The 121,896-nt window shown below is 41.5% G+C and overlaps 1 protein-coding gene across 1 annotated transcript; it reads left to right on the forward strand.

Moving 5' to 3' along the window:
* The first annotated feature begins 50,327 nt into the window (after positions 1-50,327).
* Positions 50,328-114,664, forward strand: LOC136874558 (pickpocket protein 28). The gene is made up of 9 exons (XM_068227847.1): positions 50,328-50,470; positions 55,487-55,583; positions 63,547-63,698; positions 80,674-80,872; positions 83,738-84,008; positions 92,472-92,531; positions 94,573-94,690; positions 109,185-109,276; positions 114,243-114,664. The coding sequence occupies exons 1-9, from the start codon at positions 50,328-50,330 to the stop codon at positions 114,368-114,370; spliced, it is 1,260 nt and encodes a 419-aa protein (XP_068083948.1). The 3' UTR covers positions 114,371-114,664.
* Positions 114,665-121,896: the final 7,232 nt, after the last annotated feature.

Below are 121,896 nucleotides of genomic sequence, written 5' to 3' on the forward strand. Positions count from 1 at the left end.
TAATCCAACAGGGTATCTATACACTGTAGAGCTGCAGAATGAGGAAACCTTTCATCACTTTCTTTCCTTCAACCTCAATTAAACTGTCATATTCAAATGTATTCAATTTTGTTTACAGTATTCTTAATGAGGCAAAAATGTACACACTTAATCTGCACACTGGATAATCCATGCCTGGATAATTGAGAGTATACTGTAATGACATGTGTACATAAAGCATTTTCAATTTTGTGTCCAAATGTAGCGAACAGGGGCCTAGTGGGAGGATGAGAAGAGGGAAGGAAGCAACCATGGCCTTAAGTTAGGCACCATCCTCGCATTTGCCTAAAGAAGAAGTGGGAAACAATAGAAGAACACTTTGAGGATAGCTGAGGTAATACTAACATAAATGGTCCGTTATTGGACATTATAAATTTTCCAGCTAACTCATTCCTGGTTGCCAGCGTTTCGCCGTCATGTGCTAGGTTGGGCTCATCAGTTGGTACCTATCACACCTACCAAGACGCTGGCTAGTGCATACCATGGAGACCACTGCACAGGCTACTTGGAGCCACCAGCAGTGCCAATGCACTATGAGAGACTTTGTCTCTTTACCAAAAATTGATGCATACTTGGCAATCAGATGATATAGATGTTGATTTCCATAGAGAATCTGAAATATTTCTCCCAAATGAGTAAATTTATAATAGCTGAGGTAGGAATTAAACACCACTCTACTGAGTTGATTTCCCGAGGCTGAGTGGACCCTGTTCCAGTCCTCATACCACTTTTAAAATTTTGTGGCAAAGTGAGAAATCGAACCCAGGCCTTCAAGGCTGGCAGCTAATCACACTAACCACTACACCATAGAGGTGGACTCTGTCTGTACTTCGCATCGGCATATAAAATATTGAGCCGGTTTCTTAGGCAATCTAGCCTAGGACACAAAGATCCAAAGTAATTTTGCATGTTTTTAAGTTCACTAGAAGGAAAGCATGTGTGGCATTCATAAAATTTTGTGGTATAAACAATGCAAACTAACCAAATTTCTTCACAATCACAAACTCTCTCCATCTCCATTAAAATGTGGCCCAAAATTTCATAATAGAAGGCATGATAAATTTCACCACATTCATCCTGAAGAAGAGAGCTGTTCTCTCATGTGTGGTGCGTATCCATTATTATTGTTGGACTGAGATTGTGCCATCTGTTTTGTGAGATGACTTACAGTTTTGCTGCAAAATACCTCGAAACGAAGGTCTGCACCGTCATTAAAATAGTCTCAATATTCAGAAGTTCTTCAGGGGTAAAAAAAAATTTATATATTTAAAGATCTTCGAAGCTTTCTGTCGATTACAGGTTAAGATATAACTTTGCCAAATTTCAATTTTCTAGCTCGTCTGGCAGATTGTGCCTCATTTGTGATTTGGGTAGCAGGGGGGTGGGGGGTGGGGGGTGGGGGTTAAAAATGATGACTATCAGGAAACTATAGCTGACAAATATGCAGATTTTCATTATTATACCTGAAACAGACAGCTGTATGAAAATTTAGCCAAAAAGGTCATTGTACAGATACACGGTCGTTACGAATTTATTTATATAGATAAGGAATCTGCTATACGTAGAACACATTTTGGGCTATGTCCGCTGGACTTAAGCTGCAAAATAGACTGCTCATGATATCTCCATTATTAATTCTCCTACTGAAAAAAATGTACATGAGAAAAAATTTTAGAAATGTTTTTCCATCAAGGTTGGATGATTTCCAGTCAGATTGGTCTTGTATGTATTGTGGGAGAGGAAATCACTGTTTCGGTTCCCTATAAACCCCCAGTCCATTCTGGGAATTTGACTGGTATGGACCCAAAAACTTACATTTCGACAAGTGGATGCTAAATATGAAGTTTAGTTGAAATGTCTCCAGTAGTTTTCAAGTTATAAGAAATACGCTTTACACGCACCCACTCTTGATTTAAGTCCGGTGGGAATTGTACCGAAAACCAGTCTGTTAATGACATCTACCTTATTAATCCTTGTATCAAAATGATGCACATGAGAAAAATGGTTTAGAAATTGATTTCCATTAAGGCAGGTAGATTTTCATTAAGTTTGGTTGTGTATATTCTGTGCGAGTGCAAAATCACTTTTTCGGTTTCATGTAAACCCCCAATAATTTCAGGGATTTAGAAACAACACTGGCCCTAAAACCTACCCAAGGACAGGTGGATTCTAAATATGAATTTTGGTAGAAATATATCCAGTAGTTCTCGAGTTATAGACAAACAAACAAACAAACAAACAAACAAACAAACAAACAAACAAACAAACAAACAAACAAACAGAAAACAAACAAACAAACAAACAAACAGACAGACACCAAAGCTAAAAAAATATGCAAATGGTAATTATCACACCTGAATGGAGTAGAGAATTCAGAAAACTGCGGTGCTGCTCTTTTCTTGATGTTCAACTTCAATTTGATATCCTTTTTGGTTCGCTTGTCTTTTGTGTTTTTGGAAACCGATATTAGATGATTAGCAAAATCATTCAGATTGATGGCTGCCCAATTCCAGCTTTCAAAGGAACACTTATGGACATTCACTGCACATCAGATGAAGCAGTTGATTGGGTCAAAATGCTAGACCTTGAGTTATAGTATTGTACGGACTTGTGACTATACACATTTACCTGAATTATATACATGTGTGTACATAGATTCATCATACGATAAATAAATAAATCACACCTGAAACAGATAACTGTATGGAAATTTTGCCAAAATAGTCAATGTACAGACACATGATCGTTACGATTTTATTTATATAGATATTACAATTACAGAGAAGTATGGCATGATTATATAATTAAAAAGTCATTTAGTATTTGACGACACACTAACAGACACATTGACTGAGTGAAACTGTCAGACTGACACAAACGCTTGCGGCACGTGGCAAAAATATAACCCTGCTACCCTTCCTTACAGCACATGATACATGGCTGCTGCTTGCGTCTCCACTACTGGCTGTGGTGCTGTACGAATCAGTTAGCCACGTTGCATGACATTTTGTTTGTATTTCCTCTAAGTAATTTTTAAATTCACATTAATTATTAAATAACTTAAAGGAAAGAATTAGGTAATAAGACAGCAAGGTTTGTTTATATATTTTTGCTATAATTCCTAGTTTTAGGCAGCTAAAGTGGAAAAAAAAATTGTCTCCCATCCCCCCCACCACAATCACCACTACTGAGCCTGACTACAAAAAAGTAGGTTTCTGAAATTAAAATTTATTTCAAATATTTATGTACAACTATTTCTTTTTGATATTCCCTGTGTTCCAAGGTCATCGTCATCATCATCATCAACTGCAAATTATATCTGAATATACATATTCTTCAGCAGTTTTACATTTTTACACTCTCAATGATATGTGAATATGTTTCATATAGCTTAGTAGCCCAATCTTGGCTTGAAACATACGTCCACACAAATCATATGGAATAACTGGGGGAGAGCGAGGCTGAGCTTGACAGAGCTTCCATGCTTGTTTAGCCTCTTAATGTCTATATCATTCATCTTCAAACAAAGCAACCATTGAAAAAAAAGTTTGGTGCCAAAGTACACTGACTGACAGAGCAAATGCAACACCAAGAAGGAGTGGTTCAAAACGGATGAAAGCTGGGGAAAAAACAGAGACGGCACGGACGAATAATTGATGTTTATTTCAAACCGATATGCAGGTTACACAATGCGCACGGCATCGACTCAGTAGGATGTAGGACCACCGCGAGCGGCGATGCACGCAGAAACACGTCGAGGTACAGAGTCAATAAGAGTGCGGATGGTGTCCTGAGGGATGGTTCTCCATTCTCTGTCAACCATTTGCCACAGTTGGTCGTCCGTACGAGGCTGGGACAGAGTTTGCAAGCGGCGTCCAATGAGATCCCACACGTGTTCGATTGGTGAGAGATCCGGAGAGTACGCTGGCCACAGAAGCATCTGTACACCTCGTAGAGCCTGTTGGGAGATGCAAGCAGTGTGTGGGCGGGCATTATCCTGCTGAAACAGAGCATTGGGCAGCCCCTGAAGGTACGGGAGTGCCACCGGCCGCAGCACATGCTGCACGTAGCGGTGGGCATTTAACGTGCCTTGAATACGCACTAGAGGTGACGTGGAATCATACGCAATAGCGCCCCAAACCATGATGCCGCGTTGTCTAGCGGTAGGGCGCTCCACAGTTACTGCCGGATTTGACCTTTCTCCACGCCGACGCCACACTCGTCTGCGGTGACTATCACTGACAGAACAGAAGCGTGACTCATCGGAGAATACGACGTTCCACCATTCCCTCATCCAAGTCGCTCTAGCCCATCACCATGCCAGGCGTGCACGTCTATGCTGTGGAGTCAATGGTAGTCTTCTGAGCGGACGCCGGGAGTGCAGGCCTCCTTCAACCAATCGACGGGAAATTGTTCTGGTCGATATTGGAACAGCCAGGGTGTCTTGCACATGCTGAAGAATGGCGGTTGACGTGGCGTGCGGGGCTGCCACCGCTTGGCGGTGGATGCGCCGATCCTCGCGTGCTGACGTCACTCGGGCTGCGCCTGGACCCCTCGCACGTGCCACATGTCCCTGCGCCAACCATCTTCGCCACAGGCGCTGCACCGTGGACACATCCCTATGGGTATCGGCTGCGATTTGACGAAGCGACCAACCTGCCCTTCTCAGCCCGATCACCATACCCCTCGTAAAGTCGTCTGTCTGCTGGAAATGCCTCCGTTGACGGCGGCCTGGCATTCTTAGCTATACACGTGTCCTGTGGCACACGACAATACATTCTACAATGACTGTCGGCTGAGAAATCACGGTACGAAGTGGGCCATTCGCCAACGCCGTGTCCCATTTATCGTTCGCTACGTGCGCAGCACAGCGGCGCATTTCACATCATGAGCATACCTCAGTGACGTCAGTCTACCCTGCAATTGGCATAAAGTTCTGACCACTCCTTCTTGGTGTTGCATTTGCTCTGACAGTCAGTGTATATGATTCTCAGCAAGTGTATCCCAGGTTTGCATGTTGATTCCAGCCGCCTTCATTATATGCTTTAGCTGGTCCTTGAAACGTCTCAAAGTCTTGTGCCAGAGCAGAGTTTATGAAGGAGAAGTTGACAAGGAAGCCTGGTATCACTCATGCAATGGACGTGCCCTATCCTTCTGAGACAATGGCCAATCTTGGTAGCTTCAATGCTTATAGAATGCGCTTTCTCAAGAACTTTGACATTGGTCACACGCTCCTCCAATTTGATGTTCAAAAACGTATCTAAGTTTTTGCAAACAGAAGTGCTTTATCTTTTTGATATCTCAATGGCAGAGGATCAACGTTTCACAACCCGAAAACAGGGTCAGTGTGACAATAGCACAGTAAACCATGATCTTGGTATGCAATGTCATGAAGGCACTACAAATAAATCTCCAAATGTTGAGTGGTCAGCAGCAATTTTCTTATTGACATCTTATGAAGAGTTAGCATTTGTTGTGAGAATAATTCCTAGATATAAAATGTGGTTGATCTGTTACAGTGTTGTATATGCAATGAAGATACTGAAAGCTGGGAGGTATGACTCAGTTGCAGGCTGCATGAATGCTTTGGTTTTATGAACATTAATGGAGAGACCAAAACAATCACAAGCACTCTTGAAACAATTGACTGACTGTCACAGCTCCTTGGGTGTGAAGCAGATGCTACAGTGTCATCTGTGTATTGCAATTCCATAACGGATGTTATCTTAGTGAGCTTTCAGGAGTGAAGTCTAGCCAGATCTGCCAGTTCCACAACAAAGTAATATCTCACCTTTGTACCTTGGTAGTTTGTAGATGTTCCTTACAGCATAGCAGCCAGGTAAAGAGCGAAGAGTGTTGGAGTAAGCACATATCTTTGTTTCAATCAATCAATCAATCAATCAATCAATCAATCAATCAATCAATCAATCAATCAATCAATCAATACTGATCTGCATTTAAGGCAGTCGCCCAGGTGGCAGATTCCCATGGGTGATAACAAATGGATTAGGGATAATAATTTGATGAATGAGATGCCCAGATGTGTTATCATGAAGGACCTTGACCAGATCTACAAAATAGATTTTTGTTCGTTTAATTTTTTTATTTTTAGAATTTGCTTTACATTGCACTAACACAGATAGGTCTTATGGCAATGTGGGATAGGAAAGGCCCTAGGAGGGGGAAGGAAGCGGCTGTGGCCTTAATTAAGGTATGAAAATGGGAAACCACGGGAAACCATCTTCAGGCCTGCTGACAGTAGTGTTTGAACCCACTGCCTCCCGGATGCAAACTTACAGCTGCATACCCCTAACCACATGGCCAACTCGCCCGGTTACAAAATGCTCAGGACAACCAACCTATCTTCAAAAGTAATCTAACTAAATACCTGAAGTAGTATGGTAATTATGGTTAGGAAGCTTTGTCCTATCTTATCTCTTACACCATGTTAAATTATATACTTACTGTATTTTATTTTGTAATCAGATTGTGAATATAGCTGCCATTGTCATTTATTTGTATTGCACCAAGAAGAGCCTTGGCTCAGGTGCCTATATTGAAATGAAATAAAAAGTGTATCAGCACGGTCCATATAGGTGGTCTTGGGACTGAGTCGAAAGCCTTTTCCAGATTACAGAACACAAGGTGTAAAGGAGTCTGTTGCTCTTTGCATTTTTCCAAGATTTTCCTTGTACAGAATATCATATCTGTTGTGCCTCTCGAGGTTTAAAAACTGCATTGCAACTTGGATAAGATCCTCTTGGAAATAATAATTTGAAGGCGATTGAGCAAAATTCTAGCAAAACTTTTACCTGCAAAAGATAGCAGTGAGATACTATGATAGTTGCCACAAACACTTTGATTACATTTTTTGAACATAATAATAATAGTGGGATTTTTTAGATCACCAGATACTTCACAGGATTTCCATTTTAAGATGACACTCTGGAGATTAAAAGGATATTTTTACCTAATGCATGGTTTTTCATGAAACTTTGTGGGAATGTCACCTACATAAATGTAAAGATATCATAAACATTTCTTTCATATACAATTATTAGTTTTTCCAAAATATTTTTTTAAAATTTTCAATTTTCTTTCTTTCTTTCTTTCTTTCTTTCTTTCTTTCTTTCTTTCTTAATCTGTTTACGCTCCAGTGTTGGCTTTTCCCTCGGACTCACCGAGGGATCCCACCTCTACTGCCCCAAGGGCAGTGTCCTGGAGCTTCAGACGCTGGGTCGGGGATACAACTGGGGAGGATGACCAGTACCTCACCCAGGCGGCCTCACCTGCTATGCTGAACAGGGGTCTTGCGGGTGGATGAGAAGACTGGAAGGGATAGACAAGGAAGAGGGAAGGAAGTGGCTGTGGCCTTATGTTAGGTACCATCCCGGCATTTGCCTGGAGGAGAAGTGGGAAACCGCAGAAAACCACTTCCAGGATGGCTGAAATGGGAATCGAACCCACCTCTACTCAGTTGACCTCTCGAGGCTGAGTGGATCCCGTTCCAGCCCTCGTACCACTTTTCAAATTTCCTGGCAGAGCCGGGAATCGAACCCGGACCTCCGGGGGTGGCAGCTAATCACACTAACCACTACACCAGAGAGGCGGACAAAATTTTCAATTCCATTCATAAACATTTCTTTCATATACAATTAATAGTTTTTCCAAAATATTTTTTTAAAAATTTTCAATTTTTCTGATCAGATGTCAGGCTTTTCAGGTGTGATAGTTGCCATACATAATTTATATAAGGAGATATATCACACTAAATTTGTGTAATTTTCACGTTCTAAAATTTTGGACTTAAAAATCCCTACAACGTGAAAAAATACCGCAATAAAAAAATTCCATACACAGGTTCCTTAATATAGCTATGATACATATACCATGCAAATTTTGTTACATTTGGCAGAATATTATGGGATTTAAATGTAAAATTACAATTTGCAAACAAAGCATTATTACAGTGATAAATTGCTTGAAGTCAGCAAAATAACTTTGTGACAAGAAAAAAGAAACTCAATCCTTTCAATTTCAGTCATTAAAAAAATTTCACCAAAATGACCAAAATATTGATTTTTATTTCCGGTGTGTCACCTTAAGAGGATAAGAGTAAGAAGTCTGTTCTTGAGAAGTAGCCCTCCACTTTGAATTAATTCAATAGGAATGTTGTCTGGGTGAGGTTTAGTTTACTGAGAGTGGCAATGAATTCATTGAAGTTTGTTGGGAGAGCCATCAGTGGCGGTTTCTGGTATAGCGCAATGGAGCAATGAACCTCCAGTTTATATCAAATTGTACTCAACTACGTAATTTTCACAACTCCCTTGTCAATCTCGAAGCTCTTGCTAAATCCCTCTATCCGTAATATACTCGTACTGGCTTTCAATTCATATGAGCTGCGCAAGGTCTGTGGCTGGACACTTGTCTGGAATGAACCCCTTTACAAAGGCGATCTCTCCGTCCGTACATAGGCGAAAGGAGTGGCGAGGTGCAGGGGGATGAAAGCCAGCACTAAGGCAAGACCAGGATATCGCAGAAACGGATCTCTGCTCTTTACGCATGCGCAATAGGCCACTGTCTCAAAACTAGCTAGTCGTGTTGTTGGGGTTGGGGTATGTGGCTGCCATCTGTTGGCCTTACGGGAATTTGACTAGGCAACAGAGAATAGTGCACGTAACTAGCGCTAGTGTTGAAAAGCATCGTTACTACCAAAAGTCACATTAAACTGTCAAATTCCAATTAATATCTTGTCCCAAATATATCATTACTTACTAAACACCTATTAATTTGCCTTCTTTGGAATAATTACCTTTTGGAGAGAAACTTAACTCAAAAATCATTGAGGCAAAGAATAGCGGCAAGGCAATACCAATGAAAACTTTTAAATATAGTTGTTACTATTCCCATGACATCGGAAGCAGAAAGGTGCTTCTCTACTCTGAAGAGAATAAAGACTTTCTAGCGCAGCACAATGACCAAGGATAGACTTATTGCTCTTGCTACGTTGTCAATTGAAAGGAACTTTGTTCGAGACTCTGCGGACTTCAATGAAGCAGTTATTTCTTATTTTGCATGTGGTAAAACTCGGCATGTAGGCCTACCGTATTTTCTGCTTTACAATGGCGAAAAATGAAAGTATCCTCCTATTCAATACATCATATATTCCGTCATTAGACGGAGTAAACAAGTTCAGACATGTTTCGGCTCGTTTGAGCCATCTTCAGTGAAAAAATTAGGGGGGTTGGAATAATTTACATAATATGAGTTGAAAAAATGCTAAAAAACATAATGAAAGCGCAAATGAAAAAACAAACAAAAGAGAGCCTAGACGGAAACAAAATAGCACAAATATACAATATTTACATCAATATGCAGAGCAAAAAACAACTTATTGTGACAAAATTCGGTGAAACAGGTGTTAATTTGAAATAATAATTGATACTAAAAACTGCGTTAACCTAAGAAACAAGGGAATGAGAAAACAAATGATGCAGATGGAAATGAATAATAGTAGCACATGGTGAGGTTGTGGACCTCATAGTTTACAAATTATTAGTTTATAAAAATGACAAAACAGTTTGAAATCGCTGTCAAAATCCTAGTGGAAACCCATCACATAAAATTGGTCAGGAGGAGAGCGGGAGCAAACATTTTGAGAGAAACCAAGCCTGAATTAACCTGCAGGCGAAAAGCCTGTGATAAGGAGAAAAAACACCTTAAATTTAAGGCTTCAGAAATAGCAGCATTCTTAATATCTTCTCAATCTAGCGGTCCCTTTCTTCATTATTGTTTCATAATGTTGGCTGGTGTTTTGCCTTATTATAGAGGGGTCGGAAGGGCCGCATATAAAAATATGAGAAGCTGTGTTAGGTAGAAGACAGATGCTCCTCTCGTATTTGATCACATTTCTAGAACGTATGTCATCTTAGTTTAGGAGGTTACGGCCCACGACGGAAGAGAAGCTGGCGGAGATGGGGAGAGGAGAGTTTGGGGGGGAGGCAATTTTTTCTTCTTTTGAACCCCCAGTGATGAAAGTCACGCGCCGCCACTGAGAGCCATACATGGTTGTGGGGATGTAGAGGAACATCATTGAGAAAGTCTTAAGAAGCATTAGAACTTTGATTTAGAAGAATGGAGAAATGTTCTTTCCAATGCTCTAGGATTTCTTGAATATCAGTAATAGTGATGACATTATCAGCAGCTTTCAGTGTCCTGGAGGAGGAGCGAGTTAAGCCATATAACTCTTTTATTCCTGCATAGAAGTCTTGGGCATCAGAAGTATTTTGTAGTCCTCGAGCTTTCTGCTGCCACCTGTTGTTCTTTATCTCTCTTATTTGCCCCAGACATTTACATTTGAGTTTGAGAAAATGCACTTTCTTTGCGTCTGAAGATGGATCATGAAAAAGGGATAAATGCGCTTCTCATCTAGCATTGATAAAACAAAATCTCTTTGTTGTTGACGTCAAACCAGACTTGCCTTATCTTTTTCTTAAAACCAATGGTTTTCTCAGCTGATTCTGTGATTGCTTCCTGCAATGTTGCCCATTCTTGCTCTAGATTTTTTGTGTTGATCAGAGTATTTGCCAGCATGTCAGAGATCATATCATGAAAATTAATGACAATGGATCCATCTTGAAGTTTAGATGTATCAAACTTCTGCCTGTATGGGGTTCAAATATGGTTTAGGGCAAAGACTGATCCTGAGTTGACAGAATAGTAGCATTTGCCCTGGTGATAAGGACATATTTCAAGTCACATTGGTCCAAGGTACCGGTACCATATCATATTGTGCCACGAAACACTATAATTTTTTTTAACCCTTGATACAACTGCAGAAAAGAAAATTATAAACATCAGGCTATATCTCTATACTTATTGTCAGCATTTATGGGATGTTCTTCATGTTATGTTAAGAATGATGGTGCAATCTGATTGGTGGAGACAATTTTCCTTTTCAAGAAAATGGAGTTACTTTGTCACTTCCTGACACACGATTTGCTATGCCAGAGCATAAGCTGCTACCTTGCCAAAGGGAAGAGAAGGGGAGGGAGGGGAAGTGGGGTGTATGATGGAGACAGAGGTAATGCTCTGTGAGTATGCATACATTTCCCCGTTCAACTCACACAGGATTGTCCTCGTCTCTTACAGGCAATATCCACAGTTCATTTATCAAACAACTGTAACTGCACCCAAAGTACAAGAACGCACTATAATTAAGACACATTTTTCAGTCAAGGAATGCACTAGGTCATTTCTCCTGTTACCTCTTGATCGCGGTAACATTCTTTATTATTTAACATGCTCGAAGATGCAATGCTGTCATTCCCTATTCCCTCACTCACAAAATTGTAAATAGAATAAAATACTGAATGAAGGAAACAATATGCCCAATGGTTTGATTGCATTTAATATTCAGTATGTCCCCCTCCTACTTCAATGCACAGTTCACAATAGTGTAGTAGTGACTTTTGGACTCTGTTCAGGATGTGCGGTGTGTCCTGCATTACATCCCTCTCCCACTTCCCACTTCCCACTTCCCCTCCCTTCCCTTCCCTTCCCTCCTCTGATGCCCAGCAACAGGCAACGTTGTCCACAGCCGGCAGAAACAAATCAGAACAATAATAATAATAATAATCGTATAGCCCCAGCTACCATGTGCATACATTTTTGTTTAGTGCTATATCAGCTATTTGTGTACATAATGACATTTCATTTCACGTTTTCAGATAAGATAAACATGCATCTCTGTTCGGGGCAGTGTTGCTAGATTCAAAAGTAAAATTCCATAAGATAGGACTCCAAAATTTTGGAAGATATGGTCAAAATTATGGAAGTTACTTATAAATACATCATAATAGGCTTCTGATGATGTTTCTTTGAGAGCAACGGTTATAGGAATGATTTGATCTCTGCGGTTTTGAAACTGACGCATAATCTGGACATTTGTTGAAAAAAAAAAAAAAGATGTAAGAGGAGCTGCTTACCTACCTTACATATGTAACACGACAGATGGTAGGTCTATTGCTAAAATATTACATAGGTACAATATACAAACTGTATTTGGAATTTTAATTAACCCCTGCGACCAACTAAGGACAGTCTGCCTAAACTGCAACAACCGGGTATCTACAGAGTTCTTTGTCCTTGTGGCAAGGCTTATATTGGACAGACTTTGAGAATGATATGTACCGGTACTCGCATTAAGGAACATAATAGGTGTATCAGACTCAACCAACCTGATAAATTAACTGTTGCTGATCATGCTTTAGCACCTGGACAGGGGCATAACGTTAGGGCCTGCAATGAAGGAGAGCCCAGACATTCAAGGGGCCCCGCAGACATCTTGCAAAAATATAACAATAATACAGGCTACCTCCCCTGCGAACCATGTGACCTTAAGTAAAATTCTTTCAAGAATAATATACAATAATTGTATTGAATAGCTGGACACAGTAATTTTATTCTTGAAAGAATTTTACTTATTGTATCTTCAATTTGGATCAAAATGAGATTAGTTACTTGTAACCATGTGACCTTGCCGTGGTGGGAAGGCTTGCGCATTCCAATGAAGCAGATAGCCGAGCCACAGGTGCAACCATATTGGATGGGTATCTGTCGAGAGACCAGACTAATGAATAGTTCATCGAAAAGGGGGGTAGCAACCTTTTGGAAGTTACAAGGGTGGCAGTCTAGATGATTGACTGATTTGGGCTTGTAATAATATCCAGCATGGCTTAGCTCTGTAGATACTGTTGAACAGCTGAAAACAACGGGAAACTACAGCCGTAACTACCTCCCAAGGACATGCAGCTCTCTCTCTGTATGAATGATGTACTGATGATGGCTTCCTCTCGGGTAAAATATTCTGGAGGTAAAATAGTCCCCCATTCAGATCTCCGGGTGGGGACTACACTTATGGACCAAGAGCCACTCTGCATATACCAACAGGGAGGACACCATCTGGGAGTCCTTACGGGTCAGCCACTACTGCTTACTGAGATAATGAAACCTCATAGTTTAGGTTAGGTATGTTATTTTAATGTGGTGAGTAATGTGAATTAAAGGGACATAATGCTTCCCTTGGATTTTATTCATTGAATCGTTACCGTATAGCACATGTTTGTGGAAATACAATGCCAATAATTTAAATAAATTGCCACAATGCCAAAACGTTGTGCGTAACACAATGAACATCCAGCTACACAAGTATGAAGGATGAGTTTTCCACCTAATCAATAACTTACTTTATTTTACAAAATGTTTAGAGTGATTTACATTAAAACAGTACCGGTTTCAACCTGTAAATAGGTCATCATCAGCTGTTGGAGAACCTGATTAATAGCGATTGTACATAATAAAACATTACGGTACTAAAAACTGCCTTATTCTAATCTAATACCAATATTAAGATATATACATATGGTACAATTATAGGGCTTTGACTAAATTTAATGTAAATAATTCTAAACATTTTGTAAAATAATATATTGATTAGGTGGAAAACTCATGCTTCATACTTGTGTGCTTAAATTATCAATATGGACAATGAAGCTGATAGATTACAGAACATCCAGCTATACAAGTGACTATACACACTATACACCAATATTCTCATTTCTTTCGAATGAGGGAAGGGGAAGCTTATGGTGTAGTGTAGTCAAGAAAATATAAATAAAAGTCAGCTGATTCTTGTATTCCAGTCATTTGTAGTTCTGAGTAGGTAGTTAAGGTATCCGTAATTTGTTTTTCGCACCCTCGATCTTTCAGTATTTATGAGCAGTTAGCTAATAATAATCAAGTTCCTACATCCCAATAATTGCAATTCAAGTCCCTGGCGTAGTTTTGATGGAAGTATTTTTGAGAAATGATTGTAGACAACCTTGCATTTTTCAGCATTTAAGGACACTTTTATTCTCTGTCCCGTGGAGTAGGTAAAATAATAGTAATCCACCAACTGTAATAATCACATAACCATATTTCAGTTGAGAATTGTAGTGTAAATACGGTATGTTACTATCTTTCCTGCTGTATTCATGTGGATCTTTGTGTACGGTAACTCTTCCGATACTTTAGCAATTAACCAAGCGGCATGTTTCATTTCTATTAGAGCATAGTAGGATAAAGTAGTACTAATAATAATCTGTCTACGCGTTTAACTTTGTTGGTACCGTAATCCTTCAGTAGTTCTTGCAAATTTCAAACTTTTGGCCTAATTGCAATTTTCATTTCTATTTGTGCTTACTAATAACCTATTATAGTTATGATACGTCTGAACGTAGTTTAAAAATTACTGTAGTGTTTTGTAGGATGGAAGATAGTTCAGAAGATTTCCACCAATTTTCGAATTTTTTGGAACACTTTTAAAAACTGGAATATTTTCCAAAATTTCAGAAGACCTGTATGGATGTATGGCTGGATTTTATTCAACCCTTCTTCTCTGGAAAATACTAAGTGTGTCAGCAGCGATTACTGTGATTACCTCTGGCTCCATGGCTAAAGTGTTAGCGTGCTGGCCTTTGGTCACAGAGGTCCCGGGTTTGATTTCCAGCAGGGAGACATTAGTTAATTTCGCTGGCACGGGGCTGGGAGTATGTGTTGTCTTCATCGTCATTTCATCCTCATCACAACCCGTACGTCGCCTATGAGTGTCAAATCAAAAGATCTGCACCTGGCGAGCCAAACTTGTCCTCGGACACTCCCAGCACTAAAAGCCATACGCCCTTTCATTTCAATTACATGCCGGCATTGTAGGACATAAAGCGACGAATGGACTGTTTAGCCCCTCAACTATTCGAGTCTGAACCTGCTACCAGAGGTCCCAAAGGCCGACACTGTCACTGATCCGTAGAGAGAGCTTACACTCGGCTTCGATAACGCAAGTCCCGTAACAGAATACATTTCTACCTCCAAGCTGACCCCATAGTACACTGTAAAACGAAACAAAACAAAACAAAACAAAACAAAACAAAACAAAACAAAACAAAACAAAACAAAACAAAACAAAACAAAACAAAACAAAACAAAACAAAACAAAACAAAACAAAACAAAACAAAACAAAACATCATAAAATAAAATAAAACTCAACTATTCTTCCTGGCCTTTTCCCCAATACCTTCATAACATCATTTCTATCGAGCTCGATAGCTGCGGTCGCTTAAGTGCGGCTAGTATCGAGTAATCGGGAGATAGCGGGTTCGAACCCCACTGTCGGCAGCCCTGATGATGGTTTTCCTTGGTTCCCCATTTTCACGCCGGGCTGTACCTTAATTAAGGTCACGGTCACTTCCTTCCCACTCCTAGGCATTTCCTATCCCATTGTCGCCACAAGACCTATCTGTGTCGGTGCGACGTAAAACAACTTGTAAAAAAAATCATTTCATGTGGAGTTTTCCAGTCTTGTGGAAAGATGCCCTTTTTGACTAGAACCCTATCTGGAGAGATGTATTCATTGTGAGTTCTTGTGGTGATTGGGAAGTATGATATGTTGTGTGCAGAGGAAGACATGTATTGTGACGATGAAGTCCAAGTTGGGGGGGGGGGGGTTGCAATAATGCCAGAGAAACGTCGACAATGTGTGTGGGCAGCAGCAAGCAAAGTAAAAGCACTTGTGAACTGTTGAGAATCGCGATAAGCAAGCTTCTAGACTAAGCTAGGAGACGATAGCGAGACCCGTGTGGTCCTATAGTGAACCAAGATGGTTCTGAATGCGCAGGATGCGACGAACTGGGAAGTGAACCGTTCGTGTGTGGTAGGATCACGAGTAAAAAGGCTGTGTCGTGTAGAAAACTCAAACGCGTGTGGACTTAATAAATAACTCTAATGATCATTTTAATGCATTTAGTGAGAGTGTAAAACGTGTTACCTCTCTGAGTAGTGATTATAGTTTTTAAGGGACATGATAACCCACCACAATAGGTATATTCATACCTGACACAAATACTCAGTCTCCGAGTCAAAGGAATTAACCACCCGTAATAAATATTCCCGAGCCGGTCAGGAATCAAACCCGGGATCATTTCATTTAGCCAAGAAGCCGAACTGAAATAAACACACAAAAATACACGTTAAAAATAACAGAATGGCAAGGCAACACAGTAATCTAATAATAATAATAATAATAATAATAATAATAATAATAATAATAATAATAATAATAATAATAATAATAATAATAATAATAATAATAATAATGTTCCAGTTTTGCCGTGGTTCACAGAGGAATACGAAGCGCCTGTGTTGAATGGCTGGACAGGGGATTACTTTGAGCAACTTTTAGGGTCCAACAAATTTGGAAATTTTATTTCTTTCCTTTCTTAAAATTGAGAGAAAATGTAATAGCATAGCAAAGAACAATTTAAAACGTTAACAACGAGCTCATAAGCTCTAACAATGCCTTGGACTTAGAATTCATAAATCAGGTAAAAATAACTTGGGATAAATATCCAGTTGTTACAATACATATGAAAGAGCATAATGACAGGTACAATATTGTGGAAGAGCATAGTTGCTCCGAACAGGTACACTTTATAGGAGTCTCATCTCCAAATTACAAGAGTCCAGCCTCGAACCGGCAGTCAATTTCTTTTGACACACTTAAATTACGCTAGGGTGACCCCACTTCGAAGTGTTCATACACGTTTGCCCCATGGTGGGCTTATGAACTGCAATGTCCCACAACAAGTTTAGTTACTGTTCCCAAAGGGAACCCAAAATTAATATACAGTTACCCTAAGAATACTACCGAATAATTTTCCATATTAAGAGGCCTTAAGAGTAAAAAGGAAAGGTTGCACAAAACAGGCAATTAACAAAAGTCAAGGGTGCGCAACACCAGCACTCCTTATGGAAATTTCTGGAAACCTGATTGGTCTTAAGGCCCAATGACAGAGAGGCGAATCCCATAATAAAAAGGGTGACTAAAGCCGAGACAAGATTTTCAAAATTTAGAGTTTGAAAACTGTATTCACCCAAGTCACAAGTAGACGACTGAGGATCAGCACTCGCGTTCCCTTACATTACATATTTCCCAGCAAGGAATAGAAACAGAGTCCGAAGACTTCGCCGAAGATCCTACATTTAAACCATCAAATCACAAAATTACATTTAAAAAAACGGCTGAAACCTTCCCCTCAAACTACCCGCAGGAACTATCAAATATTTAGGTAATACCTTGTATCGCTGTATCTTCTTCAAATAGACCGCGCCCCTGCCTCCCTGGCCTTCCGTCAAGTCGCACACTCAAGCACTGGAACAATTCAGACAAGACGGCCCTAAAGTGCCCTGCTTACGTACTTTCGTAAAGGTAAGTTCCAGATTAAATTGAACTACATTTTGCTGACAGGCTGAATTTCCTTACAAACCCCCGGGTATAATTGGCTAGAGAACAGTTTTACAAGCATCTGGTAGGTAGATTACAATAGGGGAAGAACCAGCTGAAGTGTTGACAACTTCGGTACATAAAAAATCCTCAGATAAAGGTATTACAATAACAAAAATGAAATTTCCTAAGCTAGTAGTTTGTTTTAGTCCCTCAGACGTCATTAGTAAATAGACGGCAGAGCCATCTCACCCCGAAGGAGGTGTTTGGGTGTTTAAAAGTTCAAGTCCGTTGGCACAGATGGCCGTAGAGAAGGAGCGCAGTTTAAATAGCCGGGGAAGGTGTACCCTTGGTACAACAACAACAATAACAATAATAATAATAATAACATCGTATGAATATTGTTAGCCTGGAGCAATCGATGAATGACAGAGCCTACAACTAGTTTGGGCAGAGGATAGTGTGGTGTGAGAACACAAATACCCAGTCCTAGAGCTAAGGGAATTAACCATTTAAGATTAAAATCCCTCGATCCGGCCGGAAATCGACTAAGACACTGATCACTCGTCCTTGGAGCCTGGCACACAGTAAGGTTCAGAGCTAGTTACATACCGTGACTAAAGGGGTATCCAAGGGCTCTTAACTTGGCAGCGTGGGTTGGAGACCATGGGGCCCTTAACTGAGTCCTGGCACTGCTTACACTTACTTGTGCCAGGCTTCTCACATTCATCTTTCCTATTCGACCTCCCTTGGTGAACTCTTGTTCTTTTCTTTTAAGTTTATGAGGTCTCAGAGTATTTTAATTACACGCCCTTCGTGGCCATTGTCTTTCTTTGGCCGATACATTCATATTTCGAAATGTCGGACCCCTTCCATTTTATCCTCTGGTGTTGTCATTACTCCACAGACTGGTTTGATGCAGCCTTCAATCCCACCCTATCTTGTGCTAACCTTTTCATTTCTACGTAACTACAGTACTACGTTCTACATCTGCTCTAAGCTGCTTGTCATATTCATACCTTGGTATACCCCTACCGTTCTTACCGCCCACACTTCCCTCAGAAAACCAACTGATCAAGTCCTGGGTGTCTAAAGATGCGTCCAATCGTTCTATCTCTTCTCGTAAAATTTAGCCAAATTGATCTTCTCTCACCAGTTCCATTCATTATCTCCTCATTCGTTATTCAATTTACCCATCTCACTAATTCCTATGTCAACGTTCGAAGTGAGCAAATTTTTTCGTTTCTTTCCTTCTTTTTTATTTTTATTTTTTAAGAAAGGCTTTCCTTGCTTGTACTAGTCTGAATTTTATATTAACATTACTTCTGTCATCGTTAGTTATTTTACTATCCAAGTAACAACATTCGTCCGCCCCTATGGTGTAATGGTTAGTGTGATTAGCTGCCACCCCCCGGAAGCCCGGGTTCGATTCCCGGCTCTGCCACGAAATTTGAAAAGTGGTACGAGGGCTGGAACGGCGTCCACTCAGCATCGGGAGGTCAACTGAGCAGAGGTGGGTTCGATTCCCACCTCAGCCATCCTGGAAGTGGTTTTCCGTGGTTTCCCACTTCTCCAGACAAATGCCGGGATGGTACCTAACTGAAGGCCATGGCCGCTTCCTTTCCTCTTCCTTGTCTATCCTTTCCAAGCTTTCCATCCCCCCGCAAGGCCCCTGTTCAGTATAGCAGGTGAGACTGCCTGGGCGAGGTACTGGTCTTCCTCCTCAGTTGTATCCCCCGACCCACAGTCTGAAGCTCCAGGACATTGCCGTTGAGGCGGTAGAGGTGGGATCCCCCACTGAAGTCCGAGGGAAAAACCGACCCTGGAGGGTAAGCAGGTTAAGAAGAAGAAGTAACAATATTCATCTACTGCCTTTAAGACCTCATTTCCTAATCTAATATTACCTGTATCACATGCCTTCGTTCGACTGGAGTCCATTACTTTTGTTTAGGACTCTCTCCCCTGATTAGCCTTATTAGAGGATAGTTGCCCAGTTGCACTTCCTCTTAAAACAATAATCACCACCACCAACTGGGACATGATGATAAAACATCTAACATGATGATGTCCAACAAGCTGATGATGTATTATACTGATTTTACTTTCTTGTGCTACCCATTCCCTTGGCATGTGTTAAAGATAATTTGGTCACGTTCCCTCATGACAAATAGAGTGAAGGGATCTCATGGGATGAAAGCGGAAGGGTGTGCCTCGCGGACACGCCTTTCAGCACAGAGCTGGAACCCAAGAGCCGTAGTGTATGGTTAAAGTGAACATGGCTCGCAAGTCCTCCAGGTACGTACATACATTGCTAATAATACGAAGTCGTGCCTTAATAATATTTCGAGTATTTTAATAATGAAAATATGGAATTAGCTAAACTATAATAGTATCTGCAATGTGAAAGCAATGCTCAGCAACTTTAAAACAGATGAGGCCAAAGTGTGAGTGTAAGAAAATAATATCATTTACTCTAGGGCCAGCAGAAAATCGTGACCAAAACTGGTAGGGCACACTCACTGTTTATGTGACTGCCATTGCAAGCACGACGATGGTGGTCTTCATCCAGTTCAATCTGTTTAGGGCTGCTTTCTTCAATTGTTCGTTGTCGCTTGGCCTCTGATTCTACTTGGCTGATCCACTTTTTTTTGTTTTTATCAATACCCGCATTTTTTCAACAAGAAGTACGATAGCTATCCAATAGTTGTTTGTTGGATGTTAGGTTTTCTCCATCCTGATGCTGCCTGGGCGGTGACATCACTCGAGACTGCCACTTTTGAGGCTGAGATCAGCGAAAATTTCAAGTTGTTCAACGAGAGTTCTGTCAACGATTTAAGAATGAAATGTAAAGAATTATACGTAAACGCCATATTTGAAGTACCTACCTCCAACTTACGCTAACTATATCCAGGTTTCGGAATCACACAGAAGAATTAGAAGGACAGTACCATTATAAGCTCTCATTTCGGTCTTAAGACTGATGGTTTTTCTTTTCCATAAACACCACCTTAAGCTGGTAAATACTGCCTGGGCACTGCCAATCCGGCCAGTGATATCACTCGAGGCTGCCACCTTTCGGGCGGACAAGGAGAGGCCAGACCCTCCGTCCAACCGATTTCAATGAGCTTCAATGTACCTTCTTTTTTTTTATTGCAGATAGGTCTTATGGCGACGATGGGACATGAAAGCGCTAGGAGTTGGAAGGAAGTGGCCGTGGCCTTACTTAAGGTACAGCCCAAGCATTTGCCTGGTGTGGAAATGGGAAATCAAGGAAAACGATCTTTAGGGCTGCTGACAGTGGGATTCGAACCCACTATCTCCCAGATGCAAGCTCACAGCCGCACGCCTCTAACCACACGGCCAACTCGCCCGGTCAATGTACCTTTGGGGGCACACTCAACAGTAAATCGTGTATAAGGGTTTAGGTCAATACGCTTTCATACATACATACATACATACATACATACATACATACATACATACATACATACATACATATATACATACATACATACATACATACATACATACATACATACATACATACATACATACATACATACATACATACATACATACATACATACATACATACATACTACACCCGTCCACCTCCCGAGTCCCAGACTAGCATTAATCTCAGGGGTGTCGGTTCATTGTTTAAGTCAACGAATATGTAAATATAGAGGCCTCGGTGAACACGGGAATGAACGGAGCAATTAAAAATAAAATGGGGAAAGCTCAATTGTAAACATGAATTTAAGGACTCCATGATAGGACTAGGAAGTGATGAAAAAGGGCATAACATCAAACTACAATAAAAAGATTATGAGAATGGTTTCCTTTGAAATAATTGCCAGAAGGAGCAGTTTATTGCGCCATCCAGCGCACGGAATTTTGGTACATTTGGCAACAACAATTAATTTTCTCATACGTTACATAAAACAAATTACTTGCTATACCGCAAGTGGTAACAATATGCTGCTGGGTTTATCCTGAAATAAAATGACATTTTGGGGTATAATTTACGGATCGATTACGTTTGAATCGAACCGTCGTTCCAGGAAGAACCTTCCTTATATCGAGAGCCCGAGCATAATTATGTTTATGGTCGGCTTCTCGATTTAACCTAGATGTAGTGCCCGGCTAATGAATTGCAAATTTAAGACACATTTATTCGTAAAATTATTGGACCGTAATTTAAACAACACGTTCATTAACATGTACGGATATTAGCACCGATATTGTTATTCAATATTATTAATTGATAAAATTAAATTATCACACACTTTAATTCCGAATTAAAACGACATCCCGTCATTAAATGATTCTCGATGATTTCAACACATTAACCACTGTTCACGTAAAATTCCGATATCTTATGAATTATTATTATTATTAATCTCACTTCTCGCAAATTGTACCACCTCATTTTGAGACTATTAACACACTGACAAAAACAACAACACAGCTGGCATGACAAGGCTGAATTTTCCTTTAACATTATTATATAACTCGTCAACTGACTGACAGAAAAGCACACTTCGGGTCGATCTGAATATTACAACAAAATCAAATGTCAACCATAAACTCTCGACTATAAAGAAATATGAATGCATGCATGACTTAACTCACTGCCATATATCTACACATTTTATATCTACAACAAACTGAAATATATCATCAGACCCGATATTTACTTTATTCTTACCTAACCCTGTCCGTGCTACAATTTAGAATGGTGCCGTGAAGCGACCCATCTTGTTACATAAGGTAACCAAGTCAAATCAAATTATTCCCATTTTCCCAATCACGCTAACATTTCCCAAATATTATTTACATATTGCACTCATCTGGTTATGTGATATCCATTGCAGTTTAGCAGAGGAGAGACCATTACGGCCCCGTTCCGCCGTTCTACTCGCCCATACTTGCTGGCGTTACTCCACAGATGATTTCCTGGCACATCGCAATTTTTATACTAATATTTTAAATATCACACTACTTCACCATTGACATTGTTAACACTAAAGTTGATTTATACAGAACAAATTAACACACTAGACCCAAATGATTATTATTTTACACTGTTTGAACTTCGTCCTTTTTACCGCACACAAGGACATGGACACATACGACGGAGTGTCGAATGGTACGCCCGGTGCGATTTACGTTGGCCGACGCGATACGCCCGATTCATATGGCCCTCTTGAAGTGTTCATGATAGCGGTTCGATCTTCCAAAGTACAGGCTATTATTCCCTCACGGTACTGTTCGTCACACAGTGTTCTATTTCTGCACTTATTGCTGTGCAATTGAAATTTATATTACTCACTCTTACAATGCAATTAATTGACTTCACTACGATATTTATAACTGGCAAACACTGTCCTAAGTTAACTACTTCCAGTTCATGGTGCTCGAGTGCGATCACATTTTATAAGTCCGGCGGATGCTCACGCCATTAAATGTTGAGTTACTGTAAGCACGACGGGTTTGAAGTCAGCTGCGAACGACGGTTCAGCTTCAGAGATTCATTTCACGTGTGTCGGCGAGTGTCCCTTGCGCCCGTAAATATGGATGAAGCTTTCCCTCGCGGATTCATTGACGTCACGTCCATGAGGGAGGGGGTGAATTTTTAATATCGGTACTTGCATTCCGAATTGGATGTTATAATTTATATCACATTAATGCACTCCTCTGGAATAGACGCTGGATTAAATATGAACTCCCGACGATCATAGATTTCGGAGATACGGGTGGATTTAGCTCCTGCCTTTTGGCGCGCTAAACGGCGTCCATCTCAACGTGGTTCTCGTCCAGCCAATAACATTCAAGATGTCTGGCTTCCAAGAAATCCAGCCTTCAATTTATTTAATTTGCCAATAATTATCGATTATTTTTCCACGCGTGACATCTAATAAGTTCATTACGTCGATCCGTGTACTCACAATAATTTATTAATGATTACTTTTGAAATTACGAGAATATCTCAACCATCATTTCTCAAGATGGTATCCCTGAGCCTCCTAACAACATTTTGTGATTGGACTACAAGTGCGCACGTGATTTAAGTTTCCACCTGCAAGAACCTGGGCCAGCAATTGTCGTCGAAAACACTGTACTTTTCCGTTCTCTATTTCCGAGAATTTGTGACGTAGCGGAAATTTTTCGTCCGCCCAGAATATACTCTCGCAGCGTTCAGGTTGCAACATTCCAATTGTTCGCGACTGGCCCTTCTCTTTTTGACCGAAACTTTTTTGTGGACATGTATTTTCCTGGTCGCCAAACGAATGAGCTCCCCTGCTGTGAAGCAGCTCTATGCTGTTGTGACAGACTAAGCTCCACGGCTCCAGTCTGTCGTGTATCCAACTTATATTATTTCAACATTACTCGTATGGAATAAAATTTTCTGTACTTCAATAAATGTTCCATATATTATTTCATAAATCAAATCATGATTGACTTTGGGCCCCATTCACTCGGGTTCAATACATACATACATACATACATACATACATACATACATACATACATACATACATACATACATACATACATCATCATTATGGACCGTTATGCCTTTCAGCGTTCAGTCGGCAAGCCTCTGTCAATTTACTAAATGTCGCCACAATCCTCTATCTGTAACTAGTGCTGTGGCCTCATTTAGTTCTATACCTCTTATCTTTAAATAGTTAGACACTGAGCCTAACGATCGTCACCTTGGTCTCCCTCTACTTCTCTTAACCTCCATAACAGAGTCCATTATTCTCCTAGGTAGCCTATCCGCCTCATATGACCCCACCACCGAAGCCGGTTAATGCGTACAGTTCCATCCATCGAGTTCATTCCTAACTTAGCCTTTATCTCCTCATTCCAAGTACCCTCCTGCCATTGTTCCCACCTGCTTGCACCAGCAATCATTCTCGCTACTTTCATGTCTGTTACTTCTAACTTATGAATAAAATATCCTGAGTTCACCCAGCTTTCACTCCCGTAAAGCAAAGTTGATCTGAAAGCAGACCGATGTAAAGACAGTTTGGTCCGTGGAGCTGACTTCCTTCTTACAGAATACTGTTGATCGCAACTGCGAGCTCACTGCATTAGCTTTACTGCACCCTGATTCAATCTCACTTACTATACTACCAACCTGGGAGCCCACAACCTAAAAACTTGAAATGATCGACCTGTTCTAGCTTTGTATCACCAATCTGACATTCAATTATGTTGAATTTCTTACCTACTGACATCAATTTAGTCTTCGAAAGGCTAATTTTCATACCATACTCATTGCACCTATTTTCAAGTTCCAAGTTATTAGACTGCAGCCTTTCAGCACAATCTGCCATTAAGACCAAGTCGTCAACATAGGCCAGACTGCTTACTACATTTCCACCTAACTCAATACCTCCCTGCCATTTTATACCTAACAGCAGATGATCCATGTAAACAACGAACAGCAAAGGTGAAATATTTTTTTTTTTTGCTAGGGGCTTTACGTCGCACCGACACAGATAGGTCTTATGGCGACGATGGGATAGGAAAGGCCTAGGAGTTGGAAGGAAGCGGCCGTGGCCTTAATTAAGGTACAGCCCCAGCATTTGCCTGGTGTGAAAATGGGAAACCACGGAAAACCATCTTCAGGGCTGCCGATAGTGGGATTCGAACCTACTATCTCCCGGATGCAAGCTCACAGCCGCGCGCCTCTACGCGCACGGCCAACTCGCCCGGTAAGGTGAAATATTACAGCCTTGTCCAACGCCTGTAAGTACCCCGAACCAAGAACTCATTCTACCATCAATTCTCACTGCAGCCCATATTGTCAACATAAATGCCTTTGATTGATTTTAATAATCTGCCCTTAATCCCATAGTCCCCCAGGATGGTGAACATCTTTTCCCGCGGTACCCTGTCATATGCTTCCTCTAGAGTCTAGATCAACGAAACATTAACACAACTGCCTATTCCTCTCGCAGCATTTTTAATTACCTGGCGCATACTGAAAATCTGATCCTTAGAGCCCCTCTGTGGTCTAAAAAAACCACATTGGTTTCATCCAACTTCCTTTCAACCTCTGATCGCACTCTCCCTTCCAAGATGCCAGTGAATACTTTGCCTGGTATACTAATCAATGAGATACTTCCCGTTCTCTTGCTTATAGATAGGTGCAATTGCTGCATTTGTTCAATCTGAAGGTACCTTACCAACACTCCATGCTAATCTTATATTCTATGAAGCAATTTCATCCCCGCCTTTCCCACTATACTTCACCATTTCAGGTCTGATTTCATTGATTCCTGCTGCTTTATAACAATAGAGTTCATTTACCATCCTTTCCACTTCCTCAAGCGTAATTTCACCAACATAATTTTCCTCCTCTCCATGAGCTCCATTGTTCGCGACACCACCATGAAGAGTTCCTTTTACTTTGAGAATATTTTCAAAATATTCCCTCCACCTGTCCAGTGATTCCCTGGAATCTATTATGAGTTCACCTGAATTGCCCAAAACACTGTTCATTTCCTTTTTCCCTCCCTTCCGAAGATTCTTTATTACTGTCCAGAAAGGTTTCCCTGCTGCTTGACCTAGCCTTTCCAGGTTATTACCAAAATCACCCCACGACTTCTTTTTGGATTCAACAACTATTTGTTTCGCTCTGTTTCTTTCACCTGTGTACAATTCCCTGTCTGCATCAGCCCTTATTTGGAGCCATTTCTGATAAGCCTTATTTTTACGTTTACAAGCTGTTCTCACTTCATCATTCCACCAAGATGTTCGCCTTTTCCCATCTTTACACACAGTTGTTCCTAGGCATTCCCTTGCTGTTGCTACTACAGCATCCCTGTATGCCACCCACTCTCTTTCTATATCCTGAAACTGCTTAATGTCCACTGTTAGGAACTTCTTACAAATTAAATCCATGTACTTCTGTCTAATTTTCTCGTCCTGGAGATTTTCTACTCTTTTTCGTTTGCAGACAGATTTCACTTTCTCTATCCTAGGCTTACGGATACTTAGTTCACTGTAGATCAGATTGTGGTCTGTTTCATCGAAAAAATTCCGAAAAACCCGTACATTCCTAACAGACTTCCTGAATTCGAAGTCGGTTAAGATACGTCTTTTATGTCTTTTATAGCCTTTATGGATCTGGTACCCCTAGCCTCCCATGTGTAGCGGTGAATAGCCTTATGCTTGAAGAATGTATTCGTAACTGCTAAACCCATACTAGTACAAAAGTCTAGCAAACGCTTCCCATTCCCAATAACTTCCAAATCTTCCCCACATTTACCAATCACCCTTTCGTATTCTTCTTCTTCTTCTTCTTCTTAATCTGCTTACCCTACAGGATCGGATTTTCCCTCGGACTCAGCGAGAGATCTCACCTCTACCGCCTCAAGGGCAGTGTCCTGGAGCGTGAGACATTGGGTCAGGGATACAATTGGGGAGGGTGAACAGTACCTCGCCCGGGTAGCCTCACCTGCTATGCTGAACAGGGGCCTTGTGGAGGGATGGGATGATTGGAAAGGATGGACAAGGAAGAGGGAAGGAAGCGGCCGTGACCTCAAGTAAGGTACCATCCCGGCATTGGCCTGGAGGAGAAGTGGGAAACGACGGAAAACCACTTCCAGGATGGCTGAGGTGGGAATCGAACCCACCTCTACTCAGTTGACCTCCCGAGGCTGAGTGCACCCCGTTCCAAACCTCGTACCACTTTTCAAATTTCGTGGCAGAGCCGGGAATCGAACCCGGGCCTCCGAGGGTGGCAGCTAATCACACTAACCACTACAGCACAGAGACGGACCCTTTCGTATCCTTCGGTTCTATTTCCAACTCTCGTATTTAAATCGCCCATTAGCACTACAGTATCTTATCCTTGCTGTTCACCTTGACTACGGTGTCACTCGATGCTTCATAAAACTTGTCAGTTTCATCCTATGCGTTTTCGAAAATATTGATGCAGGATCCGTTTCGCATCAAGTGGAGGTGATAGAACACTAAAAGGCGAACACATTTTTCTTGAGCATTGCAGGTCCGCACCTAATAATTTCCGAAAAATTGATACATCCCCGATTCCAACGCTATGCATATATAGCCTATGTTCCGTCCTCTTAGAAAATTTATACAGAGCGCGCTCTTGTCCGCGTCTCTGTTGAGTGTCCAGAATGCATCTGGTTTCCGGCAAAAAAGGGACTGTCTCGAACAAGACAACATGTCGGTTAGAGATGCATTCGCGGCCACATGGCCTCCAACTTAATCAATAGCCATCCAGGCATTTCAGTTTATCGTTAATGTGTAAATAATTTCTATGCAGTTTGTTAATCATGTTTAATTGTAATAAAAGTTTTATTTTACGTGTAATATTGATGCATGACTCGGCCCTATGGTCTTATCACGTGCTTAACCAAACTACAGTCCACTACCAGAGTAATCATCGCTGTTTAGTAATACAACATGTGTGCTACTGCATTCAATTCGTCATCCAACAGCCTAGTTGGAGAGCTTCACAGTAGTCAACCGGAGCAGTGGCCGGCCGAATGGTCACCGTACTCCTCCACGAACTTCAACGACGTGAGTTTGAGTCTCGTCGCAGCTATATTTTTTGTACAAAGTATATTATTATTTGAGGGAACGTGAAGACACAATTCCGAATAAGATTATTACGCAAATTACAGTACACTTTATTTTATACATGAAATTAATATAGGCCACGGCCGCGTCATTCCCATTTCCTTGTCTATCCGTTCCAATCATCCCATAGCACCCTAAGACTCCTGTTCAGCATAGCAGGTGAGGCAACCTGGGCGGGGTTCTAGTCCTCCTCCCAGTTGTATCCCACGGCCGAAAGTCTCACGCTCCAGAACACTGCACTTGAGGCGGTAGAGGTGAGATCACTCGCTGAATATGAGGGAAAACCAACCCTGGAGGGTAAAGAGAAAAAGAAAGAAAGAAAGAAAGAAAGGTTATTTGACGCGTACGTGTGTTGCTTTGGAAGTTGCATCAATTCACACTCAATTTCCGTGACCTAGGACCAGTAACAGAAGAAAGAAAATGAGAAGTGACTGATGATATCCATTCTTTTTTTTTGTCAAGGCATTGGAAGACGGAGGCGTTATACATCCGGAATCGAGGAACTGTACTTCCGTGCGCTTAAAACTCATGGGAGAGGAAATTTTGCAACGACTTTGGAATATGCAAGCTGAAATGGTTTTCGCTGACGAAGAAGACGACGACGAAATAGAAATCTGTGAAAATGCCGTGCCTATTCCGGAGGCGGAAGTACTGTCATAACCATCGAACTTTTCTTCATCAATTGCTGATTTACCATAAATCAAGAAAACGCATTTTGAAGCTATACCACTTTACGTCAAAATAATGGCGGCAACTCTAGCAAAGAGCATCCGAGGTGGAGTTTCCGATCATTGGAGAGGAATGGAGTGACGTATACCGTGAAATGCAAGAAAGACTCATTGCGATGAGAGGAAGATATCGACAGGGGAGGTGCAAACTTGGAGAAGTACGAAACCGTAGATAAATGGGCGTTCGATCGATTTTGTGAAGCAAGACGGCGTAACGAGAACGTGATATCCCATTTTTATCTTCACGTTTCCTCCGATAGTAATTTATTGTGTACAAAAAGTACAGCTGCGTTGAGACTCGAACTCACGTCGTCGAGTTTTGCTGACAAGTACTCCGCTCCGGTTGACTACGGTAAAACTCTCCAAGTATACATGCATTGCTATGGAATCGGGAATTCATCTATTTTTCGGAAATTATTATGTTGCGGAAGTGAAATGTTTGAGTAAAATGTGTTCGCCTTTTAGTGTTCTATCACCTCTACTTGGTGCGAAGCCAATCTTTCGTCATGACATTTGACATCGTTTTTTTTTTTTTTTTTTTTTTTTTTTTTTTTTTTTTTTTTTTTTCGAAAACGAAAGCGTATTGCCCTAAACCCTTACACCGAGTTACTGTTGAGTGTCACCCAACAGGTACATTGAAGCTCGTTGAAATCGGTTGGACGCAGGGTCTGGCCTCTCCTTGTGATATCAGGGTAAACATCTACTTCAACATGGTGCTTTAGACCTGATGGACCTTGGCCTATTAAATGACCACTGCTCGGCACGAAGACCTGAAGATTACGAGGTAACGCGTCGTCAGCGCAACGAATCCTTTCGGTCGTTAATTTTGATTTTCTAGACAAGGGCCACTATCTCACCGTCAGATAGGTCCACAATTATTATCACGTCGCATGAGTGGACATCGACTCAGCTCTACGATAGAGTAAAAATCCCTAAGCTGGCCGGAAATCGAGCACGCGACCTCCCGATAAGGGACAGGCTCGCTATCATTAGATCATGAGGCCAGAACAACAATAATAATAATTTTCTAAAAACAATTCACCTTTACAAAACTGCCACCAAGCGGTATATCTCTATGCGTCAGAATGTTTTGTCTGTCTCAGAAATATGCACTCACTAACTTAGAGCAAAAACTTATTCTTCTTCTTCTTCTTCTTCTTCTTCTTCTTCTTCTTCTTCTTAATCTGTTTACCCTCCAGGTTTAGCTTTTCCCTCGTACTCAGCGAGGGATCCCACCTCTACCGCCTCAAGGGCAGTGTCCTGGAGCGTGAGACATTGGGTCGGGGGATACAACCGGGGAGGATGACCATTACCTCGTCCAGGTGGCCTCACCTGCTATGCTCAACAGGGGCCGTGTGGTGGGATGGGAAGATTAGAAGGGATAGACAAGGATGAGGTAAGGAAGCGGACGTGACCTTAATCCTTTAATTGGCAGCCGCTTAAATTTTCGAGGAAACATTTTTAAAGGATATTTCTTGTACCAGATGAACTCTCTGAATGCTCTGATGTGTTAACAAATATTTCTTTACATTATGTACAGAAATGAGGGAATTGTACTTGAGAGCAACAGTGCCGAAAAGTAATAATCAATAATTTCGATAAAATTTGTGTTGTTTCAGAGCAACACTGCCGATTAAAGGGCTGAGTAAGGTACCATACCGTCATTTGCCTGGAGGAGATGTGGGAAACCGCGGAAAACCACTTCCAGGATGGCTGAGGAGGAAATCGAAGGCCTCTCTACTCGTTTGACCTCCCGAGGCTGAGTGGACCCCGTTCCAGCCCACGTACCACTTTTCAAATTACGTGGCAGAGCCGGGAACCAAACCCAAGCCTCCGGGAGTGGCAGATAATTACACTAACCACTACACCACAGAGGCGGACTAGAGCAAAAACTATATATGAAAATCCAGACAAGAAATATAGTCTAAGATAGAGATGATCACGGACACAATACGCAAACACTTCTATGGTCACATACGACGGATAGTTGACTCTCTATAGACAAAACATGTTTTTAACAGTTTCGTCTCAAATCCTAAAACAACTGTTCCCTAGTACGTTAACGTACTGGAAGAAAAGGGCCTACGAGCGGAAGACGGGCACAAACGAGACCTTTTCAGAACAGGCATCTTCAATTTTGGGACTTTCTGAGATTAGATACTGCACCCATCTACTCGCTTAAAGGGTGCATAACGGACAACTTGTGCAATATGATTGGATAGACGCTGTGCTCTAGACAGCGAGCTAATGGAAACCACTGCAACAAACAAAAATTGAATAAACGCCAGAATGTATAATGAAACTTATCGTGGTCCCTCGTTGGCCGATTAACGAATTATAACTAACTAACTAACTAACTAACTAACTAACTAACTAACTAACTAACTAACTAACTAACTAACTAACTAACTAACTAACTAACTAACTAACTAAATAAATAATCAGCCTCTTTGGTATAGTGGTTAGCGTGATTAGCTGCTACCCCCGGAGGTCCGGGTTCGATTCCCGGCTCTGACACGAAATTTGAATAGTGGCACAGGGCTGTAAATGGAGTCCACTCAGCCTCGGGAGGTCAACTGAGTAGAGGTGGGTTCGATTCCCACCTCAGCCATCCTGGAAGCAGTTTTCCGTGGTTTCCCACTTCTCCTTAAGGCCACGGCCGCTTCCTTCCCTCTTCCCTGTCTATCCCTTCCACTCTCCCCATCCCTCCACAAGGCCCCTATTCAGCATAGCAGGTGAGGCCACCTGGCCAAGGTACTGGCGCCGTATCCCCCGACCCAGAATCTTCACGCTCCAGGACACAGCCCTTGAGGCGGTAGAGGTGGGATCCCTCGCTGAGTCCGAGGGAAAATCCAACCCTGGAGGGTAAACAGATTAAGAAAGAAGTTAAAATATTAGTTAGTAATAAAATTACAACAGCACAGTCAACGAAAGACCAGAAATGGCACAGTTCACTCGTATCCTGTTGTACCTCTTAACACACTTTTAAATGATACTGTGGTTGGTATACCTCTGATGGGATCCGGTAAACTGTTCCATTATCGTGTGGCAGACACAGAAAATTAGTTTGTAAAATTAGAGAATGTTCGAGAAAGACGATTTGAAAGGAACGACAAAAATTTTAGAAGGAAAGAAGGGGACGTTGGAAGATTTTTTACCCTGGCTTATTTCCTCTAGGCATAACAGCCACAATAGGAGCGAAAGCGCAGTGAATAGTTAGTATACTAGCGTACTGGGACAGCCATAGGGGATACCCTGGATGGTCCAAAGGATTATGGGACATATATAACCTACAAAGGCACCAAACTATTGGTTACGGAGTCATTGACTGCGTAACGTTTGGACCCAGGAAGGAAGAATCATAGTTCTAGGCAAAAACAAAAACAAATTCACTGTGACCACTAAAGCGGAACTAAATGCTGTTATTTCAGGGCTAGGTGATTAGTAGAGTACATGACTCATGGATTTACATTTTAATTATAAGTGGTTTTATTATAAGTTTAGTGTGAGTGAATGTTTAAATTATTCAAGTAGCTTACGTAGGCAAGAGGAAACCATGGTAAGTTGCCCTGTGTTTATTTTTGATTATGGCTAACACAGGTAATAACGTAGCTTTCTCCCTGGGCAGGGTAAACAACCTTCACCTTGATACTGAACCCTCCCACCCTTCTTTTTTCCTGACCCCTTATCTTTATATTTGACTCTTGTAGGCGACCTGCGCGTCGTGATGAGGATGAAATGATGATGAAAACAACACATACACCCAGCCCCCGGGCCGTATGAATTAACCAATTAAGGTTAAAATCCCCGACCCGGCCGGGAATCGAACCCGGCACCTCTGAACCGAAGGCCAGTACGCTGACCGTTCAGCCAACGAGTCGGACCCCATGTCAATGCTCAGTCTATAATTGCCCATCACACTGAGCTGAAAGCTATTTTTGAAGGAAGCATGGTAAATGTTGTAGCAATTAGTGAGAGTTGGATGAACGACTCGGTCCCTCTGAACTCGGTAAATATAGAAGGATTTAATGCAGTTTTTCACAATAGACCAAAGCGCCGTGGAGGAGGAGTAGCTCTATACTACAAAAACATTTTCTACTGACACCTTAACTGAATATATGTTTGTAGAACTATCTGTTGATAAGACTAAAGTACTGATTGGAGTTGTTTACAAACCACCAAAAGCAGGAAATTTCATCGACTTCGAAGAAAATTTACTAAGACTCGTACCTACCTATGAACATGTACTCATATTTGGGGACTTTAACACAGACCTGTTAATGGACTCCGTTGAAGCAAATCGTTTACAGAACATATTTACCTCTTGTAACATGTCAGTATTGCCACTGAACCCCACTCACCACGTGCACACGGCTAACGGATCCTCACACACTCTAATAGATTTACTTATCACAAACAATCCTCAGAAAATACTAAAACACGGACAAACTTCTGTACCTGGTATATCATACCACGATCTCATATATTTAGCTTATTCTCTGATAGTTCCCAAAACAAAGCCGAAGTGGATAACCTACAGAGACATGAAAAAGTTAAATCCTCAACAATTGGTACAAGATGCTAATCTCTGCCCGTGGGACGAAATACTGCACTTGACTGACAATGACGAAAAAGTAAAGAGGTTTAACACATTATTGTTGGGATTGTATAACAAACACGTACCTAAACGTACTGCTAGGGTGACTCGCAAAGCTGCTCCATGGTTATCAAATGACATTAAGTCCGCAATGGCTGAACGAGATGCACTACGCAGATGTTACAAGCAGACATTATCAACTGAAGATTTTGAAAAGTACCGTGTGCTTAGAAATAAAGTTAAACAAATAATCAGAAACAAAAAATATGCGTTCTTCCAACAATTAGCCAGTAACTTGAAAACAAAAAGTACCTGGAAACAACTCAGATCCGTAGGTATTGGAAGGCAAACTACAAACTCCAATACGCATGACATAAATCCAGATGAATAAAAAAGGCACACTTTACTAGAGAAATAGTTAATACCCCACCCTCATATTATACAAACAACAATAAATTCTCTTCAATCTACTCAGTTACCACAACGGACTTTGTTCAAATTTCGTAAAGTAAATGAAAACGATGTAAGAAGAAAACTATCATCAATCAAATCGCAAGCAATCGGAGTGGACGACATCCCGATATCCTTCATCGTTACCTTGATAGATGTAGTACTGCCAATTTTAACCCACATATGTAACTCATGTCTTTCGGAAGGCTACTTCCCAATTGTTTGGAAGGATGCTTTAATTTTCCCAGTACTATAAAATCTCTAGCAAATTCTCCATCTGACTATCGACCTGCCTGTATAGTTTCTTCACTTTCGAAAGTCTTAGAAAAACTCATGCATGAACAAATGCTCCAATATTTGATGCACCATTCGTTACTTGATCACTTGCAATCTGGATTTAAAAAAGGACATAGTACATCTACCGCTCTTCTAAAAATTACGGATGACGTAAGAAAAGCCCTAGCATCCAGTTTACGTGATGGACGAAGTAGCCAAGAGAGTGAAACCTCAACAGACGATGGCAATGCCGATAGTGACTCAGAAATGAGTGGTGTATTCCACTTGTAGGACTTTTCCCCTTCCTTTTACATTCTTAGGAGAAATTGAATCTATCAGCAATGCGAGCTCTTCTAGATGGTGAGTAGAGATTTCATTTCATTTTCTCGCGTTTTATCTGTTCGAGCGTTGATCATTTTTATCTTATAGCCTTATCCTAAATATGTAATGTGTTATTGTTCATCTTATGTGAGTTATGCATTTTTCTACAAAGAATAATTGATTCTGGACTTATATTCGAGTATATACTTTTCCGTTCGTGTTGTGAATCAGCTGTTTGTACTAGTAACAGTTCGACACCAATGTCTGTCTTCCGGTTAACTGTCAACTCGAAACTCATAGAAACGAAGCTATAGATTTCTTGTTTACCGGCCGACCATTCTCCGGTAAAATTTTAAAGTGACATTATACCCATTGTAGGGTTTCTTAGCATGTTTAGTAATCAGAATTCTCTCCCATTCCAGCACAGACGTCAGTGCATTCAACAACACAATTTCTCCGAAGGCGTGTGAGGAAGAAGATAAACCTAAGGCGTCTGCTATGAAAAAGGCAGTGCGAAGAATCGTGGACTACTTCCAAGAGTTCTGCGATAGTTCAAGCCTACATGGACTGCAGTACTTCGGGAAACAGAAGAGGCCCTACGTAGAGAGGTAACGTGTATATTTTTAAAATAAAAAATCAGTTCTCTGTAAGGAAACTTTGTTTTCTCTTACAAAATTTTGACTCCACAAACAGAATTTCGCCCTCTATGTTTATAGAGTACATTTTATGATATCATTTACAAAACCTTCCCTCAACTAAAGGTTGCCACAATGGAAAAAGCTAATCTTCTAAAATATCTCTTGTTAGATGAGTAACCAATTGAATAATACACATTAAATAGGGTCTAAGTGGCAAATTTAAAACTTTTAGGTTTTCAGTTGAAAAGAGTCGGTGTAACGAACCCAATGCACGTGTAAAGGGCTTGTACCCAAAACGTTGGAGGAAGTAGTTTTTAGAACAATTTATGATGGAGCTGGTTGTGTCAACAGTAGTAATAAAAGAAGTGTCTAACTTAAAGATTTCAGTAGATAATACTGGGATGCGAAACCGATTTTTAATCACATTTAACTGACTAAAACATCCTTATTGTTGTAGTGTAAAGTGATTTCAAGGATTATGTAAAGCTACAAGCCCGCCTGGCGGCCGTGATCGTTAAGGCTTTGAAGTCTATGGTTTCCCATTTTCACACCAGGAAATTGCTGGGTCTGTACCTTAATTAAGGCCACGGCCTCTTCCTTCCTACTCCTAGCACTTTCCGGTCCCGTCGTCGCCATCAGACCTATCTGCGTTGCTGTGACGTAAAGCCAATTGTAAAAGAATGTGACGCATCAAAACAGATAGATCTTATGGCGACAGTAGGATAGGAAAGGGCTAAGAGTAGGAAGGAAGCGAACTTGACCCCAGTTAAGGTACAGCATTTGCCTGGCGCGAAAATGAGAAATAACAGAAAAACATCATCAAGGCTGCCGTCAGTGGGACGTTTTTATTTCCATGTTAAAACTCATCTTCTGCGTGTCTACATAGTGCAGTACACACAGGAACAGAATGTACCACTTTCTTCCATGAAGCGTTTAAAATGCCCTTCATAGGCACTGAGACATGCATCCCAGATGCGCTGATATATGCCTGGAACATTGCGTATAGCCTCTTGGTTACGTCTGGTTAAATTGTAACAAACGAGAAAGCTGTAAGACTTCTGGTCAGAACCACTCGTTGTGTTGTGCAGTGGGCACCCTATGTAAAACAACGTGCAGCGATGTGCTGATCCCTCGTTGCCCATCCTACAAAGTGCAAGATATTTACAAGCTCCTCAAGAACCTACTTTGTATTCTCATTTAAATCCCCGATCACCCTCCAGTCATAAATACTCCTCCAGAGTATCCACTGATAACAATGTTCGCCCTCTTAAATTTTTCTCACACTGTCATAATCAGATCCCATATACTCCCAATAATGTTGGTAGCTGTTCCTGCTTGCCTAACATTTTTGGTATCTGTTACCGTTATTTTGTGAAATCCAGAGGTGAAAGAAGGTTCTGGCAAGAATGGGTGATAGAGACACATCAAATTTTGATTTTAAAATTTTAAAATTAGGAATTTATTTTCTTTCCTTTCTTTTTTTCTTTTCTTTTCAAAATTTAAACATTGCCTGGCAATAACAAATACTCAGGTACATGTTTAGCTCGTGAGCTCAAAAGTCAATCTAGAATAATCAGATAACAATATTACTGGTTCAGCTTGAAGCTCCCAATGTACAACAGTGACAAGATCAACCACTGCTCCACTCAATAACTCCTCTAGGAGACTGAGCTCCCAAACTATACTACATTACAAGAGCAACCACTGCTCCATTCAATAACTCCTGTAGGAGACTGAGCTCCCAAACTATACTACATTACAAGAGCAACCACTGCTCCATTCAATAACTCCTGTAGGAGACTGAGCTCCCAAACTATACTACATTACAAGAGCAACCACTGCTCCATTCAATAACTCCTCTAGGAGACTGAGCTCCCAAACTATACTACATTACAAGAGCAAACATTTAATAACTCCTGTAGGAGACTGAGCTCCCAAACTATACTACATTACAAGAGCAACCACTGCTCCATTCAATAACTCCTCTAGGAGACTGAGCTCCCAAACTATACTACATTACAAGAGCAACCACTGCTCCATTCAATAACTCCTCTAGGAGACTGAGCTCCCAAACTATACTACATTACAAGAGCAACCGCTGCTCCACTCAATAACTCCTGTAGGAGACTGAGCTCCCAAACTATACTACATTACAAGAGCAAACATTCAATAACTCCTCTAGGAGACTGAGCTCCCAAACTATACTACATTACAAGAGCAACCACTGCTCCATTCAATAACTCCTCTAGGAGACTGAGCTCCCAAACTATACTACATTAGAAGAGCAACCACTGCTCCATTCAATAACTCCTCTAGGAGACTGAGCTCCCAAACTATACTACATTACAAGAGCAACCACTGCTCCATTCAATAACTCCTCTAGGAGACTGAGCTCCCAAACTATACTACATTACAAGAGCAACCACTGCTCCATTCAATAACTCCTCTAGGAGACTGAGCTCCCAAACTATACTACATTACAAGAGCAACCACTGCTCCATTCAATAACTCCTCTAGGAGACTGAGCTCCCAAACTATACTACATTACAAGAGCAAACATTCAATAACTCCTCTAGGAGACTGAGCTCCCAAACTATACTACATTACAAGAGCAACCACTGCTCCATTCAATAACTCCTCTAGGAGACTGAGCTCCCAAACTATACTACATTACAAGAGCAACCGCTGCTCCACTCAATAACTCCTGTAGGAGACTGAGCTCCCAAACTATACTACATTACAAGAGCAAACATTCAATAACTCCTCTAGGAGACTGAGCTCCCAAACTATACTACATTACAAGAGCAACCACTGCTCCATTCAATAACTCCTCTAGGAGACTGAGCTCCCAAACTATACTACATTACAAGAGCAACCACTGCTCCATTCAATAACTCCTCTAGGAGACTGAGCTCCCAAACTATACTACATTAGAAGAGCAACCACTGCTCCATTCAATAACTCCTCTAGGAGACTGAGCTCCCAAACTATACTACATTACAAGAGCAACCACTGCTCCATTCAATAACTCCTCTAGGAGACTGAGCTCCCAAACTATACTACATTACAAGAGCAACCACTGCTCTATTCAATAACTCCTCTAGGAGACTGAGCTCCCAAACTATACTACATTACAAGAGCAACCACTGCTCCATTCAATAACTCCTCTAGGAGACTGAGCTCCCAAACTATACTACATTTCAAGAGCAACCACTGCTCCATTCAATAACTCCTCTAGGAGACTGAGCTCCCAAACTATACTACATTAGAAGAGCAACCACTGCTCCATTCAATAACTCCTCTAGGAGACTGAGCTCCCAAACTATACTACATTAGAAGAGCAACCACTGCTCCATTCAATAACTCCTCTAGGAGACTGAGCTCCCAAACTATACTACATTACAAGAGCAACCACTGCTCCATTCAATAACTCCTCTAGGAGACTGAGCTCCCAAACTATACTACATTAGAAGAGCAACCACTGCTCCATTCAATAACTCCTCTAGGAGACTGAGCTCCCAAACTATACTACATTACAAGAGCAACCACTGCTCCATTCAATAACTCCTCTAGGAGACTGAGCTCCCAAACTATACTACATTACAAGAGCAACCACTGCTCCATTCAATAACTCCTCTAGGAGACTGAGCTCCCAAACTATACTACATTACATGAGCAACCACTGCTCCATTCAATAACTCCTCTAGGAGACTGAGCTCCCAAACTATACTACATTACAAGAGCAACCACTGCTCCATTCAATAACTCCTCTAGGAGACTGAGCTCCCAAACTATACTACATTAGAAGAGCAACCACTGCTCCATTCAATAACTCCTCTAGGAGACTGAGCTCCCAAACTATACTACATTAGAAGAGCAACCACTGCTCCATTCAATAACTCCTCTAGGAGACTGAGCTCCCAAACTATACTACATTACAAGAGCAACCACTGCTCCATTCAATAACTCCTCTAGGAGACTGAGCTCCCAAACTATACTACATTACAAGAGCAACCACTGCTCCATTCAATAACTCCTCTAGGAGACTGAGCTCCCAAACTATACTACATTACAAGAGCAACCACTGCTCCATTCAATAACTCCTCTAGGAGACTGAGCTCCCAAACTATACTACATTACAAGAGCAAACATTTAATAACTCCTGTAGGAGACTGAGCTCCCAAAGTATACTACATTACAAGAGCAACCACTGCTCCATTCAATAACTCCTCTAGGAGACTGAGCTCCCAAACTATACTACATTACAAGAGCAACCACTGCTCCATTCAATAACTCCTCTAGGAGACTGAGCTCCCAAACTATACTACATTACAAGAGCAAACATTCAATAACTCCTCTAGGAGACTGAGCTCCCAAACTATACTACATTACAAGAACAACCACTGCTCCATTCAATAACTCCTCTAGGAGACTGAGCTCCCAAACTATACTACATTACAAGAGCAAACATTCAATAACTCCTCTAGGAGACTGAGCTCCCAAACTATACTACATTAGAAGAGCAACCACTGCTCCATTCAATAACTCCTCTAGGAGACTGAGCTCCCAAACTATACTACATTAGAAGAGCAACCACTGCTCCATTCAATAACTCCTCTAGGAGACTGAGCTCCCAAACTATACTACATTACAAGAGCAACCACTGCTCCATTCAATAACTCCTCTAGGAGACTGAGCTCCCAAACTATACTACATTACAAGAGCAACCACTGCTCCATTCAATAACTCCTCTAGGAGACTGAGCTCCCAAACTATACTACATTACAAGAGCAACCACTGCTCCATTCAATAACTCCTCTAGGAGACTGAGCTCCCAAACTATACTACATTACAAGAGCAACCACTGCTCCACTCAATAACTCCTCTAGGGGACTGAGCTCCCAAACTATACTACATTACAAGAGCAAACATTTAATAACTCCTGTAGGAGACTGAGCTCCCAAACTATACTACATTACAAGAGCAAACATTTAATAACTCCTGTAGGAGACTGAGCTCCCAAACTATACTACATTACAAGAGCAACCACTGCTCCATTCAATAACTCCTCTAGGAGACTGAGCTCCCAAACTATACTACATTACAAGAGCACCTTTGCTCCACACAGTTACGTAGGAGACTACTCTCCAAACTTTACAAGATTCAAGATTACAGGCACAATCTACATTTTACCAAAAAACAACAGTCTTCACTGTCTTATATGCTCAAACGTCGAATATGTATAGAAGACTAGAATTTAACTTCAGCAGGGGTAACAAGTACCCATTCTACATGGCCTTATTGAAAAAAGAAAAGGTTAACGTTACAGGCGTAAAATCAAAACGGTAAGAGGCTAACACTAGCACCCCTTGGAAATTAACATGAAATAATTTAAAACCCTATGGGGGCTCACGGCCCTAAGTTACAGGGACTAGGCCTATACTACGGAGGTGACTAGATGGAGAAGAAGAAAGTTACAGAAATTACTAGATAGAGTTTTAAAGTTTACAAAAGCGTAGTCACCTGGCCACCAAGTTGAAGGGGAATAAAAGAGGGTATCACTCGTTATTCCCTGTTTTAGACTAGAGTCCTTAAACTTACTTGAAATTTACATTTGAGGTTTGAAATTTACATTGAGAAAGTAAAGCTTACGTTACTAGGGTTTGGAACCTTCTCCTCGGACTATATTTCAAAGACTAATACATGTTTCTGAACGGTCTGTCATTACCTTGAGCTGATGGGCCTCCCGAAGATGAACGAGGCAGCCTTTTCTCCACTGCCTCCGTTACGAACACACTCTAGACTGGAGTGATCATAAAGACAACATGGCCCGAAATGTGTCAGCTTTTATAGCGGAGAGGAAGATTCTAGATTTCTCTGGGTCGAAACCCTGACACACCTACAATTTTCATTGGACAATCAAATAAATATCAAAAATCCGTAATTGGTAACTTAAACAAATGTACACATTTTCTCATTGGTAGAAATTTTAAGTTGGCGGGAAGAGATAGAAGTGTAGATAACTTCTGAACTCCAAAAACGAACTATAAACAATTTAGTTTAGGGAACCTTGACATACAAAATTACTTTGAAAATTAATAGGTCATCTTCACCCCAGAGAGCGCAACTAAGCTGACAATAGCCACATCTGTCGAGAAATGTCCGAACTTCTTGTATCAAACACTTTGACCAGGTTCTAGATGGTCTTTTCAAAGGCGCTTAATTTAAATGCACGCGGCAGGTGTAACTTGGGTACAGTATCGACGTGGAAAATGACCACCTTCTCCTTCCCTTCTACTTTCCTCAACATCTGCTTTAACCTAATTCCCGTATAACACCCTACCCTGGTTCCCTTTTCTCCACATACTTTCCCCACATGCCTAACAATAGTGTCGCCCATGATCAAAGCCTCAATCCCACCCTCCTCATTATTTCCCCTCCTCTCTTGTTCTTCCGTAACTTCCCTGATTCCTGCAGAACCCACTTCTCCTCCCTTCTCTGCCCCTCACGGCCATGTTCCTATCCACTACTCTACGTTCCCTTTCCTACCACTCCCTTTCCTCTTGTTTCACCCCTCCTTTGTATTACTTCCCTGTTCCTCACCTTCTCTCTGCTTGGGATTATGAGTTCCTTTACGGGTAAGTATGACTGATGATACACTATCTTGAAATTTATATGATCAAAACTAAATTGAAGTTTTTCTTTTCAGAATATGCTGGTTCATAGTGATCGTTGCTAGCCTGGGTGTCTGCTCTCTAGTGATCAATAGGCAGTGGAACAAATGGCAGACATCTCCAGTGATTGTTTCTTTCTCTGAGACTTCTACTCAGGTGTGGAAGATTCCTTTCCCTGCCGTAACAATATGTAGTGAGGTGAAGTTCAAGCAGTCGGAGTTGAACTACACGGACATGGTTATGAAATACATGAGAAAGAATGCCACACAAGAGGAGTAAGTATTTTAACCGACTACCATGGGCGCCCGCAGGATCTTTTCCAGGGAGGGGCAGATTAACAATTTTCTTGAATATAAAAACCAATATAACGTCAGCAACATTAAATTGTTTACAGAAACTTCCAGTTATAACATATGCTAGATGACTGTCAGTAATTTCAGTTTATGAAATAATCTAGTATGATATTAAACAATTGAACATCAACATCTTTAGAATTCCAGGGGGGGGGCAAGTGCCCCCCCTTGCCCCCCCTTGCGGGCGCCCATGCCGACTACTGTACGATTGATTCAAGATTTTATTGGACATTTCTAGGATTTGTTAGATGAAGTTGTGGATATGTACCTGTATAGAAACACACCGCTTCTGTGTCACAAGGAAAACTAGATCAACACTTACAATACAAATGCTTCTCGACGTGGCGACCACCACCTTCGATGCAGCCATTGCATCTAGGACAATACATTCAAAACCACATTAAAAGCTGCAAAAAACAAAAAGCAAAAATCTCTTAGAATCTTCGAGTATTTTTCAAATAAGTGTGTAAAAACGCCAAAATCAAAGTTACTCAAAAACATTTTCCTAACTGTAAAAGCGCTCAAAGGAAAAGGTTATATAAATTATCGTATAATACTAATTTTTCATTTCAGATAGAAAATTAAATAATTTTTCCCACCCATATTACACAAGATTTTTAATTAAATGTAAATAATGTGGGTTGTTCACAAATTTTATTGAAATAATCGCTAGAATGAAAATGTAAATTTTATTCTAAAATGTTAAAAAATAATTCGACACATCAATTATTTTGGTTTCCACAGCTGTATAGAACTAGATTGTTAAATTTATATGGCCATGTGATATGCGAATAAAGAAAAGTAATAAAGGGTTACGGTTGAGAGCAAACGCGTTTTCTGATGAAATTCGCCATGACTGCAGTCTCTTGACGGTTGAAGCTCGTGTAGGGTTGCCTGGAATTAACAAGTGAATTCATAAAAGTAAACAAATACATTTTTGATTTCATACAATTAGAGGGAGACCCCGAAATGTTTATAAACGCGGTCCGTCTCTTACTTTAAAGAGGAAACTGTGTAGACTTCCAAATAACTTTTTAATTCGGAGAAGTGAGCCACAGTCAAGACTGGACGAACAAAAACTGTATAAAAAGAGGAGTACGCCAAGGTTGCGCACTTTCACCGCTCCTATTCAACATCTATGTCGATCACATCTTCAAAGAAGCATTGCGTGATACTGAGCTAGGTGAGGAATAATGGAGTCGTCATAAACAATAATAGACATGCAGATGACACCGTAATTATTTGCGACGTCATTGAAAGTCTTCAAGGACTACTCAGTTGAATTCATATCAGTGGATTAACAAATGGTCTAAACATCAATCAATACCACAAAAACCAAGTTCATGGTATTTAGCAGAAGCAACCATGAAGGCAAAACCTCAAACTCAGGCGAAAGCAATTGAAATGTTACGTCTGGTAAACACTGCTTTATGTAGTAGAGACGTGGACTGTCAAAGCTTCCTCCTTGAACAGATTAGAGGACTTTGAAATGTGTTTACATAGGAGAATACTCAGAATACCCTGGACAGATTTTGTAACCAATAATGAAGTGTTAAAGAGAGCTATAGCTGAGCGTGAGCTGGTAAACATCATTAAAGCCAGGGGAACAGGTTATTTAGGTCATGTTATACGAGGTAGAAAGTACAGTACGCGCACGTTTTAGTGATAGATGGATACCCTAGTGCTGAGTCGGTCGACCTCAGTTATCTTCGAGATTCGTGTTGGCAACCTTTGAAACACAAACTACGAATCGCTTATGCGTCGCTGTGCGACATCTGGCGAACTAGTACTGTTGTTGTTTACACAGCAAAGCCAAACTATAGAATTCATACTAGGAACAAGATTCGCATCGAGAAATGTTGTATAATGTGTGTGTGACGCAGTTGTTGGCTTAAAATAATAAAGCTTTAGAAAATTCATATCGACCGGTAATATTATCGATTCAATTCAGATTTCATTTCCATTCATTGGCAGTTTTACCGGAACCTGGAGAGCTCCGTCCTTACTCTTCACCCCGAACAAAAATCTATCGCTAAAAGGTGCGTGTACTATACATGCTTCTACACCTCATATTACAAGGAAAGGGATGAGGTGGTAGACCATCGATGTCATGGTTCCTAAACATCAAAGACTGGACTTGCAACAACAACACCGAACAACTCTTCAACTTGGCTGAAGAAAGGGGTGCTTTCTCCAGAGTGATGGCCAACGTCTGGGGGAGCGGATATGGTACTCGAGGGACAAGTAGAGATTTTTTTTTTAAAAAATAACATGTTGATAAATTATTGATAATTATTAAGACAGTTGTTATTTTATTCTACAGTATTATCTGTGTAATGGTAAGGAAATGAATGTCCTCTGGTTTCATATTTTTTTCATAATGTTTCTCTAAATGATTGGCTGTCGGAAATATGACTATATACAACATTTAATATAATGAAGACTATTGAGCATAGGAAGCAGACAATTTTTTTTATAAAATATTAATTCAAAATTTTACCCTTAACCACGACGAGACATTACAGATGTATGGTTCCAGGGACTATGCTCATTTGGCTCTTTGAGTTTCAGAATAAAATTTGTCATATTTCTACTCCCTACATCTCGAACAAAACCGTTTTAGGTTTGGCGCCGAATTGTGTAATTTTAAGATGAAAGAACCAAAACTCTATGGAAATAGACAGTGCTATAAAAAACTTTTTCACAGAATTAAATACATTTTACATGAAATGGTGTTTATTTTTATAATAGTTGATGTAATGCACTAAATAATGCAATCAAAATCTCATAAATGAAACAAAGGCATTTATCACCTTAGTCCCACTTGGTTTCAACTATTTCTTCTCCTCAGAGCACTTTACTCCAACACTCCAAACATACAGATTTCTTTCATTCGTAGCACAGGTAATTTGCACTTCTTCTCATGAATAAGTCTCCTGTAATGTCTTCCTAATCTGTTCTCAGTAGAATTATCTCGGCGCAAATCTACTTTGATAATTCTTATTGTGGATTTTCGTATCAGCACTAGGTTCGGTGAGGTCCCTAGGACCACAGGTCAGTAGTTAAGGGTTGAAATCTCATCTTTTCTCACTTGGAATGCCCCATCTGGTACACTCGCTAATAGACATCTGATATGAGCTGTATCCCTTGTGGGACAGACAAAAAGTCGTGCAAGAATATTCTTCTCTGATTCTGCGGTTAACATAATTAGGATTTTGCATTTAGTTCCACATGAAATGTCGAGAGGAATTAAATCCGGCAATCGTAGTTTACCTCGACCTATGTACCATTTACCGAACGTTTGATGGTGGTGATTATTGCTTTAAGAATAAGTACAACTGGGCAACCATCCTCTATTAACATTAATCAGAGGGAAGAATTATAAGAGGCATCGGCCAAAGAAAGACAAGGGTCACGAAAGGCGTGAAAATGAAAGACTCCCTAGGCATCGAATGCTCTAATAACGTCGGGGTCGGATAGGATAGGTGAAAGTGAGGAGCCTGGCACAAGTAAGTTGAAGCAATGCCACGACTCAGCTAAGGGTCCCGTGGTAGCCAACCCATGCTCCCCATTTAAGAGCCCCTGAGGCCCCTTTTAATCGCCTCTTACTACAGGCAGGGGATAACATGAGTGTTATTCTACCACCCCCATCCATACGGGGTTTCTCGAATGTTCGATCAGGTTGCTATCAGACGGAAATTGCAAAGTGTGCTTGTGTCCATCTTGTAGAAACCTCATTTGTAAATACACACACACACACACACACACACACACACACACACACACACACACACACACACGCACACGCACGCACACACGCACACACACACACACAGCATATACCTAGCGAGCAAGTTAGCAACGTGGTTTGAGTCACATAGCTTTGAGCTTGATTTCGGGAGATCGGCAGCCCTGAAGATGATATTTCGTGGTTTCTCATTTCCACAACAGGTAAATGCTGAGGCTGTACCTTAATCAAGACCATGGTTGTTTCCTCCCCACTCCTAGCCTTTTCCTATCGCATCGTTGCCATAATACCTGTCTGTGTCGGTGCAACAAATAGCAAGAAATAAATAAATCCGTCTTCATAACCTCTTTCACAAGTTATAAAATGTTAAACCTATTCTTTAAAAATATGTTATTTGATTGGGTACAAGTTCTGCAAAAGGGAGAAATTCTACGAATATTAGGTCCTATTTTTTTCAATCGTGATACTGGTTAGGTGTTCAATGATGAAGTTCCCAATCATTTGACAGTAAAGATTGATGCAACTAAAATATTTTAAATGTACTGTATATACTGTAGTTCCTTTGGGAATGAACCATAACAGTAAATAATAATGCTTTCTATTTTTGGCACAATTGGAGCAATTTATGTGAAAATGATTCAGTCAGATGTTCCATTTAATCTTAGATTGATGTATTTCTTACTCTCTTCATCCCCAGATGGTTCACTCCAGACTGTCATACATTCGTAATCTGTGTGCACCTGTTATTGTGTTATTTTTTAGTTAATTTTACTGTCGGTTCTTACGACCACTACTAAAAATGTTTTCGTTCATCCCCTTCAGGGAGGCCTCCTAGACGGTAACGCCATTTCTCATGTCAGGAGATTTGCTTCGGAGAGGAGATGTGCGGAGATGATGAGGGGTTGACGGCCGTCACCTATACTAAGAACTTACTGTCTCGCTATTCACCTTACTGCAGGAGAATGGAAAACCATAGAAAACCCTTCTCAGGACAGCCGACGGTGTGGTTACAGAGGCGTAGAGTCACGGCAGAGCCGTGGCCACTTGTGGGCCCAGACCAACCCTGCACCTGCCGACGTTTCTTCAACCTTGTAGTACGTCCTCCGCCTACCGCTATCCCTTGACTCTCACGCACTTATTTCTTCTTTATCCTTTTTACCCACTTTCCTTTTCGTCTTTATCTCTCTTCTAATTTTTGTCCTTGTCAGATGTACGTTCTTCTACCATGTTCGCTCCCCATCGTCCTTGATTAATTTTATGACTTTGGTGTCTATTTTACAACACAAAATCATAACGTATTTGAGCTAGTAGTAGGGCAATGTATGTTCTAAACATGGGTGCTAAGTCAGTATTTTCCCACGAGGCCATTGACCCCTACTTGTGTAGTAAGGCTATATCGATCGTGCAACGGGTTCATTGACCTCTAGTCGAGTAGTAAAGCTATGTAGGTTCTAGACCATTGAACACGGAATTTGCATACGAGAGCAAGCTTAACCTCACAGTCTCCATTGGAGGAGCCTAATTGGTCAAGATAGTGATTTGGAGTGCTTTCGACCACCCTAGGTGAGATTATGACGTCATACACATACATACGAGTGCAATGCTAACTCATTGGCCAACCCGGAGTGTTCTTGACTCCTAGGTGAGGTTATGACGTGATGCCCTTACGTTCGAGGGCAATGTTACGCACACGGGCCACTTTAGAGGAGCTGCATCGGACGGGCCCCCTTGGAGGAGCCGAGTGGAAAAGTTTTGAATGCTAGGTGAGGTTATGACGTCATACCCTTGCGTACGAGGTCAATGCTAACCTCACGGGCGACTTTGGAGGAGCGGAATTGGACGGGACCCCCTTGAAGAAGTCGAGTCGGAAAGCTCACGGACCCCTTCGGAGGAGTTGAATCGATCGGGCACCAATGGAGGAGCCACAAATCGGTTAGGTGACCTACAGATGAGGTCAGGAAGTCATTATGTGTTAACCTTTGCGTACGAATGCTAACATGACCTCACACAGCGGCTCCCCTTGGAGGAGTATAATTGTTTAGGTGACAGGGAGTTGTGGTTATGACTTTTAACCTAATCTCGCTACGAAGAACGCCAATCTAACCTCAGACGGGTTCCCCTAGGAGGAGCCGAACTAGTGAGGTGACCTGTAGGTGTGGTTAACATGTATGTTAAACTAACCTTGGCCACGAACGGTAACCTAACCTCACACACGCCCTTTGTCGTCTCCCCCTTGGAGTAGTGACGAAGTTCTGATGTAATAAGCGCGGGCGATTTAAAATGCTTATCTTTGTATAACCGAACGGGCAGACCTTCTCCCGACAGAGCTGTGACATCACAGCAAGGGCGATTTGTATTGCGGACGTCTGCGTGTCCATTCCTTGTCTCGTTTTTCTATGGTGTCGGTTTTGCAGTGAGATGAATCTTTTAATATGGACTTTTATAACCGGGTGCCCTTCTTGACGTCAACCCCAACAGGGAAGATAATAAGGTGAAATAAATGACATGATATATGATATATGATAGTAGAAAAGGAGATGGTAAAAGCCGGTAGTGGCACATAGCCTTCTCCTGTCGAATCGCATCGAGAGGTCTGCTCAAGTATTTATGTCCCCATCCGACGGACAAATAACCATCAACAGCGTAATATGCTCTAACTCCATATGAGCACTGCGAAGTGGATTAGAATTTAATCAAGATTTTTGGGGCACAAAATCTAGTAATTAGAATTTGTATACCACAAGCACCTACCTTACCCTGCCAGGCTCAACGGCTTAGACGGTTGAGACGCTGGCCTTCCGTCGCAAACTTTGCAGGTTCACCTCACCTCATACACGACGTCGTAGAGAAACGGGACAAGGGTTGGACATGTCAAGATCAATTTTTCTAAGAGGATGCCCTTCCTGACGTCAATCGCATTTAGGAAGATAATAGTATGAAATACATGATATGATATATGATAACAGCAAGGAAGAAGGTAAAACCCCGTAGTTGCACATAGCCTTTTACTGTCAAATAGCATCGAGTGCTCTGCTGAAGGCTTCACGTCCCCATCCGATGGGCAATTAACCTTCAACACTCCTCCCCCTTCGAATCTTCCTCCTCCTCCTCCTAATTCTCCTAATCTTCCCCATCTTCCTAAAACGCACCTCTACCTCTTTGAGCACCTGTGCCAGAAATGAACCCGTTTCAGGCCCAAGTGCTACTTTTCAAATGTCGCAACAGAGCTGCGATTCAGACAAATTTTACACATTTTATGTGTAGTTCTATAATAGCGTGACTGTTTTAACATGCAGAGATCACGTCGACATGGTTGTGCATGTTTAGACTTGTTCGTTATCAAGGTCACTCTCTAGTAAACTCAAGCCTGTTCTATGTGAGAATATTTTCTCTAGTCTCTAAGATACAGTGATAGAGCGATGACAAGAACATAAATAGTTGATGTACACGGTTTTAAAGTGAAGGCAACAAATTTGTGTTCAAAGAGGTTGCTGTGTTGGATTGCACTGTGTTGTGACACCAAAACTCGTCAGTTTAGTATTTAGATCACCGGGCGAGTTGGCCGTGCGCGTAGAGGCGCGCGGCTGTGAGCTTGCATCCGGGAGATAGTAGGTTTGAATCCCACTATCGGCAGCCCTGAAGATGGTTTTCCGTGGTTTCCCATTTTCACACCAGGCAAATGCTGGGGCTGTACCTTAATTAAGGCCACGGCCGCTTCCTTCCAATTCCTAGGCCTTTCCTATCCCATTGTCGCCATAAGACCTATCTGTGTCGGTGCGATATAAAGCCCCTAGCAAAAAAGTATTTAGATCACCTTTCTCGTACTCTTAGCAAACAGATGAAGATAAAAAGCATACACAATGGATAGAAAAAATATGTCTGCAGTGGGAAGAAAAAGGAATACCTTATTGCTTTCTAGGTATGATCACGAACGCTCATTTTTCATTTTTTGAAGGATTGTGAAAAGAAGGCACGGTTGCGTGAGTATCTAACATCAACATGTGAAATTATCGACATGCATGAATTAGGATATTAATCATTTAAAACTCTTCTCAGGGATCATCGTGGAAAACAATTAAAGAGTCTTCACGCCATTTGTGCATGCTCCTTGATTGGTTGTCGCAGTGCATGCCGGGAGGTGAACAGCATAAGTAAATTGCAGTTTCTAAATGACACCAGTGTGAAAGAAACACTTGGAAAGGCGTGTCACTTCAATCTGATTCGAAGTGTAACGCAGTTGGAAAGGCAATCGTAAAGTTTTATGCTTGAAAATAGAACTAAACACTTTTACTGAAGAAAATTTGAATGCATTACCAAAGGCATTTTTGGTCCATGTAGCAGCGAATGCTGTAAAGAAGATCTGGGATAAGGTGCCTCGTGAGTGGACTCAAGATCCTGTTTTGTCAGAGCTTCAAACGTGTAGTTTACATCATGAGCAAGTGAATTTAGTCAGAAGACCATCAGAGAGACAGTGCCGTATATATCAACCCAATAAACTGTGCCACAGACCTAAAACAAACGAGTTGTCTTCGCTTATTTTATATACATTTATCATGGCTGCGAAAGGATTAAGCAAGCTTTCGCAGAAAAAGGTGAAGAAACGTGCTAGGGAAAAGGTGAGAAAGCGTGGTGGGCATGGACTCACCAATAAGGTGATTGATCTTCTTCCTTTTGAGCTTCATCTTCCTGGTTACCAGTACTGCGGACCTGCAACGAGCATTGCCTTTCTCAACTGCGTTACACTTAGTATCAGATAGAAATGACACTATGTCTTTATTCTACAACAGTGTCATTATTTCGACACTGCAATTTACACATGCTGTTCACCTCCCGGCATGCACTGCGACACAACCAGTCAAAGAGCTTGCACACATGGCGTGAAGACTGTTTAATTGTTTCTCCACTACGCTCCTTGAGAAGAGTTTTTAAATGATGGACATCCTAATTCATGCAGGTCGATAGTTTTACATGTTGATGTTAGATACTCACGCAACCATTCCTTCTTTACACGCCCCTTTAAAAATACGATCTGCTGTCGACAAATGAGCTTTCCATGATCATTGCTAGAAAGCAATAAGGTATTAAATTTTCTTCCCACTGCAGACATCATTTTTATCTATCCATTGTATCTGCTTTTTGTCTTCATCTGTTTGCAAACAGTAAGAGAAAGGTGGGATAGATACTAAACTGACGAGTTTTGGCACCCACAGCACATTGCAATCTAACACAGCCACCTCTTTGTCCTAACTTTGTTGCTGTCCACTTTAAAGCCTTGTACATCAATTATTAATGTTCATGTCCTGATGGAATAAAGCGCTCTACTCTCCATCACAGTATCTTAGAGACTAAAGAAAATATTCTCTCATATAGCATATATAAAGACTTGAGTTTACTAGAGAGTGACTTTGATAACGAACAAGTCCAAACATGAATAACAATTTGACGTGATCACTGCATGTTAAAACAGTGTGACAATAGTATGGCACATGCTCAATCACGCTATTATAATAGTACAGATAAAATACGTACAATGTGTTTGATTCGCAGCTCTGTTTCGAAATTTGAAAAGTGGTACAAGGCCAGAAACTGAGTCAACTCTGGCACAGGTGCTCAACTAGTGTAAGTACAGATGAGTTTTAAGAGGTAGATTAGGAGGAGGAAGAATGTTGAAGGTTATATGTCCGTCGGACGGATACATAAAGCCTTGAGCAGATCTCTCAATGCTATTCGACAGGAGAAGGCTATGTGCCACTACCGGGTTTTACCATCTACATACATGTATCATGTCATTTATATCTCAGATTATTATCTTCCCTGATGAGATTGACGTCAGGAAGGGCATCCGGTTATAAAGATCCGTCTTAGCAGATTTATCTCACCACAAACCCAACACCGTAGAAAAGCGGGACAAGGAATAGACATAACGTCATGCACACTTAGCCCGCAGTCCGCATTTCAAATCACCCTCGCTGTGACGTCACAGCTTTGTCAGGAGAAGGTCTGCGCGTTCGGTTGAGTAAAAATAAGCATGCATGTTTGAATTGCCTGGTAGCTCACAAAGCCGCCGAGAGAGTACAGTGATATGTCTGTAGCGGGATCTGATAGTTATTCGTCACGCTGTGGCCTCACAACTCTGCCAGGAGAAGGTCTGCGCGTTCGGTTATGTAAAGATAGCATGCATTTTTAAATCGTCCGCGCTTATTACGTTACAGCTCCGTCACTGCTCCAAAGAAGAGACAACAAAGAGCGTGTGTGGAGTTAGGTTACCGTTCGATGCCAAGGTTATTTTTACACACGTATTAACCACATCTACAAGTTACCTCACTAGTTCTGCTCCTCCAAGGGGAACCCATCTGAGGTTAGGTTAGCGTCCTCGTAGCGAGGTTAGTTTAACACGTCATAACTTCAAACTAGCCTACCGATTGGACTCTTCCAGAGAAGACTGTATGTGAGGTTAGGTTAGCGTTCGTACGTAAGATTAGGTTAACACGTCATATGCAAGTCTCCTATCCGATTTGTGGCACCTCTATGGCGCCCGATCGATTCGGCTCCTCCAAAGGGGTCTTGAGGTTAGCATTGCCGTCGTACATAAGGGTATGACGTCATAACCTCACCTAGCGGTTAAAAACACCCCAGGTTGGGCAGTGAGGTCAGCATTGCCCTCGTAGGTATGCGTATGACGTCATAACCTCACTTAGAGGTTCAAAAAGCACTCCCAGATCATTCCCTGACCAATTAGGTCCCTCCAATTGAGTCTGTGAGGTTAGGCATGCAATCGTACGCAAGGTTCAGCGTTCAGTGGTTTAAAACCTGCATTGCCTTACTACACAACTAGGGGTCAATGACCTCATTGCAGGATCGGCAAAGCCTTACTACTCAACTAGGGGTCAATGACCTCGTGGGAAAATGCTGACTCAGCACCCATTTTTTAGAACATATATTGCCCTACTACTTGAGCTAAAATGACATGTTCATTTCTCTCTCGGAAGGCATGCGAATAGTGAACGATCTAATGACGAACGGGAGTACCACTTAAAATAGACTAACGGTCGAGTATTTTCATTTTCAAACTGTGACTGTGGACAGCAATGTTTTCTATTCTGAAGATGAGGAGCACAACTTCCACGAAAGTTAAAGAATTTCTCTTTGTTTTCATTGACATGGCAAAATCCCAAAAGATTAACATATCTATCCATTTAATCTGTTTTTATCCGGTCATTTCTGAGCACTAAATAATGTGGAATATTTGAACAGATAGATAGATAAATGTCTTTATTGGCGTAGTTACGGCCATTGGGTCTTCTCTTACACTAAACCAATTAGTATACATTAAAGTCATAAGTAATACTACCGTGGTGGACAAAATAAAACTGCGCCGGAAAATACTTATAAGGATGATGCGGAATTGGTGCATCGAAATCACTGTTTACAGCATGTTTCTGATTAACAGTTCTCCTGTTCATTAACAAGGCTCGGGCCGATGACCTTCGACGTTAGGCCCCTTAAAACAACAAGCATCAAGCATCATTAACAAGGTTCAAATCCGCGCCAGTCATTTACATATTTTCCGGGCCAGTTTTGTTTTGCCCACCCTGTATTTTCCTTGAAGAGGAACAGATAGAAAACCCACCTAACACAGTAAGTGTTGGTTATACCTTCGCATCGAAAAACTTCTGGCATAGTCCCTGCTATCCAGCCAAATCAGCAGAACCCCACAATCATTCCAGTCCGTGTCGACGATACAAAAGCGACTCGTTGGCGCGCCATTTTTTTCAAACTATTTCGTACGATCGTAGAGGTCGGAAAGGATTATAGACTGTTCCCTTCAATGTTAAGTCTGCAAGCCTCTCTGAATTAACTGAGTAGCTCCACAATTTTCCATATCTCAGCAGCTTTGTGGCCTTGTTTAGCTCCACACTTCTACGCATTTTCGTCTTGGTTGACCTCTGCTTTCCTTATCCTCCAAGATCATTATTCTCCAAGGTAATCTGTCCTGCTCCAACCATCTCACATGTTGAGCTGTGTGCATAGTTTTTCCAATTTTGCTTTACGTCGCACCGACGATGGGACAATGGGATAGGGAAGGCCTAGGAGTGGGAAGCAACTGGCCGTGGCCTTTAGGTACAGCCCCAGCATTTGCCTGATGTGAAAATGGGAAACCACGGAAAGCCATATTTAGGACTGACGATAGTGTGGTTCGAACCCACTACGTATTTCCCTTATGCAAGCTCACAGCTGCGCTCCCCGAACCGCATGGCCAACTGGCTCGGTTTTTTAGCATCGCGATAATTCCTAACATAGACTTTATCTCCTCAGTACAAGTACCCTTCTGCCATTGTCCCCACATGTTTACACCGTCATGTCTGTTAGTTTCAGGTTATGAATGAGGTATCCTGAGCCCACCAATTTTCACTTCCACGCGCAAAAGTCGCCTGAAAATAGTCGCTGTAAAGAAAGCTTTCTTCTTGAACTCATTCGGTGTATATTGTCCAAGAATACCACCAGTACTTCTTGCAACAAGGCCCAGTACGTGGGACATATTAGACACGGAGGAAGACCGTCGATTATAACCTGCCCATACATTGACGCATAGCTTTTGCTGAAATATTTTCTTTTACCATAGAGATGGGACGTGTCCGGTAATGTTTTCCTACTCGAAACTTCATCTACTAGGTCCCTTCTAAAACCCCGGAATTGTGTAACCGGTATTTTTATCAGTATATCTCAGTTTGTAATTAGACAGGGAGGTAAACACTGAGAATTCTCTTTATTTGTTACAACTCTAAAACTTTGGTTGCATAATTAATGTGGATGCTGGAGTTATATTTGTACAGTATGCTTCGGATACATACAGCTCAGAAAGTTTGGTAGCCTAAAGAAACACGTGCTTCAGATAAGTAGATCTTCAATCCAAGCTTCCGATATCTCGACAACCTTTCTGCTTTACGTGTGCAGCGGGACGGTCTATTCTTACTGAAGGCGAATGCTGTTGGTGCTGGTTTTCTACGTCTGATTAGAACGGGATTAAAATAATGTGCGTGATGGGTGGGACATGACTTTGCTTACTGTAGAGTATTAGTAAATGTTTCCGTTGCAAGTGTTGGTCATTGAATGGAGCAGGGGCATTATAGTTGTGAGTTGGTGTATGAGTAAATTCAAAGAAATACATTTCTTTTTATGGTACTGCATGTGTGACATCATTTACGCAACATTATCTGATAACAGGGATACAGGGATGGCTTTGAGGAAGGATTTGGCAGCAAGTGAAAGTGTCAGATCCTTCATGCTGATCGAGGCTCTAAGGAAAGTTTATGTGCGGAAAAAGAGGGTGGGTATTTCAAAAGGTTTTTTTTTAAAATAAAGTGGTACTGCAAAGTTACGAAATTGCATTGTATATTTATTTACGCTTCTCTCCATTCCACTTTTGGAGACTTCGTTTTCGTCCCGCTGCACACATGAATCAGAAGGGATCCAAGCACATCGGGGTCTGGACTGAAAATCTAATTCTCCAGAATACATATTATTTTTAGGCAACCCGACGCACTGACCTGTATGTATCTGAAGCACTTGTTAAAGGCTCTCAACAGCATCATTATCTATACTGAAAATATTTAATTTGCGTTCCATATTTACATTTGATATAAAATTCTGAGTACGTTTAGGGTTTGAGTGGCATACAGTACATTGTTGCAAGTTCATTCTTGATTTTCAGGTTCAACAGTCTTCAGTATACATCCCTCGTTTGTAACCTGCCCTTTGTTGGAGGACCTCAGTTAATACACAACGCACAGACTGAATACTTGACGAAGGTAAGTAGTACTCTTTAAAACTTGTTCTCCGTTACTCATGTACAATTACTTACGAACCGTGCGTATTTTAAATGAAAATCTGTTTTCCTAAGTCTCTTTCCTCGAATAAAATTTTTCCGAGTTAAGTATTGAAACAACAGCTTTCAAGAACTTTTCCAATAGGGGAGGCTGGACTAAATCCGCAGTACGGCTAAATGCACGCTAACTGATTACTGCTACTTTACCCCAACTTGAGAACTTCCTCTATTCATCTTGTACTCTGATGGCTAATGTTGTAAGTTGTGTAGTGATTCTTTTTTGTGGTAACGTCAGCAAACTTCACTTGTTAACCTGTTTACTATGTTTGGAAGACGGACGTATATAAAGTGAGTACTTCTACACTATTTATTAATACTTTCAAGTACTATTTATATTTTTATTGTTATTGGCAATTAATTCAGAGACTTTTGCTGAATTAGCCATAACATACTGCGGACTGCTACGAATTTAGTCAACATATTACAATTGAAATTACCTGAATCTATTGACAACGTAAATTATGATATTATTTTGATGTACAAACCAATGTAGCATAAGTAGTAATTGCTCCAATGTACAAATATTATTTTGATATTTATTCTCGAAATGCGTCATCGTTCCAAGTTTGCCTCAATATCGCAGATTTAGCCGACTGCCTACTATGTTCAGGTAATAACATTAGTGTCAAGGGAGTTCCATATAGGATCGATCGTCTTGTTTAAAATTATTTATGGTATTTATAGTATTGTTTACAGCTGTCGTCCCCGTTATTGTAAAGCTTGTTATAACCTTATCAGTTAGAAGTCCTCTTGAGGTAAAATACCTACATAGAATATACGTCCAGGTGGTGAACCGCCGCTAGACATGTTTCTTAAAACTGAATATGTAAGAACCAGTTGAAGTACCCATCAAGGACTGACCAATAATACATCCTAAAGCGGTTCTCTAAAACGCAAATAATTTGGCAGTAAATTCTTTAATTAAGAGCAACCGATAGGTTGGAAGTGCGCAATTATAAACTGATGCCTCGACGAGGCTAGACGATCATATCGTTGAAGCGCAGACTCTTCTGTTGTGTGAAGGACAGGTACAAATAGTACTCTTGTAAAAATGGTACATGCCAAGGGCTATTCATCTTCTTTCTGTGTAAGTTAGCATTTGTAATTCTCTCAAGTTTTGTACCTGATTTTTTGGACTTACAGTAATTGTTGTTGGGGCTGACGAGCTCAAATTGTTATTGCTCTTTCAAATTTTGAAAGCTATTTTAAATGAAAAGGAAGGAAATAAAATGTCAAAATTTGCGGTCAGAGGGACCTGAAAGTGTTGTCATCGAATCTCAACCGAACACTCGTCCTGCATGTTCAATTGCAGCGATGTAGCACCACTATTCCTGGGTGTTGCAATTCCCTTTTTCTTCAGTATATTATTCGCTTTACGTCCTACAAACTACCTTTGCGGTTTCCGGAGACGTCGATGTGCCGGAATTCAGTCCCGCAGGAGTTCTTTTACGTGCCAGTAAATTTAACGACACGAGATGTATTTGAGCACCTTCAAATACCACCGTCCAGGTCAGCGCCTCAACCGTCTGAGCCACTCAGCCCGGCTTTAAATGCATATGTGATATATACCCATACCCAATTTCAGCTCAGTAGACGTGATCGAGCGAAAAAGGACCAGACACTGTCTTATACTTCTTTTTTCTGGTGTTATTTGCTTTTACGTCGCACAGACACAGATAGGTCTTATGGCGACGATGGCACAGGAAAGGGCTAGGAATTCGAAGGAAGCGTCCGTGGCCTTAATTAAGGTACAGCCCCAGCATTTGTCTAGTGTGAAAATGGGAAACCACGGAAAAACATCTTCAAGGATGCCGACAGTGGGGTTCGAAACCACTATCTCCCGGATGCAAGCTCACAGCCACGCGACTCTAACCGTACGGCCAACTCGCTCGGTCGATGAAAATGAGCCGGCGCCCCATCATTCATGTACAACGTGTGCACTCGTGTATGACCTGTGATTAGGTACGAACTTATTTCCGTCTTTTTTGCATACAAACACAGACATACATTGATTTAGACTGGCAATGAGCAGCAGCATTCTGAAACCGGAAGAGAGCGGTCGCCGCCATCTTACATCATTACACTATCCCGATGCATTATTGTAAAATAGTAGCCGAGACGGGAATATTGGGCAGGAGATAATTAAAATACTTTAAAACACATCGAAATAATAACAATAATACAGATTAATTAGACCTATTAGGTCGTTTATTTCACTGTTACGAAAAGAAACATTGGTGTATCAGTTTACAAATGCTTAAAAATAGCCAACCTCTTAAGACCTATCTAGGGTCAGATCTGTTTCCGTTCAACTCTCTTACAGCATGATTCACATGTATTTTCAAGAACAGTGATGAAATTATTCTAGAAAGTAGATAAACATGCATGTCGATTGGGTTTAGATCTAAAGCATGTGTGCTTAATCTTGAAAATAAATTTATATCATACCATTAGGTATATTCCCTTTCATGACTGAGCATAAACCATTACATATATCCTCTCTAAGATACATCTCAGTAAGTTTTTACACATGAACAACATATTTCGTAGGAACATAGAGATTACCGCTATTCTTCAAAGAAATGAATGGATTAGGATTTTCTTTTTGTACAACAACTTCCTTACAAGTATCACATTATAGAGAATTGGCTAACATCTTTACCGCAAATCCTGAGATATATTCAATAATATTCTGTGATAATAAACCTAAAACCTATCGGTTTATGCAAGCTTACTAACCCTTCCACTCTAATTTTAACAGTAATTTTGACATCCTTTCAACATATCCTTAAGAACAGAAGAGACCAAGACCACTATTATTTAATTAGAAATAAACAAAAACTCAGCCTATAACCAAATGTTGCAGTAACATTCTTATCATTCTTCTTCTTCTTCTTCTCCTTATTATTATTATTCCCCATCACAAGGGGGCTAACGCCAACAAATATACATCGGAAGGAGGTTATCTCTGCTCCTACATCTGTAATAGCATTGATAACTAGACGACAAGTTTACACGATCGCATGTGAGCCCCTTACTGGTGTACTGAAACTTCTGTTCCTTCGTTCTTCTTTCCTCGTGAATAGGAAAGACACACCCAAACACTACGCGGGTATTTACGATTCTGCCACAAAATCGTTTGCCGAAAATAAAAGTGAAATGCGCATAAAAATAAAATAAACCAAAACTGCACGTTACACAGCAGCATATATATATATGCTAGTTGCTTTACGTCGCACTGACACAGATAGGTCTTATGGCGACGATGGGACGGGAAAGGGCTAGGAGTGGGAAGGAAGTCAAGTGGCCGTGGCCTTAATTAAGGTACAGTCTTTGCCTGGTGTGAAAATGGGAAACCACGGAAAACCATTTTTCAGGGCTGCCGACAGTGGGGTTCGAACCTACTATCTCCCGAATACTGCATACTGGCCGATCTTAAGCGACTGCAGCTATCGAGCTCGGTCATATATATTTACATGGGTCTGGAGTGACGAAAGATGGCGAGATAGAGCGCTGCCTATTTACTATATGTCTGTGCATACAGCGCTACGTAAATTATTGGAAGATGGCGATCATTGATAATACTGGTGGCGAACCATAACTCCGAACATATTGGGTTTGCAACCAATGTTCATATGACCTTTTTTCCTTCGTTTGTTGCGTGCTGTCTCCTCTGCAAATTGGAACCTTCTTCAAGGACACCTTGTATAGGCTTATTTATAAAAGAAAATATAAATGCCCTATAATACTGCCTTGTAGGCTCCTCCTCCTCATGATTACAGGATCTGATACTCTGATACTTTATTATCTAGAAATTTAGCCACCAATTAAACCACTTCGTTGTCTAGTCCAAAGGCCCTTATTTTCATCAATAGTCTCCCATGATGTACCCTATCTAAACACTAGGATAGGTCAATAGCGATACAATCCATTTGAGGTCCTAAATCTTTATTTATATATTATATTATTTTTTTGTACAAGTTGCTTTACGTCGCACCGACACAGTTAAGTCCCATAGGGACGAGGGGATGGGAAAGGCCTAGGATTGGGAAAGAAGCGGCCGTGTCCTGGATAAAGGTATAGCCCCAGCATTTATCTAGTGCGAAAATTGGAAGCCACGGAAAACAATCTTCACATCTGTCGACAGTGGGGTTGGAACGCACTAACCGCACGGCCAAAGCGCTCGGTCGTCGAGAATCTAAAATATCGCCTATATCTAGCTGAAATCCTACAAGTTCAGTCGATGTGCGCAACCATTTGAATCGCTCTGTTGAACAGAGGTACACCGCAACGTCAAACTTTAGTTCATAATATTTTAGTGTTCAGTAGCCTGGTACGGTGCCAATAACTTGGACAGGAAATGTGGAGTAAGAGCAGAACCATCTTTCATAGTCAGGCAGTGCTATTAATAACGTGCGTGACATACGAACATTATGACATCTGAGAAAATTAACCATATGGTGTAGTATTTCTGTTTAAAGCTTGTGCGCAGTGTTCTTATGATAGACAAATTTCTCATTGATTGGTTTGAAAAGAAATGAAGTGGGGGTGTTCTTTCTTTCTTCCCTTCTTTCTTTCTTAATCCGTTTACCCTCCAGGGTTGAGTTTTCCCTCGGACTTAGAGAAGGATCCCACCTCTGCCGCCTCAAACGCAGTGCCCTGGAGCGTGAGACTTTGGGTCGGAGGATACAACTGGGAAGGAGGGCCAGTACTTCGCCTAGGCGGCCTCACCTGCAGTGCTGAACAGGGGCCTTGTGAAGGATTGGGAACATTGAAGGGGATAGAGGAAGAAGAAGGAAGGAAGCTGCCGTGGCCTTAAGTTAGGAATTATCCCGGAATTTGCCTGGAGGAGAAGTGGGAAATCAGGTACAAACAAATTCGAGAGTGGCTGAGGTGGGAATTGAAGCCCCCTCTACTCAGTTGACCTCTCGAGGCTGAGTAGACCCCGTTCCAGTTCTCGTACCACTTTTCAAATTACATGGCAGAGCCGGGAAACGGACTTCCGGGGGTGGCAGCTATCACGCTAACCACTACATCACAGAGGCGAACGTAATGTTGTTAATGTTTTATTTTTCAACCAGAGCCACACGATCATGAGGGTTACTTTTTAAAAATCCTATCACTTTAATAACGAGTACCTCTTAAACCGTCAAACGCTGGGCTGAGTCACTCAGGAGGTTGAGGCGCTCGCCTTCGGACCCCAATTTGGCAGGTTCGATCCTGGCCCAGTTCGGTTGTGTTTGAATGTGCTCACGTACGTCAGCCTCGTGTCGGTAGAGTTAATGGCACGTAAAATAACTCTCGTGGGACTAAATTCCAGCACCTCGGCGTCTGTAATGATTGAGAGGGTCTCGCAGAGCGTATTCATATTGTTCCTGCTGCTGTGGTTAACCCGCAAATGCAAGACCTAGAATCTGTTTTTGCAAAGTAGAGCATAGTCTCGCTGTGTAAAATGTGATTTCTGTTTCAAAACGTTTCACCAAGAAGAAACAAAAAAGCAAACAAACAATACAACCCCCGTGGCGCAACAACTCCGTAGGACCACGGTTTACGAAGTGACCGCTGTTGAAGGGCTGCGAATTATGAGGTGTAATGTGGTCAGCACGACAAATCCTCTCTGCCGATATTCTTGGCTTTCTAGACCGGAGACACCATCTCACCGTCAGATAGCTCCTAAATTGTAATCGTAGGTCGAGTGGACCTCGAACCAGTGCTCAGATCCACGTAGATATCCCTGATCTAGTCGGGAATTGAACCCTGGGCCACTGGGAACGAGGCAGGTACGCTACCCTTACACCCCGTGGGGCCGGCGCTTTCAAAATGTTCCACACAAGTGCATATTGTTGTAAAATGACCTGCTACAAACATGTAAAGTGGAACATCTGAATGAATCTCTTTCACGTGAACTGTCCCAGTTATGTTCAAAATTGTCGGCACTATCATTTGTTTTTCTCATTTAGAATTCAATGAATTTCTTTCGAGCCATTTAAATTGTTCCACTTGTACCATTACTTCAGGTGCCGTCTTCAACATTAGAATTCATTTTAGGTATTGCCATATCATAATCATATCATCAGGTCACCTCCAGGATGTCATCTCGAAAGACTTGCACCTACTCTCTAGAGGCCATGTGCTATTATCATTACATTATTAAAAAGATTCGAGCTCTTTAGGTCTCCTTTTTTTAAATCGTGAAATTATCAGTGTTTCGTCCCAGTGTAGCAGTAGGCTCTTCAGTTGTATTGCTACACCTATCCAAGACGCTGGTGGCTAGTGCGCCGTTAAGGAACCACTTCAAACCTCCTATGTAGCACAATGCAGTAACGGTGCACTAGGGGAAATATATACATCCACTAGTATAAAATTCAAGATAACGTACGAAAATATCTTCATTGGGGTAATCAAATTAAAAAGGTTGTAATAAAAAGTATTACAGAACTTTACATCTGGTTATGAGGGTATTTAGGGATTAGTGGATGTAAAGGAGAGGGTGTATAAATCACTGGTAATACCCCAATGAAAGTATGTTTCTAGTGTATCGGACCCTCACCAGGACAACTTGATTGGAGAACTGAAAAAGATCCAAAGGAAAGCAACACGATTTCTTCCTAGTGATTTCAGACAAAACAAGAGCAGTGCCACGAAAATATTGCTAACTTTGGGCTGGAAAGACTTAAGAGTAAGGAAACGAACTGCTTGACTAAGTGGAAAGTCCCTAACTGCCATCGAGGAGACGGTGTGCAGTTACATTAGTAGATGAATAAACCTCCGCCTTTATAGTGTAGTGGTTAGTGTGATTAGCTGCCACCCCCGGAGGCCCGGGTTCGATTCACGGCTCTGCCATGAAATTTGAAAAGTGCTACGAGGGCTGGAACGGGGTCCACTCAGCCTCGGGAGGTCAACTGAGTAGAGGTGGGTTCGATTTTCACCTCCGCCATCCTCGAAGTCGTTTTCCACGGTCTCCCAGTTCTTCTTCAGGCAAATGCCGGGATGGTACCTAACTTAAGGCCACGGCCGCTTCCTTCCCTCTTCCTGGGCGAGGCACTGGTTCTTCTCCACAGTTGTTTTTTTGCATGATGCTTTACGTCGCACCGACACAGATAGGTCTTATGGCGACGATGGGACAGGAAAGGCCTAGGAATGGGAAGGAAGCGGATGTGGCCTTAATTAAGGTACAGCCTGGTGTGAAAATGGGAAACCACTGAAAACTATACAGAGCTGCCGACAGTAGGGTTTGAACTCACTACCACCCGAATACTGGATACTGGCCGCACTTAAGCGACTGCAGCCATCGAATTCGATCTTCCTCAGTTGTATCCCACCGATCCAAAAGGGGTCACGCTCCAGGACACTGCCCTTGAGGCGGTAGAGGTGGGATCTCTCGCTGAGTCCGAGGGAAAAAAAACCAGTCCTCGAGGGTATACGGATTAAGAAACAAAGAAAGATGAATAAACTTGAGTGGAGTGGAGTGGAGTGGAGTGGAGTGGAGTGGAGTGGAGTGGAGTGGAGTGGAATTTTTATATGTAGGAAGGATCGTTAAACAAAAATAAAGCTGGAATTCAAAAGGAAAAGTTGGGGGAATTTCGTTTATAGGAAGAGGAATTAGGCATAATTTACCTAGGGAGGTGTTCGACAAACAACCAATTTGTTCGAAATAATTTAAGAAAAGTCCAGGTCAACAACTGATAAGGAATCTACCACCTATGGGACAGCTGTGAAATGCTGATCAGTCATAAAGGAATACAAATCAATGAAAGATGCCTACTTAAATACTAACCGTCTCGTTGTGATTTTGTAAAATATACTTTAATGAAGTAGCAATTTTACTCAACATTTCGAAGGAATGTAAGCATCTGAAATACTAATACATTTTTTCGTGCTTCCAGATAGCACCTCAAGTCAAGGATTTATTCAAGGTTTGTACTTGGAGAGCAGCACAAGTCGACTGTGAAGAAGTCTTTACACCTATAATTAATCATCATGGAAACTGCTTTACGTTCAACAGCCTTGCTGCAGAACAGCTATTTACTAGCCAAGCGTAAGTAACACGGCATATATTTCATGATCTCTGTCAGGGCGACCAGACGTCCTCTTTTATCCGGACATGTCTTCCTTTTTTGACTTTTGTCTGGGGTCCGGGTGGATTATTTTAAAAAAGAAATGCCGTCCTTTTTAGTGAATCTGCTTATTTTGGGGTAATCTGTTTTACTACTTCTATTTTTTTACAAGTATTTTTTACTACGCAATGACATCTTCATTATCATATTGATATATAGAAATGTGATTATGGATATACAGTACATACGATTTTTCTATGCATGCCTTTTATAGTGATAATCAGGGTTAGGATTTTCAGGTGCGCACCTTTTTTGTTAGGGTAAATTAAAGCAGTTCGGAGATATGTCACAGTCTGAAATTTAGTTGCGAAAAGAGACATTTTTCACGCAGCTTTCTCCATTGTTTAGGGCATTTATCCCTTTTTCCCCAACCATGCCCATAATCACCTCTTCCCCTTTTTTTCTTTTAAGTATAATTCCATTTTATTCTATAAGGTTTCTAATCAATATAAAATATTTAATTAACGTCGTCTCAGCTTGCTATGTACGTGCGAATAGTAAGCCTACCTCTTTCAGTAAACACGGCGCGGGATTTGAAAGCACACCTGCAACAATGAAAAATAATTGTATGTTCGACAAAATCTCTTTCTCTCGCTTTACCGCTATAATGTAGCCCGCAATAATGCAATTGACAGTGAGTGATTCTATCCCACGACAATCGGTAGTCTGCTGTTCGTGAATGTGAGTTTGTTACTGTGAGAGACATCATCTGTTCGCATGGAGGCGGAGGATGGTGACGCAGAGATTTCAGCAAGCGCTTCCGCGTAGTTCCGAGAATTGAGACTGTGTTCTGCTCGAAGCTATTAGAAATCGCTGAGACTGCAGTTCCAGCATGAATGATATAATTCTGGTAACTGTCGCAGTGTTATAAGAGAGCGTGGACAGCAAGGGAGCGAGTGAGTGCAAGAGTGAGTTGTGTGATAGTCGCATTGAGTTAGCAAAGAAACTGGTGTTAGCGCTTTGCTACAGTACTAAACGAGTGTTAGTAGCATATACTGAGGGCTTCCAAAGCTATCAGTGAAGCCCAAATCTCAATTGAGGATGATGGAAGTCTAAAGCACATTATAATGCAAGCATCTGAAGCATTGTTCCATTTACAAAACTAGAAAGCAGTGAGAAAAACGTCGCACATATTTCTGAGAGCAAGTGCATCGGAGACTGATATTGCAGCCCAGACTCTCGCCCCTCTCCCCTCGACTCTCCACACGCGGTTTGCTGCTGGATATCTGGTAGGAGCGGGGACCGGTGGAGGATAGGTGTGCTAGACTTCGGTCCGTCAGATCGCCACTGCTAACTATCAACTATGCGTTACTCATCGTACATACCTCTTCACCTCATACTTCTGACTTAAGGATATAGATAAGAGAGTGCGGGTATTCCTCAGTCCCGTAGGAAGAGACTGCAGGGCTGCTGTTAGAGGAGCAATATAGTTTTATTTTTATTGGTAGAACTGCTAACTAAAATGAAATGCCATCTTTCAGATTTAGTGTTTTCTTTTGTTGGTTGGAATCGAACCCGTGATCATGGGTCGGACACCACCACTGATCTCCCGAGGAAGCTAATTAACCAGTGAACGATGGGTACGGCCGCTCTAATAATAATAATAATAATAATAATAATAATAATAATAATAATAATGGGGCATGGCATCTATATAGGCTTAGTTTTTTCCTAATGGGGATAAAATGAATGGCGATGACCTCATAAACACCCAGTCTCCAAGACAGGGGAATTAACAGTATGATGGGGTTGATTCTGGGAACTGAACCAGGGCCATCGGACCAAAGGCAAACGTTCTATCCATTTAGCCACAAAGCCGGACTTTCATTTGCTAAACCTTAGGCTACCATCTCCAGTGATCAGGGGTTGAGCATTGGCAGTAGGAGAGGCCGGGGCAGTAGCCTGTAAAGCAGCCTTGACAACACAGCAAGATACTCCGTTGGCTACTGGCTGCAGCTTAAAACGCTGAAGGCTTGACACTCAATAAACCAACCATCGAAAAGAGGTAACCTGAGTCTAGTGGTAGCCCACGTCTTGATCCCAGCATACGCCACTGATGAGTGTACTACTAAATTTTACCTTGCCAAAGGTGTCCAGTGCCCAATTTGTTGCTCTGGTTCAGGAATTCAAACAAGATTTCAAAGATACTGATTTTATTTAGCTTATGATGCTTCATTTGACAATCGTTTGAAATGTATTTTACATGTAAGTGTTATTAGAAAAATGTAAACATATTTATATACATGGATATAGAGTATTTACAGACTAATTAGGAGGTACACACACACATACACACACAACTGCAGGTTCTGAGATTTCATCACAAGATGATATCAAGTCCTTCCAGCCAAGTGAGTGCCGTACGGATTACTTGATGTAGCTCCTCCATAGGCTCGTAGAGGACATTCTTCCACGATGTAGCTGATGGTTTGCGCTTCAGCACCACAGTTGCAGGAAGGAGATTCCAACCACCCCCATCGGTGTAGTGCAGAAGCAGTTCTTCCAACGCCGCAGCGTATCCTGTTTAATCTAGTCCAGATCGTGCGTGGGAGGTTGAACCCAGGAGGTTTTGCTGTTGGGTCATCAATGTTGATTAGACCATGTGGGTGTAATCTGGCCCATTCTTGCTTCCATGCTTCGTCGGTTCTAAAAGGTATGTCAGTTAGTTCCCTGGCCGTCTTAGAGGCAGGTTTCCGGGATTTCAGTCTCGCAACGGCGTTTTCTTCTGTATCCTGGCGGATGGGAAGTGAGCTGTTCATCATCACCTTAGTCCATAATCTGACAAGGGCATTTTGTCGTCTGATGTGAGGAGGTTGAATGTGGCTCAGTACGGGTAACCATTGTACAGGAGTGGAGTGCAGAGTACCACATATGATTCTCATTGCATGGCGCAGCTGAACATCGACCAGACGAGTATGGGAACTATTCAGCCACACAGCAGAACAATATTCAGCTGAAGAATATACTAGTGCTAAAGCAGTGTTCGCAGTGAATTCGCACATGCACCCCATGATGTTCCAGCTGGTCTACCCAGAAGGTGGTTACGACTTTTCGGTTTAGCTGTCAGTTTCTGAAGATGATGGCGGTAGGTTAGGGATCTACCTAAAGTTACACCGAGGCTTTTGGGGGTAGCATTACACCGCAGTGTGTGATTTATGAACCTGATTTTCGGTTGGTAGTTTGCATTCCTGTTACTGTTGTGAAATGTAGCTACTTCTGTCTTTAGAGGGCTAGGTGTCAATCGCCACTTTGTGATATAACCGTCCATCTTCTCAAGGTCCTGGGATAGGATTTCTTCAGCTTCACTGAAGTCTGCTCTTTGTATGGTGAGTTGATGTCATCAGCATAGATGAACTTGTGAGATGTAGTTTCTGGAAGGTCGTGTATGTATACGTTGAAGAGAATTGGAGACAGCACTGAACCCAGTGGCAAACCATTGTTGAGTTTGTGAAAATGACTGCGGACATGTTCTGTATGAACCTGGAAAAATCTATTTCCCAGCATATTTTTTATTAGAGTGAAGATTTTGAGTCATGGTATTGCTCTGCTGAGTTTCAGGAGGAGTCCTTCTTTCCAGACTGTGTCATAGGCGGCGATAAGATGGAGGAACACAGAGACACTTTTTTTCTTCCTCTCAAATCAATTTTCTATAAAGGAAGTCAAAGCGAGCAACTGATCGCTGCAGTCACGACCGTGACGAAAACCAGCTTGCTCAATCGGAATGAGGCATTCAATCGTAGGAGCTATCCTGTTAAGAATCAATCTTTCCAGAAGCTTGTAAGTTACGCTTAGTAGGGCTATTGGTCTGTATCTTTGGGGTAATTTGGGATCCTTGCCTGGTTTCAAGATAGCGATAAGTTTAGTTTTCTTAAACAGGGGAGGCAGTCAGCCAGACTGCATAACATTACTAAAGAAAGAGGCAAGCCAGCGCTTGGTTGCTGGACCACAGTTCTTTAAAAGTTCTGAGAATATGCCATCAAGCCCGGGAGCTTTACCACTACGAAGGGAGACGAGACCTTTTTGTATCTCTTCTGAGGAAAACGGACTTGAATATTGGTCATTTGGTTGGATTTCTTGTTTTCTCTGCCTTAGTTCCGACTTAACTTGCTTTGTGAATTTCTTATTACCAGGAGCCCGTGATACAGAGACCAGGTGGTTTGCTATAGTTTCCACATTAATGGAGGTCTGCATCCTCAGTGGTGTGGAAGTTGGATCTAGTTTATGGATGAATGACCACGCTTTTCTACTAGAGTGTGTGAAGTTGAGATCTTGTACTGCTGTTATCCACTTCTCTCTTCTAGCATTATCTATAGATTTCAGAAGTTCAGTTGCTTTCTCCTGACTGTTTTTTTCTAAGTATTCAGCAAACAAGCGACTTGTTTTCTCGTTCCAACCAGGTATGTAATCCTTCCGATAGCCACGAGTAATGGTCCTTTTTGCAGCTGATTTTATTAGCCCAACACAGCTCCAGTAATTTTCTGGCGTTGGAGCTATCCACCTAATGTTGGCATCTGTGTGCAATGCATATGACTTCCAGTCAGCTTTCTGGAAGTTCCATCTGGGTATGGGTACAGACCTAATAACAGGGATCTGAAGACCAACTCTATAGATTATGAGTTTGTGTTGGCTCCGAGGGAAATTGTTCAGTATCTGTCTGTGTATTCAGGTAGTTGTCATAAGGTTATGGGAGGCAAAACAGAGATCTGGCGAATAGTCTTTTTTACAATGACCAGAGTGGAAAGTTCCTTTGTCCTTGGTATCGTACACTAGTTTAAGATCTCTTGCATCCATCAATTCAAATAGCCTGTCTCCATTTTCATCGCACTCATCATATCCCCATAGCGTGTGGTGGCTGTTGAAGTCTCCAAGAATGATGCTATTTTCTGGAGGTACCAACATCCTGTGCTCTGGCCAGTTGACGCTAGGGGGTTTATATACGTTAGTAATCATGACATTATCTACCTTTATAGATGAGGAGAAGAATGCTTCGTTTGTAACGTGTTCCATTGCTTCACAGTTTGCTACATCGTTCTTGACAAGGGTAGCTATGCCATTTCAATTGCTGGTCATCTTCAGTGTGAGTTTCCTGGAGTACAACCACATCCACGGAGAGTTCATGAAGGATCTTGGATAAATATTCACTTTTTGCCTTACTAATTCCTTCTATGTTAAGTTGGCAGATGGTTAATACAGAGCCGAAGGTTCGGGTGTATGAATGTGAGTCCTCAGAAGGACTATTATTTAAGTTCGTTGCACGATTTTCATAGCCGTGAGGCCCTGTAGGGCAGTACGGCGGCATCTTGCTGTTGTTGCTCGATTAGCACCACCCGGAGGACACGTGTAGAGTACTTTAAGGTTAAAACCTACGGACGTTGAGCAACGCTGTCCCCCACTGATGGAAGTCTTATACAATGTACTACTTGTGATTCAAGAATTTTGTTACAGGAAAAACACCAGCGAGATCGCATCAAACAACACATTTCCATCTCTAAGCATCAAATGAATAAGACTCTTCAAGCAAACAAATCACGGACACTTCTATTACAAAATGCGTTTCAACGGAGTTCTTCAAAATGCCAAAATTTGAAGGAATAAACATTGATTTGTGTCCAGCTCTTACACAAGCAGGAATTCCACGCAATAAGATGAACAATCCAGCCTTTCTTGAAAAATACACAAAGATGTCAATGCCCGATGAAAGTACTTTAAGAAAAACTACATGGAGCCTGTTTACCAAGAAAACATACAAAGAATCAAGGAGAAAGTGTCTGATTGCGATGTGGGAATCATTGTCGGTGAAACCATAGATTCCATGGAACGGTATGATTTGAACGTTTTAGTTTTTCCCTCAGCAGGAGAGAACGTTAAGTCCATGTTGTTAAAATGGATGAACTGCAGAAAGCCAATGCCAGTACAGTCATGCCTGCCAAAAACTCTGGCCTACTGGTATCGAGTTTGAGAAACTTCTTGTGGTTACGGACCAAGCTCCATACGTGGTTTCAGCTGCTAACCAATTGAAACCTTTATTTCTGAAGTTGAAGCATGTGACATGCTTGGTTCATGCCCTTTTTAGGATTTGTGAATCCATAAGGAACGAATATGACATCGCAAATCAATTCATCTCTGCCCTGAAGAAGAGTCTACTGAAAGCTCCGAGTCGTGTTGTTGCCTCCAGGGAAACCACTGGCCTGCCCCTTCCATATTTCCCGGTAATTACTCGCTGGGGATCGTGGATTGAGTGTGCTGCTATATTGTGTGAGAATTTTGACAAAATTAGAGAGTTTGTGCTTTCTTTGAATCCAGTCGACGCATGCGCAATTTCCAAGCCACAGCAACTTCTGTTACCGGAGAAAATACATAATTTGCAGACAAAGCTATATTGTGTCCTTAGTTACAAGTACCTGGTTGCAGATATTAAAAGATTAGAAGAACAAGGTCTGGAAAAGGAAAAACAATGGGATATTTTTATTTCCGTGAGGGAGCAGTTAGATGTCTTTGCCAAAGACAAACTCAAGTCTAGTCTTCAGAAGAATCCACACATTGAGGAATTCGCCACATCTGTAGAGTTGCCATTCCGAGTGAATACAAGGTTTGCCCTACTGGTTTCTGTGGATGTCGAAAGAAGCTTTAGCATCTACAAAGACGTTTTACCTCCTAATAGAAACAGACTTACTTTTTAAAATGTAGAAATGCTTAATGTTTCAAAGTAGGGTACGTAAAAATCCTCTTAATGATTCAATATAATCTGAAGGAATTTACATGTTTATATGTCCTCTTTCAAAATAGTTTTGTCCTGTTTTTACCTATTTGCATCTAGTCACCCTATCTATAACGATCTTAATCGTTCACTGTATATTTGTGACGAGTAACTAATATGATGTGTCAACATCCTTCGATGACACTTGGAACGATCCATAAGTTCCACACCAAGTTTCAAACCCAAACAGAAATAGTTGCAAGAGCAGTGAGAAGGCTTCATTTAAAACTATTTATCTCCTGATCCTATCTTTCTATCTTTCTGAACATACTTCAACAGCCGCATGCGACTGAAAGAACATTATGTGAATTCTGTGAAATTATCTAAAAAAATGTTAATTAAGAGAGAAAGGCTTCCAAACACAGAAATAAGTGATATGATATGCTGGCTGTATGGGTTATATAAGAATAACGGCCAGGGAGAGAAACATGACGAAAACCGTTGTTTACTCTTGTGGAGAAATAATGGAAGAGGTGTATCTGTAGAGAGTGTATAAGGGGACGGATGCAGTCGGGGTAAAATATGTACGTGGGGAATATAAGGCAAAATTAGAAAGAGAGAAATAATTATGTGCAATTATTAAATTACGGTACTCTATAAAAATGGACTGCACCAGGAAGAACCGCAATTTCATTTATTTTTAAAAATATGTGCCAAAATGTCCACCTCTCCGCTGTAGTGGTTAGCGTGATTAGAGTCACCTGAGTAGAGGGGGGTTCTATTCCCAATTCAGTCATCCTCGAAGTGGTTCTCCGCGGTTTCCCACTTCTTCTCCAGGCAAATGGCGGGAGGTACAATACCTAACTTACGGCCACTGCCGGTACCTTCCCTCTTCCTTGTCTATCCCTTCCAATCTTCCCATTCCCCCCAAAAGGCCCCTGTACAGGAAAGCAGGTGAGGCTGCCTAGGCGAGGTACTAGAATGACGACCCAAAGAATTCGTCAGATTGACCATACGTCACCTGAAATTTGCAGGCCTTCGGGATGAGCAGCGGTCTCTCAGTAGACCAAGGGGCCATGCGGTTTAGTTTGATTATATGTAATTAATACATTCTTCGTAGTGAGTCTGCAGTGTTAAGAATCGAGGGCTTTAAAAAAGAAGCAGCAATCCAGAAAGGAGTGAGGCAAGGCTGCATTTTGTCACCCCTCCATTTTAATGCTCATATAAAACAGGCGGTAAATGAAATTAAAGAGGAATTTGGAAATTGAATCACAATCCAAGGAGAGGAAATCAAAACCCTCAGATTTGTCGATGATATAGTTATTTCGTTTGAGTCTGCATAAGATCTGGAGAAATTGCTGAATGGTATGGACAGAGTTCTGAGGAAGCAGTGCTGGATGAAAATAAGTAAGTCCAAAACACAAGTAATTGAGCACCGGGCGAGTTGGCCTTGCAGATAGGGGCGCGCAGCTCTGAGCTTGCATCCGGGAGATAGTGGGTTCAAACCACACTGTCGGCAGCCCTGAAGATCGTTTTCTCTGGTTTCCCATTTTCACACCAGGTAAATGCTGCGGCTGTACCTTAATTAAGGCCACGGCTACTTCCTTCGCACTCCTACCCGTTTCCTATCCCATCGCCATAAGACCTATCTATGTCGGTATGACGTAAAGCAGCTCGTAAAATATAAGTAATGGAGTACAGTCGAACGAATTCCGATGATACAGAAAATATCACATTCGGAAATTAAATCTTAAATGAAGTGGTTAAATGTTGTTACTTGGGTAGTACAGTAAAATAACTAACGATGGCAGAAGTACGGAGGACATAACATGCAGACAAGCACGAGGAAGGAACACCTTTCTTAAGAAAACAAATATGTTTTTGAAGACATTCTCCTGGATTGTGACTGGTACGGCAGGGTACGGGCTAGGAAAAGCGGCGGCCCGAAGGGGCTGGATAAAGGTCGTATTAAGCGAAAGATACCAACATCAATTTACAAGGAGATCTCGCCAAGCTTCTTTAATTAGAAGTTCGAAAACTTTAACTCCTTTAAGAACATCAAATAACAATTTACAATTAAGAAGATAATACCCGTATATACATTCAAAATTATTACAAAATACTAACGAGGGAGCCAGCCCTCTCTATCAGGTACAAGTTCACATGCATACGTGAAGGGTTTCGCATTGCAACTTCCCGAACATAAGCCGGGGATCAATAAGAAATATGAAAGACCTTCAAATATTACGATAAGATTGAGGATAAATTAAACATGGCCTTCCAATATCTTAACCAACGCAACGCCCGAAGGCACATAGAAAATACGTAGTGGATTACAATAACGCAGAAAAGCAACACCTACTTAACCCCACTATGGAATGTTTCGGCCATGAAAGTACTTTCTTTAAGTTGAAACAAACACATCTACTAGAAGTCTTAAATGAAGATTAAATCCAAAGCACAAGGTTCCTACCATTACACAGTGACAAATCTCGTGTTTACCTCAGGCACCTACCAAAATTTCAACATCTTAAGGGGACAGTACAATAGCAAGATCCCTCCCTCTCTCTCTCTCTCTCTCTCTCTTACCTCCGCGCTAGCGTGCCGGGTTCGACGGGCTAGAAGGCAAGCCCGGGAGATAACAGACTGCACTCAGTGCGAACAGCAGAATCACCCGGCCGGCCGAGAACAACGACCGCGAGCCGAGCAGCGGTCACGTGGACCGAAACTCCCCTCTAGAAGAGAGGGGAGTTGGAGAGGGGCGCGAAGCAAGAGAGATAGAGAGAGCTTGGAAGGGAGGGAGGACTCTTCAGGGTGAGAAAACTTCTACATTTCCCTGAAGACATGCGGAACGGGCAGAAAGACATTTATCCCATACGAGGGGCAAGGATAGGAAATAAAATACATGTAAATACATCAAATTACACAATACATAGTACAGTTTGCAAGCACACACAATGTAAAAAGGCTGAAGAAAGATAGTCCCGGGGGGGGGATCACAGTTTACACGGTTCAGACCCTCCCTGCCTTAAAGCCGACGCCGGAGAAGATGAAAGTAGACTTTAAAGATAAAATATAAATGCAGTTCTTAAAGGAGTTCCATGCCGTTGGAGAATTCTCCTGGTTCAAGGAGCACACATTCACAAAATCACTTCAAAACTTCAAATTCAAATTTGAATACAAATGTACATAAGGAGGTTCTGTGCCTTTAAAAAATATCTCCTGTTACTAGGAGCAGACTTTTGTAGAATAACAAGTGGACTCGGAAGAAGGAATTTGAGCCACACAGAAAGTTCATAAGCGGCACAGGAACTTGGCGAATAAGTTAGAGCGACGAATTTCCCACTCGGTCTTTCACATAGCTAGGTCGCAGCAGGTGAGCAACCAGAAAGAGTTCTGCGCCATAAGAACAGATAGGCACGAAGATAAGGGCTCCGAAGGAGTAACATGGTCCATGAGGAGCCGAAAAACAGGTCACAGCCAGGGCAAGACGTACCAACAGCTCCACTGAGGGGCCCTCTCAGAGAGCTCGGCAACACGATACACCAAATGACTGAAAAAATAACAGAGCCAACAGAAGTCTGTCTCTTTGCACTTTTCAAGGAAGGACCGGGGGTAGGTCGACAACGCCAGGCCGCATAAGGACCCGGCAGCAGCGCGGAGGTAAGCCGGGAAACAAAGGAAGGGAGGGAGAGAGAGAAAGGCCGGAAGGGGCGTGAGGTAAAAGGAAATACAAGAACAATTAATCAAAAGATACCGTTTAACAATGGTAAACATTTTAAAATACAACAAGATATCATCCTTAACTAAGGAAACCCTGCACAAGTAATTCGAAGCGAGGCGAACTTGGTGCAAATGGCACCAACAATTTAGGCAGGCTTGACTTGAGAGAGGTGGACTCTAAACACCCACTCCGCCACGGAGTCCCTCAGGAGCAATGTGACAGGAGTCAAAAATTTAATAACAGTACAAGGCCCCCAAAACCGGGGGGAGAGCTTACTCGAAGGTACAAAATTCTTCACAAAAACCTTATCACCGACGGCCAGGCTGACAGGTTTTCGCCCCTGATTGTAACGTTGCTGCTTCCTTAAAGACCTTAAGGTTAGCCATAGCACGTTTCCACGTAGCCCTAACATTAAGAGGATCGATATTCTCCGGCAACAGATAATTTATATTCCATAAATTTGACAAGGGTGAGTTAGGCATGAAACCAAACATGAGAGAGAAGGGAGAGGACTTATGCGCCTCATGAACAGCGGTATTGAAAGCATAGGTTAACCAAGGAACAGTCGTATCCCACCTCCAAATATCTTCATGATGGAAGGCGATAAGCGCGGAGCGCAAATTACGGTTTACCCTCTCCGTGTGCGACGGCTGAGGATAGTAAGCAGAGGTCGTAACGTGAGAGATAGAAAGGCCGAAACAGAATTTTTTAAACCAATTGGACGTAAAAGCCTTCGCATTATCGGAAACTAAAACTTGACAAGGCCTAAACGTAGAAAAAATGCTTTTCAAACACCTTACCGTGGTGTCAGCAGTAGCAAGCTTGGTAGGAAACATCCAGGTAAAGCGAGTGAAAGCATCAACACAAACAAGAATGAACCTATTACCATCCCCTTTCGATTTGGGGAGGGGCCCAACGTAGTCTATAAACATACGCTGCATAGGGCGAGTAGCTTGAGAAGAAGATAGAAATCCGACCTTAGTATTCAGCGGTGGCTTGCTAATTTTACAAAGCTTGCAAGCTCTAACCAATTCGCGCACTTCACCATCCAATCCCTTCCAAATGAAATTCTCACGGATTTTTTCTCCTGTTTTAAACACCCCAACACTCATGAAAATATTTAAAAATCATGGGCACGAGAACGGCAGGTACCACCACCTTCATCCTTTTATCATGGCGAGCCGTACAACACAGGACTCCGTTCCGTAACTCGTAGGGAGCAACAGGTTTACCTAGCTCTAAATCTAGTATGATGGGTCCCAAGTAAGGGTCTTCTGTTTGAATTTTTCCAATGTCATGATACAATATGGGGGCATCTGACGGAAACGCCGCAGAAATCGGCAGGGTAAGGGACTCAACAACAAAGGGTTGATCATCTTGAACCTCCTCGGGAGAGTACATACGGCTTAAAGAATCAGCCAAAATATTATCCGACCCCCGGATGTGGCGCACTTCGAACTGAAAGGCAGAGATCCTGATCGCCCACCGGGCCAAACGGCCAGTTCTTCGGGGACGACCCAGAACCCAGCTCAACGCCTGGTTGTCCGTTTCAAGTTGGAATTTAACGTGCTCTAAATACATCCGGAACTTCTCGAGGGCAAATAACACGGCTAAAACTACAAGCTCGTACACCGAGGATTTCGATTCCAGGGCGGAAAAGGTCCTGGATGCATAGGCAATCGGGCGTCTGCCAAATTCTGACTCCTGCAACAACACCGCGGTGACGGCGGAAGCAGAAGCATCGGTTTGGACTATAAACGGTTTAGAAAAATCGGGCATAGCAAGAATAGGCGCGTTGGAGATGGCCAACTTAAGATCTTCAAAGGCGGCCTGCTGAGAGGGTCCCCAATCAAATTTAACCCCTTTCCGACACAAGGAGTTAAGCGGGCTGGCACGCTTAGCGAAGTCCGGAATGAACTTGCGAAAAAAATTTATCATGCCGACAAACCGTGCTACGCCTTTCACATCCTTAGGGGGAGCAAATTCACGAATGGCCTGGGTACGAGAGAGGTCCACCGAAACACCGTCAGGCGAAACCACATGCCCAAGGAAAGACATCTGGGGCTTCGCAAAGGAGACCTTAGAAAGCTTGACGGTAAGGCCCGCCTCCCGAAGGCGCATCAACACTTCCTTAAGGTGCAACAGGTGCTCCTCGAAAGTTTCAGAATAGACCACAAGGTCATCCAAATAATGATATAGGTAGTTAAATTTAATGTCCGAAAACAGCTTATCCAAAAGCCTAGTAAGAACGGCGGCACCCGTCGAGATCCCAAAAGGGACGCGTAAAAATTCGTATAAATTCCAGTCTGTGGCAAATGCCGACACATGTCGCGACTTAGGAGCCAAGGGGATCTGGTAGTAGGCTTGATTTAAATCCAAGATAGTAAAATATCGAGCTTTCCTAAAACAGGAGAAACAGGAGTGTAAATCGGGGAGCGGCACGGACTGCAACACAATTTTCTTATTAAGGACCCTATAATCCAGGACAGGCCTGAACCCGCCCTGAGGTTTAGGGACTAGGAAGATGGGCGAGGAATAAGCGGACGTAGACGGTTGAATAATCCCCTGGTCAAGCATCTTATCGATGATCTCCTTCAGCGCCTTCATCTTAGGCGGAGACAAACGGTAAGGGGGAATCCTTACTGGAGTTGAATAAGAGAGTTCGATTTTATACTCCAAAAGATTGGTCACGCCCAATTCCTCAGAAAATACGTCCGAAAAAGTGTCGCACAACTCCCTCACACTCCGCGCCTGATCCTCAGGGAGATGGCTAAGATCACATACCATCTCCTCTTGAGGGGGCGTAACCGACCGAAATGACACAGAATTAAATGAACCAAGGGGAATCTTTACCGATTGAGAAAATCTGAACCAACAAACCCCCTTTTGTAGGTCCAGAACCAATCCGGAGTAAGAAAAGAAATTTGTCCCAAGGATTACGGGTCATGACAAATCCTTGGCTACATAAAAGGAGTATTTCCAAGAAAAGTTAGACACTCTAATTTTACTAGTGAAGCTACCCATAATATCGACCCTAGAAGAATTGGCTGATACACACGAAACAGAGACAGGAAGCAAGTCCGAAAACTTACATATAGCTTTATGTGCGATATACCATTTCTCGCTGACCAAGGAAACTACACTCCCCGAGTCCAGCAAGGCCGATACAGGCTCGTTCCCCATTTCAACCTTAACGAAGGGAGCACTACCTTTCAAATCCGCAGAAATCCGTAAACACTCGGGCGGAAACGTATCACATAAAGGCTGAACAGAAGCACAACGAGGGCTGTCATCAACTGGGGGACCGTGAGGGACGGAAACCCCCTTACCTAGTCAGCTTGACGCTAGAGTTCCAGCACAGTTCTTCGCAAAATGACCCGGACGCCCACACTTAAAACAAGCGAAATTGCTACTCCTATTAGGAACACTGGCATTTGCCAACGTACCCACCGGGCGACGACCGGGAGTCCTAGTGGGACAACGATTCCGTAAATGATCGCGTGATCCACACTCATAACACCTTCTCAGGTCCACAGGCTTTCTAGAAGCGGGAGCGCCGGATACATAGGGCGATGAAGGACTACTTCCCGTACGCAAGGTGTCCGCATAACGAACTCCTTCCGCGGCGACGACCATTGCCTCCAAATCCGAAAAATTGCGGAGATAGGCCGCGAAACACAAACAAGAACGGTACAAGGGGTTTATGCCCTCAACAATAGTCGATACGATTTGCTCTTCTGAAAAATGGAGCGCGAAGACCCTGGCGTAATGTTTAATATCCAAAATGAAATCAGCCAACGACTCATCATTACGCTGGACTCTAAAGTAAAATTTCTGCACAAACGAATTTAACGCCCTAGCTGGAATAAATGCGTCAATAAGTGCGCGTGGAATTGCTGAATAGTTTCCTGTTCCTTAATGGCCTTAACAATCCTATACGACAACTCACAACTCGCTAAGGGATAGATAATCTGCAATATATGACTATGAGAAATTCCAAAAACCAGGGCATGGTCCAGGAATTCGACCAAGAAACGAAGGAAGGCTACAGTGTCGCTCGCCGAATTGACAGAGTAGTATTGAGCCCTCTTCAATATTAGCGTTAATGGATGAGGAATATTGTAGAATATAGACACATTTGACGGTGGGATAGATTGCAAAGGTTGCTGTTCTTGCTGTTCTCCAACCTCTCTATTCCCTATAGGTTTATCCGTATCATCTCCACCTACCACGGAGACCAAAGCGGGAGGTTTCGTTTTGCCTGCCAATTTCGTCAACCATAAGTCAGTTTTCTCCAACAAGCTAAGCGCTCTACCTTCCAACTCCTTGACTTGGGTCCTCAATTCATCCTTTAACACCAATGACAAAAGATCCCCAATACGCTGAACGTAATGCGTGAGGCGACCTTGAACTCTCCTCAACTGATGACTAGATACCACGTCGCTTTCCAAAAAATCCATAATTGAAGCAATATCGGTTAAATTCGTATCAATCAAGGACGCGGTACTGCCCATCTCGCCATCGGTATAACAGGGTACAAGGACCGGCTTATCTAAGTTGGTTCGTAATAATGCTTCATCGTTCTTGACCGTACCTCGAGATTCAATATTCCGAATGGTCAACTCATACAGTAATTCTTCCTTTCGGAGTGAGCCCGGATAAGCTACATCTCGAGTAGACATTTTGATGACTTACGAGACAAAATGGGGCACGACGTGGCGGAAGGACACCGAGAGACCCCCTCCCAAGCGATCAGGTACATTTACTAATACGACACCAGCCCCATACAACCCACGCTCAGCTACCAGCTGGTAAGGCAGGGTACGGGCTAGGAAAAACGGCGGCCCGAAGGGGCTGGATAAAGGTCGTATTAAGCGAAAGATACCAACATCAATTTACAAGGAGATCTCGCCAAGCTTCTTTAATTAGAAGTTCGAAAACTTTAACTCCTTTAAGAACATCAAATAACAACAATTTACAATTAAGAAGATAATACCCGTATATACATTCAAAATTATTACAAAATACTAACGAGGGAGCCAGCCCTCTCTATTAGGTACAAGTTCACATACATACGTGAAGGGTTTCGCATTGCAACTTCCCGAACATAAGCCGGGGATCAATAAGAAATATGAAAGACCTTCAAATATTACGATAAGATTGAGGATAAATTAAACATGGCCTTCCAATATCTTAACCAACGCAACGCCCGAAGGCACATAGAAAATACGTAGAGGATTACAATAACGCAGAAAAGCAACACCTACTTAACCCCACTATGGAATGTTTCGGCCATGAAAGTACTTTCTTTAAGTTGAAACAAACACATCTACTAGAAGTCTTAAATGAAGATTAAATCCAGAGCACAAGGTTCCTACCATTACACAGTGACAAATCTCGTGTTTACCTCAGGCACCTACCAAAATTTCAACATCTTAAGGGGACAGTACAATAGCAAGATCCCTCCCTCTCTCTCTCTCTCTCTCTCTCTCTTACCTCCGCGCTAGCGTGCCGGGTTCGACGGGCTAGAAGGCAAGCCCGGGAGATAACAGACTGCACCCAGTGCGAACAGCAGAATCACCCGGCCGGCCGAGAACAACGACCGCGAGCCGAGCAGCGGTCACGTGGACCGAAACTCCCCTCTAGAAGAGAGGGGAGTTGGAGAGGGGCGCGAAGCAAGAGAGATAGAGAGAGCTTGGAAGGGAGGGAGGACTCTTCAGGGTGAGAAAACTTCTACATTTCCCTGAAGACATGCGGAACGGGCAGAAAGACATTTATCCCATACGAGGGGCAAGGATAGGAAATAAAATACATGTAAATACATCAAATTACACAATACATAATACAGCTTGCAAGCACACACAATGTAAAAAGGCTGAAGAAAGATAGTCCCGGGGGGGGGGGATCACAGTTTACACGGTTCAGTGACATTGTAAGGAAGTGAAACATGGACGATAAGTAGCTCGAAAAGAAAGAGAATATAAGATTTTGAAATGTGGTGTTACGAAGAATGCTAAAGTTGACGAAAAGAAGATATAGAATGATAGGGCACGTTTTAAGACACGCAGGACTTTTTCACTTGGTTTTCGATGGAAGAGTAGGCGGTAAGAACAGTAGGGGTAGACCAAGATATGAATATGACGGGCAGATTAGAGCAGATGTAGGATGCAGTAGTTACGTAGAAATGAAAAGGTTAGCAAAGGATAGGGTGGGATGGAGAGCTGCATCAAATCAATCTATAGACTGGCGATTTAAACAACAGCGAGAGAAAGGTGGACAGCCAATGAGCAATAATTTCAGTGCTGTTGTTTTGCCGCATGCCGTATATGAATTTGATGTGTTGATTTCTTATTTTCGTGGTTTCCAGATTTCAGTGGCAAACTATTAGATTTTACGTAATAAGTTAAATAACGTATTCACTTTCTAAGAAAGTATACTTGAAACATAGTAAGCACTGACTCTTTTTTTTTTTCAGGGTACAAAAACTGAGCTCAAGCGGCAAGCTTTCTCGTAACTGGGATCCTGAGGGAGGCTACGAGGTGTCAGACGATCGCAAGGAGACGTACCCACGGCGTTCATCAGCAGGACTTCTGGCTGGCCTTTATATATCTCTACGGTCTGAAATAGAGTCGGAAGGCGATCCGAACTGCAGAGTGCCCATGGAGGGCTTCAAGGTTATGTACTCATTTCTTTGTGTTATAGCATTGTGAGTCCGCCGCTGGCTTAGTGTGATTCCGGGCTATGCCACGGAATTTTTAAAAAGTGGTGCGTCGACCCGAACGGGTTCACTCAGCCTCGGGAGGTCAATTGGGTAGAGGTGGTTCAGTTCCCATCTTAGACATCCTCGATGTGGTTTTCAGTGGTTTCCCACTTCTTCTCCAGGCAAATGTCGGGAGAGTAGGCCTACCTAACTTAAGACCACGGCCCTTTCCTTGTCTATCCCTTAGCCATGTAGCCAGACAGTTCAGATGGCAACCAGCCGTAGCTAGATCATATTGTCTAACCAGCCATCTATACTTTACATCACTGCCTGCACGGTTGCTATGGTTACACTTCCATCACACATTTTATCGCGTAAAGTTACACAAATTTTTGGATGACCCCTTGCCATAAGAAAATTTAAGTAAAACGAATAAAAATAAGGGTGACGCAATTGGGAACGAAAAAGGCCTTTTTTTTTTTGCTAGTTGCTTTACGTCGCACCGACACAGATAGGTCTTTAATTAAGGTACAGCCCCAGCATTTGCCTGGTGTGAAAATGGGAAACTACGGAAAGCCATCTTCAGGGCTGCCGACAGTGGGGTTCGAACCTACTATCTCCCAATACTGGATACTGGCCGCACTTAAGCGACTGCAGCTATCGAACTCGATCGAAAAAGTCTATATGTCTAGATCAGTGAGAATAAGAACACTGAAATATGCCCCACCGAGCTCGATAGCTGCAGTCGCTTAAGTGCGGCCAGTATCCAGTAATCGGGACATAGTGGGTTCGAGCCCCACTCTCGGCAGCCCTGAAGATGGTTTTCCGTGGTTTCCCATTTTCACACCAGGCAAATGCCGGGGCTGTACCTTAATTAAGGCCACGGTCGCTTCCTTGCAATTCCTAGGCCTTTCCCATCCCATCGTCGCCATAAGACATATCTGTGTCGGTGCGACGTAGAGCAAATAGCACCACAAAAAAAAAAATGGCCTCGTTCCATATTATGTACACTGCGGAGAGGGTTTGGAATCGGATCCAAATTTTCGGCGCACAGCCTTGTGACTGGAAATATTATTCCACCATCTCTCCCGCCCTGCCGGCCAACATTCTGATGGTATTTTTTTTGACCAGCGTTATTCGAACCGGCTAACCATCCTGTCAGACTATTTACACTTGACGCCTTATCGATTATGGCTACCAGGCGGACTTTCATTTGATGGTATTTTCTGATATTTATGTACTGCGAATTGGTCAGGTGTATCCCTTCATCAATATGTTTCAATTTCTTTGCGGGGTACATGTAGTCAAATTGCACTAGATGACTGGGGTAGAGGTTTTTTCCATTGTGGGATGCAAGATCAACTAAACTAAACTCACCCTCTGGCACTACAGCCCTGAATGGCCTTGGCCTACCTAGCGCCGCTGCTCAGCCCGAGAGGCTGCAGACTACACCGGGGCCGCCATCTCACCGTCGGATGGCGACTATGGGATAGGGAAGTTGGAAGGAAGCGATCATAGCCTTAATTAAGGTACACAAGTTGTTCTTTACCTCCGCGCAAACTACTGAAGATCAGTCAGTGTATATTCATCTGTCACTTCTCATCATCATCATCTGTTTACCCTCCAGGTTCGGTTTTTCCCTCGGACTTAGCGAGGGATCCCACCTCTACCGCCTCAAGGGCAGTGTCCTGGAGCTTCAGACTCTTGGTCGGGGATACAACTGGGGAGTATGACCAGTACCTCGCCCAGGTGGCCTCACCTGCTATGCTGAACAGGGGCCTTGTGGAGGGATGGGAAGATTGGAAGAGGCAAGGAAGAGGGAAGGAAGTGTCCTGGAGCTTCAGACTCTTGGTCGGGGATACAACTGGGGAGTATGACCAGTACCTCGCCCAGGTGGCCTCACCTGCTATGCTGAGCTCTACTCAGTTGACCTCCCGAGGCTGAGTGGACCCCGTTCCAGCCCTCGTACCACTTTTCAAATTTCGTGGCAGAGCCGGGAATCGAACCCGGGCCTCCGGGGGTGGCAGCTAATCACGCTAACCACTACACCACAGAGGCGATCTGTCACTTCTACGTAGCGTAAACCTGTATAACAGCTATTGGCATTATTTAAACTGTAATTCATTTCAAAGCAAAACGGCATGTTTTCTGAACACGTGTCAATGTATAGTTGGTCTGGACATATTCTGACATTCAGGAAAAAAAATGAAAGAACTCTTATCACTGCAGTGACTCGGTGAAAATTGGTGAAATGTAACTTCTATCACTTATTCAGCGGGAGATCATTTTAGCACTAACGAAACGTTAACTTTTCATCGTTCCGTAGTGGGCAAGGCTTTCCAATAGCAGCCAACATTGTGCATGCAAACTAGACAATATGTTAATAATATTTGCTCACCTGACCTCGGAGTGTTCTTTAAAATAATTTAAGAAACGACTTGGTGAACTATTGACAGAGAATCTGCTACCACCACGACAGTCCTAAGTCATTAATCAATGATTAACTGCTCTGTTCAAGGTGAACAAGGTTTTACAACCGAGCAACTGGCTGCGCGGTTTGGGTCACGAAGCTATGTTCTTGCATTTGGGAGATAGTGGGTTCGAACCCAACTGTCAGCAGTTTTCCTTGGTTTCCCATTCTCGCACCAGGATAATGCTGGGGCTGTATATATGAACTAAGGCCACGGTCGCTTCCTTCCCACTCTTAGACCTTTCCTACAAGACCGGAAACCTATCTATGTCACTATGTCAGTGCGAAGTATAGCAAATATTTTTTAAAAAATGTAAAGTTGTACACTTGTTCGTAGCATCTGTTGGAGAATTTAATTTGGTGTTACAGGTGATGCTGCACAATCCCGCAGTATTCCCTCAGGTCAGACAACCCTTCTTCCAGATCCCGTCTAAGCGACAAGTGATGGTGTGGGTCAAGCCAGAGATGATGGAGACGGACGATCATCTGAGGAGCTATTCTCCTGCTGACAGGCGATGTTACTTCCAGAAGGAGCGGATTCTAAGATACTTCAATGTGTACACTCAGGAGAGTTGTGAGCTGGAGTGTATCAGCAACTACACTATGAAGAAATGCGGCTGTGTCATGTTCTACATGCCACGTGAGTCACTCATACAGTAGCTCCCTCTCTTTCACATGCAACTAGCAACCATGTTGCTGGCAGAGATAAACAAAACACCTTATGTCCCAATCCTCCTGCCAGGCCGGCGAGTACCGTCTATCTTGACGCTGACGAGTACCGTTCGTACATCCGAGCTGCAAGGAACTGGGGGGCGTGATGTATGGTTTAGTCCCACATCCAAGTAACATAGGAATAACTGAGGATCTTTCTTCTCAACTCCACCTCATTTTTTGTAAATTTACACGTGGAACAAAATTTCATATACAGTGATTTTCATATTCTTTCGTTTCATCCTCTTTGGGGTACACTGAGTCAAGCATTCCTCTGTGTGTTGTTCTTTTCTTAGCGCCCAGTTATTAATAATCTTGACCATAATGGCCAGTATTGGGTCCGTATTGACTTAATCACAGTAAATAGAGAGATGTGCGTCCGCGTAATCAATACTATATACTAAAAATGCATTTATATTTCACATTTACAATATATATAGTACAGGCTTCGAGAATATGTCCATTCCCTTCTTCAGCTAAGTAGGATAAAATTCGGATATTACAATAAGACATAATAAAACAGGGGCACCCCGCTGAGAAAATTAAACTATGTACAATATGACATATTAAACACTACTGAGTAGCGGCATGGAAGTATGTTCAATCTTGTCATCTCGATATAAACACATTAGGAGCATGTCTATGTACATGAAACATTGAACACTGAGCACTGTGCGATCTGAAGTCAATGTGTCCTTGTTAACCCAATACTCCCTTATCAAATCAAACTGGATCATATTAAAAGACGTAATACTGTATAAAATAGTGTAAAACCAAGCTGTCAAGCCGATCGCGTCGGGTAATAGATGTTTATGTTGTAAGATTGACATGAACCTTACATAGTTTGTAAAAAGGAGAAGTAAAATAAAGAACGCAAGTGGCTGAGTATCCCTATAACGTAAACAGAATGAGAGTACAGCACGTAAAAATGATTAAAACTTACCGATGTTATAAAACAAGTGGATGCGCAAGGCTGACACGCGACTCTCAGAGGAAGCAGCTGGAAGTGACAAGGTTTCTGGGGATATACACTGACTGACAGAGCAAATGCAACACCAAGAAGGAGTGGTTCGAAAGGGATGAAAGTTGGGGAAAAAACAGAGACGGCACGGACGAATAATTGATGTTTATTTCAAACCGATATGCAGGTTACACAATGCGCACGACATCGACTCAGTAGGATGTAGGACCACCGCGAGCGGCGATGCACGCAGAAACACGTCGAAGTACAGAGTCAATAAGAGTGCGGATGGTGTCCTGAGGGATGGTTCTCCATTCTCTGTCAACCATTTGCCACAGTTGGTCGTCCGTACGAGGCTGGGGCAGAGTTTGCAAACGGCGTCCAATGAGATCCCACACGTGTTCGATTGGTGAGAGATCCGGAGAGTACGCTGGCCACGGAAGCATCTGTACACCTCGTAGAGCCTGTTGGGAGATGCGAGCAGTGTGTGGGCGGGCATTATCCTGCTGAAACAGAGCATTGGGCAGCCCCTGAAGGTACGGGAGTGCCACCGGCCGCAGCACATGCTGCACGTAGCGGTGGGCATTTAACGTGCCTTGAATACGCACTAGAGGTGACGTGGAATCATACGCAATAGCGCCCCAAACCATGATGCCGCGTTGTCTAGCGGTAGGGCGCTCCACAGTTACTGCCAGATTTGACCTTTCTCCACGCCGACGCCACACTCGTCTGCGGTGACTATCACTGACAGAACAGAAGCGTGACTCATCGGAGAACACGACGTTCCGCCATTCCCTCATCCAAGTCGCTCTAGCCCGGCACCATGCCAGGCGTGCACGTCTATGCTGTGGAGTCAATGGTAGTCTTCTGAGCAGACGCCGGGAGTGCAGGCCTCCTTCAACCAATCGACGGGAAATTGTTCTGGTCGATATTGGAACAGCCAGGGTGTCTTGCACATGCTGAAGAATGGCGGTTGACGTGGCGTGCGGGGCTGCCACCGCTTGGCGGCGGATGCGCCGATCCTCGCGTGCTGACGTCACTCGGACTGCGCCTGGACCCCTCGCACGTGCCACATGTCCCTGCGCCAACCATCTTCGCCACAGGCGCTGCACCGTGGACACATCCCTATGGGTATCGGCTGCGATTTGACGAAGCGACCAACCTGCCCTTCTCAGCCCGATCACCATACCCCTCGTAAAGTCGTCTGTCTGCTGGAAATGCCTCCGTTGACGGCGGCCTGGCATTCTTAGCTATACATGTGTCCTGTGGCACACGACAACACGTTCTACAATGACTGTCGGCTGAGAAATCACGGTACGAAGTGGGCCATTCGCCAACGCCGTGTCCCATTTATCGTTCGCTACGTGCGTAGCACAGCGGCGCATTTCACATCATGAGCATACCTCAGTGACGTCAGTCTACCCTGCAATTGGCATAAAGTTCTGACCACTCCTTCTTGGTGTTGCATTTGCTCTGTCAGTCAGTGTACTAAAGATATGGGTTGGGATATAGCACCATATCTGAAGTACAGTACTTATTTGATTATTCTTTGCATGAAGGAGCTATACCAAATAAATGTAGAGTTGCCATAACAGCCCCTGTGTATAAAGGAGAGGGTGATAGACATAAAGCTGAAAATTTCGGGCCAGTCAGTTTGACATGCATTGCATGTAAGCTTTCGGAAAGCATTCTTTCTGATTATATTAGACATGTTTGCGAATTATAACTGGCTCGATAGAAGGTAGTTAGGGTTTAGGAAAGGTTATTCCACTGAAGCTCAACTTGTAGGATTCCAGCAAGATATAGCGGGCATCTCGGATTCAGGAGGTCAAATGGACTGTATCGCGATTGACCTGTCTAAAGCATATGATAAGGTGGATCATGGGAGACTACTGGCAAAAATGAGTGCAATTGGACTAGACAAAAGAGTGACTCAATGGGTTGCTGTATTTCTAGAAAATAGATCTCAGATAATTAGAGTAGGCGAAGCTTTATCTGACCCTGTAATAATTAAGAGGAGAATTCCTCAAGGCAGTGTTATTGAACGTTTATGTTTCCTTATATATGTAAATGATATGAGTAAAGGAGTGGAATCAGAGGTAAGGCTTTTTGCGGATGGTGTTATTCTCTATAGAGTAATAAATAAGTTACAAGATTGTGAGCAACTGCATAATGACCTCGATAATGTTGTGAGATGGACAGTAGGCAATGGTATGATGATAAACGGGGTAATAATTAATTTCGTGTGGCTATTTCTAGCCGGGTGCAGCCCTTGTAAGGCAGACCCTCCGATGAGGGTGGGCGGCATCTGCCATGTGTAGTAACTGCGTGTTAGTGTGGTGGAGGATAGTGTTATGTGTGGTGTGTGAGTTGCAGGGATGTTGGGGACAGCACAAATACCCAGCCGCCGAGCCATTGAAATTAACCAATTACGGTTAAAATCCCCGACCCGGCCGGGAATCGAACCCGTGACCCTCTGAACCGAAGGTCAGTACGCTGACCATTCAGCCAGCGAGTCGGACATAAACGGGGTTGGAAGTCAGTTTGTGAGTTTCACAGAAAGGAAAAGTCCCCTCAGTTTTAATCACTGCATTGATGTGGTGAAAGTTCCTCTCGGGGATCATTGTAAGTATCCGGGTGTTCAAATAAGGAAAGATCTCCGTTGGGGTAATCACATAAATGGGATTGTAAATAAAGGGTACAGATCTCTGCACATGGTTATGAGGGTGTTTAGGTGTTGTAGTAAGGATGTAAAGGAGAGCGCATATAAGTCTCTGGTAAGAAACCAACTAGGGTATAGTTTCAGTGTATGGGACCCTCACTAGGATTATTTGATTTAAGAACTGGAAAAATCCAAAGAAAAGCAGCTCGATTTGTTCTGGGTGATTTCCGACAAAAGAGTAGCGTTTCAAAAATGTTGCAATGTTTGGGCTGGGAAGAACTGGGAGAAAGGAGACGAGCTGCTCGACTTAGTGGTATGTTCCGAGCTGTCAGTGAATAGATGGCATGGAATGACATCAGTAGACGAATAAGTTTGAGTGGTGTCTAAAAGTAGGAAAGATCACAATATGTAGAAAAAGCTTGAATTCAAGAAGACAAATTGGGGGCAAATATTCGTTAATAGGAAGGGGAGTTAAGGAGTGGAATAACTTACCAAGGGAGATGTTCAAAAAATTTCCAATTTATTTGCAAACATTTAAGGATAGGCTAGGGAAACAACAGATAAGGAATCCGCCACCAGGGCGACTCCCCTAAATGCAGATTAGTATTGATTGATTGATTGATTGATTGATTGATTGATTGATTGATTGATTGATTGATTGATTGATTGATTGATTGATTTAAAGGGAAGGGCCACGAAGCGCGTGTAAATGAATGACTCCCTAGGCCTCTAAACCTAATGCCGTCGGAGTCGGTAAAGGACAAGAGTCGACCAAGGGAGGTTGGATAAGAAAGATGAAGGTGAGGAGGACTCTGACAGAGAGAAGTAGAAGCAATTCTGGTCCCAGTTAGGGAAACTGTGGTCGCCAACCCATGCTCCCAAGTTTTTTTATTTATTATTATTGTTATTTTTTTGCGTCGCTTCGACACAGATAGGTCTTATAGCGACGATGGGACAGGAAGGGCCTAGGAGTGGGAAGGAAGCGACCGTGGCCTTGATTAAGGTACAGCCCAAGCATTTGCCTGTTGTGAAAATGGGAAACCACAGAAAATCATCTTCAGGGCTGCCGACAGTGGGGCTCGAACCCACTATCTCCCGAATACTGGATACTGGCCGCACTTAAGTGACTGCAGCTATCGATCTCGGTGCTCCCAAGTTAAGAGCTCCAAGTTTGCCTTCTAGTCTCCTCTTACGACAGGCAGGGAATACTGTGAATGATTTTCTACCATCCACACCTATAGGGTGAATGCTCCGAAAGGAGAGTAATAGCAAAAGTAACATAAGTAGTGAGTGTGTTACTTAAGAGTCGCTTACCGATGCTTAAAAATTACACCAATGAACACCAATGGTGTGGGACAGCAATTGATCCCATGATTTTAATGTACTTTTCTTTTTTTAGCCATGTAAATTACTAGCTGTAGTGCCTGGTTCTGTTCGGGTACTTCTTTTGAATCTTGGCTTTTAGGATTGGTATTACCTGTTTGAAGTAATTTGTGTTATTTCTTTATTGTGACGTTGATTGAAAGTTAACGGACTCTTTTGTAGGTTTAGTATTACTGTCATGTGTATAATTTTAAGTTTTATCTATATTAATATTATAAAGAGGAAAAATTTGTATATTTGTTTGTAACGGATAGACTCAAAAACTACTGAACCGATTTTAAAAATCACTTCACCTATAAAAGCTACATTGCCCGGAGTAACATGGGCTGCATTTTATTTTCAAAACAACTCGGGGGGGGGGGGCATGGGGGAGATATAAAAATAACACGCTAATATAGGCGAAATATCGAATTTATCGTACAAGGACGATACAAAGCTCATTTTAAGCCCGTTGATTCAAAGAACAAAACTCGGTAAGCCCTATGGGCCCGAAAACCATGTTTTAAGGCCCTAAAACCGACCGTTATGGAGATAGTGGCACCACACTGCTCTAGGAATCGGGTAAAAGAAATGAACTGCCGTAACCATGGCAACGTCAGTTCCAGGATTCGAGAGCGGCGAGATCATGCATGTACGTTTGCGCATAGCTGCCAACCAAAATTGGTACACATACGACTTACTATCTGGAAAACATGTACTGTTGTGTAAGACACTCATAGGCTTCCTCTGGGCGGGGATGGAAAAGGGGTGAAGTATAAAAACAATATATATATATGTATATATATATATAAATGTCACTGTTTTTTTGCATGTGTGTATAAATTATATCTCTCCTAAACTACTGGAGCGATTTCAACCTAATTTGGTACACTTATGACTTAGTATCAGGAGACAAACCGCGTGGGGGTAAGACACCCCTAGCACCCTTATGGTCAGGGGGCGAGGGAGTAAGGTATAAAAATAATCTAGAATAGTATCGAATCCATAGTTTTCGTGGTCGCTGAAATGAAGAGTGACACTCCGAAATTTTTAAAGTTCATGTTCGGCCCCCTTTGGGGTGGCGGCGAGTTGGGAGTGAGATATAAAACTAATCGGAAATAGTATCGAATCTACAGTTTTCAGCATCACTGAGATGAATGGTGACAATTCGGATTTTTTATCTCTTAGGGGTGGGAGGCGAGAGGGGGATAGTCTCATATGCATTTGAAATCCTGTACATCGTATCTATAGTGCGACGGCTAAATACATATAGTTATCACTTATTAATTTTTGACAGGATCATATACTTCCCAGTCGATTCGAGCTTCCGTAAGGACAAAGTTTTACTTGAAAAAGAAATAACCTAAAACTTGAAATCAAACACATCTAAATAATTCTAAAACTACATAATAAATCATAACATATCAATCTTCAAGTCAAAAAGGAATTCTATAAAAATTCGCTTCACACATAACTAACTGGTAATACAAATCTTAAAGGTAAAATTTCAAAAACTATCCGGGCAACGTCGGGTACTACATCTAGTTGTGAGATAATTTAGTTTCGCGTTAAACTGTTTCCATGTGCAAGTCCAGGTTATCTGGAAACCTTTCAAGCAAATAATAAAGGCAAATTATAACACTAACACCAGGCCTGTATTCTACTTAGAATCCTTGAGCTGACGTTGCCATGGTTACGGCCGGTCATTTCTTCATCTGATTCCTAGAACGGGAGGTATTGTGGTGTCAATATCTTCATAACGGTTGGTTTTAGGGCTTTATAACATGGTTTTACTTCGCGACGTGATGCATACAATGAACTTTGTCTCGGTGCGTTTTCGATTATTTTTGCATGTCACCTCCTCCCCTAGGGAGCTATTGATATCTTGCCCTCACAGCATTTTTTTCGAGATAATAATTCATATGCATACCAAGTTTGGTTGACAGCTATGCTGGAACATACACACGTACTTCCATAATCTCACCTATTTTGGACTTCTATCATCGCTTCTCACAACCCAATGCCGATGGGGCTGGACTTGGACTTAAACGACATACAGAGTGTCACTTTGATCTCAGCAACCCCAAAACCTATCGCTTCGATACTTTTGTTGATTATTTTTATGTGGTACCCCTCCTCACCTCCACCCCTAGGTGTGGCTTACCCCCAGAATGCTTTTTTCTTTTCTTTTTTTTTCAGACAGTAAGTCACATGTGTAGCATAATCTCTCCTTGCCCTAGCCTACCTTCATGCACGTGCCTACTTCGAACACCAGGCTTATATTCTACTGTAGAATCCTTGAGCTCACGTTGACATGGTTACGGCCGGTGCTTTCTTCATCTGATTCCAACAACGGGGGCTAGTGTGGAGCCAATCTCTCCATAACGGTTGGTTTTAGGGTCTTAAAACATGGTTTTCGGACCCGTAGGGATTACCGAGTTTTTTCTTCGCGTCGTGAGGCATAACATGAACTTTGTCTCGTCCTTGAACGACAAATTCGACATTTCGTCGATGTTGGCCTATGTGAATGTGCCAAAGGGCCTAAATCTAGGGAATGGATAGGGCTGTTAAAATTTCTTGCAGACGGAGTTACCCGCAGTATCCTGAAAGGTAAGTATACAACATTTGTTTCAGATTGGTGCAATGGTATGGATTTTTATAAGGAACAGACGGATAGATGGACAGACAGACAGATATTATACTTTATAGACATGAGATTTTAAATACTCCTGATTTGGAAATTCAGCATATTAACTTTTCCGTTATTTTTTCATGAACTGTGATGAATAAATCAGATTTTCAATTAAATTCTGTTCATTAGGGGCATGAATTATTGAAATTAAGTTGTTAGAGTTCGCTAACAAAGTAGGGAATTATTTTTTTACTATTAACATGGTGTAACACATGCTTTTTATGCCCTGAAACTTCAGTGATATTAAAATACTATGAACTCTGTTAAGAATGAGCCACGAAAAAATATTAAAATGTCCACACCCCCATCAGTTTCGTGTCAGTCACTAGTATACATTACCTCTAAGCCAGAGCGTTCTTGAACAATATCTCCAGTTTCACAGGAAGAACCTTCACGTAAATTGCAACTAAATTCACAGTCAATTTCTTCCTCGGTTAGTCTTGACCATTTGTACGTTTTTCGAACATGCGATGAAAACATAATAACTACTTCTTCCAGCACTATTTACTGACTGACTATCTGCCCCTGCCACATATTCAAATACAACAATGGCAATAATGCAACAATGAACTGTCGCTTTAGGCTCTCATTTTCGTCAAATCACATAATATCCCTCAGAGACAAGTGTCACAATTGCTTAAGATAAATGAACCAATCATGCGGGAGTTACCCTCGTTTGATATGCGACTGTTAATAACTGTCTTTCTCTTTCCAGGAAGCTCGGACATGCCAGTGTGTGGAAGCACTAAAACACAATGCGTGGTAAAAGGATTGAGTAAGTATTGCTTCAGTTACTTCACTCCCAGTCCTCGTACCACTTTTCAAATTTCGTGGCAGAGCCGGGAATCGAACCCGAGGCTCCGGGGGTGGCAGTTAATGATTCTAACTACTACACCGCAGAGGTGGACTGTCCCGATTGTGATGGTGAAAATTCCCTCTGATCCCCCCCCCCCCCGCAGATATGATTGCTGATTCTTCTCTAACTTTGCACTTATGTAACTATTTCTGAGAGATAGTGGGTTTGAACCTCACTGTCAACAGTTCTGAAGATGCTTTTCCGTGGTTTACTATTTTACCACCAGGCAAATGCCCGAGCTGTACGTTAATTTCAAGGCAACGGTCGCTTCCTTCCCACTCATATTCCATCGTCACCATAAGACCTATTTGTGTTGGTGTGACGTGAAAAAAGTTTAAAACAAAGTTATTTCTGACGCTGCACGTAATTCTAAACCTATCGTAATCCATTTTAAAGTTTATTGTCCTGTTTCTTTACCTTTATATAGAGAAATTTACGTTGATTTTATTCCATGCTATAATGAACGAACAAATATGTTTTATGAACATAGCCTACTTCAGATTCCGTCTATGCCTAGTACACAAAGATACGAAAGAAAAGAAAATTGTTTTGTAATGCTAACTTTTTTCCGCTGCTCCACCCATGTCTACCAGTTTTTACGAATTTGTGCGATGTGTCCTTTCATTTTCGTAAAACATCGCTGTGTGAAACATGAAGTGCACCGGTTCTAACCACTGCTGTGAAATGGATTTGAATAAACCTTGCGTAGACCTCGACTGTCAGAGGTTAGACGGAAACTTCCGAGAGACTTTTTGTTAATTTTTACTGATCATTGCAACACGAAAAATAATATTGTGAGGGTACCTTTTAAAAATAGTTGTGTGGTCGCATCAGTCTTGCCAACTCGGTGGTTTTCCTACTATATCTAAGGTTTTTTTTTTAAGAAATGCTATTTGTTCGGGGCGTCGACCTAGAAAGATCTTTTGCCCCTACTTGCACCATATGTTAGGAACCTGCGTGAATTTGGAAATTGGGTAAGTGTAAAGGGTTGAATGTGAGGAAAGGAACGTTAAGGACGACACAAACACCCAGTCCCCAGGTCAGGGATATTAATCATTTACAATTCAAAACCCCAGACCCGGCCGGGAATCGAACCCGGGGCCGCCGGGTGACAGGCGGACGCATTGCCCCCTACAACGCGGGGCTGGCCGATGATTTTTTGCTGACATGATATATCATAATATATCATAGGCACATAGCCTACTCCTGCCGAATAGCATCAAGGGGTCTGCTCAAGGCTTTAACATCCCCAATAAGGTAAAGAATATTAACTTTTATATACTGAAAACTGTCCTGTATTATACACCACTCAAGGTAATATGTTTTCAAGCAGAGTATCTTAATATGCTGTCTCACTTTATACTTTATCGGTCATGTAAAAGAAAATCAAATTTGAAGGAATACCAAACAGCATAAGCGTAAAAGTACTAATGAAAGGCTAACAATAAGAAGGGACGATGAAACAGAGGATACGACAGTCAATTTTGCGCTTCCTTCAGTCGTTATTTTCTCTCCCCCCTGTGAAATCAACTCGCACGTCTACCGACAAAACGGTATAAACGCAATTATCACCTGAGTACGGAAGGAGGAAGGCATTTTATTGAAACTGGAAAGCATGTAGAAACAGCTAGAATGGCTACGGAAGGAAATATCCATAACTGATTTATTTGACAACTTTTTGAGAAGAAATAATGTTTTTCTACTATCACTTTGTTAAAGAAAACACATTTCTGCATGTGACATAAGGGTATTTGTTACCAATGCACTTTTCATTAGGCATAACTCTATCTCATGTTATAGAATGTACTGGGAGGTTTCTCCCAGATATTGATGATCCAGGAGTTGCAAGGTACATCAGTAAGAACAAGCTCACAGACATTTTTCATGTAACTCTGAACTTGACACTACAGATAAGTTCATCAAAATGCATTCACTGTTAATTTGTTTATAAATGTTTCAGTCCAGCACCACACAGAACACGATGGCCATTGCCAATGTCTGCCTTCCTGTACGGAGATTAAGTACGGAATGCAAATGTCTCAAGCCAAGTACAAATGGGAGCAAGCAGACCGCCTCTAGTAAGTATTTAAATTAATCCATTGCTAAAAGCCAGTAGGAATTGGACGAAAAAATTTACAGTTTGGCCCATTAACAGTATGCTAGCCTAACGATTCATGATCATCCTTTTTGTCGGTGCACTGAAGGTTCTGTAGTATTAAGGCAATCGTTGAGTTGGTATTAGGTCTACTACTTAGTTGGTAGCCGAACAACTGAGCAACGCGAATTATTTAAAATTTAGATATTTATACTGCAAAGAGGATGAAGGCTGAGAATTCACGGGCAGTGGGAAGGGAAGGGGAGGGGTTGGGCAGAGGCAAGCAGAACAATAGCCCCTGTGAATTGCTGAGGCATGTGATGGGGAAGTTGACCGAGCCCGTTCGACGATGCTGGAACCGACTGACAATGGAGAGGCGCTCGAAATGACCAGAAAACAGAAACAGCGAGGTATTGTGCCGAGAATCTGCTGCTGGCCTATTAAAAGAGCTACACGGGGAGCGAGAGCAAACTAGTCGCGAGTCATTCCGGAGTGGCTCATTGTGGAGTGAGTCAGTCACTCGGTTTTGGATGCGCGGAATTCAGCGCGGTGTGTGCAGGCCCCGATTTACAAATGGGCGGACTGGGCATTTGCCCAGGGCGCCAGTTTTTGAGGGGCGGCGGCCGGTGGATCGAGTAATTGCGTGAATTACGTTTTAAATTCATTACACTTAACTTACTTTTACTTTCCACAAATTATTTAAATTATTTTATTAACCCATATAAACAATTTAAACTATTCTAAATTTAAAACCATAATTTAATCTATATATTTAAATTTTATGAAGAAAAGTGAATAACTGCAAACAATAAGAAAGGTATTATTTATCTCGTGCGGGTGCTGGGTGGGTAATTGTAGTTGATGGCTTGGCAACCTATTAGTCTAGAAAGCCCTGTCTGCCATTGGCTCGTGACGGTTCGTGTGCTTATTGTTGTTTACATCCGCTTACCTTCAACCTGATAACCTCACCTAGCCAACTAATTGTCTCGTGTAATTCTTACATGTTTTTCAGTATTTAACCAAGAGTAAAAAGTTAAGTGGTGCCGAATACAAAAAACGCGCTGCTAAAAAGCAGAGTGACGAACTTAAACTACTTAAGAAAGTGCCTAAAATGGGAAAGTTCCTTACTTTGACTCGTTCAACTCCAACCTCGGAATCGGAATGCCAAGATGACTTAACAAAATCTTCGACTTCGTCATCGGTCCCATTTAACTTTACACAAGAAGACTTACGAGGCCTAGATATACAGACTGATAAGCCTTGTGTTAGTATTAAATTAAACGATGAGCCTGAAGTTGTCCAGCAGCCGTTTGGAACCATTTCACAATCACAACCTGAGGTAACTTTACCTAATTCATCTTCTATAGATGATCCTGCTAATTGGAATGTCAAGTTAAATTCAGTAGTTGAGAATATTATTAAACTTTGTCCAAAAATAAAAACGTAATGGTGGATTTTTCGAAATCTCTGTGAGCTTACAACGATGGTAAGAGAACATTGTCTCAAAACATGTTTTAGAGTACTCTTCCTAATGGAGACGTTGTTTTAAGAGATTGCTTATTGTATTCACAGTCACCTTGGAAAGTATTCTGTATGTAATTTTTTTTTCAAATCATTTTATGATTTTATGATTGTTTATAGCTAAGAACAATGTATTTTAAATCAGTGTGCGAAATTTCATGATTCTAACTCAAGTAGTGTTAGTTACACAACGTTTCCTTTGATATTGTTTTAAAACTCATAATCTTGAAAACTGTAATCTTTAATTTGTAAACAATTATTTTTTAGAGGAACAGAAATGCGAGCCGGTGGGGGGGGGGGAGGGGGCGGCTAAAGATTGTTTGCCCAGGGCGCTGACTACTTGAAATCGGGGCCTGGGTGTGTGAGTTGAGTTCTTGGGTTTAGTTGTGTTGTGGAATCACCTGCGCTCTGAGAGGCCCTGTTGGAGAGTGTGGTAGAAATTTGACGCTCTGAAGGGATGTGTGTTCACCACAGGTAGCGAGTGCAAACTGTGCGAAGTTGAACAGCCAAACACGACGGGACTCCTATAAACTGTAAATAACTGTTTTAATGAATGTATTCGATAGTAAAATACGCAACTTCTCTGAGTAGTCATTTTGGTTTCACGGGGCCTGATAAACCGTGACATAAACTACTGACCTCTGCGATATATTTGGCACACAAATTGTCAGAAGGTAGCAGAAGCCCAAATAATGACATTTTCCCTTACTGTCCATTGTCAAGGAAACTGTCCCAGTGGCAGTTCTTTGTTTATGTGTTATTACTAATGCCCGTGTAGTGCGGCGTTTTGGAGTGTTCAGGGGCGCGAGATGCGCCTAGTGTGAAATTATCGTTTAATTACATAGATTAGTGTCCGTTGAAGATTTGATGATAAAATGATGGTCAGTAATGAAGTATTAACAAGGCTAAATGTTAGCATGCTGGCAAAGTCCGTGCTCGAGCAACGAGAACTGAATGAAGAATGAATGTCCTGCAAGCTCGCAGACGGCATGGATACAATGCTACGGGTGCCTCTTATGTTCAGCGCCAAGAATAGTTGCCAATATCTCCTCCACATTCAAATCTAAGATCAGCGACCACGTGGTAGATCAAAGCAATGTTGGAAGGATTCTATCAATTTGGATATTGCGAGAATCTGAGATACCTCATCCAATGTCCCACCAGACCCAGAGATGTAGTGATCCAAGATTCAGAGGACGAAACCTGCACCTGCGGAAGAACAACCACGATGATGATAATAATAATAATAATAATAATAATAATAATAATAATAATAATAATAATAATAATAATTCGGAATAGTTGCTTTGTTTATATTAGATAGTATCTTGCCTGTTATATTTGTGTGTATTTTTGTGCAAACGGCAGGTTTCATTTCTATTACAGCATAGTAGGATAAAGTAGTACTAATAATAATCTGTGTACGTGTTTAATTTTGTTGGTAATCTTTACCTACCGGTAGTTCTTGCAAATATCTAATTTAGGGCTAACTGGAATTTTCATTTCCATTTGTGCTTATTAGTAAGCTAGGATACGTCTGAACGTAGTTTAAACATTATTGTAGTGTAGTATAGTAACTTATTAGAAATTAGAGTGCCTATTCTATAATTTTGAGTAGTTTTGCGAATTTCGAACTTTAAAGGTAATTTTCTTTTCTGTTTGTGCTTGGTAATAACCTGCTGTAATTAGAATACGTCTGAAACTAGTTTAAAATTATTGTAGTGTATTGTAGTATCTGTACTTAGTCTGAACGTAGTTTAAAATTGTTGTAGTGTATCATAGTATCTTACTAGAAAATAGTGCGTTTATTCTATTACTGTGAAATATTTGTGTAGCATATTACCGTTTCTGTGGTATCTGTAGTAACTCTCTTACTCGAATTCTGTTGTTGTAATTAGGGTACTCTCCGCTGCAGTTAAGAATTGTGTAATTCTTGTGTATTATTCTCTGTTTCCAGTAATTAACAGCAATTTTCATCCTATTAGCTTGTTGTAGGAATAAAAAAATGTACAATTAAGTAGTATTGTAGTAGTGTAGTAGTAGCCTATATTAATTAACTTACCATCGTGTGATCTTTGTGAACTAACCTAGACAATATTTCTTTCTTTCATTTTTATTTTGCACAGAATAAGTTATCTTATTTTTCCTTTTCTTTTTATTATTCCATAAAAATGGCTAAGGAGTGCAAGTGTAGAAACTGTGGGTGTGGCCAGGCATTAAGGAGTATGAGGGAGGAGTTGGAGAGCTTGGGGGAGATAATTAGGATTATCTCAGGGAACAGGAAGGAAAGTAGGTCTACCTCAAATAATGCACAGGATACAGTAGGTGTAATAGAGGGATGGGAAGGAAAGGCGGAGAACTGTATAAGACAGGTGGTCTAATGTTTTAAGGGGAAGGATATTGCAGGCTAAGGGCTCCATTCAGGATCAGAATTCAGGACAGGTGTCGGTGAGAAATCGGTACGAGTCACTGCAGGTAGAACAATCAAGGGAAGATGAGGAACAGGGAACTGCTGCCCAGAAGTGTGGAAGTAGGAGAAAGGGAAGAGGTAGGAAAAGGAAATGTGAAGTAGTGGATAGGAAAAGACAGGTGGAACAGGGTCATGGGATGGAGAAAAGGGAGGAGGAAGTAGCTTCTGCAGATCTCAGGGAAGATAGGACTGACCAGGAAGGGAGGGGATCAAATGAGGTGGGTAGGGTTGAGGCTCTGGTCATGGGGGATTCCATCGTTAGACATTTTGGGAAAGTGTGTGGAGGAAAGGGTACCAGGGTAGAGTGTTATCCAGGAATTAGGTTAAGGCAGATGTGGAGGAAAGTAGAAGAGAAGGAGGAGGGAAAGGAGAAGGTGCTAGTGTTTCACGTTGGTACTAACAATGTAAGACAAGCAGGTATAAGTACCAACATAGTTGGGGATGTGTGGGACCTGGTAAATGCAGCATGGGTGAAGTTTAAGGAAGCGGAGATTGTTATCAGTGGAATACTGTATAGGAGGGATTTAAATGAGACTATTGAGTGGGTATGCGGGAAACTGGGAGTGAGATTTCTAGATTTTAATGGGTGCGTAGGAGATAGGGATCTGCGCTCAGATGGCCTTCACTTAAACCGCAGTGGTACATACAAGTTAGGACATTTGTTTAGAAGGGTTATAGAGAGGTACATTCAGGGAAACAGGGTGGCCTAGGGACCGGTGTTAAGGAAACAGGGAACTGGAAATCAAGTAGGGATGACGTAAAATTGTTAGTGCTCAACTGTGAAAGTATTGTAAAGAAAGGAATAGAATTAAGTAATTTAATAGATATATACTTACCAAATATTGTAATAGGAGTTGAATCATGGCTGAGAAATGGCCTTCTAAAGATATTAGGCAACTTGATGACTTTGGAGTGTACAGACCAGGAAAGGGTAGTGCAGATGCTGATTCAGAATTATTTGATAAGATAATCAGCTATATGGGAAACGATAAGGAAAGGGAAGTGATTGTAGCGGGTGATTTCAATTTACCAAATGTCAATTTGGAAGGTAATGCGAACGACAGGAAGCATGACCAACAAATGGCAAATAAGTTAATATGGGAAGGGCACCTGATTCAGGAAGTATTGGAACCATTCATCTCAGTGATCCTGAAAACTGTAGATTCGATACTATTTTTGATTAGTTTTATATCTCACTCCCCCCTCGCTGAAATGAATAGTGACACTTCGAAATTTTTGAAGTTCATGCATCTGGATGTGCTAGGAGTAAGTGATATGCGGGTAAGGGGAGATGACGAGGAAGAGACAGGAGATTATAAAGTGTACTTGACGGATGTTAGAAAGGAAAGGGCAGAGTATTCAACCTTCTACACTTCCAGCCTTTGAAATGTGGCACCGCAAAAAGAATCCCAGGGTCGCTGAATGGGTACTACCCTCAGACGTATCTTCAAATCATATAACTAACCTTACATGATTAAGCAGGAAGGATATAAGAGAAGGTAAATTAAATAAAAAGATCTGAATGAGAACCTTTTGATAAAAACACAAATTTATTAGAATACAAGAATAAACTTTGGCAAAGTAAAAATCCCTACACAAAATTAAGAAATTTGGACTGTACACGGATACGTCACTCATAACCTCAGATCAACTGTAACCATATTATGGTTTAATTCATATGTAAAATTTGTTTAATTCACTCAATTGTTCACTTCAAGTCACTCACTAATATCTTTATTTATTAAAATTTTTCATCCTAAGTTATCAAATCAATTTTACTTCCATCGTCAATTATTACCATGAAAACCAACAATCTTGTTCATTAATTCAAAATTCATCCAAGTACATCTCATTATCATCATTTGCAGACAATAATTTAATCAACTAGTTCCTTTTACTAATACATCTCGGTTTTTATTATATTTGATTCACAGCATATTTCAAAAAAATATAGTTGACCATCAATCACTTTCATCGGAGTGACCTTTGAAATAAAAAATTAATTCGAAATACATTCCTCTATGCATGAACTCATTACTCCGTATCCACTCTCCCTTCTATCCATGAACCATTGAAAAATATGAAGTTCTTTCTGAATATAAACATTTGAACTAGATACTGAATCACTAAATCATTATACTCTCAAAATTATTAAAGTATTAAATTACAAATATTTTTATTATTATTAAAATTATAAAATTATTACAGTACGTTTGATCATAGAATCATAAAGCTGTTAGAAAATATTAAATCATCCGAAATGTTACCTCTGTAAGAAATACTAAATGTTAAAACTATTAACTCATTGCGTTTGTTAACTGAATCCAAAATTTATTAAACTTAACATCATTAAAATTATTAAATTATCAAAAAATTATTAAACTATTAAAAATCATTAAATCATTCTTTTAAATCGGCTTTCTCCTCTCATCTATATACACTTAACACGGAACGCGATCGGATCGATAACTGCCCCTGACACAAATAAATTTAATTTACTCTTCTGATTCATCAATAAAAATATTTTACATACGCATAAACAGCTGTTTCACTAATACACAAAATAAATACAAACTCTGTAGCGAAGGGACGTAAAATAAATTGAATTCCCACTAAAAAATCTACACTGAATCTATGACAATAGGACAGATCCATATTGCCGCAAACACATCAAACACAATGAAATGAATTCACAACGTCAAACGCAAAGGTTGCAACTGCAAATCAAAATTTGCATTGCCAAATGCACATTAAAACAAATCGCATATGCAACAAAACAAAATCAGTCATATTCATAATTACCAGGTAGTCATGTTCATTTACCTGGTTGGGAATCGAACTCCAACCACCTGGATCACCACATTACAGTGACCTATAATTTCCTATCTTACAATGGACCATCACGAAGTATTATTAAATCTTTAAACCTCAATGTGCTGTTCCTAAATCATTAAATCGGAATTATATAATAAATGACATTTATTCTTTCATTTTTTGACCCTAATCAACGTAGTTTGAATCTCCTTTAATATTCACGCATAGCAGTACGAATGTCTTATCTTTGAGCGCAACTCATTCACAATTTATTTCACACACACGGTAATCTTTCTGTCACCACAAATTAATATCTCTCCGTTCTAATTTACTCCATATGTTTCTCTTAATTCATCCTTCGTATAACGGAGCCTTCCTGGGCGACAATATCAATTAGTTGTAAGGATACAACGCTTTAAATACACATTATTCATCTCACAATTCACATGTCTACTGGCGCACTTCTTTTCAGGGTTCGTAACATATCAAGAAACACTTTACTTCACTTTGCCGGCACTATATTCAAATATATCGCTCCATAATATCACCGGTTCGTCTCCTGCTACTAGCGTTCGTATCTTAAAAGCTAATCTCAACTAAATCACAAAAATGAATTATATGACAGAATACCTATTCGCTCACAGCACATTTTCATTTACTGGTCAAAATACATGTTACTTATTGATGAAACAGACTCTAAATATCCACTGTAATGTGCATGACTGGTCAATGGTTCATATCTTCCCGATGTCAATAAACTCTCTCTCGACGATTTAACATTATCCATGGAGCATGCCACAAACTATCCTAGCCAATCCCAATGACTATAAAACACATACTGCTTACCATCTATGCGAATTAATATACACTGACTGACACTGACAATGCAACACCAAGGAGGAGTGGTTCGAAAGGGATGAAAGTTGGGGACAAAACAGAGACGGCACGGACGAATAATTGATGTTTATTTCAAACCGATATGCAGGTTACACAATGCGCACGGCATCGACTCAGTAGGATGTAGGACCACCGCGAGCGGCGATGCACGCAGAAACACGTCGAGGTACAGAGTCAATAAGAGTGCGGATGGTGTCCTGAGGGATGGTTCTCCATTCTCTGTCAACCATTTGCCACAGTTGGTCGTCCGTACGAGGCTGGGGCAGAGTTTGCAAACGGCGTCCAATGAGATCCCACACGTGTTCGATTGGTGAGAGATCCGGAGAGTACGCTGGCCACGGAAGCATCTGTACACCTCGTAGAGCCTGTTTGGAGATGCGAGCAGTGTGTGGGCGGGCATTATCCTGCTGAAACAGAGCATTGGGCAGCCCCTGAAGGTACGGGAGTGCCACCGGCCGCAGCACATGCTGCACGTAGCGGTGGGCATTTAACGTGCCTTGAATACGCACTAGAGGTGACGTGGAATCATACGCAATAGCGCCCCAAACCATGATGCCGCGTTGTCTAGCGGTAGGGCGCTCCACAGTTACTGCCAGATTTGACCTTTCTCCACGCCGACGCCACACTCGTCTGCGGTGACTATCACTGACAGAACAGAAGCGTGACTCATCGGAGAACACGACGTTCCGCCATTCCCTCATCCAAGTCGCTCTAGCCCGGCACCATGCCAGGCGTGCACGTCTATGCTGTGGAGTCAATGGTAGTCTTCTGAGCGGCCGCCGGGAGAGCAGGCCTCCTTCAACCAATCGACGAGAAATTGTTCTGGTCGATATTGGAACAGCCAGGGTGTCTTGCACATGCTGAAGAATGGCGGTTGACGTGGCGTGCGGGGCTGCCACCGCTTGGCGGCGGATGCGCCGATCCTCGCGTGCTGACGTCATCAGTATTTTTATGTACGAAAACGCTTCTCCAACAAGTACGCACCACATATAATCAACTAGAATCACATATATTCTACTAGAAAATAGAACAACAACAAGCAGATTATTTAGAAATTTCATTTTGTCAAATCACGTATCTCTTGTATTTTACTTCGATGGATAGATGAAAATACATGATAAAACTGTTAAAATGCTATTTATAACTCCACTTTGAATGTTTCAAAATAAATTAAGGTGTGAGATTTCTCAATTTATTCGCTCTTATGAGAGTCATGAAACATAATTTTTTGCCTTAGTTTTGAAGTCGTGGACAATTTCGTATATTCAGCACCCAATGAAAGGGAAGTAGGCCTACACCCGAAATAATAATGTTATTGGCTTTACGTTCCACTAACTACATTTTTACGGTTTTCGGAGACGTCGAAGTGTCGAAATTTAGTCCTGCAGTAGTTCGTTTACGTGTCAGTAAATCTACCGGCACGAGGCTGATGTATTTGAGCACCTTCAAATACCACCGTACTGAGCCAGGATCTAACCTGCCACCTTGGGGTCAGAAGGCTAGAGCCTTAACCGTCTGAGCCACTCAGCCAAAGTATATACACACGAAAAGATTATGTTAACCCAATTCTAACATAATGTTGACTAATGGCATAGCAACATTTCACACAATGAAGGTAACCTTAGTAATGAAACGTTCGGACACTAAAGATATAATAGGTTTCTACCCATTGAAGAACATGAGCGCAAAATCTCTATTGACTCTAAACACTGATAGTTAACCACATGGACGAGCTTCAGATTGGTGTAGTCTGCTTCATAACGGATATACACAGCACGAATCAAAAGGTGTTGGTAGAGTAAAACCCTGCTTTACAAACCCAGCTAAGCCCTCCAAGTCAATATTTCTTCTGTGTAACATTATACAGATTGCTCCATCTGTCGTACATATAGTATAAGTTTTGTTATACTCCAAGATCCAACCAAATATTTCCGCAGGCAAGCACAGATTATTGTAAAATGCACTTGCATCTAAATCACTCGACTCTTTAAAGCACATAGACACTGACGGAATATCACAATATCAATTATATTCTATCTAAATTAATATTTTTGAGTTACACGAATAGGTTCACCGTTTGGAATTCGAGAAAAGTCTTCTTTAACCTCAGACTTATTTTCAAAATAATATATGCACACTTCAGTTTTATAATCGACTTCAAAATAATCACGGTGTATATTCCTAATCCATTTATCTTTAATGTTTTATTCCGCAGAAAACTTAAGAGTAGTTTTATGAGAGGCATTAGCATAGTAAGACTCGGTAAAAGTTCAGCCTTACTCACGCAAGTTTATAACATAGTAATCATGGCTGACGGTGGGCGAATGGACACTGCTAGTCCAATGAAATGTCGTTCCCATATTCAATACAGGCAGAAGTTATGACCAACTTACCCGATGGAAAGATCTAAGAGTGAAGCAATATAAAAAAAAGAATAACCATATGAAACAAATAAGAGTAACAATATCTGCCTATCTTGAAGTATGGCAGCGACATTTCATAGGAAAAATCTTCAGGCGATGGCAGAGTCCATTCGTGCCACCGCCAGCCACGATTATATAAGAACATGTTGAAATAGTTGAGACGTTTCGATGCAGTAATTACGATTCTAAACACTACAAACCATACAAAAAAGTATGTTTTCTAGCACTGGCATACCAACCACATTCCCGACCTCCTTGTACTCGGCGACGACATGAAAAAACAACACGATTGAACTTCTCATTCACTAATAATTTAACGTCACGGCCTCACCTTTCACATTGAAATCAAATTGTGACGTACATACAATTGAACTGAATCATTAAAGTTGTTATTGTAATTAGATGAAAAACTGGCAACATTAATAACGCATCCATGGCACGATGCCATGTCAATACAATTAGATATGTTTTCTGTATCAACAATGGACAGATGCACTGCTGCCTAGATGTGGAGGCGCTATGTACGAAGAAAGACGTAGTAGGCTTTGCTGCTATCAATCGTATCATTTCCTGACCAGTAACCCACATAGAATGCCGTGGTGTAGTAATGTGAAAAGAAAGGTAATTGTGGCCCAGGGCAAAGTACCCTAACATGTGAAAAGAAAGGTAATTGTGGTACAGGGCTCAGTACCATAACCAAATAACAGATGGACTAGTTCCTAAGTACAGTGGTTGGCAGCTTTGTGCTTCGTCATCGGCGAGTCGTCTGCGAGAAATAAACATAGGACAGTCATACCGCGCGTAGATATTGCCGATGCAAGCGGTAACCATGGTACTAACGCTGCGTGAGATGGACTGAACTTGTAATGTTAGACTCAAACCTTGTTCACAACACGATCAAAATAAGCACCATTCTCACATTACTGCGCACATTACAGATCCCAAGTGTCCACTGACTCATATAAATACATTCGCACACTTATATCCTGCAAAGAAACCAACATTTATCGCCAACTTTCATGAAATGACACCGACTGCATACGATAACAACAAACAAAAACAAACCCACATTTCCAACACGTCCGGCTACTCGATTCGCCATCTTTGAACGATCGAGAGTAGCATTAAGGTCTGAGCAAGACCAACTACAATTACATCAGACCGTAATCCAGAAAAGATATGGCGGACATCGGTGGGCAATATGTTTATTTCGAGTCACCTAAAGAAAAGATCACAAGATCACATGAAATGCAACTCACTAACTCAATATGTGAATAATTAAACACCAAAAGTAGCGGCATCGCGTACTGTAAGTCTAAATGTAATTTCAGAGGGGAATATAACGAAGGGAGAATTAGTGTATCAACGTGAGGTTGAAACAGACACAGAGTATAAAAATAGTTCACTTATTAAACTCCGGTCAGCAAATAAGATATATAGATGTCAACAAAGAACATTATTAACTTTACATGAAATACTATGCAACACCACCATTAACCACAGCTCATTATGTAAAACATGCAAATAAATTTCTCCAACTAAATTTCAACCCTCCAAAATCCACCTGTATTGTTGAGTAGGTACAAGCGATATTTGTATGATACACTTGACCATCTAAAGCACTCGTCACCTTAAAACTCACCAGAATTGTTGGCACAATTTATTTTATATATAAAAAAGAACATAATCGTTATGTTCACTCACGGGAATTGGGGTTAGGATTAGTTTACGCACGCTCATTGTAAAACGTTGAAAATTAATTACGTCATTCTTGCACCACCGTTTAAGATTAATTTAGTTCCTAAATCACAAATCTTGGTCGTAATTTGTCGGCTCTTCCCGGGACTGATAGGGCAAATGCTAGGATAGGCATAATTAGTTTTAACTTCGGAAGTTTGCGCGGCACCAGAATTAGATCACAACCGTCTATGGGTATATAATATCTTCCTTAACAATACATTTGATTTCTGATGATGATGATGCTTGTTGTTTGAAGGGGCCTAACATCGAAGGTCATCGGCCCACATTTGATTTCAAAAATGATAAAATTATTAATACACACAACATCATTAGGCCTATCATTCGGTTCGAAGTTTTCCTTACGAATGCTCTTAACCCAATTTTGTCTTAATAATAGGTCTTTTGGAAACGGGCACATTGAAGCTTCTGAAGCTTCTGCCCTACCTCTTACTTACATTCATGCACACAGCACATTAAACTATGAACATATTGCACAGGAAAATAAAAATAAAGGAAATACTTTCAGAGAATAACACGAGAATCAACATTAACCTAATCACCACCGATATTGTTGGAAATAAATAAGCTCGTTGAGAATAAACAGTTTCTTACGACACTGAAAGAGAATCTATAACCTTCTTAAGACTATAAATTAATACTATTCAAATTTCCGTAAATGTTTGGTAACAACACTACTTACACAAATCAAAACAAACGCATGCTAGCACTCCAGCTGCCGCCATTATGGACACTTTCGATAGGTCGGTTAAGGTCTGAGTATCAGAGTTAGTCTTGTTCGATGAAACAGATATAGACAGAAAGAAGAAAAATAAGATCTTAAAGAGACAGCCCGTAAGACGAAGAGGTCAATGTCGAAAAGAAAAGACACTATGAACCATGCTTCAAATATTATTTTAAAAAACTATAAATTGAAGAGATGAGTAGGCCCTAGTCATAGGACTTCTGCCTGGTGCTTGTGGAACTGTTCCAAAATTATCAGTAATTGTTTCCAAACTCTTCAAGGAAAATGCGGTTTCTTAGTTTTTTTTTACTAATGGTTTAACGTCGCACTAACATATCGAAGGTTTTCGGTGACGCAAGAATGAGAAAGAGCTAGGATTGGAAAGGAAGTGGCCGTGGCATTAATTAAAGTAGAGCCTGGTGTGAAAATGGGAAACCACGCAAAAATATATTCAGGGCTGCTGATGGTGGGATTCGAATGCAGCATCTCCCGAATGCAAGCTCACATCTACGCGACCCTAACCGTACGGTCAACTCGCTCGGTATAAACGCTCCTAAAATAGAAGATTATAGCCCTAACTGTTTCTAACTGTTTAAAGGGACTCCCTATACGTTGCACACCATCACCTGTACGGTTCCATTGAAAAATAAAATAAAGCACTTCCTCCGTGAAGTAGCTAATATAAATTCCCCATTTGTCGTTAACAAAAATGTTTATGAATGATTGTTTTACTTTTAAAATAATTACTGTACTATACCTCATGGTAACCCTTGACAGGTCTCCTTCGAGGATTCTTTCCCTCTCTCCCTCTCTCTCTCTCAGCGCATTCACTTTTAAAAGTTCTGAATACGGAATATTGTCGACTTGCAGCAATTTGTTATCTTTTTTTCACCTCACATAAGCTAGCATAATAATATACAGTGGAACATTGGATTGCGAGCATAATTCGTTCCGGCAACATGCTCGTAATCCAAATCGCTCGTATATCAAAGCAAATTTTTCCATAAGAAACTATTGAAACTCGGATGATTCGTCCACAACACAAGCCCACAAAAACATTTATTCGCATAACATTTCTAAAACAAAATATAACGTAAAACAATTAAACTGCACTTTACCTTACAATAGAATCATTGTTGGTGTGAGGGAATCTCAGTTGAAGTGAGAGATTCCATTGACTTTTCCTCCTCCTCATCCTCGGACGAGATCTCCATAACCTCCTCCTGTTGCAGACGTAGACTTGTTATAAAATCTCGCGATATCAGCCACTCGCATACCTCGTTCGTGTTTTTCGATCATTTCCTTCTTAAATTCCATTGTAATCATCTCCTTCGTCCTACCGAATTCCTTTCTAGCCTTCTTTTCGTTCACAGGGCCCATCGTTGCGGAACAGTTGTATCACTAATGACAGAAACAAAACATGTGCACTCGTACGGTGTTGACTATGCGAGCGAGGCACGCCAACTGAAGTCCAGCGCGGGAAATGATTACACACACTTTCCCAGGAAAGAGAGTGGCAGGGGGAGGGGAAAACGAAGGCACAGGGGAGGCGGAAACGTACGTACACGTGACGCTCGTATTGCGAAACCTCACTCGCTTATCAAGTTACAATTTATTTAATATATTTGCTCGTCTTGCAAAACACTCGTAGACCAAGTTACTCGCAATCCGAGGTTCCACTGTATAGTCTAAAATAATCTGGAAAAGTAAGTTTTCTAATGATGAAAAAACTCCTGAAATTGTTTCAGTTGTTCCGGAGATTAGACTCCACATACAACCTCATAAACTGTCTATCATTATAATATTTGCATAGATGTTTAAGGGCAATAGCTAGCAAACGGCAATACATTGGTCATTATACTTGTTTCAGTAAGATACCTGGTTCACTGGCAGTTGCATTCCAGGATACGGAGATCATATCAAGCAAGCGGGGAGAACTGTACGGGGCAGCAGATTTCGTTGGTAAGTCAACACTATCGTAAATTTAGAAGGGAATTTAAATAGGCAACTTAAGATGTTTGCCTTAACGGTAATGTGGAGGAAGATACCGCCATTACTTTATAGTTCGGGGTAGATGACATCAATGAAGGGCTCCCTTAATATAATACCATAGTAAATTCTTACAGTTTGTGGAATGCTGGTCAGAATTACAGTGTTCGAATTCTTCTTCTTTCTTACCCATTTCCTCTATCCTGACAGGGGTCGAGGGTGTCAGCTATATCACACGTGACGATGGCTTTATTTAAGAACCTCGTAAGTCCCAATCTTCTTCCTACCCATTATATTCCTTAAGACTGATCACGCCTCCGGATCACATATTTATATGCAGTCCATCAGAATTGAACCTTCAATTCATTACACTGTAGGAGTGTGTGTATTCGCTATGCAAACAACATCCCTACAATACGGTACGGTAAGGTCCATTTTCCTTTACACATTCGCATAGGAAAATGAACACAGCAAACATTATTTGGATGGACTGCATATAAATATACGACCGGGAGGTATGACCAGTCTTTAAGGAATACAATGGGTAGGAAGAACATTTGGACATACGAGGTTTTAAAAGAAAGCCATCGATGAGGATCTGGTCCTGGTTCAAGGCCGGATGCCCTTCCTGAAGCCAACCTTTTGCGGAGTCATAACTGTGTGTTTTTGTGGTGGCTGGTAGTGTGGTGTGTTGTATGTTGTGTGAAGGGGAGTGTACTGGGATAAACACAAACACTCAATCTCCGAGAAGAGACTAGAATCTCCCAACAGGTCGGGAATCGAACTTGGAGCCAACTGGACAGAAGGCCATGACGCTGACAGTTCAGCCAACGATCCGGTCTAGAACGTTCAAATAATAATAATAATAATAATAATAATAATAATAATAATAATAATAATAATAATAATAATAATAATAATACAGAGGAAGGACGTTATTGGCTGTTGCGTTCAAAATCCTATGCAAAGCTCTCCAAAAAGTGGACCATTAGCTCGATGAATATCAAGGAGGATTTAGGAAGAGCTGGTCCTAAGTAGAACAAACGTTGAATCTAAACCTGATCATCAGTTAGGCTTAATACATTTTTTTTTTTACAATTGGCTTTACGTCGCACCGACACAGATAGGTCTTATTGCAACAATGGGACAGGAAAGGTCTAGGAGAGGGAAGGAAGCGGCCGTGGCCTTAATTAAGGTACAGCCCCAGAATTTGCCTGGTGTGAACATGGGAAACCACGGAAAACCATCTTCAGGACTGCCGACACTGGGGTTCGAACCCATTATCTCCCGGATGCAAGCTCACAGCTACGTAGCCCTAACCGCATGGCCAACTCGCCCGGTGGGCTTGATGCAGTCTTAGAAGCAAAAATCTTGTCATAACCATTCTAGACTTCAAGAAATCGTATGGCTCCGTGGACAAAGAAACAATATTCAATTATCGCGAATAATTTGACGCAGATAAAAATAAAAACGTTGACAATAATTAAAGAATCATTAACAGAAAGTCCAAAGTACAATTGCATGGTAAGGTTCCGGAACAATTCGAAATCAAAACTGGAGTACGGCAACGTGATGGCCTTTCTCCAATGTTCCTTCATTGCATTTTGGAAAATGTAATAGGAGAATGCAAGCTTATGCTTCCAGTTAAAGGATTTCAATAAATGATTAGGGTATAAAAAGTTAAACATCAAACTGAATTGTCTAGAGTTTGCAGCCGACTTACCAATATTTTCACAAAACACTGGAACAGCAGCTGAACAAATAAACCTCGTGGAAGAGACAGTGAAAAAGGGCAGAGTTTCAAATTTGCGTATGAAATTAACACAACGAACATTGTTCTGATGAACTGCATATCCATATGTCGTGGAAGGCGTGACTAGTCTTCAGGAAAATAATGGATAAGAATAGCATTGCCAGATATGTGGTATTAGAAATACGCCATCGTTATACTTTATCCTCCACGAACCTGCTACGCAGGCGTAGCAGGGGGAGAGGTGATACTCCCACGTGGCGCGTCCCAGGTGGCTGATAAGGGTGTCCTAACCGGCTTGCCGGCGGACTTGAGGGAAATAAAATACCTCTCGCGGACCAAACACACACCCCCTGTGGGTGGGGGAGGCAGACGAAGAATTCACCCAGGGTATCCCCTGCCTGTCGTAAGAGGCGACTGAAAGGGGCGACCAAGGGACGAATGAATTAGAACCATGAAACTACTCTTGATTCGTACCATCATGCGGGGAACACCATGGGTTGCATGTACTTGCGAGTAGTATGACTAACTTGGTACGAAATAGGTTTGTGATTCGTTGCAGTAAAAAGCCTGGCCGGGTGGATTCCAGTACCCGTGGGTTGTACCCATGTGGGCAACACCGCGGGTCTGGGCGTAGCCTGTGAGTTGTACCACAATATGAGCGACACCGTGGGTCTGCGTTGCCTGTGATTAGTACTCACTATGTGAGGAACACCACGAGGCCCTTGGAACCAGCACCCGTGACTAGTACACCTAGGTGAGGAAACTCATCGGTTTGCGTTGGATGTAAGTGGCGTCATTGTGTGCGAAACACCATAGGTCTGCGTTACCTGTACGAAGTACAATACTTGTGAGTAGTACCGTCTTGTGTGGAACACCGTGAGTTTCGCTACTTTTGATTAGTACCCCAACATGCCAATACCATGGTTCTACTTTACTCGCGACATGTACCATTCTGTGCGGCCTTAGACATGGATTTTGCACCCCTTTCAACATCAAGCATCATCGTGCTTTATGAGTGGTCCCTTGGTCAGTAATCAATTATGTATGATCTTTGAGTCTGATCCACTGTATTTTGGTTGTTTGTTTCCTTTTTTTTTGTTAGGTTCATGTCCATACATTCATTCATCATGACATTATTTTTTTTTGTCAGTGGATGAATTTGACATTTTTGTTCTTTCATTTTGTACATTAGGGGCCGATGACCTCGATGTTAGGCCCCTTTAAACAACAAACATCATCATCATATTCATCATTTATTATCCTTTTTTATTTTATCTCTTATTTTTTGTTTAACAATGCGTTTTTATAGGTGTTCTAGGATTGTAATATAATAATAATAATAATAATAATAATAATAATAATAATAATAATAATAATAATAATAATAATGGCATATGGCCTCCGGATAGGCCTGCCACAGTTCTGTCGATTAGACGCCTTATAGACGACCTGCCCGTGTGTGGGAATGAGGCCCTAAGATGAATCCTAATGTTGAAGACGGCACAAACACCCAGTCCCCGAGCTATAGGAATTACCTAATTAAGGTTAAAATCCCTGACCCGCCCAGGAATCGAACCCGTGGGCCCTCGTACCTAAGGCCAGCATGCTAACCATTAGGCATGGATTGTTATATTTTGGTGGTTAACATAAAGTTACATTAACCGAGTCGACATTGCTAAGTACAGCTTCATTTTTAATTCTTTTACGTCTTTCACGGTCATTTAATCAATTAAAATTACTGACCTTTCTCCATTAAAAGTCAGATCTGTTATACATTTCTTATCTGCGTGCTTGCTCACATTAACTTGCTTCCCTCCGGTCGTGAACTAAGAAATTTATTCATTTACTTGTTACCCTTTCCGGTTTTTTTAAACATGGGTGCTTTTTGACTGGGGGTTCTATCTGGAAATAGCGTAAGCCGAGAGTAAGCAAACGACGCCATTTCGGTGGACGGAAAGGCATATTTTGGAAGATATTGACGTTGGGCCTATTTAGGTATAAAGAGAGACTGAAAACAAAGCCAATGTGAATAATTTTTAAAGGGAAAACATGAATTCTGAAGACTGCGAAAGGAACAGAGCATGATTTACAGTATTTCTTTCGATTTATCGGAACATTTTATCTTCCCTATGGATGGATTGAAACGATGCATTCATTATCTGTAACCCTGCTTGTCGTAAGAAGCTACTAAGCGGGGAACAATCAAATAATCTTCTTTTTTTTTTTTTTTTTTGCAATTTGCTTTACGTCGCACCGACATAGATAGGTCTTATGGCGACGATGGAATAGGAAAGGAATGGGAATGGGAAGGAAACGGCCTTAATTAAGGTACATCCCAGCATTTGCCTGGTGTGAAAATGGGAAACCACGGAAAACCATCTTCAGGGCTGCCGACAGTGGTATTCGAACCCACCAAATAATCTGAACTCGCTCTCTCGTCATTTAAGCCCCAAAACATATTCATGATTCTATGTTTTTCCGAGTAATGGAGAAAATGTACATATATATGTTTTGTTTACGTTATGTGTAACAGAACTACTATTGCGAAGGCATAACTGACCTAGGCCATCAACTGAAATGAAATGTCGTATGGCTTTTAGTGCCGGGATATCCCAGGACGGGTTCGGCTTGCCAGGTGCAGGTCTTTCTATTTGACTCCCTTAGGCGACCTGCGCGTCTTGATGGGGATGAAATGATGATGATGACAACACATACACCCAGACCCTGTGCCATTGGAATTAACCAATTAAGGTTAAAATCCCCGACCCGGCCGGGAATCGAACCCGGGACCCTCTGAACCGAAGGCCAGTACGCTGACCGTTCAGCCAACGAGTCGGACAGGCGATCAACTGTTGATCTGTTTCGATGTAGCTCCTATCTTTAACTAGCCACAGTACTGCACAGTACTGCACAGAATGTAAGAATGATAATCATTCTGAATGTTCTTTTGTTTCAGTAAACTGTTTTCATACATTGACCACTAATTTTATGAATTGTTTCGTATTAGGATACAACGTATTGTAAGTCAGCATCACTCCTACCTGTTAGGGCCATACCACTGCAATCGAACTCTGCAGACCTCACTTATTCCATCTCTTGTTCATCTCTTATTGAATCGCCTGTACTTTTAACAACTGGAGCATGGTTATTACATTCATAGCATCGTTATTGTATTTCTATTTACAGCTAACTGTGGTGGTCTGCTCGGACTCTTCCTCGGTTTCAGCATCTTGAGTCTGGTGGAGATAATCTACTTTCTAACTCTACGTCCTTGCAGCAATCTCATCGAATCCTCCGCCTCCAAGAAGATTTAATTAACATTAACAAATTATATTCACATTTGATTCTATGAATTATACTTTCTTCTAATGTTTGTCTTTTAGAAAGTACTTCACAAAACATTGTTCAACATCTAATGAAAGTACGCAGAATTTGTTTAAATATTCTTAAAACCTCCAAAGTAATGCATACAGAAGAAATCATACATTTAAATTTGAACAATTCCTCATCTTGGATAAGGAAACTTTCTAAATCTGAATTTCTGTACAGCGAGTTTATGTGAGAGCTCCTAAACTGTTCATCCTCAAAGGAATAAAGTACAAATCTTCATAACTGTAACATTGTGGAAAGAGATATCACTTTTCCGGCGAAACACCTAGTTGATCCATTCCCATATTGCCTTGAAAAATAGACGGTAAGTATTCCTAGCACCAATACGAATAAAATATGTAATGAATAAAATTGTCTTCATAAAGTAGCGAAGAAAATACATTTTTTTAAGATTCTTACCGTATTAAATAAAAATGTCAAGGTTGTTATTTACAATTCATGAAAAAAACATATGGATTAAATAAGGAATAAACAATAATAGAAAATGTAACAATGCATAATCTATAAACTAGCTTAAAGTAAATGTTATTACTTATTGAATATGTGGCATAAAATATGAACTGAATAAGTGAATATGACTATGTTACAATCTCTGTTTATATGACAAACTGCTTAGAGTCTACCCAATAGTTAGGACCATGGGCGCCCGCAGGATCTTTTCCAAGGGGGGGGGGGGGGGGGCACATTAACAATTTTCTTGAATATAAATACCAATATAACATCAGCAACATTAAATTGTTTACAGAAATTTGCGAATATAACAGATGCTAGATGACTGTCAGTAAGTTCAGTTTATGAAATAATCTGATATGATATTAAACAATTGAACATCAACTTTTTAGAATTCCAGGGGGGGGGCAAGCGCCCCCCCTTGCCCCCCTTGCAGGCGCCCATGGTTAGGACTGTAAAACGACACTTTATATATCGTGACTACGCGAGCAAAACCTCATAGCCCACAATGCTCTTCCTACCATTATTTTCCTTAAGACTGGTCACGCTTCCCAGCCACATATGGATATTTAGTCCATCAGAACAATGCTTACGTGTAGAGGAAAATGAACCTTACCGTACCGCACTCTAGGAACTTATGTTTGAATGTCTTATTTACGCACTCCTACAGTATAATATACTTAAGGTTCATTTTCCTTTACACGTTAGCATAGGAAAATGAACACAATGAATCCCTGATGGACTAAATATGCATATGTGACTGGGAGGCGTCACCAGTCTTAAGGAATATAATGGATAGGAAGAGCATTTGAGATATGACCTTTTGCTCGAACAGTGACGAATTTTCATTGTGTTCATTTTCCCATGTTTATGTGTAAAGGAAAATGAACCTTACCGTGCCGCACTGAATGAATGTATGTTTCCATGACGTATTTACACACTCCTACAGGATAATGCATTAAGGTTGTTGTTTAGTTCTGATGACTGCATTTCCAGGGAAGTGTATAAGGACAGGAGGTGTTCAGATCTAGAGGATTACAGAATTATCTTGTGATCTGATAAAGAGAATACACAGTAACTGTCGGATAATTGTCTAGAATTGATGTGTAACAATACCACGTTTTCGTCGTACGTCATTATTCATCCTTGAGAGAAAAAAAATTACAATACTTTGGAAGTGCTAAAAATATATTCACGTTCATCCTTCAATGGGTCGAGGAAAGACGTTTAATTGAACAAAGGAACAGAAGTTTGACTTTTATGTTTTCTTATATATACAAATGATATGAGTAAAGGACTGGCATCAGAGATAAAGCTTTTTGCGGATGATGCTATTCTGTGTAGAGTAATAAATAATTTACAAGTTTGTGAGCAACTGTAAAAAGACCTCGACAACGTTGTGAAATGGACAGCAGGCAATGGTACGACGATAAACGGGGTTAAAAGTCAGTTTGTGGGTTTCACTAGGCCTACTAAGAAAATTCCTCTCAGTTTTAATCATTGCGTTGATGGGTTGAAAGTTCCTTGTGGAAGTACATAGGTGTTAATATAAGGAAAGATCTTTGTTGGTGTAATCACATTGCAAATAAAGGGTAGGGCATATAAGTCTCTGGTAAGACCCCAATTAGAGTATTGGTTCCAGTGTATGGGATCCTCACCAGGATTAATTGATTCGAGAAGTGGAAAAAAATCCAAAGGAAAGCAGCTCGATTGGTTCTGGGTGATTTCTGACAAAAGAGTAGCGTTAAAATTTGTTGCAAAGTTTGAGCTGGGAAGACTTGGGAGAAAAGACACGAGCTGCTCGACTAAGTGGTATGTTCCGAGCTGTCAGCGGAGACAAGGCAATAGTAGCCGAATACGTTTCAGTGGTGTTTTTAAAAGTAGGAAAGATCACAATATGAAGTTAATGTTGGAATTCAAGAGGGCAAATTGGGGAAAATATTCGTTTATAAGAAGAGGCGTTAGGAAGTGGAATAATTTACCAAGGGAGCTGTTCAATAAATTTGCGAATTCTTTGCAATCATTTAAGAAAAGGCTACGAAAACAACACATATGGAATCTGCCACCTGAGCGACTGCCCTAAACGCTGATCAATGTTGATTGATTGATTGGTTGATTGTTTGATTGATTGATTTTATTGATTTAGAAGGGAAATACATGAATGTCGTAAGTCTTATGTTGTATGCCATCACTTAAAGTGCATGAATAGCCACGTCTTATATTATTCTTTTAATTTCTTGATTTCATTAATTTCATAACGCAGGAAATTTTTCTGGGATTGTAAGAAATGGTGCACTGAAGAAGACAATTTTGGAAAAAAAAGAATGTGTGGTCTTAGAGACTACAGACTGAAGCAGTGGCTGTGATTTAGTCTTCAGATATTCACACTGTCCCCACCGGGCACAATACAAATTCATTAAGCCCGCAGCCATGAATATATTTTCATCCCAAGGTTGCCCCACAAAATGACCACCCACCAATCTGCTTCCAGCTGAGCATCAAATACTCTCATCTTATATTTAGCCAGGGCAGCTTCAGAGCACACTGCTACCATAACGTAGAAGAGCTCAACATAGTCAGGTATGTCAGCAACTAACAGTGTGTCACTGATTTCGATACTGTAGGTTGAAAGTACTCTCCCATCTTTTAAATATTATGGTATTTATTACGTTTACGTCCTTCTAACCACTTGCACGGTTTATAGAGAACTTTTCAGTGTTGTTTTCGGCTTTGACCTGGTGTAAACATTTCATTTTAGTGTTATAATAGAAGTATGTAGGAGAATTTTATGTTCATTGCCTGTTTTCGTAAATATCGTCTCTTCAAAATGTGTTTTCGAGATAACTGTCTGAATGATTTCAAATATATATTTTTGCTTTTGGCTTTACGCCGCACCGACACAGATAGGTCTTATGGCGGCGATGGGACAGGAAAAGGCTAGGACTGGGAAGGAAGCGGCCGTGGCCTTAATTAAGGTACAGCCCCAGCATTCGTCTGATGTGAAAATGGATAACCATGGAAAGCCATCTTCAGGGTTACCAACAGAGGGGTTCAAACTCACTGTCTCCTGAATACGGGATACTGGCCGCATTTAAGCGACTGCAGCTACCGAGCTCAGTATTTCAAATATTACTGAAATGAAATTCATTTTATAGAGGAAATAAATTCTACTGGAATTCTTGCTTATACTTCCGTAGTTCTTTTTTTTTTCCTAGTTGGTTTACGTCGCACCGACACAGATAGGTCTTATGGCGACGATGGGACAGGGAAGGGCTAGGAGTGGGAAGAAATCGGCCGTGGCCCTAATTAAGGTACAGCCCCAGCATTTGCCTGGTGTAAAAATGGGAAACCACGGAAAACCATTTTCAGGGCTGCCGGCAGTGGGGTTCGAACCTACTAACTCCCGAATACTGGATACTGGCCGCACTTAAGCGACTGCACTTCCGTAGTTCATTCCTTTCTTTCTTTCTTTCTTTCTTTAAATGTAATTTTGAATGAAAATTCAAATAAAAGTGGATTGCTGATAAAGGATATTAATTCAATTTCTGTGTAATGCTCACCAGATGGCCAGGATCGTCAGTCTGTGGTCTGACACTGTGGTTAGCTGGTTTGAGCCCCGTTGGTAGAAAAAAATTTCACCATCAGACTGTTGGCTGGCAGGGTAGGAGAGATGGTGGAACTCAATTTATAATCATTAGAATGCGCGTCAAAAGCCTGGATTCAATTCCAAACCCATACACAGTGTTCATATGGAGCCATATGACAATGTTGATGGTGATTCGTCCGTTGGATGGTGACGTTAAGCCTTGAGCAAACCACTCAGTGTTATCCCACAGGAGTAAGCTACGTGCCAATACCGAGTTTTACCTTCTCTCTACCTCATTATCATCATCATGATCCCATATGCAGATGTGCATAGACGTCATGTGGAAAGACCTGCACCAGACGAGCTGAATATTCAGTGCAATTTGTAATCATAATATTAATTTGTACAACGAATTATTATTTAATAATAATGATGATAATAATAAGAAGAATCTTCTACCACTTTTCCCACATTTCTGGTGCGGGTGCTCTTCATGACGCTAAAACTATGTGGAGGGATGTCATCACTATTGCGTGTTTCTGCGGTGGTTGGGAGTGTGGTGTGTTGTCTGAATTTGAAGAGGAACCTGTTGGGACAAACACAAATATCCAGTCCCCGAGCCAGAAGAATTAATCAGACACGATTAAAATTCACGACTCGGCCGGGAATCGAACCTGAGACCCCCAGAACCGAAGGTTTCAACGCCGAGCATTCATCCAGGGAGATGGACAATAATAATAATAATAATAATAATAAATAATAATAATAATAATAATAATAATAATAAGCCGGACTGAGTGGCTAAGCCGGTCAAGTGCTGTCTTTCTGAGGAAGAGCTGGTGTGTTCAATCCAGGCTCAGTCTGGAGGAGAAGTGGAAAACCACAGAAAACCCCTTCAAGTATGGCTGAGGGGTGGGAACTGAACCAGTTGACCTCCCGAGGCTGAGAGGACCCCGTTCAATCTCCACTAGCGACAGCAGACACTGTATAAAATTTCCCTACGGCGGCTTAGAGTGGCGTGATAATCCAATGCAAACCTGCGTAGAGTAGCCGAGAGTGAAACTTGCGGCAGTCTCCGGAACAGAACTAAGACAAAACAAACAGGAAATTGTAACCTAAACCCGTAGACCATGACGTGTCGGGTTGGGTGGTCTCAGGTGCTGGATTTCTGAGCGTAAGTTGGCGGGTTCAATCCCGGCTCAGTCGGGCGGTACTTGAAAATCCCCAAATTTGCCCTCCTTATGTCAATACGAAAATAATTCCTGTGCAAAAATATTTCCGGTATCCCGACTTCTTCGAAAACTACAAACGTCATTAGTGAATCGTAAGGGGATACGTAGGCAAAATTACACTTGCGCAGTTATATATTTCTGCTGACTACGTTTTTAGACCTAGATAAATGAAATTTGGAAATTACAAATAATACCCCTGCTTGCATCTCTTTCCAAGTTTTCTGTTTCGTAACACATCGTTTACGCCCAAGGTGACAAATTATCTTTTATCCATAAAGAGCCATATACTGTACCTTTTTCTTTGATACTACTGATGATAAAAATCCTCGAGTTTGCTCAACTTTAGTCACGACATATATATGGACATTTTAGTGTGAGATTTCTGTTTTATGAAAAATATGGTTGAGAGATCTTATTATATACTCTTTTGGGACTATTTTGGAGGTATTATCCACTGTAAAATGGGCAACCCTCAGTTCCTTAAGATATCCTTGCTCGAAAACCTTCAGCGTACTAGAATACACATTTATAACATATTTCATCGCAATATCTACAGTACTTCCTGAGAAAAAAGGTACAGCATGTTCTGACAATCATGTTTCCAGAACGAATGCTTGAAGTTGGAGACGACACTTACTTGTTTTATTACAACTAGCACCGAGCTCGATAGCTGCAGTCGCTTAAATGCGGCCAGTATCCAGTAATCGGGAGATAGTGGGTTCGAGCCCCACTGTCGGCAGCCCTGAAGATGGTTTTCCGTGGTTTCCCATTTTCACACCAGGCAAATGCCGGGGCTGTACCTTAATTAAGGCCACGGCCGCTTCCTTCCACTTCCTATTCCTTTCCTCTCCCATCGTCGCCATAAGACATATCTGTGTCGGTGCGACGTAAAACAAAATAGCAAAAAAAAAGTACAACTAGCAGATAGAAATTCAGTGTTAAATAACCTTAAATCACTATTTATGTTACATTACCCGATTTTTTCTAAACCTCGGAGTTAAAGATTTTGACAGAAAATAATTGTTGTTATTCTCTTTGCGGGAATTACTTGCAATGGAGTTCCCAACAGCTACATTGGGTGAAGTAGAAGGTGTAACCTCACTTGTTACGCATTTTTCTTGTTTTTTGAGGGATATATTTACTGTATGGGACTTCTTCATCTTCTTAAAAATTCTAGAAGATCGCACAAATAGCAGGATATTATAATGTATTTTATAGTAACCTTACTTTAGATAGCACGAGAACTTACTCGGCAATCGCACAACATACATAAGTACATGCACAGTCTTCTAGATCAATTTTCATGCTTTACCCGAAAGAACATTGCGGGAATGTCGCCTTTCTTGTTTCTTCATCTTGTCTGTCAGAAATCAGAAAACGACTAAAGCAAAGAATGACAGGTGGGTGTAACAGCAATGCATGAGTTTTGAGTTTTGTTGTTTTAAGGGACAAAATTTCACCTAAGTTGGCGAATATACTAAAAAGCTTCCGCCATCAAATAACAAAAATATACATTTTGGGGGCATACATTGCCTAAATCTCCCCTCCAAAAACGTTTTCGTCTCTTTTTCTCGAATTGATCCTCTATGAACTGCGTGTTAACAACCAATCTAATTTTCGGTGTCTGTGTATTATTCGTCTGCCGGCATTGACATCCTGTCAGTATGTCTTGAGCCCGTCGAGCAGTGCTTTCTTCCGATCCTCTGGTAAAGAGCCTCTCCATCTTCTAGGTTCTGTCTCCACCATAAAACTCTGATAGCTTTTCATCCTCCTTTTGAAACTAACCCAGTTATTGATTTCATCCTCGGCAATGCCCACTTCTCTCAGATCTTTCTCACACTCTTGGAACCATATCAACTTAGATGCCTTTGGTTTTAGAAAATTCCAGGTTTTCTTTGTGAGTCGGTCATTATTCATACGGAAGATGTGCTCATAAAACAGCAATCTTCTCTTTCTATTGCTGTTGTTAACGGTTCCATCTTGCTGTATAATTCTTTACTGGATCTCAGTCGAACCTGTCCGTCAACTCATTTGTTGCCTAAGATCTTCTGCCTGCGTTCTCTTTTAAATAGTTGATTGACTAGTCCTTTTCTATTCACGCACAGGGTTTCCGAATCATATAAGCCTTGTTGTCTAACAACAGTGCTGTGATGTCTTAATTTGACTCGGAAACTCAGCATCT

Source organism: Anabrus simplex, chromosome 5, assembly GCF_040414725.1.
Source record: "Anabrus simplex isolate iqAnaSimp1 chromosome 5, ASM4041472v1, whole genome shotgun sequence".
Taxonomy (NCBI): Eukaryota; Metazoa; Arthropoda; class Insecta; order Orthoptera; family Tettigoniidae; genus Anabrus; species Anabrus simplex.

Excerpts from the sequence above, each read along its gene's own strand:
- LOC136874558 (XM_068227847.1), top strand. The coding sequence starts at position 50,328 with ATGGCTGCGAAAGGATTAAGCAAGCTTTCGCAGAAAAAGGTGAAGAAA. Across the intron at positions 94,691-109,184 it reads GAGCAAGCAGACCGCCTCTA|TAAGATACCTGGTTCACTGG; the intron begins GTAAGTATTTAA and ends TACTTGTTTCAG. Across the intron at positions 109,277-114,242 it reads CGGGGCAGCAGATTTCGTTG|CTAACTGTGGTGGTCTGCTC; the intron begins GTAAGTCAACAC and ends TTCTATTTACAG.